Here is a 144,179-nt window from a genome sequence, read left to right on the forward strand (position 1 = left end):
TTCTTCATGTAAAGACATTAATTAGTCTTGAAAAAACATTGGATATTTTCAACCATGTTGATGCATATATCTAAAATAGATCTTCATTATCAACAAATTTAAGTATTAGTTTTTTAAATTGTCATTTAGATGGATGAATTTGAGGTTATGTGCTAATTACCTCATGTATATTCATAAGTACATGTTGATTTTCCATCCTTCTTTTTTTGAAGTTTGAAATGAAGACCTAAGTTGTGTGTTAACCTTATGAAACTTTTATAAGTTAGCCTCTAAACCATAAAACATGGATAATACAACAGTTATGTAATGTGTTCATTTGTTGAGAATAGGAAGAAAAGTATTGAGGACGAGTATGAATGTGTTTTAGAAAAGAAAAGTCATTCCCTTCAAATGAAAATATGTTTAAGTTGTGGCAAGTTGGGTTGAAGCACAATACACCAATGTTATAAAAGGTCACTTGATCCACAAAGTTAATACACTTGAATTACTACATGACACTTAGCTAAGTGTGCTCCAAAGGGAAATATGAAACGAAAATAACAATATAGTAAAAGATGATGGTAGAAGTGTGCAATTGAACTTTTAAGGGTCGGTGAGTATTAAGCCTGCTTAAATTAAAATTGTTGAATTGAAGAGAATCTAATGCACAAAAGTGTTTACATATCTTTGAACATGCAAGTGGCTTGATTTGAATGTCTTGATCATCATATGCTAGACATTATTCTTAGTATGATTTTATACAAATGCTTTTGTAAGGTCATTGTGATTATTTGATCTATAATATCTTTTAGGGTATGGTTCTTTGATATGAAAGGTATATATTTCTTGCTTTGTTGCAATTTTAAAGTAATAAGTTTCGGTTACACCAAATTCTATTCTTGTCCTTATGTTAGTCCTTACCTTTGTCAAGGGGGGAAGAAATCCTATATATTCTTGGGAAGAGAAATATTGCAGAAGGGGAAAATAATCCACATAATCCCAATGGGGAAGTTTATGCAAATGAGGAGCATGTAGATTCCAAGTTTGCTTTTTGAAATTCTCAAGTCATGGTTACTAGAGATAGGTATAATGCTTAACATTTGTATCTAAGCAAGCTTATCATTTAGTGTTACTGTAATTTTATTTTATTTTTGGATTTGTCAAGAAATTGCCTAAGGGGCAGATTGTAAATGTATACTTTTATAATAGGCAATTTCATGACTAGCCTGAGAGTGTTTTAATCGTTAGTAGTTTAAACACTACTAGTACCTCTATGTTTCTAGTGTCCTCCAAAATCAAGAATTAAGCCAGGTGGTGCAGTGTAAAATCATGTACAAGGAGTGAAGATTATTTTATATACATTCTCCATCTAGCTGCAACATAACCAACCCATTATAATAGTCATCATGGGATGGTAACATTATTAGAGTAGACTTAAAATTCCTGAGAACGTATATCTCACAAGCATATATATACAGAAAATGCATCACTTAGCAGCAGCTCTTAATGAAAATTTACCTGCTGTTGGAGGTTATAAACCAGGTAACCGATGAACATAACCAAAACTGGAGTGCTTTGCTTCTTTGGAATGAAGAAGACAAGCCCTTAAAATCGTTTCACTTTCCCTTTTTTTTTTTTTTTTTTTTTTTCTCCTTTCTCAAACCAAATGGAATCAGAAAAGCTCAATTTCCAGAAACTCAAGGTTCCAAGAAAGCAGTGCATTTGCAGGTTATTAAAATATACTTCATGAGCTCAAAAAGTTTTCTGCTCTTGCTCGCTTTGTGGGTGGGGTACTGGACATGCCATTATCTTGGTTAATAAACTCGCAACCGCTGGTTTCAGGTGCCTTTTGCTTCTGTTCCACATTCTGAGAACTTTCTTCAGCATCAAATCCTGATGCAACATGAGGCTGCTCTGAGACTTTTGATGTGTGATTGACAGGGGAAGGCTGCATCACATTTGATATTGGAGAAGAGGGTTCATCTGGGATGGATGAAGAGACCTTCAACTTCTTGTCTTCCATCTTTCCCTGTTTCTCAAACATCATTTGAAGGTGCTTTGCCTGCTCTTCAATTCGCAACTGCAAATTTCTCTGAATCTGCATGAAAAGAATAACTATAAATCAAGGTACTTGGATCACATGACTCAATTAGGCTGGGCCCTCCATTTATTTTTTGGACACTGCCTTCTGACATATCTCAAGTGATCTCAACTCAAGTCAAGCCACATGAAAACCAGGCTACTTAATACCACATTTTGGCTCAATCTTTTAGGCTTTTAGGTCTTTTCTCACAACCTAATCCTACCCCTCCTTTTGGGCCTCCACTTGAAGTCCCTTCCTCCTCTTATAAATGCCAGTGGTCTTTGTTGCACATTAGTATAGCATCTCACTTGATTTACACTCATCTAACTTATTGATAGTGTTAAATTTAAGAACTCCATGAATGCATTCATTTCCAATGGTATCCTTCGGTGGCATTCAACCTTTTTTGCCCCTTAAAATCATATTTCAGCTATTCTCATCCAATAAACTGCAATTTTAGTGATTGAGTTTCTAAGAAAAACTACAAATTATGCTTCCCAAAATACAGGAATTTCTAAAGACCATTCCTAAATCTTAACTGTAATATTATTGGCAGAAAACAATAAGAAATTTTTTACACAACTAGAACATGCCCTTGAAGATGCTTCAAAAGCATATTTATTGGACTAACCAGCAAAATATCTGCAAAATTAAGACATAAATGACCTGATAAATTAAATAAGGCATTCTATCTATCAAATGCACACCTCAAGTTGTTCGTGGAGCTGCTTTTGAACTTCCATTTGCAGCCGCAATGCTTCGGTGATTCCCATGCTCCTGTCATCAAAATTTCAGGTTCATAATTCAAATAATTCAGCCTCCATTTAGCTTAGTAGTTTGAGTTTAAATGAACTTAAAAGGTAATAAACTTCATGGTGTAGCTACATTTGTACAAGGAACAAAATGCTATGAAAGAGAACGGCATTCGAGATAGGGAAAAAAGGAAATAAAGTATTAACCCTTCTTTTATTTAAGATAAGACATGTGGGCCATTTTTCTCTAGGAAGAGAAAGCAATGGTAACTCCATTTCAACAACTGATTCAAGAGAGGCCTCAGATATTTACTGAATGAGAACACTGACAAATTAAGGACTCCGGAATTATTTGAACATCAAAAACAATTAGAAATTCAGGAATCATTAAAGAACTACTGTTGAAAAGTTGAGAAGCAAGAGAGTAGAAGACAGCATTCAACAAGAACTCAATAATAAACTAGAAATGGATTAATCAATCTCTACTGGGGAAGTCAAATTATGATTGAGCAAAAAAGGAAGCACATGTTGCTGTAGAAGGTTCTAGCAGAGTTTTATGAATAGAAACATTCATGATATTATTGCTAGAATGATATAAAACAAGGTTTCATACACTAAATAATACATTTATGCACTAGTAGGCCATGTAATAAATTCAGAGAATACAAGCTATTCAACCATCTATTTCATGAATTATTTTCATAATAATGAGACTCCCCTTTAGAGGTTTTTCCCCCAGTGTAAGCAACGTATAAAATTGTATTCATTGTATTTCTTCAGTTGGAAGAAAGCAGAAACATTTCTGACATTTTTAAAAAGACAAAGAAACAGTTAAGAATATATTAATATGACCTACTTATCAAAAAAATATACATATTAATATGACCAGCTTAGGTGCAAGGATAAACCTGATTAACGTTTATGTGCTAAAAGTCACAAACTCACTTGCATGCCCATATTAGAAGACCAAGACTGTTTTTTAGAATATTTTTAAAATTTTTTGGTAGTCATTTTAAAATGTGGGATACTGCAAATTGAAGGTTAGAAATTGGCCCACCATCTCACGATAATACAGTGGGTAGAGCATCCTTTTTTTTTTTTTATCAGAAATGAAGAAAAGTATATTAATAGAGGAAAAGATATAGGAGAAAGAAGAGATACAAGAGAAAGAGAAGAAACCAAAAGAAGGATGAGAGGTCATTCCCACAAAACAAAAACTGAACAAAAGAGAAAACACCCAACTAAAGAAAACTAAAAACACAGAAAAAACCCAACACTCTCAAACTTTTGAGGTCCAAATCGCAGTCCAATTGAGTTGTAAAACACTTAGAGGAACTTCTCTAAAAGCTGCAGTACACGAGGCCCAAAGAGAGGAAAAGAACAGAATCACGTCCCATAACATCTCTTCCGTTCTCCCCTTATCCTCAAAGATCCTATTGTTTCTCTCTTGCCATACCATCCAAACCAAAGTAACGCAAGCGATTTGCCGAAGTGTCTTGCCTCTTAAAGAGTTCTTAAAGACTTTAAAAGCAATAACCAACATGTCCTCAATACTCCTTGGAGGAACCCAAGCCAACCCTACTAGATTAAACAACTTATGCCAAAGTCCAATGGTAACAGGGCAATGAAGAAAAAGGTGGTCTATCGATTCTCCATTTCCTTTGCAAAGAATGCATTATTGAGGACAGAGGGATTTGTAGGGTCTTCTCAATTGCAACTTGTCATTGGTGTTTACCTTCCCATGTGCTACTAACCAAACAAGAGCCTTAACCTTTGAGGGGGCTTTTGAACTCCACAAGAACTTGGCTGGAAGAAACAAGATAGGATTTGAGACTTTTGACAAGGCCAAGAAAAAAAAATTCACTGAAAACAAGCCTGATGATGACAAAGACCACTCTCTTGAATCTACCAAAGAAGGAGAGAAAAGCACTGAACTAAGGGAAGACATTAAACTCTGAAGGAAATCAATTTCTGAATTAGTGAGATTGCAGCGAAAATTAAAATTCCAAGACAGTGGAAAGGAATTCCCAAGGACATTTGAGACAGTGAGGTTTTTCACATAAATAACTCTATAAAGACCAGCAAATTGAGAGCACAAAGATTGGTTACCCCACCAATGATCTTCCCAAAAACGAATTCTCTCCCCATTCCCAAACAAGAGATAAAGTTACTAATTTTCAGCGGGATGGGGAGAAAGCTCCAAACAGACAAATTTTCTAACAACTCTTTTCAAGGTTGTTGACCTGTTTTGAGATTTTTTTTTTTTTGATAGGTACAAATTTATAATAATAATAATAATAATCTCAAAACAGGTCAGAAACCTTGAAAAGAGTTGTTATTTGCCTTTACATTTTCAAGAATTTTTCAATAATGAGGCCATCAAGACCACTAATTCTGCTTTAATTGTCCTTGCCCTTGTCCTTAAGAAGTGTCTGTTATTACTACTAAGAATTTCAAGCCCATTAGCTTGGAAACAATTCTTTACAGGGTCATCACTAAAGTCCTCTCCAAATGGATTCAGAAAGTGTTTTATGAGATCATCTTCTCCAAGTTTGAGGGGGCTAGGGATCATTTCAGGGGCACTGACCCTCAGTTTTTTTTATGCTAATCTTCCTTTCTAGGGCTGAGGTTGATGAGATCTCTAAATTTAAACTCGTTCTCATAGTTTCTGCTCTCATGGTGGGCCATAGGATATAATTAGACAAAACCACTGTTTCCAGCATTATGCTAGACACACCAATCCAGCATCGGATCCTTTAGAGGTTGCAAGAAGAGTGATTGACCTTATCCCGACTAGACCTCCCTTCATGAAGAATCTCAAGACCCCTCATTTTTGCAGCCTGGTGCAGTATCGGATTTCTAATAGGTCAGGTAGTTGATAAAGCATTTCTATTCTTGGGGGGTGAATTTCGCTCATATTCGCACATTCTACCTCTTCCCTTGAAATCCTAATTGGCATTGCTTATAGGAATTGAAAGCATCCGAAGAGATTTTTTGTGGAAGGATGAAAGCACTTATAATCTTTTTGAGCATCAAACATATCTTCCTTAAACTTCACTTCAGTTTCTTCAGAAGAAAAGTTTCAGGAATTCTTACTAATAGCTATACAGATGAATGAACCAATTCAGTTTCTTCAAAATGGGAGTGAGAGCCACAAAACAGTTTGTGTGGTGATGATACTAGAGGGCAGCAGGTGTACTCAAGAATGAATAAAGGTAGCTGAAGGCCTTCTCACTGTCAATCTTTTGAACCGGGTGCAGACATCTGTGAAGGAATTGGTAATCTTGAGTCTATTAATTCTACTTTGTCCATTAATTTGTTTTCCTCTGATCTTGATGTTTCCATTACTCTAGGAAAAAATGTTAGGTCACATACTTTGCATACTATACCCAAGTTTGTTTCTTACCAGTCTATCGCCCTCATTCAAAGCCTTTGCTACTAAACTAGGTTCTAAGTTTGGAAGAAGCAGTTCTTAAAGAGATGAGGCAATTATAGAAGAATGATACTTGGGATCTAGTAAATCTACCATCAGGGAAGAAACCTATAGGATGTAAATGTGTGTTCACGGATAAATACAAGGTGGAGGGATTATTGAAGGATATAAAGGTAGGCACATGGCGGAAGGCTTCGTTTAAATCTATGGGGTTAATTATCAAGAGACATTTTCACCTGTGGTAAAATTGAACTCCATTCGAGTGCTCTTATTCCTCTCTAACAATTTGGATTGGTAGTTGTAACAACTTGATGTAAAGAATGTCTTTCTTCATTGAGAATTAGAGGAAGAAGTCCATATGGACATGCCTCAAGCAATCTCTCAAGGCATGGTTTGAGAGATTCACCAAATCAATCATCAAGCAGGGATACAATCTAAGTCAAGGTGATAATACAATGTTCTTCAAACAAGCAAAGAATGGTAAGATCACAGTGCTTATAGCCTTGTTGCAGATTTTTTTTAATATAGGTAAAATGAGAGAATATGGTCTTGTTGATGATATTATTCTAACCAGTGATGATATGATTGAAATGGAAAATTCAAAGAGGCTATTGCCTAAGGAGTTTGAGATCTACAAGCTAAGTGCTCTAAGATACACTTATTTTCCACAAATACTTTCTTGGAATTGAGGTAGCTAGGTTGTGCAAGAGAATCTTTGTATCATAGAGGAAATATATTCTAGATCTTCTACAAAAGACGTAAAGTTGGGTTTCAAGCCTAGGGATACACTTATACAAAAGATCACAAACTAGGAACAATTTCAGAAGGGGTTCCAATCAACAAAAGCAGTTTCAAAGACTGGTTGGGAAGTTTATATATTTGTCTTATCCTCAACCAAGCATTGCTTTTGCAATCGGTGTTGTGAGCTAATTGATGCACCCTCCATGTGAAAACCATATGGAAGTTATGTTCAAGATTTTTAAATACTTAAAAGGAACTCTAGGAAAGGAATGACCACTTACATATAGAAGCCTACACTAATGTGGATTGGGTTGGTTCTTTCACTAACAAAAAATTCACCTCCCATTACAACACTTCTATTGAAGGTAATCTTATCACTTGGAGAAGCAAAAAGCAATCAGTTGTAGCTAAATCTAGCTCAGAAGTCGAGTTTTGAGCAACGACACAATGAATCTGAGTTAATATGGCTTAAATCATTACTGCTAGAATTGAGTGTAGCTCAAGGAGGTACAATGAAGCTGTGTTATGATAATAAACCAACTATTAGCATTACCTATAATCTAGTTTAAAATGACAACTAAGCATGTTGAAGTCAACAAATACTTCATCAAGGAGAAACTAGAAAGTGGCTAGCAAATATCTTCACTATAAAGGTCTATAAAAAAAACATTTAAATTTATCATTAATAAGTTTGGTATGTTGGATATTTTTTAACTAGCTTATCCTAAGTAATTTCTAAGAGTTTTTTTATTTCTAAGTTTATTTTTTACAGAGTTTCCTTATTGTATTTGTTGATTTTTTAGTTTTCTAATTTTGGGGGATTGTTTTCCTTTTAAACTTTTAGATAATTTACTCTCCCTTCTTGGGCAATAAGCTACATATTCTTATAAATACTGCATATATTCTTCAGAATAAAAATAGAGAAATAATATTTCTTCTAATTTCTTCACCATTGCCATTTCTTTCTTCTAAACTATCATTGCTTTGTGCCCTTTAGACCATAACTATCTTAGGGTATGGGATTCCCATCTTGCATAATTACCCTTTAAATAGCAAATCTGATGCATCAATATGTACCTTAAATGGCTTGTCATTGCCTAGTAAGGCTAGCAATAGTTTCTCTATCATGCCTTATTTTAGATCTTCAAAATTTAATTGACACTTCATTCTCCATTCCCACACATAATTCTTCTTCAAGATGTTTGTCAAGGGAATAGCTCATGGAAAGTATCCTATAATGAATTTCCTGCAATAGTTTGTCAAGCCTGGTGAAGACTTACACTATGTCACCTTTGTAAGCAGACTCTAAGGTCTCATCCATTACTAGTTTTTGCCATCTTTTCCCTTATCTTTGAGGAAAGTCACTTCTTCTTTAGAAGATAAGCATGTATCCCCCTTCACATAGAGTTGATTCCTCCTCAGCACTGCAAACACTTCTCTAAGTCTTGCACAAGCACCTCTAGCATATTGTTGTAGATAACAATGTCATCCAAGTACACAAACACAAATTAATCAATGGATGGAAAATCTTGTTAATCAAGGTGCAAACATGGTAGGGACATTGGTAAGGAAAAAAGTCATTACCAAGAGCCCATAAGAGCCATAGTGAGTCATGCAAGTAGTTTTTGGCTCATCCCCCCTTCTATCCTTGTTTGGTACTAATCAGATCTCAAGTCAAGCTTTGTGAAAGCTATAGCTCTATTAAGATGATTAAATAAGTCAAAAAACAAAAGGATAGCCACTTGTTCTTGATGGTTACCTTATTCAATACCTAGTGTCTATGCACATTCTTAAAAACACATTATAGCACATTCTTAAAAATCAATTGAATGTGTGTTTTGTAAAATAGAATTGGTACACCATAGGGAGCTTTAGATGATTGGATGAATATCATATCTAGGAACTCTTTTAGCTATTTCCTCAACTTTTCTAGCTTGGGTAGTGCAATCCTATATGGTCCCATGCTAGAAGGCCTTACTCACAACTGAACCTCAATCTTGTGGTCTTTCTCCTTCTTCAATGAAAGCCATTTAGGCAACTAATGGCATTACATCCTTGAACTCCTCAAGGATGCTAACAATTTCTTAAGTCATAGGCCCTTTTGAAGCAACATCTTCTTCTTCCTAGAATGAACTAGATAGGTCTCATCCCTGTTCTTCAATCCTTTCTTTAGTTGCATTGAAAAAAGTAGAGCAGTATTTAACTTACCTCTAGCTATCATTGGGACTATGCAAGGTGCTTCTTCCTCAAAGATGGTCATCAAGCATAGGAAAGATAATGGCACTACCTTGACTCTACTTCCTACGTGCAAATTAGAGGTGAAAGTAAAATAAAAAAACTGATCCAAACTAACCAAAACCAATCATCTCAGTTTGGTTTTCAATAACCATAAAGGTTGGTTCAATTCGAAAATTTTGAAAACTGATCAATTCGGTTTTTAGTTTCCTTGTCTCCTAACTAATAAAAATGGACCTAAACCCACACTCTAAGACTTACATATAATTATTCGATCTTTAATGAGTTTTTTTTATATTAGACTTTATTGATTAATTCAATGTTCTTGGACTACAGTCAATTTAATTTTGAAATGCATTCATTATATTTTGGGAGAAAAATTTAAATATATTTTGAACTTCAAATCCAAGTTGGTTTCAATTAGTTTTAAAAACAAATTAGTATTAGAGCCTAAATTAACTTGCATCCAACCAATTATCTAAACCAAAGAAAACCAATCTTAATCAAGCTTGGTTTAGTATAGTTTTCCATCACTAACAGTTCACTTTAATTCAAGCATAAACCAACCATGTCAGTTCAGCTATTTTTTTCTCTAAAAACTAACAGAACCACACCTTTCTATACCCCTAGTGCAAATACATAGTTCTACACTATGGAACATACTATGCACATGTTTGGCTTCAAAATTTACCACCTTAAGCCATCCTCATTCCTTCGATACATGGAGCTCGAATCATTTAGCCACCTCTACAAAGACAAAAATTTTGGCGGGCTCCCGTGTCTACAATGACTAATGTTGGCTTCCTATTAATGGGAGTGTTGTGTACATGAATCCCTTTCTTTGAGTTATGCACTAGCTTAGACTTGATGGAGCTTAGTAGCTATAAGGACCTGGCTTATGTTCCCTCCTTCTCATTGATGATAGACTTAGGGAGCTTAATAGCTTTTAGGATTGTCTCTATCCACATACAGATTGTGCATGGAAAGCAACTATCCATGGGCTGGAACACCTTTTTGTCCATCCTCTTTCCTTCATTGCTTGTAGTAGGTTTGCTAAGGCATTCTCTATTGCAAGACCCCTTTTCCCCCCACATTTAGCATGGTTGCTCCTTGAAGGTCTGACTTTGGAGAAGTCTCCCTATATTCCATCAAAGATTTTGCTACTACCATGATCATGGCAAGATCAGACCACCATGGCATCATAGTTCCCCCTTATCCAAGCCTTAAATGTTATCCATGAAGTAGAAGAGAATTTCTTTCTTAGACATTTGAAAATCCAATGCAAGCGTGGGGAACTCCTCCACATAATCCCAACTAGACCTTGTTTGCTTTAGCTTTTTCTTGCTTTTTTGAGGTATGTAGGCCATATCCTCTACTACTTCTTGATTTCTCTTTTGAAATCATCCTAAGTATCTATGATGCAAATGTTTCTCCACATCAGTATGCTTTCTACAACACCATAAAGTAGTGTTATTAGAAAATAAAAGTAGGAGTCTATACCTTGGCATGTTGATGTGTAAGTGCCATTACCTTGAAATAGGCGCTCCTGAAGGTAAGGTTTGTTTTCCATATATGTCCCTTGCCCCATATCCCACTAATAGTTGTCAAGCTCCTTGGCATCCCTTTTGCTATTGAAGACATGAAGCTTGGTCACATTTACCCTAGGTGCACCTTGCTAAGTAACTATAACTACCCCAACTATGGATTTTTATGTAAGCCTTAAAACTATATACATTTATTTTCTCCAGGCAAGCTGTTGTGCCATAAAACTATGGATTTTTATGTAAGCCTTAAAACTAATAAAATGTATATCTATGGATTTTTATGTAAGCCTTAAAACTATATACCTGAGGTCATGGGTTCAACAGCCAAGGAAGTGATGCAGAATGTATATCTTGGTTAGAAAATATCCATTTTGGAATCCAGACCTTTAGAATATCAACACCACAACAGCCAAGGAGTCTTTTTGATCCAAAAGGAAGTGTCTTATAGATTAAGTTTGTCTACCCCCAACAATGGGTGTTTAGCTATGGGACATTAGTCAATCCTATTCTTATTAGGGATTGATCAGCTATTATTAGATTTTGGGAAGCCAACTTTGCTGCAAGCTCCATTTTCTAAGAAGTTTTTAAATTGTTCCTTTATGTTGGAGTTTCTATTTCCCTAAAGTTTCCATCTGAGTCTAATAAGGAGAATGTTTTCCCAATAAACCAGTCTTGTAGCAATTTTAGATACTTCACTTTCTAGGGAACTTGTGTCCTAGTTGGTTTCTTCATTGGTTAGTTGAGTTCTAGAAGCTTCTTGCATGCCAGAAATCATTTTGGAGACTACATTTGATTATAGGAATTTTTTTAGTATTTTGGTTTAATTATTGAAGCCGCTATTGTGTAGTTTCTTCTTCTTTCTCTTACTATTACTTATTTCTAGTTCTTTGTGCTACTACTATATTCTCTGTTTAACTAGTAAATCCTGTCATCATTTCTTTATTTGTCTAGACTGATACCCACTCTCATGACAGCAAACCTAAAGATATCTTCAGTTTATTAGTTTTGTAAAGAAAATTAGAGGGTTTTGTAACCTCTCCAATATCTCTCAATTAGGTAGAATTTTATTGGCCCAAGCGCTTATTTGTTGAGGAGAAATTGGTCCAATTCAGAGTTGTTGATGTTTATACCAATCCATCATAAAAGAAAACTTCTGATTCTGTCCAATGAATCTTCCTCCCTATTAATCTGGAAGTTCTTCTCAGATACAAGGATTGTTAAATTACAAAATTGTAAACGAACAAGACTTTTGTCAGGGATTCCATCAACTAATTACTCTCCAAACTGGTCCTATATTTCAAAATGCCGTAGTCCATAATCTTTGCTTAAACCTCATAGTCACCAATGGAGTCATTGAAGACAGCAGTATGTAGATTTTTCCAGGGCTAACTTGCATAGGATGTTCTGCAAGAACCTATAACACCAATATATAAAATAAAATAAAACAAAAAATGCGCATAAACAGAGAGACCTAAATGGAGCTAAATGACATTTAGTGGTCCTTAACATATATTGGATGATATTTTGAAAAAGAAAGGTAATCTCGTATGTAACCCCTCCTCTTACTACGAAAATGAATACTACAAAAAGAGAACATGTGTAGCTAACTAATTGGCCTTTCACTGCCATACTTCATTTTGGCAATCAATCAGTTGGGAAAATTCACATATTTGACAGTTCTATTAAGAAATTACTTTATGGCCAATGGAAAACCACATAATGTAGCACTAGAAATTCCTCCATTCAATAATCAAAACAAGTCAGCAACATAACAAAATTCTACCAAGAAAGGGGACCAATGTAAATAAATGATAGGACCAACCTACTTTGGAAGCTCTTCCAAGTAAAGAATAAGAAACTTACATTTTTAAGTCTAGTGACGTAATTTCTCCAATTGAAGTTAAATTTTTGTCTGAAGTTCCTGTTAAGCAGAGAAGAACACAATTTCAACTAAACATTCAATGTCATTTTCTAACTTATTACATGACTCGTGAAACAAAAGAATAAGAGTAACATAAAGCACAACTTATTAACTGTTTTGGTAATTATATAAGGACTAAAATAAGGTTCATTGGATTCCTCCATATAAAACAATTTCCAAACTTACATACAAACAACAGAATTACTAGAATCAGGAAAAGAATCAGAGAACATGAAAAAGGAAAGATGGATATATGGAAGGCTGTGAATACTACTAGCCCAAATAATTAAATAAATTTTGGGTATCTAATAATGCAGTTTAATGGTTTAAAATTCTAGAGGGATAGGAAGATTGGGTTGATGATGCCTTCCACATGCAACAATAAAAATGGAAGATGAGAGGAGGTAACCAATGGTACCTTCTGACAGCTTTGGTTTGTATCTGGCTGTTCTGTATTTCTGAGATATAATAAAAAGGATCTCCAGTTAAACAGAAAATAAAGACAACTTAGAAAAGGAACTAAAATCAATATAAAACATCAAGTCAAACCTGCAGATGGCTTTTTACATGATAGATGGTCAGACCTTCAACATTCATAAGCTTCAAGATTCCCTTTGGAGTCGCCCCTGTAAGTTAAAACCAAAAGTGAACACAAAACGACGGCCCATGCTTCCTTAGAGCCTAATCACATCAAGAAGAGAATATCTCTGATAGTGCTACATACGTTCACTGCCACCAAGCTGTTTGACAGCCTCCACAAAGGCCTCATGCATTTCTGGTGTCCAGCGCATGCGAGGCTTGGATGAGGGTGCAGGGGACAAAGAGTTGGGAACGGCAGAAATTTCTCCAGATTGTGCTGGATGGTGCTGACAGATTTCAGACTGGTGTGTCAAGACAGAGGAAGATGGTTTCAGTACCTGGTACACCATTTGTAATTCTAAATAAAAACAAACAGGAGAACAAAGAATGAAGTGAATGAAAGAAATAATCTCTCTTTCATGAATATCATTGGGGGAAAAAGAAAAACTAAATTATTTCGTTTGGTATTTTTTGTAGGCTAACTGCTGTATGCCTCACACACCCTTATTTCATCATTCTTGATAGGGAATTGAATAAGGATGAGAAAATGTGCCTAACTTATAATAGTAACATCTGCCCGTGTATGTTTGTGTTCAACCACTGTACACACCACAGATGGGTGGGGTTGGGGTTTCCTGTGCTAAACAAAGCCATCATGCAGTAAACAAAAACAAAAATGCAATAAATGAACAAATAATATTTTATATTTCCAGTTTAACAAATGGTTGCAGGGAAACATGGAAATTATGTTCATGCTAGTTACTTCCAACCCTTTCAGCATCCATTAACAGAACTATCCAGGTGAACGAAACAGAGCATCAAGAATAGATTTTGGAACCTAAATGCACTAAACATAAACAAATATTCAAGTTTGAAAGTAAAAATTAAAAGAAAAAAAATGCAACACAATGAGTTTTAACTCTCTAATCTTTTCTTGAAACTGCAATTTTACAAGGTACATCATAAGCTTCAGATATATATCCAGCCATGGGATGTGGACATATGCATCTGTCACTTAAAAGATTGAACCCCATAATCCTTTTTAACACATTTTAGAGTATATATTTCTAATTACATTGAGTTGGGAAACAAACCTTTGACTCAGGATCTGGTACATCAACATCAATGAGAAGCCCATTCCAATTAGGCTCCAAAGAATCATCATCATTAAGAAACTGATCTGCCCAATCCGGCCAATCAGTTGTCTTAGCACAGTCCTCATATGACATGCCACCACCACTGCCTTCTACCTGATTATTATTCTGGATAGGAACATTTTCAGGAAAATCAAGAAAATCCTTAAGTGAATCTGTACACCAGGAATTTTCTTTCCTCTCTCGGGAGAAAGTAACTGATGGTGTAGATTGTATTTCTATGCCAGAAGAACTGATTGGTGGTAAAGATACTCCATTTGTTGATGACTGAGGAATGAACAAAGAATTTTGGGAACCGCTACTATTAGAAGAAAATGATGATAAATTGGTATCTTTAGGGAAAACAAAATCTGACGAAAGCATGTAGCCAACAGTTCCATTGTTGGACGCCAATTGATGTGCTTGTGGAGAAATCGGATTTGTCATCATTTTCACTTCTGCAGAAACCTGAAAAGAATTTGGCAATTTGGGATACTTCTCTTCTAGAGGTGTAGGAAGAACTGGTAGAGATGAAGACATGGATCCAAAACCTCACAAGTAACTCAGTCGTCGTTCCCCTTATCTCTGAAAAAATCAAGCCAGATAGTCATCTACCTGCAATGAGCGCAGCATTTCTTGACGCTTGATTAAATAACATACATTTCTATCATTTTCTAGACCCAATCACCAATGATTTTCAAGCCCAAATATCAATAAAAGATCATAAGTTGTAAAATATCTGAAATGAAAATAACAAACTAGAGAACATTAAAAATGCATATAGTATGGCAGAAAATATTTTCAGGAAAGAAGTTGATGAATCAAATTTGTGGTAACAAATTCTGTAAGGAGAAGCCTGAGCTTAATCTCAAGGCTAGCTTTCAATTAATCTTTTCCTTTTTTCTTTTTCCCTTTTTTTTGAAGACTTCCATTGGAAATTTCAGAAATTGGACATTTCATGCCTATTTCAAGCAACTGCCCAAATCCTTATACTTCAAATTTGCGGCCAAGTTCAACCTTCTATAATAGATTCCCAAGTTTTAAAGGAATATCCAAATTCCAATGTACCAGGACTAAAATTGGCGATGAAATTTTGCCCTCAAATGGATGACTCGAAAGTACAAGAGATAAAAAAAACTCTCACTTTGACACAGAAAATAATTAAAAGACATGAGAATAAATTAAGCAACTCCAAAATTGAGAATAACTTATTTTAGCACAAATACTTTGCAAATACACATTTTCAGGGAACATCAAAACAACAGATATAGGAATATAGAATAAACAGCCAAAAAGAGTTCAGGAACTAAGCTTGAGAAAAGAATGTCCATTAATGTTTGTTGAATATAATGTATGTATAGTATACTATCTTTCCTTATTAATATAGGTCATATGTATGGTAGTTAGGACTCCTAGCCTTGTATATATATATATCTCTCAATTGTAAGTAAAAATATATGAATGAAAATAAGGTTTTTCTCCTTTCTCTCTCTCTTTCAACATGGTATCAGAGCCAAGGAAGAAAACCTAATTCTTTCCTGTTTTTCCGTGTCATCAACTCCGGGAAACCTTCCGGTGACCGTGTTTCTTTCCGGTCACCGTGTTTCTTTCCGGTCACCTTTCCCATCTCCCAATACTTTCCGGTCAGTCGGATCGTCGCTAGAAACCACTCACCGCCGGCGAAATTTTCCGGCGAACTTTCCGGCGAACTTTCCGGCGAACTTTCCGCGCGACCTATTTTTACGACACCGACCATACCAGAAGGAGCGCCTGGAGGAGATCTCCACCTTTTGTGAAGACACCAGCACCAAAAGAGGAGCCACGCGCCGTCCACGCGCGATTTTCGGTCGGCGGCTGCATCTCACGCGCCGGCGCGTGGGGGCGCGTGAGGCATATTCCGGCCACTTCCGACACCTCTCCAGGCTCGTCCGGCGCCGTCTTGGCCTTCTAGCCCCCCGGCAGTCCTCCCCGAGCCCTGCATCTCCATTTTTTTCCCTGTTTTTGGCTTTCTTGCCATTCCGGCCACCTCCGACAGGGCTCCCCCTCCATCTCCGAGGCTTGGGTGCTGCTTCTCTTCCTCTCCAGGCACGTCACGAACCTTTTCTCCATTGATTGCACCTCTCACAGCCGTGGTTTCACTTTTTTTCTCTCTCCGCCGAAATCTGAACCCATCTTAGGGCTCTCTTCGATCCAAATACGTGAATATGACCACCAAAAATCAGATCTTTACCTCTGTTATCTCTGGATCTCCTATGATTACCTCAGAGAAATTGGTTGGCAGTGAGAATTATCTCTCCTGGTCTGCTTCTGTTGAACTTTGGTTTATGGGTCAAGGATATGAGGATCACTTGGTTACCCAGGAGGCAGATATCCCTGAGGTTGACCGCGTACAGTGGCGGAAGATAGATGCACAGTTATGTAGTGTATTATGGCAATCGGTTGATCCCCGGATTCTTCTTCATCTTCAGGCCTATAAAACTTGTTTTAAGTTTTGGACTCAGGCCAAAGGATTATACACGAATGATATCCAGCGTCTTTATAAGGTGGCTTCTGCTATTGTCCATCTCAGCCAACAGGACTTGGACCTATCTACTTATATTGGTCAGATTGCCTCTCTTAAGGAGCAGTTCCTGACTGTGATGCCTCTTACTCCTGATGTTGGGGCTCAACAAACACAACTTGACAAGTTCTTCATGGTTCTTACTCTTATTGGCCTCCGTCCGGATCTTGAGCCTATTCGTGATCAGATTCTTGGCAGTTCATCAGTTCCGTCCTTGGATGATGTGTTTGCTCGCCTCCTGCGTATCTCGTCCACTCAGACTTTGACATCTGATAGCGCTTCAGATTCTTCTGTGTTAGTTTCTCAAACTACCTCTCGAGGAGGACGCAGTGGTACCCGAGGTAGAGGCCAACGTCCTCAATGCACCTATTGCAATAAACTTGGCCACACTCGCGATCGTTGCTATCAGTTACATGGAAGACCTCCTCGCACTGCCCATATGGCCCAGTCCTCTGATTCTCTGTTGCCTCAGCCTCCGAGCTCCTCCGCATCTCAGACATCTCAGGCTTCTATTGCCTCTGTTGCCCAGCCTGGTAATGCCTCTGCCTGCCTTACCCACACATCTTCTCTTGGACCCTGGATTCTAGATTCTGGAGCATCTGATCACCTATCTGGTAATAAGGATCTTTTCTCCTCTATTACTACTACCTCTGATTTACCTACTGTTACCTTAGCTAATGGTTCTCAAACTGTGGCTAAAGGTATTGGTTTGGCCCTTCCTCTGCCTTCTCTACCTCTCACTTCTGTCCTTTATACTCCTGAATGTCCTTTTAATCTTATTTCCATCAGCAAAATCACTCGTACTCTTAATTGCTCTATTACATTTTCTGATAAATTTGTGACCTTGCAGGACCGGAGTACGGGGAAGACGATTGGCATAGGACGTGAGTCTCAAGGCCTCTATCACCTCACCTCAGATTCATCTCCTGCAGTTTGCATTTCCACTGATGCTCCTCTCCTCATTCACAATCGTCTGGGCCACCCTAGTCTCTCCAAGTTCCAGAAGATGGTTCCTCGTTTTTCCACTTTGTCGTCGCTTCCGTGTGAGTCATGTCAGCTTGGGAAACATACTCGTGTCTCGTTCCCAAAGCGTTTGAATAATCGGGCAAAGTCTCCTTTTGAGCTTGTTCACACTGATGTTTGGGGTCCTTGTCGGACTGCGTCTACTTTAGGATTTCAGTATTTTGTCACTTTCATTGATGACTATTCTCGATGTACTTGGTTATTTTTAATGAAAAATCGAGCTGAGTTATTCTCAATTTTCCAGAAATTTTATACTGAAATCCAAACCCAGTTCAATATTTCTATTCGTGTGTTACGCAGTGACAATGCCAGGGAATATTTTTCAGCCCAATTTACTTCGTTTATGTCTCATCATGGGATTCTTCATCAGTCTTCTTGTGCTCATACTCCTCAACAAAATGGGGTAGCTGAACGCAAGAATCGACATCTTGTTGAGACAGCTCGTACTCTCCTCCTCCATAGTCACGTTCCTTTTCGCTTTTGGGGGGACGCTGTTCTTACCGCTTGTTATTTGATTAATCGTATGCCCTCCTCTGTCTTACATGATCAGATTCCTCACTCCCTTCTTTTCCCTGACCAACCACTTTATTTCCTTCCTCCTCGTGTCTTTGGTTGTACTTGCTTTGTTCATATTCTCACTCCTGGACAGGACAAGCTTTCCGCCAAAGCCATGAAGTGCCTCTTCTTGGGATATTCCAGACTTCAGAAGGGTTATCGTTGTTATTCCCTTGAGACTCATCGGTACTTTATCTCCGCTGATGTCACCTTTTTTGAGGACTCACCCTTCTTTTCCACCACTTCTGAGTCTCTTCCTGTTTCTGAAGTCTTGCCCATTCCCATTGTCTCCCCACCTGAAGCTATGCCCCCTCGACCACTTCAGGTTTATCATCGTCGTCCTCGTGTCGTTGCTCCTCTCCCTTTTCCTGAGGCACCTGCTGACTCACTTCCTATCCCTTCGGCTTCACCTGCCCCGGCTCTGCCTTCTCCTAATGACTTACCCATTGCTGTTCGGAAAGGTACTCGCTCTACTCATAATCCTCATCCTATTTACAATTTTTTGAGTTATCATCGATTATCTTCACCCTATTCTGCTTTTGTTTCTGCTATATCCTCTGTTTCTCTTCCCAAGAGCACCCATGAAGCTCTTTCCCATCCAGGCTGGCGACAGGCAATGGTGGATGAAATGGCTGCTCTGCACTCTAATGGCACTTGGGATCTTGTTGTTTTACCCCCTGGTAAATCTACAGTTGGTTGTCGTTGGGTCTATGCAGTTAAGGTTGGTCCTGATGGTCAGGTTGATCGCCTTAAGGCCCGCTTAGTTGCTAAAGGCTATACTCAAGTTTATGGTTCTGATTATGGTGACACATTCTCCCCTGTTGCCAAGATTGCTTCTGTCCGCTTGCTTCTCTCCATGGCTGCTATGTGTTCTTGGCCTCTTTATCAGTTGGATATTAAAAATGCCTTCCTTCATGGTGATCTTGCCGAGGAAGTTTATATGGAGCAACCTCCTGGTTTTGTTGCTCAGGGGGAGTCTGGTTTAGTGTGCAGGTTACGCCGTTCTCTATATGGCTTGAAACAATCTCCTCGAGCATGGTTTAGCCGTTTTAGTTCTGTTGTTCAAGAGTTTGGCATGCTTCGCAGTACAGCAGACCATTCAGTTTTTTATCATCATAACTCCTTGGGGCAGTGTATTTATCTGGTTGTTTATGTGGACGACATCGTCATTACAGGCAGTGATCAGGATGGTATACAGAAACTAAAGCAACATCTTTTTACCCACTTTCAGACCAAAGACTTGGGGAAACTCAAGTATTTCTTGGGAATTGAGATAGCTCAATCTAGTTCTGGTGTGGTCCTTTCCCAAAGGAAGTATGCTTTAGACATCCTGGAAGAAACCGGTATGTTAGACTGTAAACCGGTAGACACACCTATGGATCCGAATGTCAAACTTGTACCAGGACAGGGGGAGCCTTTAGGAGACCCCGGGAGATATCGACGACTCGTAGGTAAATTGAACTATCTCACCATTACTCGTCCAGACATTTCTTTTCCTGTGAGTGTTGTTAGTCAATTCCTACAGTCACCATGTGATAGCCATTGGGATGCCGTAATCCGTATTCTTCGATATATCAAAAGTACACCAGGCCAAGGTGTATTGTACGAGAACAGAGGTCATACTCAAGTTGTTGGTTACACAGATGCAGATTGGGCTGGCTCACCCACAGATAGACGTTCCACTTCAGGGTACTGTGTTTTTATTGGAGGTAATCTAATATCTTGGAAGAGTAAGAAACAAGATGTAGTGGCCAGATCTAGCGCTGAAGCCGAGTATCGAGCTATGGCTTTGGCAACATGTGAACTCATATGGTTGAGACATCTTCTTCAGGAGTTGCGATTTGGAAAGGATGAACAGATGAAACTCATCTGTGATAACCAGGCCGCATTACATATTGCATCCAATCCAGTCTTTCATGAAAGGACCAAGCATATTGAAGTTGACTGTCATTTCATTAGAGAGAAGATCGCATCAGGATGTGTTGCTACAAGTTTTGTCAATTCAAATGATCAACTAGCAGACATCTTCACTAAATCTCTCAGAGGTCCTAGGATTAAATATATTTGTAACAAGCTTGGTGCATATGACGTATATGCTCCAGCTTGAGGGGGAGTGTTGAATATAATGTATGTATAGTATACTATCTTTCCTTATTAATATAGGTCATATGTATGGTAGTTAGGACTCCTAGCCTTGTATATATATATATCTCTCAATTGTAAGTAAAAATATATGAATGAAAATAAGGTTTTTCTCCTTTCTCTCTCTCTTTCAACAATGTTCATGATTTATGTGATTTTACCATTCGAGAGCAAGTAGAACCAAGTACATTTAACAAGATATTCAGGATGAAAATAATAATCAGGAACCACAATAGTTTTAAATGAAAATTATCATTCTTCAGGTGTCCAACCCAGCGGGGGGGAAAAAGTTGAAAGTTAGTCCTAAGGATAAGTGAAAAAGATAATGAAATGCTAACAGCACAAAAGGAATACAAATCCTAGATCTGAAAAACATAATGCTTCAGTCCCTTATGATCTAATCCATTTTAATTCACATAAAAATCATAGAAACACCAATTTTAATTTTTCTGTAACAGATTTGTTGCACTATGGCCCCAATAACTGCAGGTGAAAACAAAGAAACTGCTAGGCACCCTGTTAACTAGGACATTCCTTTCTAGCATGGACATTTTAACAGATTCCATGTCTGACAAAGGCACTGACACTTCCTAGCTCTTAAATGCATATGGCACTCATAATAATCCCAATTCTTCAACTTGACGCTAGTAACTTAGTAAAATTCTTTTGATGCATTTAGTGAGATTTTTGTAGGATTAAGGCATTTTTATATCTCCAGCAATTCACAGGGTACGAAGCACCTAAGTAAGGGAATCATTTACCAATAGCACACTTCAATGTAAGTGTGGCCCCAATAGCGCACTGTAAAAAGCTCAATGTAAATTGTGCCCTTTGGAGGCACCAATCTAAATTGCACTTAGAGAAGCATACTTATGAATCACGCACTTTTGAGTGGCAGTTTAGATTGCGCACCTAGGAGCATAATTTACATTACACAATTCATTGACTGCGCTAAAGGAGCACCACTCAAATTGCACTCTTACTAAGCGTGCTAACAGGAATAGCGCCTCCTCCTCAAGCACTTCAACATTGCGCGCCTCCTAAGTGCGCTAAGTGAGGGAGTGCACCTCACAGGCCAATCCTGCACAGCCCCCACAAAGTGCACCTTCTCAAGATCATAAGTGCACAGTCCCCCCACCAATAAAGAAGTGCACCTTCTTAAGATCATTAGTGCATAATCTCCCCACCAATCAAGAAGCACACCTCCTCAAAATTATAAGAGCGCAATCTCCCCTCCAACAATGAAGCACACCCTAGACAACACCCACACTAGTGCAGTGCCTTTATCTCTCCACATTGCACTCTTACCAATCCTTCTGATCATTACGCACCTATCAAGGCAGTGCAATTATTGGCACCTCTAGGACTTCAACTGATCCATCAATATCACCATGTTGTTCAAACTGAAAAAGAGAGATGCAGCTACCAACTCCAAGCTAACACATCAAGAATGATGGTTGCACTGACATGGTCAAATCCTTAGCATGGATACGAGGCAGTGCCAGACGAGGCAGCTTCAAAGTAGTTGGAGAGGGGGGAATTTTGTTTTATAAATGAGGAATATGAATATACAAGTAGAAGGGGATGATAGGGAGAAAATAAGTTAGTCATTCTTAGGAGTAGAAGTAGGAGTAACTTTGTTTTAGCTATAATCTTGCATTTGCTTTTCTTTTGTAATTTTTCCTAGTTTTTAAGTTTCATGAATTTTCAGTTTATTTCCAGTTTTCTTTTCAATTTCAGCTTGCAAATTTACATTTCCAGTTCTTTTTACTTTCAACATGTCTAGGTAGTTTTTACCACTCTAAGGGATGAGAGGAGCTAAGGGTTTTCCATCTCCTAGCTCTACTCACCAGTGGTTTACCTGCACTTGACTCGATAGAATCTTCTTTCAATCAATGGTTGCAATGACCAAAAAAAGTAACCATGGGTAGAAAGATATGTTGCACTGGTTGTGAGGGGCACAAGTCAAGCAACCAGGCCAGCATGTTTGCACTTAGCATTAAATGATTCTATGAGTTAAGCGTACACCTGCTTAAATGAAAAGGAAACCATGAAAGCCATTTGATTGCTAGGATCTAAAAGAGAGCAATCAAACTTAGTTAAGCCCTTGTTGAGGTGGCTTCAGCTCATGTTGAATTACCCCTAGTCTAATCCTAAAGCAGCAAGCAGGTTCAATGCCTTGCATATGAGCTGAGTTAGGAAATAAAAATCTAGCAAATCTCCACTCTTAGAGTCTGCTTTCCTTTAATTGTCAATCCTTAAATTCTATTTGTCTCCCATTTACAAAATCATTCCTTGAGCTCCCAACCAGTACTCATACTCCAAAATCCTTTACCTCTAGAACCACCAATCTAAAGTTCCTTGTGAAGAGGACCTAACAGTTATATAGTTGTTAGTTCTTTTTATTTTTGGTTCAACAATTGAAAGTTTCAACAATAACTTTGGTTTAATTCTTGTTGGTAAACTTTCATTGCAAATAATTATTTTTATTTCTTTAACCAAACCAGGGAACATCAAAACAACAGCTACAGGAATAGAATAAACTGCCAAAAAAGGCTCAAGAACTAAGCAAGAGAAAAGAATATCCATTAATGTTCATGATTTTAAGTGATTTTATCATGCAAGAGCAAGTAGAACCACATAAATTAAACAAGATATTCAGGATGAAAATAATAATCAGGAACCACAACAGCTTTAAATGAAAATTATCAGTCTTCAGATGTCCAACTCAGTAGGGGATAAAAACTTGAAAGTTACTCCTAAGGATAAGTGAAGAAGATAATGAAAACCTAATAGCACAAAAGGAATACAAATCCTAATTCTGGAAAGCATAACAATTCAGTCCCATCTGACCTAATCCATGTTAATTCACATAAAACCCATAGAAAAACCAATTTGAATTTTTTTTTTTTTTTTTCATAATAGATGTGTTACACTATGGCCCTAACAACTGCAGGTAAAAACCAAGAAACTGCGAGGCACCCTGTTAACAAGTACATTCCTTTGTAGCATGGACATTGTAACAGATTCCATGTCTGACAAAGCCACTGACACTTCCCAGCTCTTAAATGCATCAGGCCTAATCTGAACGTGTCCATAATTTTAAGAGAAGTCTGTCACTTACATTATTGAAACATCGCAGATTCTCCAAGATATATAGGTCATCAATCTGCAGACACATTTTTCCCACATATGACCACATAAAGTATTGAGATTTTTATACAGAGGAATTAAGAATGTAATATTCTCAAAATGCTTTTTTAGTACATGGTCATCCTTTCCTTTAAAAGAGGACAAATTGATATTGCATCAGAACCCAACATACCTTTCACAAACTGATAAACATAGGGATAAAATTGCCACTAATAACTTGAAAAGGGACTATGGATAGTTTCAGAAGCTGCTGAAGAACTTACAGTACCAAAAAAATTGAAACCAATTTGACTCAGTTTGTACTCATTCTGATCAATATACAGGTGGTACTGTACCAGGTATGCCCCAGAGAGAGAGAAAAAATGCAACAAATACTGCAGTTCTAAAAATGAAATAATGGTGGACAGGATTCTCAAGATTTTCAGGCTTAATGGAAGGGAAAGGTCACATTAGGGTTTATGGATGAAACTACATTTAGATCGGCAGCAGGTTAAGCTGCCTTGTGGGATGTCATCAAAAGGGAAGCTGCCTAGAATTGTAACTAGCATCACAAGAAGAAGAATAAAGAGGATGCAAGAAGATAACCATGTTAATGAGACTTTCACAAAGTCTCATTTGGAAGAGAAATTAACCGAGTCTCCCCATCAAAGGGTGCAAAATGTGCAAAGAATTATGATTAGTTGCCACAACTCTCGCACAAATAAAAGCACGACAGTGGGTTACTTCTGCACTTTCACCAAGATAAGGGACTTATATAAATTTAGTGAGTTATAGAGTAAAAACTCAAATTTCCAGTCTCTAGTGTTCACATACTTTTCTTTTTTTCTACCTCCTTTTTCTCTATTTATTCTTTCACAACATAGTAAATCAACTTGGAACCAAATCATTCATTATAGAATATCAGAACAAGAAAAAGGGACAAACTGTATAAGAGCTGACATAGGTATCTGACACAGCCACGAGAAGGTAGGTACATCTGTCGTTGATCCTTCTGTTGACATATCATTGCAAATTGAAGCCTTCTTCAAATATTCTTTTTGCCCTATTTGCCAATGGTATTAAAAACTCGAACTGCTTGACTAGATCTGTTTTCTCAACACTTTTTGGGCTGTTGTTCACCTATATCAATAATTCAAACTTTTTTTTTTCTTCTTTCTGTCTCTAGTTGGACAGATTGCTCCAGAGTTGTGCTTTTTAAGCCTTGCAGAGGGTAGAAAATCATGATGGTTGACTGAGTTTGATCCAACCAGCCTTGGTCTTTTACTTCTCTGCTTCTTCTCATATTTGTTTGGGTCAGCTAAGTGATTTTAGGTGAAAAGGATCTGCAGTCTGAGTTTAGTGCCTTGTGTGTTGTTGATCAGTACTTGATTCTGACTTCTTGCTTCATTTCTAATTGTGTCTGACCAATCTAAGAATCATATTTGAGGTTAATGAAGTTGTTGACAGTTTCATAATTCATGTTCTGAGTCAGGTTAGTACCTAAGGCCATAGCTCCACACTCCAGATACAGTAGTTAAATTAAACAGTAGCCCCTAGTTAAAGAAACCCGACAGTACACATCCTAAATAAGCCAAATGAAAATTCCCCATGTCCTGTTTTCTTCATTCTGTCCAGCTAGACATTTAACCGCAAAGCAGAATTGAGATGCTGCAGCCTTGAAGGTAGGAAATGTCGCACAGATATCTGAGTTAAGTGGAAGATCCACAAAATGATGCAGACAGATAGGAGTCTGGGTACTTCACTGCCTTACAAAATTGTGAAGAGCTATACACCATCACAATTTTCACAAAAATTTTCCATGGGATGCTCATAAATTTAAGAAGATGAGCAATTTTATTTTCTTGCAGGTCTGAAGAGGAAAAACTGTAACATGTTTCAACTTTAAAAAGAGATCCTTTTGCCTTCACTTAGTCAAGTCTATACCTTCGAAGGAAGAAAGTAAATGAGAAGAAATGCAATATCATTCTATTGGGGATAAGTGTGCCACAGCAAGATGGAAAAAGCAGTCCTAAATTCTAAGATGAAGTATTTGACAAAGTTGGGATTAATAAACAAAAATAGTAGGAAAGACTAAGGTGGTGTTTGTTTTTTGGCTGAATAGAAGAAGTCAAATATTTTGACTTCTTCTATTCAGCTAAAAGTAACCTATTAATAGCAATCAACATAACAAAACTAGTTATGTTGTTGATATCAATAGGTTACTTTTAGTTGAATAAAAAAAACCAAATATTTTGGTTTTTTCTATTCAATCAAAAAAACAAACGTGGTAAGTTTTAATAAGTGAATTTGAAGCCAGCCACAGCAGCTGGGGATGCTCCAAAAAGAAAGCCAGTGAAATCAGAAGTGTTAATCCAACCTGAACTGCTGAGATGAAAGAGAAAATATATCCATAAAAATTGCCTTCTCAGCTATTAAAAGAACTAGTACAAAGGAGAACTAAATTTACTCACTGTGAGCACAGACATAGGTCATAACATCATGAAACTGGAATGTTGCATCACGATTCAACACAAATCCATGTAATTAGTTATGATCCCAATGATCAGACAAATAAAATCCAATCCGCAAAGACTTGATTAGGCCAATAAAACTCAAAATAATCAACAATTTACAACAACGGTGAAGCTGAAATCATATTAAACTAGAAGTGGAACTGATGATAAAGCCTATCTAAAATTAGTCCCCAATTATGGTCTTTATAATCACCCTCTCAAGAAACAAAATAATCCAAAAAATTATAATTTCGAACCACCACAAAAGCACTCCAAATAAAGAACATAAAAAGAACAGCATTTTTCCCCAATTAAACAAAAGCAAACCCATCCAACACATACAGAACCCAACTTAACAAGCTCTATCTATCAAAAATAGAGAGAACCCAGTTGAGAATAGACCAAAAAAGATGGAAAAAAATAAAAATAAAAAACCCCACTAAAATAACAAAAGAAGAAATTGGGTATCAAAGATAACAATGGTCGATGATAAACACATGCAAACCTCGAAAACTAACTAGGGGGGAATGTGAAAATCTTACGTAGAACTGAAGACAAACCAGAGTTGAAACCTGAGATGGTCGAAATGGGATAAGAAGCCGGTAATTCCTGGGACTAACGAGACGGCCGAAACGCTGGCGGGAAAGAAATAGGAAAAGCACAAGAATGAAATGCTGGGAAGAGAAGAGGCGACACGACACCAAATTGTGTTGGTGTTCCTTTGCCACTTTGGAACTCCTGACGTTAAATTAAATGAGAACCATACATACGATTAGACACCTCTTTCCTGTATTTTGTGGAAAACATATTGGGAAAAATGTGTTTTGGGCAGGCCATTCGGTAATAATAGCATATTCGGAACTCAAGGTTTGGAATTTTAAGATTCCCCTAGTGAAAAATATTGGGTTTTTTTTGCCCTCTTGCTGATTGGGCTTTTTATGCCCAATTTGCCCTTAGCTATTCTCCATGTCAGCATCCTACTAACATTGAGGTTTGAAATTTCCCAAACAGTGCTCTCTCTCTCTCTCTCTCTCTTAACTTCCTCACCACCCGAACTCAAGACTTCCTCTCATTTTACAACTAATAACCCTAATCCCAAAATCCATATCTTCTTCTTTCATCATTAAAGTATAATTTTTTAAAAATTTTCAAAAAGAGGGTCTCCTTCTATTTCAAATTAATGAATCATAAGTGAGTTTTTCATTTAAGGCTTTGTTTGGCTATTGAGAAAATGTTGAAATTGAATTGTGAATAATCTTTTGGCCTCGAAGATCTCTATTTGATGAAAACCCATTTTAGGGATTGTGTGAGTTGGGCTATCTTATATTTTGCTTCATTTTCGCATCAATAAAGTGGAAGATAATTTTTTTTTGGTTAAATAAATATTTATATTTGTAAATGAAGTAGAAAATTTGGTTTCCTTACCACGATTTGACTTCTCCAAATTTTTGGGAGCTATGATTGATATATATTACTATTACATGATGTATTGTTTAATTAATTATGTCTTCATATTCTAATTCTTTTATCGTTCATTTTATTTTTTTTAACAAATGTCCAATGTTGCTTCAATTTCTGGGAGGTGGAAATGTAAAAATAAAAAAGTTGAATGACCTCATTTTGTATATATTTCTCATAAACCAGATACATGCATGTTTTTTCCTTTTGTTATCTTCTCATCAATAAAGTGTTGTATTTATATTCCAATCTTGGAAATGGATTTGATCCCTGATCATTATCAGGGTTTTGAATTCAAATGTGGAGGAAAAAAAATTAAATGATTTAATCCATGATTATGAAATTGGTCATTATATTTATGTGTTGATAATGTGATGAACCAGAGACTGATATTCTATTTAAATTTTATTTATCAAAAAAATCTTACAATTTTCTATATAGAAGCTCATAGGAGAGAGAGAACAAAAAAAAAATCATCATAAGTTTGGGCCTGATGTCCTTTTATAAAAAAGTATGTTTTGGGCTCCCCATCCCAAAATAATAGGGATTTCGAAACCCAAGTACGCCAAATTAGGGGAAAGTATGGTCACTCTCATACATTAGGTGCGTTAATCTCCATTTAAGTCTAAGGTTTTCGAAAGCTTAACAATGTTTGATTGGGGTTTTCGACAACTGAAATACCCTAACTTTGTCGTCTTCGTCTCAGGAACCAAATTTGAAAAACCCTGAAAATAATGAATAAGCATGATAGGGTTAAAACATAGAATAGAGTATAAGAGTGCTCAACGACCTTTGAATCCTAAGTACTACCTTGTGTAACACATAGGTACTATGTCTATGAAGCTTAGGTACAATCTTAATGAACCTTAGGTACTACCTCTATAGTTGAAGCATGATATATGTATGCCTTTGCTTTTGTTGTTGTTAAATAATATTTTTTAGAATGCTTTAATTTATTATTTGAATTTTGGAAATGCTAATCATTGAAAGTTATTCTTGTTTATAGAAATTTGGATTTTGAGTTGAGATTTTAAAGGTAAGTTTTTGTTTTTTCATCTTTGTTTTCATTTGATGCATATTTTGAAATTGAACGTTTCTTTAAAGTGAATCGTCATTCATTGTTTTATTGTTGTTGTGAATATGCAGTGTTGACTGTACCTTGTTGAATTCAATTAAGTTTTTTTTGGAATTTTGTGATTGAGATTCCTTTTCTCCATGTGGTTGTTTAGTTGTTTGTGAAAGTTATCGTTACAGTTAAAGCTTGTGTTGCCGAAGATTCTTAGGTGTATATGTGGGATTGATGGTTGCTAATTTACTACTTTCTATTTACAATTACTTCAATTTAGTGTTAAACTATCTTAGCCTCTGATTAAGAACGTTTAAGGTTAAGTGCTAATATAATAATTATTGCTTATTTAATTCATTATTACTAGGTATTACAACCTTAGTGAACATTAGGTACTACCTTAACACACTTTGGCTTACTACCTTTGTGAACATTAGGTACTTCATTCGACATTATGTTTTATGATGTTAGTCAGTTTGTTCACCTTAGGTGCTTACTAAACCTTAGTACTACCTTATTGAACCTCCTTAGGTACTACCTTAGTAAACCTTAAGTACTACCTTAATCAACATTAAATACTACCTTAATCAACCTTAACTACTATCTTAATTAAACTTGGGTACTACCTATGTGAACCTTTGAAATTTCATTTTTGAACCTTAATTACTTCATTTGTGAATATTAGGTACTTCCTTTGTCAACCTTAGGCAATTTGTTTGTCAATTATAAGACCAACAAGTGGCATTCAATCCAAACTAAACTTGCAACATATTCAATTGCACATAGACCTGAGCATAGCATTGTGTTTTATTAGGGTGGTCAATTGGTTCACTTTTGGTATAGTGATCATTAAACCTTAGGTACTACCTTAATCAACCTTAGGTACTACCTTAGCACACCTTGGCTTACTACCTTTGTGAACCTTAGGTACTTCCTTTGACATTATGTTTTACAATGTTAGTCAATTTGTTCACCTTAGGTTCTTATCAAACCTTTAGTACTACCTTACTGAACCTTAGGTATTACCTTAGTAAACCTTAGGTACTACCTTAATCAACTGTAGGTACTACCTTAATCAACCTTAGGTACTACCTTAGTTAAACTTGGGTACTACCTGTGTGAACCTTTAAAACTTCATTTGTGAACCTTAGTTACTTCATTTGTGAATATCAGGTAGTTCATTTATCAACCTTAAGCAGTCAGTTTGTCAACCATAATATTGACAAGTGGGATTCAATCCAAACTGAACTTATAACATATTCAATTGCACATAAACTTGAGCATGACATTACATTTTATTAGGGTGGTCAATTGGTTCACCTTTGGTATAGTGATCACTAAACCTTAAGTACTACCTTAATCAACCTTAGGTACTACCTTAATCAATCGTAGGTACTATCTTAGTGAACCTTCGGTACTACCATAACACACCTTGTCTTGCTACCTTTATGAACCTTAGGTACTTCCTTCAGCATTATATTTTACAATGTTAGTCGGTTTGTTCACCTTAAGTACTTATCAAACCCTAGGTACTACTTCATCGAACCTTAAGTACTACCTTAATTAACTTGAGGTACTACCTTAATCAACCTTAGGCATTACCTTAATCAACCTTAGGTGCTACCTTTGTGAATCTATGTACTACCTTTTCCTTATGTGGTTGAACCTTTTTATTATTTTGTCCACTTTGATTCCAAGCTTGGCATGTTATATTTTGAATTTTTTCATCATCACTATCATTATCCTACAATGTGGTATACATGTGTGAATTATATGCATTTTTGTACAATCTTTTGCAATAATCATTATTTGACCAATTATCAGAAAATTAACCAATAATAATTATGTCATCAGATATCGAACATGCAAACATACTATGTAGTGTTTGTTGGACGCAAACATGGAGCGTATGATTCTTGGGTTTAATTCCAAAAAAAAATGTGTTCCTCTATAAGGAGAGTGTTTACAAATCATATACTTGTAGAGAAGAAGTTGTCTGAGCATGGGTGTTCTATGAACCAAGGTGGAGGAGAAGTGATGAATTTTCAACATCTAGAAAAGCAAAGTCTAAACATGTAGTTATAGATGACCATTCCATGCAAAATATTTCATATCCATCTATTATAGTTTCATAGTTGGCTTCTTTGTAGCATGTGTTTCCCTTATTGTAATAATTAAATTAACATAGGTTGTTTACATGTGTTATGAATATGAATGTCTTGTAATGTGGTATTGATAGTATTCATAGGTACCATGTGATTATTATTAACTTTGTAGTTCACAAATACAATTTTAGGTTAGGAACATGTATTGAATGTTTCTTAATGCTCATAGTTAAGGAATTATGTAACCTATATGACTTATTTTCTTCTCCATTCGTCATATAAGTGTCTTAAACTTCATTTCAATATACTATAAGTATGGACTAACAACTTTTGTATAGGTATTAACTCTATAACCAACTCCTAATTACAATATTTATTTTTATTTTTATTAGTTCTTTAAGTATGCTATAATATTGTTGAAGTCATTATAGCTTAGTAGTGTCTAGAATCTTTGATGTTTAACCTTATCACTAGTACTGTCATTAATGTACTATTTCCTATTGCAAACATTAATGTTTGATTCTTAATTTTTAACTAGTTAGTTTATTTGTCTCCACTTCCATTCAATTAGTTGCATTGCACTCATTGTACACAATGACTATTGAAAAGACTACTCACTATTCTGTATCAGTAGTCTTTGTGGAAAGCTATTCTGTTTTATTACAAATCTCTCGTGTTGGCCTACATAAAGTGGGGACCATTATAGCTTAACACAATATCCATGCATAGTTCATTTTTAGACATTGATTATTAAAAAGACTACTCACTATTTGTGTGAGGTTTCATTGTAGGAAGTTATTCTCTTTATTGCAATTTTGCAGTATTGCTCTAGATAAAGTGGTGACCCTCAACCATTGTAGCATTATATAATCATGTGCAATTCATTTTTCCATACTGATTATTGAAAAAACTACTCACTTTTTTGTTTCAATCTTCATTACAGGAAGCTATTCTTTTTATTGTAATTGTAGTGTTGGTCTACATAGTGGTGACCCTCAACCATTGTAGCAGTTCAATCACTCAATGTGGTGTGACTAAGGTTGTCAAAGGAAATCCCAACTATTCTAATGATGTCCTATTCGATAGAGTGTCATTGGAATTATGCTCATTCAATATAAGATTTACCTCACAAAGCATTCTTTCAATGTAAATTTACTGATCTAATAACCCGATTGTAATTGTTTTAATCATCAATAAGTACCTCATTATTAAACATACTCATGTTAATGTTATTTGAATGCATGAAATTAAAATAAAAGCAACACATTACTACACAGTTAGTCTTATTGTGGTGTGTCATACAAATATGCAATGTGCCTCATTTGAATTGTGATTACAACATGGTATGAACATTACTAAAAAAATGTAAGGATGATGTTTTCGCATGACACAACATTTCAATATTTTGACACATTCACTTACCTTAATCACCTTCGGTATGCTCATCAGACATTTCAGTATCTGATTTATACTCTAGTGTTGTTAGTACTTAAGCTACTTCAATTGGGTTCACACTTTTCCACGTCAATGTAGTATAGAGTAGCTCTTTCAACATGAAATATCTATTTCTTTGAATAGCCATTTTGTTGTTTTTTTCCCAAATGTAGTTCAATGCCTTACGTAATTGAATTATTTCATTTCTATCCATCGTTGTTGCACAACGACATGGTATAGGTGCACCAAGAACTTGAAGATCATCGACAAGAGTTCCCAATTTGTTAACACAATAATCCCACTCTACAGTCATAGTTTGTAAAGTGCGGTTGTTGTAACAATCACATGGCTTCATTAGGTAGTAAAATTCGTTTCCAACTCCCAATAATGCCTTGTAGATTCAAACACATCTCTTAAACTATAATATTTACCAAGTAAGTGTAATGTTTATGGATACATGCTTCTCGTTTATCGCTTGTTTACCTTTAGAAGATGAAAGCTATATATAACCATACGTACACAATCACAGGAAAATCAGGGTTGTCAACACATTGCAATTTCAATTGAAGTGACAAAACATGGCATGAAGTGAAAATACATTTAGGCTTATTAAGAGGTGTTGCTTAGCTACTATACTCCTTCACTTCACGGGACCATTGGTAATAGGAATACAAGTTTGTCTTTGAAGTTGGATTTCACCAAAGGTTATTGCACTACCAACTTCACTGGATTTGACGATTCAAACAATAGGTGATTTGATAACTCACAAAGTACATGGGTCAACCCCTTCCATTTTCTGAATTGATATGCCAATACATTGCAACTTGTATGTATTGTATGTAATGAATGGAGCTTTTTGTGTGAGGTCATTTGTAATGTACTTTTATAGTATAATGCAATTTATATTGAGCTGACTTTATATGAAACACCTTAATATTTTAATTGTCATTGCATTTCAAAATTCATTTATGCTTTTATAAACTATGATGCTATGCACATTCATTCCATAAAAATACATGGTTGGAAACCATGAGAGACCTAATTTAACAAAGAATTCGAGCTCATCGACGTCGTAACCAACATTGGGGATTACCTAATCCATATAGTTACAATGACTTATGGACCCTATATAGAAGGGAATACTATGTAGTTGTGTAGAATGAATAAGTTGAACGAGTCAATGAGGCTAACATACTCATCGAAGAATTGCATGCACTGCATGCTCCACTTCCACGATGTCATTCCTTGAGAATGCCATAGAATAGCCATCACGAGTACATTGAAGCATTTTTGTAAATACGTGAGGAGAACAATAGAATGGTAATTCATAAAGCACACAACTTCTTACTGTGTATTGCAAGAGAAAATGCATATGATTATAATGGCAAAGAGTTATCCTCCATTGAGCACAATGCTTTATTTCATAATCCCAATTTTGTCTCTGATTATCCTATGACCGATGAGGATTAAGATTAGAGCATTTCCATATTCATATTGCATCCATTTGAATTAAACTATGTCAGACTTGCAAAATATGTGTATTTTGCTGGTATATAATGATGGATGTTTTTACAATGCTTGTTAGACCTATTATGTGTCCATTATGTATACTTGTTTAAATTTATGCCCAATTCCTGTTTTAGTCTTGTTATCATCATGAATTAGTTCATGATTTATTATTGTATGTTGGATGGATGCCTCATTGTATGAGTAATAATTTATTCTCATCAATTAGTGTGCAAACATAACAATGAATTATTATCCCCACACTTGCAATTCTCTGGTTGATAAATGGCATCCAACCCATCTCCATTTTTTTGCATTTATACACAAACCCACAAATTTTTCAAATAGAAGAGCAATATCTTTCATATTGTAGGATATGAAAAATGTATATTTGTAAAATTCTCATAAAATAACCTCTCTTGGTGGAGTGAATTTCCCATACCTATTACACACTATACATTTGGAAGTCCAATTACAGCTTCCAGTTCTATGAAATCATATGTTCCAATTAATAACAAAACTTGCCATGAAAATCACATGATATTTTATCATCCCAAAGTTTCTTTCTATCAAAACCCTTAAATTTTATGCTCTAAGCTTAGTGAATTAAGCACTTGTTGAATCATTGTTGAAAGGATGACATATTGAGCTATTACAAATGGAACACTAACTTATGTCTAATAATTAGGATTCCATGTTGGATATGAATAATTTCCTCTCATCATTTTCTAACCAAATAGAAAAATAGTGTTTTCCTAATATCCTTGAAAACTTCATCAACGATTTAGAGAGTGGCGATCCACATAAAAGCTAAAGAAGGACAACAAAGGACTGATGATAAGCTTAGTCATGATCCATGGTTTAGACTAAAACATTGCCAAATCTCAGCTAAATGACTTGTTCTTAACAAGGCCTCTTAAACATGTGTAAACCAACTCATAATATGAGTAAAGCATAAAGTTGTCTTCCTTAATTTCCCAATCCATGACTCTGAACATTTTGACTCTTTACTCAAAATCTACATGCAAACACTACTACTCTTGGTAACCAATATGTGGATGGAAATCAATGGGGCCTTCAGGGAACCCTGCCTTATTGCCGCCCATGTATTCCAATGGGGACTACTCTTCACGTTTGGTGGTACAAAAAACAAGTAATGACATAATCTTATGTAATTAAAAAGAAAAAGAAAAAAAAAAGTTCATGCTAAAAAGCAATGATATACGTATTGAACCCAAATCTTGGTAAATTATAGGAAAATTGATAATTTAACATGATATCAAAGCTTGGTTTAGTAAGAGGTTATGGGTTCCAACCACTTCTCCAATTTGCAATTCTTTTTCTATATTTGCTCTTCACGATTTGCAGTTTTTTGTTGTTGTTTGCTCTCCACGTATGGGTATGAGGCCTCACGTGAGTGAGGGTGTTAAAACACATTCTGTTAGCTTAAATTATTTAAAAAATTGGTAGTTCAATAATAATATCAAATGAGCCTCATTTCATTAAATTCATGTTTTTTCATGGATATTTTGGAATATAATTTCATTTTTTAGATGGACGATAATCATGGAAGATAAATTTCATATGGGTTTTTTTTATTAGGGAGGATATATATATACATTATGAATGGAAAATGGTGCTTTTGGTAAACTCTTTGATTTGTCATTAGTATAGGCTATATACCATTAGTCTGAAGTCATTCAATTCCAAAGTTCATGCATGGGTTCTTTTCTTATGTGAGGAAAAAAAATCTTCTTTCTTTCTGAAGAAAAGAAAGTGGGAAAAGAACCAAAGCTCAAAGTGATGATAAATGGGGTTTAGTGGCTGGCAAGTGGCTTGCAAAGTTCCATGATTTAGGGTTTAAGTATTTGCGTGTGGGAATGACAAAACCCTCAACTTTGATGCCACTTAACTGGGTTGCAAGCTTTTGGTAGATAAGGTTAATCACATGTATGTTTTGTAGTTAATAAATCAATGGGTTAAAGTTGTCCTCAACCATGAAAGGTCAAAGAACAACCCCGACCCATATTAGGAATTAATGAACAACTTTTGCATTGTGAAGAGTTTCCTCAAAATGTCATTCAATTAGTGGGATTCCATAGAGTCAACATCTAGTGATGGAGTTGCCTAACTACCACATACAACTGACCATAGCTATTTTGCCACATAATAGCTCAAATCATTTGAATGATGTAATGTCTCAAGAGGAATTAATACAAAAACAAGATGTGATCAAAAGAAAAAAAAGATTGATGAGATTTCTCATTGTTATCAAAGCCACCCCAAGTTAAATGAATTTTCATACAAAAAGATTTTTTTTTGAAAAAAAATGAAGAATGCTTATTGAAGATTCATGTAACTGTCACACTGAAGTCACTTTCAATTGTCGTACATATCATCACCTTTTGCCAAAAATTTAAACCATATAAAACTATTGAGTTAACACTTTATCTTACATGCTAATTCTTCTTTATGCATGAAATAGTTATGTAAATAGGCTTGAGCTAAAAATCTTTCAAACCCAAAATTTAACTGTTGTCTTCACTTATCAAAAAATGGGCATGTTGGATTTTTTGACAATAATTATGCATCTCCTAAAAACCGACAAACAATCCTAACCTTGGAAGTGAACTTAGGCATGTTGGATTCATATTATACATAAAAGGGAAACTATAGACACAGGGAATTAGTGATAACAGAACAACTTTAGGTCTCTATTCAATAATCATAATTCTCCATTTAGAAAGAAGAAAGAGAAAATATTAGGAAATGTAGGCACTCTTCTCCTACTGAAATAGTAGAAACCTTAGGAGATTTAGTTAACTAGCTTTGATTTTGATGAAAAAGATTTTTTATGTCATGGTAGAATTTTAAGTGCCTTATATGATAATGTTTACAATATTTTTTATAATACAAGAAAATTCGTACAATTGTGAGAAGCCTTATAGCTCAAATATGGATATGAGGACGCAAAATTAAAAATATATCATGTGAAGAATTTTTTGAATTTTAAAATGGTATATGAAAAGTCAGTAATGGAACAAACTGATATGTTTCAAAATCTTGTTTATGATCTTAGAAGTAAAGGTGTTAACATAGATGATACTCTTGTAGTTGCTTCTTTGATTAAAAATCTACCACCTTTTTGGTCTAATTTTAGAAGAATGTTAAATTATGGGACTCATTATTCTGAATTCTCTGAAGTTTTAGAAGGATTTAGTGATTCTAATTGAATCTTAGACTTTGATGAGACTAAAGTGACTAGTGGACGTGTTTTCACTTTAGGAGGTGGTGTAGTTGCTTGGAAGCCTGCTAAACAAACTATTATATCTCGATCTACTATGAAATTTGAATTTATAGCTTTAGACTTGACATGTGTAGAAGTTGAATGGCTTTGAAGTCTTTTAATAGATATGCCTTTATTGGATAAATTGATTCCTACTGTATCCATACACTATGATAATTAAGCTACCATAGCAAAGGCTAAAAGTACAAATCTGAATGAGAAAAGAAGACATATAAGAATATGACATAATTCTATTAAAAACATGTTTTCTTGGGGAGTAACATCTCTTGATTTTGTAAAATCTCAAAAGAATATTGCAGATCCTTTAACCAAAGTAATAATCGAATCATCGAGTAAAATGGAATAAAACCTATAAACTGGTCATTGAAGTTAATTAGAGATCCCATGAAGAAGGTTCAATGGGTAATAATGAAGTTACAAGATGATTAAGAGAAACACTAATTTGAGGGGTATTCCTGAGTCTCATTCCTATGGTGATAGTGCTTAATTTTGTGATGGTGTTTTAAGAATAGCATAGCTTTGAATGAGACCAAGGTAGGATTTCTAAAGGATGTTAATCACAAATCATCCTTGGAGGACTCACCTATGTAGATATAGTAGTGTGGTTGCTACTATATACGGGAAGTTAGGCTAATCCTTAAAAACACCTATGAAACAAGATACATGTGTATGACCAAAAAGGTGCAAAACAGAATAGAACTAAGTTAACCACTCTTACTATATTTATAGTAAAAGGTAATTTGAATTGAAGAACTCAGTTCAAGATTTAGTTCACTATGGTTTTTTCAAATAGAAAGTTATATACACTAAGTATAGGTTTAAGTCAGGAAGACACCTATACCTATTACACAAAAAAAAAATTTATATTAAATTTTAACTTATGTGGGAGGTTGTCATATTTAATTAAAATTTATAATTATTATATTTATGTTATTTTAATTTTATATGTTATTATCTTAATTTTTATTATTAATTTTTAATTATTATGAATGTTGTGAGTGGATAAGTTATTTTAGGAGAAGATGGAGTTCTTATGTAACAAAACCACGTTCTCCACTTTTCTTCTATTTTTATTATGTTAAACAAATTGAAGTGTTATAAAAGGAAAGAACTTTGAGTTATACAAAGAGTAGAATTCTATTGTAATGATACACTTCACTTTTTTATTTTGGTGAGCAACGGGTGATACTTGGCTCATGGAATTAAATTTTTACAACAATTTAATTTTGGAAGATTGTTGTATCTTGAGAGAAGAACGTTGATCAACTCTATGCAAAGAGGGTCTATTTTCTCTTAGGAGAGTGCATCTACATGCCTCGATTAGGCTTTTCCAAATCCTTATCCTTTTTTGATTTTATTATTATTATTATTATTATTATATGATAGTTTTGTAGGAATAGAAATTTGAGTATATCTGAATGACTTTTCTTTTGTTGAATCCTAATTTGATATTATCTCTAATGGGAATGACAAGATGACATTATCTTAAGGATTAGGAGTTGTATCTCTTTTCTCTATCTTTTAGGATTTTTCTATCATACAATAAAACAATTCTTTTTTATACATGTAAATAGCTAAATTGATTGAATCCCATTAAAACCTCACCTACCTATATGTAAATTAACTTTGTGAATTTAACATCGAAGATCTAAGCTTTTGCTATTGCAACACTAACTTATAAGATTAAAGGTTTTGCAATAAGAAAAGAAAAAGGAAGAAAGAAAGTAAAACATTGTATATAACATATGGAGTAGTTGCATATTAGGGACTAGTTCTCCAAATAAGTCTCAACCTAAGTTGCAAAAAAGTTAGATTTTGCATGTTTGATGATAGTTTAGTTGTTTTTGCATTTCATGCTCTTTAGATTTTGTTTAGTGTTTTTAAGGCTTTTAGAACCTATGATCATTTCATGAATATAACATACTCTAAAGCCATATTTAGTTGGTGGGATACAACATAAGATATGATAAGAGAAGGGATAACATGTCGTTTTCTATGTTTAATTAGTAATGGAATTTGATAAATTATCTAAACACTTATTTTATTATAAGTTCAATCAAATATGAAATATGATTGGTGGTGGGGTATATATATTGTCCACATTCTTTTTTATATCCCTTCTATATGAGATATGTAAAGCCTAAACTAAAATATAGGATATACACTATGTATCATTAATTAATTAATAATTTTTTTATTTTTTTATATTACTTATTTTGTAAAATAATTTTTAAATTATTAAAAAAATTAGTTTTGTGGTTAAAAAAGAAGAACTAAAAATTATTTATAAAATATAATTTAAAATAATACTAATATATATGTATTATTTAATGAGCGTGTATATATATTGAATAACCTAATATAAAAAAATTTATCTATAAAGTTTAAATATTTTAAATATTGTTAAATATAAAAGAAATTTCATATATTTTTTTTTAAATAGCAAATATTGAAATGTAATATAAATTTTATTTTAAACATTGAAAAATAATATATATCCTATTTTATTTTTTTATTCATTTTACAAACTAAATATAAGTATAACATATCTCATTGGATAAATTATATTAAAATATTATATTCCATTGGAAATTATACCCTAAAATATACATTTTCTATTCAATGGGATACGAGATCTTAATATATACATATTATATTCTATCATATCCTGCCAACCAAACGCCTAAATATTTTTAGTGGTGTTATAATCAATGAGGAAAATGTCGGGATATATCGGCGATATATCGTGTATTGGGAAAGGTCGACACGATATTTCATGAAGAAAAATCGAAGAGGAGATATTTCCGTAAATATCGCCAAAATATCGACGATATATCGTATCAGGGAGATATATCGGAGATTTTTTGAAAAAAGCGCCTTTGGTGACAAAATATCGGTGATATATTGGCGATATATCGGAGATATATTAGAGATATATCGCTGATTTTTTGGCGATATTTCCCCTCCTTCATGCAACGTGATCTGATGGCTCAGATCACGCCCATGTTGATCCGACGGCCTAGATGTGATTCCAATGATAATATGGCGATCCAACGGCCAGATTGCTCCCAGTTTTTTATCCAACGGCCAAAATTGATTTTCAATGGTAAATTAATGTTCCAACGGCTATTTTGGCCCAAATTTCTTCTATAAATAGCCCAAATTTCATATTTTTCATCCATTTTTGCTTTCATTCTTCATTTGCTCTCTCATTACTCCAATTTTTATTAAGGTTGCTCAATTATTTAATCATTTTAAGGTATATTTGTTTTAAATTATAATTAATTTTGTTTGCAATTGTAATTAATTTATGTATTTTCAATTAATTAGTATGTTTGCAATATGGATGATTTAATGCCATTTTTATATTCAATTGTAATTAATTTTTATATTTTTATTGAATTAACTTAGGTTAATTTGATTATTTAATTATAAATTGATATGTTTATTTTAGATGATTATTTGTGATTTATTTTCACATTTAGAATTAAATTAAACTAGTTAACTTAGCTAAATTATTTAATTAATTTAATTAACATGTTAAATTATTTAATTAATTTAATTAACATGAACTAGTATATTTTGAATATGAAATATGTTTATTTAATGAATTTAATGTGTACAAATTATTGATATTTAATGAAATGAAGTATTTTATGTGATTTTATAATGAGAACAATTACAAAATTAACATTTCTTATAGATCGACATGATATAATTACATCTAATATCGCAAATTATATCATATATATATGTCAATTTTTTCAATAAAACAACTTTAAAATGTCAATTATACTTCTAATTATATTATTATGAGGTTTTCTTTGCATTTTTATGAGTTTTTAACAATTTTAAGTCTACCGATATTTTTTTCCAGAATATCCGCCGATATATCTGTAAAATCAAAATACCGATATATCTGTGATTATCGATATTTTCATCATTGGTTATAATATATACATCAATGATTCTAACTAAATTTAAAAAGTAAAACCTATATTATGGTGAATGCCAAGACATGCACAAAAATTACATTTTCCTTTTCTCTCTAACTTCTTTTGAAATAAGGAATGGTGTTTCTTTACCAAGAATAAATTAAGAGAAATAGTTAACTATTTTTGCATGTTATAATCAATGTATTTGAAAACTTCATAAATTACATGACACATGAATAAAACTAGCATCTTTAGCTAATTTCCTAGATAGTCGCAACCAAAAAAGCAAAAACAAATAGAATAAAACAAAAAGAAGAATACTATCAAAGACAATACCCATATAGAGACCTCCAAAAGGCATGTCCAACAAATTTTCTTTCTTTCTTTGCCTTTAGCAATTAAATGAAACAACTTTCAATGTCTAACAGTTGCAACCATCCCATTCAGCATCATTTTCTACAGTTGGAAATTGTAAAATGAAGTTTTTGGATCAGAGAATTCTCACCTATCTGTTTGGTAGGTGATGAATGCATGTTAAAGAATTATTCATTTTTGTATTAATTTACTATTTTTTTCATAATTTTTTCCCCTTCAATCATTACCACATAAAAGTAATTGACAAAAAAATAATAATAACAAATTAAAAAAATTATTTGATTAAAAGGAACGAAATAATCCTTAAATTGTGAATTTAACCCTTCCCATATTTTTTCTTGAAAAGTAACTCATTTTTTTACATAAACGTCATTTGTCATTTTAAGTTTTTATGTGTAGATTTTAAAAGAAATGGTTATTTTTATAATAATAATAATAATAATAATAATAATAATAATAATAATAATAATAATAATGAAAGCATTTTTTTGTCCAAATGAGGTCAAAAAATGATGGAAGATTAAATTTCAAATTTTGGATTTTTAAATACCCTTTTAATCAAATAAGCCAAAAAAAAGTGATTCAAATTCAATTTTTTTTTTTCTTTTAATATCTATATATATATAATGAAATTCAATGATAAGGAATAATGGTAGAAAAAAGAAATCAGCCTGTCAATTTCTTTAAACAAAATACAAAACGTCACGTTTCCTATCTTAGCAGGTCTTAATATTAGAATGTAATATAATGCATCTTTAAAAAAAAAAAAAAAGCATATTCTGAAACAAAGTCAGAAATTTGAGAATAGTTGGAGAAGGGAGACCAGCGAGAAGATTCGAAGCTGTTGACATGCTTGTTCCCAAAGAAATTGGTTGTATATATACGTATATTGAAAAGGTCAACATTCCCCATATACCGATCATTCAGAGCATCAACCGTAATTCACGCTTCTTCTATCAACCAAGCCATCATCTGTCTCCCCCTCCTTCATATACCTTTCATTTAGAGCATTCAATCCTTTGGTTTCTTCACAGCTTCCTCTTCTTTAATGAATTTTTTCTGATCAAGGTATGCTTGGTTACATCTTGTTTTCAGTCAATCTTTTGATACCATATATCTTATGTTAATTTCATTGTTTGGCTATGTTGGAAATATTTTCTTTATTGTTTCTTAGTTCATATCAATTGAAGATTAATTTATATGAAACCCCTCAATGAAAAGATGGGTGTAGTGGATTCCCTTTGGTATCATTTTGGTGGATTAAATGGCTAAGATCATTCAAAAAGTTGTTCTTTTGGTATCATTTTTGAGTACTTGAAAAGAGAGGAATCCATGGTTTGATGAGTTCCATTAATTATTGTTGTCATCTGCTGGGTGCAGACTGGTAAAAGCTTCAATAATTTATGGCTACAAAGGGAAAGGATGTTGGCTCGGCAGGGAAGGAGAAGAGGGGCACATCCCCTTCAAAGCCTCTTCAAAGTGGCAGCACCCTCACTAAAAGATGTCCCAAGCCATCCAACCCTGACTCTACTGATAAAGATCTTTCATCTGCATCCCAAAAACAAATTCCAAGCTATCTCAGGCCTACCATAAGCTCACAGAATATTAAGAAAGAAGACTGCACCCTTGGCCCCTCTGTCCACAGAAGAAGATCCTTTGACAAGCCTCCATCCCCTTCTCAAATACAGAAAGCACTTCTCTCTCCCAGTGGTAGAGATAGAGCAGTTAGATCTTCTTCTGTGACACCAGCTAAGCCCACTACTGCACCAAAGCCAATCTCAGATAGGACCTCAAAGACACCTAGGGTGGTAAAGTCTCAGACATCGGTAATAAAATCAGCAAGCACAAAGAAGACCTCCAGTAACCCACCCACCAAGAAAGAAGCCAGTGCCTCATCAGCCTCAGCGAAAAAAGCTCCAACCGTTGCTGATACAGCTGAAAAACTCAACAATGAATCCGAACAAGAAGATCAGGAATCGTTGGTTCATGTTGTTCAAGAAGTGGAAGTGAAGGATATTGATAATGGGGTAGAAATCCCCTCAGATTCATCACATTTTGATGTTGAAAATAGTACTGAACCTGACAGTGATCAAGATGAGAAGCTCAAGCCTTGTGAAACTTCTACAGTTCCAGAAAATCAAGATTCATCTACAGCAGCCGGCCCTGAAGAAAGCACTGAAGATAAAATTGATGACCAAGAAAGTAAAGATGAAATCAATAGCAGTCAGCCAGAAGAAAACTCTGCAGGTGAGCCTAAGGTAGAAGCCCAAGACAAGCAAGGGGAGGAGGATGCAACTGAAAATCCCATTACAAAGGAAGGGGATGCACCATCTACTGAAGATTCTGGAGATGATCAGAACAAGAACAAGGTTGAGGAGCAAGAGGGTGATGAAGGAAGCCAGAAACATGCTGATGAGGGAAAGCAGGAGCATGTAAATGAGGAAAGACAGAAACATGTTGTTGAGGAACAGAAGCCAGAAGCAGAAAATGTGGCATCGAAGCGACAATCAGCTAACGGGAAGAAGGATTCTCAGGTTTACAATGAAGTTATTGAGGAGACTGCAAGTAAGCTTCTGGAGAAGAGGAAAAACAAAGTGAGAGCACTGGTTGGGGCCTTTGAGACAGTCATATCCTTGCAAGAGCCTGAGGCTGAACATTGAAGTGAAACGACTTCACTTGGAATCAACTTATCCTCCTCAGCTAATTAACATGGATATATGGTTTTTAATGTGAGATTTGATGAGGAACTTTGGTTTGAAAGACATTTCTATCAAATTTGTGCGATATCAGACTTCCAGGATGAAAATCTTTCCAATAATGATGTCATGTGGATGTGGAGGATGCCATATTATACATGTTCGTTAACTTTCCCTGCAATCAGTTTTTTTGTGTTGTATTAACCACATTCTAATACACGATTGGAACATATAGTAATCTTCAAAACCTTCTATTTCTTTTCTTACGCTTTCCCTTCTGTCATGTCCTTCCTTTTAATAATGGATGTGGTTTCCTGATAACAGCAGGGATATAGTTTGATGGTTGATCAAATGACATCTACAGCTCTTGTAATTTCTTGTGAAAATAAAGGTATTTATGCCATATGTATATGTTCGAAGAAGAAAATGGGTGAAATGGTTTGAAGGACAAAACATTAAATAAAATTTGGCTAGCTTGTGTTGGACCCAAGGCTTTGGCTATATCATTTTGGAACTAATTATGTGAGGGTTTGAAACGTCCATCTATGATGACAGATTTCATATTTTGCTACCATAGTTTTTTTTATGAATGAAGTTGTCAATATTCATGGTAAAAAAAAGGGTTATTTGGTTGAAGGGGTCAAAATAACCCCCATATTTGTAAGAATAACCCATCCCTTAAAAGGTACAAAAAAAAGACCCAATTGAGACAAAAATACCCCTCATTTTTCCCTCCAAGACCACTTTACTTTTCCCTCTATTTTTTAGCATATTAAGTTTTTATTTTTATTTTTTATTTGGTCATCTGATTGCTCTTTCTCTTTGTCTACTTGTAGAGAAAAAGTCTGAGTTCTTGTCATTGTTTCATCTATTCTTTATTCTTTGTCACGAAAAGATGTTAAAAATGTAAGCAACCAACAATTTTTTTTTATATATATCATTATATTATTTCTTTCTATTTCTTGAAAATTTAAAACCTCTACCATTATAGGTAGAAAACAAAGGCTCCACTATCACTTATATCTTTACACTCAAAGTCTATATATCCTATTGGAAATAACAATGATTGAGTAATTCTGAAAGACATCCGCTGTAGAGTTGTGCTACCACCAAAAAGTCGACGACTAACAGAAATACCAAAAAATGAGAGAATTCGTTCAGGTGGAAAGGTTAAGCGCACATGGTGTTGTGGTGATTATGGGCACAATAGAAAAACATGCAAATGACCAATCCCATTACATCCTAGAGGTGAACATAGTTGTGTCAATATTGTTGATTAATATCAACATCCAAGAATTCTCTTTACAACTAGTTTATCAGTCACTTTAATAATGTCACCATAGAATTTCTCTCTTAAGGATGATTTAGTCATGTATCTACTCGTTTATATATATAGGGGCATGATGGATTGAAATTTTTTTGTATATGCTTAAAGCATTTTCTTTTAATGATGGATTGAAATTTTAAGTTAATGTTTTAGCTTTATCATATAAATTAATTGGTTAAATTTAGTTATGGTTAAGTTGATAGTCATTATTAACATGAACTTAATTATGATTGAGTTGCATTAACAAAGAACTTAACTATAGTTAGGTTCACAGTCATAATAAGTTCACAATTAGAATTTTCACCTGAACTTAACAGTGGTTGAGTTGCATTAACAAAGAACTTAACTATGGTTAAGTTTACAGTCAAAATTTTCATCTGAACTTAATAGTGGTTCAGTTGTATTAATAAAGAACTTAACTATGGTTAAGTTCCTAGTCAAAAATTTCACTTGAACTTGGTTAAGTTCATAGTTAGCATTTTTACTTGAACTTAACAATTGTTGAATTGCATTAACAAATAACTTAACTATGGTTAAGTTGACAGTTTTAGTTACATTACAAAAATTGTAACTTTGAGCATCAAGTCAAATTCATCCGAAATAACAATCATCTCTCAACAATATATAAACCTATTAGATAGTCAAATTCAAACCCACTACATGGGTAAAATTTTGAAGTAGAATAATTCAATTGTCATTTTCTCTTGAAACTAATCAATACGAGTACCGGTCAATGAGTTGAATGGATGATCATGCATGCCTTATAATTGATCCTTCAACTCGTCAAGTTGTCTTATAAGCATGGCTTGATCATGTCCAAAGTTCTCAACTCTATTACCTCCATCTAAGGAACCACTACCATCCCTCAATGGCTCTCCATAACCATAATTTGATGGTCTCCCATCTGAGTAGATAGATTGCAAATATCTCATACCTCCTCCAATATTCGTTCTTGGGTTTCTCCGAAACCCCTCCACCTCACCTCTCTCCCCAAACTGCCAATCAGAACTTTGCTCTGATCTTCAGGATGTGCTTGCATTTTGGACATGAGACTTCAATTCCCCAATTTCCTTTTCCATCTTTATACCACCCAATTCATCTCTATTTATGTTCATATCAAGAGCAGTCTCAACAACTCATTTATCAGCTCTATCCTTAGAATGATCTCGACTTTTCTCAACATCTGAACCATTTTTACCAAAATTCAAAGAACAAGCATTTGACTTGACATCTGCATATATCACCCGAGTTATTGAAATTCTCTATTTCATTTTCCAATAAATTCTTAGATTTCAAGGAAACTCTTTCAACCCTTTCTTCATTGGATGTCTCTAATGAAGTGTCTGTGCCAAATTTTCTATTCTTTTTCCCTGTAAATTAAAATAAAAAACAATCAAACCCTTAAATTGTTGAAAAAACCTCTCAACACTTCGTTTGTTTCTCCAAAAAATGGTTGAAAGGAAAAAAAAAAAAAAAAAAAACACTAAACTCTAGGCCTCACATTTTACATTATTTTGATTTCAAAAGAATGAAAAACAAAAGAGAAAAAAAAAAACATCCCTACCAAATAGTTGAATTAGCAAATGACACAAAAAGAATTCAAGATCGATTTTGATTCATTTTCTTCTCTAGTAAATTTTCTCAGCAACCAAATAATGGTAAAGGAGAAACAGAGAGTGAAATAAATTGAACAAAACACCTCTAAAACTCTATTTATTTGAAGAGAAAACATATGATACTAAAGAAATTGAATCATCTTGTCTCAACCGAGCCAAATAGTTGCATCAGTAAATGGCAAGCAAATGATTCAATAATTTGACTACTGCTCTTTCCCATTATTTTCTCCTCAACCAAACAGAGGTTAGAAAGAAAAATCAGCAATAGAATTGAAGAAACTGTAAAATTTGACCCACCCCAATAATTGCTTGGGCAAACGACACCCAAATAATTCAAGATCTCTAATTTTTTTTTCAAAGTATTTAAAGCATGTGCATGGCCCCCATTAATTATAATCATTAATACTCAATTTTTAAACCAAAATTTTACATTTTAATTTTCTGTCTAAAACCAAAATACTTGTAAAAAATATTTTCAAAACAACATCCACTATGTTTTTGGACACATTTATATTTTTACTTTTATTAAAAACAAACAAGTTTTATAATACTGTAATAAGAGTAATATATTTTTTTCATAATTTTTTTTTCTAATTTTAAATTGATAAATCATGTTTTTGTATTGAGATTGAGGAAGATAAAATGTTTAATTTTTTATTTGGATTGTCTAAAAGAATTAGAAAATGATGAAGAATGTTTAATCATTTTTGTTTTTTTATAATAAAATAATGGATTTATTACACTTTACCTCCCAACCTATACCGTGTTTTGCATATTGCCCCATTGAGTTCAAAATCGAGCAATGTACTTTTCATCCTTTATTATTGCATGCAATGTGCATTTTTTGAGAGACGATATTATTTTTTTTGGACGGAAATACGTGTTTTCAACATGATTGAGGGCAAAACAGTCATTTCATTTCAAAACACCCAAATCCCCAACCCAACCCTCTTCTTCCTCTTTCAATCGTTGGCTGTAATTTTCCTAGAATTCTGGCATAAGAAACTAGAATTCCGACAAACAGGATTACAAATCTTATAGTGATTGGAACCAAACTCAAAAAATTTTACCAAAAAAATAACAATATTATTAAAAAAAATTGCTTCAACTAATTCAAATAGTCTTAGATTCAAAATCTATAAAGGAAAAAAAAATTGATTGATTTTCTTGCCAACCAAATAAAGTGCAAAAACCCACAAAAACAACAATAATCAAACAAACTTACCACAACGACCAAATCACATGACATATGTATACAACAAACTTAGGGTTGGGTTTCATTTTTATGTTATGCTTTCGTTTTAGGGTTAAGGTTTTGTTTTGATGTTTTAGAAAATTGGGGAAAAAAATCAAGCTGAACATCGACCCATGCTTTTATAACATGGAATTTTCAGTAGAAAGGGAGATGAGAGAGAAAGAGTGAAGAGATAAGAAGAAGAAGAGGAAAAAGAAGAGGAAGAGGAAAGTTTAGAAACATGTCACATCAGCACCATTTTCTTACAATTTGCACTCCTTAATATGCTTTGGTTGCAATTTGGGGAGGAGGAAAGAAGGAAGAGGAGGAGAACGAAGGCAAAGGAAGGCTCGGTTAGGGTTTTAAAATGAAATGACACTTTTACCCTTACTTAAATAGGTCACGTGGAAAGCACATGTGCTTTCCGCCCAATTAAGATAACATCGTCACTCAAAAAATGTACATTGCATGCAATTATAAAGCATGAATAACAAATTACTTGACTTTAAACTTGAGAGGGCAATGTGCAAAACATGCTATAGGTCTGAGGATAAAGTGTAATAAACCCTAAAATAATTTTTAAAATTATATAATTTTTATATTTCTTTTTTCCTTAACATAAGGCTTTTTATTAAGTTTTATTTACACATTTTTTTCCTTTTTTTCGATGCATTGAGTGGACAATGTTAATGTGTATAATGTGTTGGATGTCAATGAGGTATACAAAAAGTTTCTCTAATACCATTAATATGGTTACAAAATATAGTTATACAAAAAATAATATTATAATTATAATATAAATATACTTACATTATAATACATCATAATAAAACGTAACTAGGAAAATTTTCAATTTTTTTTTTATGAAATTGATAATTTTATATGATCATACTATATTCTCTAACATACTTATATTATAAACCATCTTAGAAACCAAATGAAGTACTAATTTGAATTTACAAGACTTACAATTTTTTTTGTTTAAAAATGATTAAACAATTTCAATGCATTGAGGGAATGATGTTAATGTACTAGCATGATATGTTAATACCAATGCCAACAAGGTACAAATAGGCATTTTCAAAATTATTAATTTTTTCATAAAATATAGGTGTGATTATAATTACTTTAATATGATCAATGACATGTTTTCCTTAATGCCTTTCTTTTTTGATAGTTCAATGACATCTCTTAATAATTTTTTTCTGAAAATAAAGATATTTATATCATATAGAAAATGGGTGAAATGGTTTGGAGGACATAATATTCAATAAAATTTGGATAAATTGTATTGGACCCAAGGCTTTGGTTATTTCATTCTGAAACTAATTGTCTATGTGAGGGTTTGAAATGAGCTTCATCTACAACAAGAAGTTTCATATTTTGCTACCATAGTTCTTTTAAGGTTGAAGTTTATATTCGTTGTAAAGAAAACTATACACTACAATAAATATGAGATTTTGTCACTAAGTAAGTCATGATTAAAATATGATAATTCATTATAAAAGAATTTTTGGGACAAAAAAGTTTTCATGGGACTTCATTGCTATAAAGCCTATGATTAATTATTTTTTATTAGGAAAACAAAGATTCGTCACTAAAGATATTATATTACCACAAAGAACGAGTTTGTTTTTTTTTTTTACCCTAAATAGTTTATTTTTGTCATCACAAATATTATTCATTTTTTTTTATTTGTTGATAAAATTAATTAGTGATGGATTTATTGCAACAATCCCACGATGAAATTTTTTTGTATCAAAAACATACTTGATACAAAAACCCAACTTGTTACCATAAAAACATATATTACGAAACATCCTATTTGTTGCAATCATTTAAGAATATTTGTTTTTAAACTTATTACTATAAAGTTTGTTTATTTTAATAATAATAATAATAAAAATAAATTATTATTATTATTATAAGAAAAAATTCATTACTATCACTATTAAAAGGAAAATCCTAAAAATTATTTATCAATTGAACTTATTTATTAAGTATAAAAAAATTATAAATTCCACTCATCACGTTTTGTTGTCAATTGAAAAGTGAGAGTTATTCAATTAATAGATTAATTCGCTTTTGATAAAAAAAAAAAAAAAAAAAAAGTCTTCAAGATACACTTCATGCTTTTTATTTTTAAAATAAAAAAACCTCTATACAAAAGCTAAATATTTTGTATAAAAAGTATATATTTGCCTTATATTTTTAAGAATTATTTTCAAAATTCTCAAACTTTGAGATAGTAGAAAAAATTTTATTCTTTAATTTTTTTAAAATAATTTTTAAAATCATTATTTTTTTAAATAATTTTTAAAATCATTATTTTTTTAAATAATTTTTAAAATCATTACTTTTTTAATATAAATCTCTAAAAGTTCCAATGTCTTATATAAAAACTATTAATTTTTTTTTTTAATTTTAAAAACAGAGAACATGATATGTATCAAAATGGACACTGGGTCAGTTCTTACATCAAACATAGTAGTAATCTTTGGTTTGTCTGTGGAGTTCTATAAATAAGAATGAAGATTTCTTTGTTCGGTGTACAATTAGTATCAAATTGACGGTGACTTTATCATTATTAGCAGCAGCAGCAGCAGTAGTAGTAGTAGTAGTAGTAGTAGTAGTAGAGATTCGTGATCTGAGTAAAGGTTCTACTAAGGAATTTTGTTTCCTTTCTAAAACTTGGGTCTTTAAAATTGTTGGCCAACTTCAGAATGTCAACAGTACCAGTGTAGCATATAGTGAAAACAGTCATCCTGCAACTTCAGAATCCCCTTATTTTTGTTCTGTACTTTTTTTTTCTAGAAAGATCGGCCCTGATGTTCATGGGAAACTGCAAATATTTTGTGCTCCGAATGTCGAATATTGTGTTTGTATTCAATTCCAAGCCCTGTGACATGTGTTTGTGGTTAGTTTTGCTACCCCAGCAGAGTTTCATCGAGATTTCACAACACCCTTGATGGAGTTGTTTATGGCAGAAGCTTTAGCTGTGTTCTATGAGTCAGAAGCTTTAATTCCTGCATCAGCAAAATAATATTAGCTAGCATCAATGAAGGGTTTTTAAAACAGGTAGTAACTACTGGTTGTGGAACTGTGTTTCTCTTGGTTCCATACCAGTTGAAGTTGCAATCCAACATCTAGGTCCAGACCATTACAGATATTAGAGCCATCACAACACAATTGATGATTTATTATTTAATATTACTTCTGGGGTTTTACTATCGATTACTAAAATATCTAGTATTTTAAAAGAATGCATTAAAAGTTGTAAAAAAAAAAAAAAGCATACCAAAGTACACATGACGTACGCAATGACCACCAAAAGATGGCAAAAAAGGAAAGGGATAAACAAAAAAACTACTTGCTACCTTAATGAGAACTCAACCAATCAAAATGAAAGTCACACAAGGACATTGGGCCTTCAGTTATGTACAACTTTGTTCAAGATAACAAGTCATTAAGAAACAAGCTTTTAAGTCATTGGTTAGAGAGCTCCTCATTTTCAAATGATCTATTTCTCTCCTTCCAAATTGTCTAAAAGAGGCGCAAAGGGGTTGCTCCACACACCTTTTTATATTTCCTTTCAATGAAGGATCCACACCATCCTAATGAGGTCTCTCTTACTGAGGAAGATAACATCCAAGATACACCAAAAAAAGGGAACAAAAGCTAACACAAAACCCTCGCCTTACCACAATGTAGCAGAATGTGGTCAATCGACTTTTAGATATGACAAAGGAAGCATCAATTAGTCAACAAACCCCCTCTCTGAAGCTGATCTAAGGTCAAAGTTTTACCCCACAACACCTCCCAAACAAAAAAACTCACCTTAGGTGGAACCCAAGAGTTTCAAACAACATCTACTAGGAAAGGGGCTGAACTCCCAAGCTCTAAGAAAGCATAAAGGGACTTCACAGAGAAAGAACCACTCTTTGTCTTCAACCAGATCACCTTAACTTTTCCTTCCCCATTCACCACCTTTTCTTGAAGCCTCGATAGGAATCACTTCACAATCTCAATCTCTCAATCATTTAGATGCCTAGAGAAGCTAGGAGTCCAACAACATCCAACATTAGGTTGATTCCATATATCTGAGAGAAACACACAACAGTTCATTACCACACTACTTATCCTTCCAAAACTTTACCTTCCCCCCCATTGCTCACAGAAAAGGAGACTCTACCATTAATAATCACCCATAATTTCCTTACGGCTTTCCACAACCCAAGCTCATACCTATCACTCACTTCATTAGAACAAACAAACCCCCCCACCCCCCACTTCAACTTCCCCATATTTTCCACTTATAATTTGCTTCCAAAATGCCTCCCTTTCCATTGCAAACCGTCACATGCACTTGCTAAGAAGAGCCTTGTTGAGCAAAGAAAGACATCTAACTCCCAAGCCCCTTTTTCTCTAATCTGAGCCAAACAAGAGCCCACTTCACTAAATGGGGCTTTCTTTCTAAGTTCCCTCCACCCATTGGAAATTCCTTTGAATCCATTCCAACCTCAAACTCAATTTCCTCAGCATCCAGAATAAAGACATAAAGTAGGTAGGCAAATTGAATAAAGTGCTCTGAATCAGTGTGACTCTCCCCCCTTTGGAAATATACTATGTGTCCCCTCCCATTTGTTTATAATTAAAAGTGAGGCTATCCTCAAAGGAAAGGAATAAGGGTGGAGACTGCAAACAATCAGACTCCAGGGTGACTATTGGAGCAATGATCTGCCTCTCAACAACTTGTAAGAAAACTGCACCAAGGGGTAGTATCTAGAAAGGAATCATGGTAAGCGGTATAGAACACTGTTTTTACGGAATCTTGAAAAATAGGAGGTTAATTCCTCATGAACTTGTTGGAATGGCTATACTAATTCATCTTGGTTCATGAGAAGAAGGTTAGCAGGAGGTCGCCATGAGCCCTTGGTAGGATATCATTCTCTAAAAAATTATATTACCTATCCATGATTAATAATAAAAGTGCACTGCTGTGTTAGGGTGTCTGTCTTTGCATCTATGTGGACTTCCTGGAGAGGCAGATAATCAGACACTTGATTTGTACTTTCTAGTCTTATAAGAGTCATGTGAATTTTGCTGCTTTTGCTTGACGCTTAGTGTGAATTCCAAACCATGTGCCTACAAGCATAGTATGCATTGTGATTTTTTCTGCTGGCTAGTAGATCAACATGAGGACCACCTAGGGATAGGAAGCTGAAGAACAACCCACCACCCAGTTTAAGTGGCCTGCAGAGGGCTAATGGCAGTTTAGCTTGTGAGGTTGAGCAGCACAATATTTCTATGACTCTGCATTTGAGCTCTGTGCCTTCTCAAGGCAGCTTGTTTGAGTTTTCATCCACCACCTATTAGTGGATCCTCATGAGGCTGTATTGCAATGCTTATGGGTTAACAACTGAGGATGGTTGAGGAAGAGTACAACAAGTACATCTAGAATGAGATGCCCAGCAGAGGTCTCATCAGCCTGGCATTGGTTTGCAGGGAAAAGTAACAAATCAAAAGCAAGGTTGACTCGGTGTCAGATAAGCTGTTCCATGTCAACAGGTGGTGCAACCACAAGGTGCCATATGAAATGCTAGAGGTTGCTACAAGTGCAGCAAACTTAGACACTCACCCATGGAAAGAGGGAGGACTACTACTGCCATAAAGGCTAAAATGACTCCACAGACCTACGTATTAGCAATTTCAATGTCAACAGTGGTCTTAATTGCACGAGACAACACTGATGGTTGTAGAGGAGCAACACATGGAGGAGCCTGTGCTTTGACTCAGTAGAACACAGAGGCAATCTCATCTGTTGTGGCAGGTAGTTTACCAGTGTAAGCTTGAGTAGCTAGAGCAATGACTCTGGCACTATGCATTGATTTGTATCTTGTGTTTTCTCTATGCATGCCTATGTGTTTGAGTTATAAGTAATGTATTTGCATTCAGATAAGGGATTCTGTGATTTTAGCTTGTCATCACTCTTGTAATGTTCCAATTGGTGAGCAGGAGTTGCTCACAGAATCTGTGCTGGCAAACATACATGGACTGGTTGGCTTCATATCATGTTCCAGAAGCAGCTGATGTTTCAGATACCTGGTCATATATAATTTGGTGTTGAAGTTTTTTTTGGGATTTTGTCCTTGTATGAAAAAATTGACAGTTCTGCTACTAAAAGGTTGACATATGATATAATTGACTATTCTGCTACAAAATGGTTGACATCCTATCCAATCCCAACAACTTCAGTTGATTATTTTTGCTTCACAGCATTGATTGTGAGATGAGTTTGGGGGTTTTCATTGCATACATGGTTCCAAAATTTATTTTTCTAAATGCTTCAAAAAATGATTTATGAGTAATGGCTTGAAAGAAAAGCTGTCAACAGAGTGACTATAAATTAATTTCAAGCAAAATTAGGCTTGACAAATCAATTCAAGCTTAATTTGACTCAATTACAGTTTCCAGCTTAACAGGGTCTATAAATACCCCATTAAACCCTTCATGTTTCAAGGGAAAGGTACAAGGAATAGATTTTTCATCTTTGTTACTTCTAGTTTCAAAATTTTGAGTAGAGTGTTTGTGATGTAGGACAACCCTAGGATGGTTGCCTACACTCAAGGGTAGGTGGGCTAGGGTTTTATTTTTAGGGTGTAAGGAGAGGAATAAGGAATAAACTTTATGGTAGAGAAAATTATAAGATAAGAAATAGAGAGAAAGAAGAAACAATGAAGAAAAGATGGAAAACCTTAGAGTCTCACTAAGGCCTTCTAGGAATCTCACCTAGAAGAAAAAAATCAATGGAGTCTCACCATTGAGGGTTGCAACCTTGCAATAAAAGAAAGTATAATATTATTCATCAAATTCATCCCTTTGATTTACATTGATTAACCTATTTATAGGCTTCTCTAAGAAATCCAAAGTCTACTAGGACTCTAATAACCTATTATGATTCTAATTCTAATTATAACATCCAAAGTCTACTAGGACTCTAATAACCTATCATGACTCAAATTCTAATTATATTATAACTCAACTAGCTAATCCTAATTAGACTCCAACAAATACCAATCTCTATTCAATTCTAATTAATATTAATCCTACTTAAAGTTTACTTAGGTCTTCCCTTTCTTCCTTGAATAAACTTTAAAAGGCTTTCCCCCATCAATTCTCCCCGGCTTGAAAGAACTCGGCTCCGACGAGTTAGATGCTTGATACAATTCATAGAGATTGGGGTTAATCTTCTGAAAATCCGTTGTCGTAATCCATGTATTCTCAGAATGTGGTTTGCCTCGCCATTTCACCAAAAAATTTTGGTATCCACCTTGTCGAGTAGACACAAGTTGATCATCAAGAACATACTCGATCTCAGGACGTGGGCTAAGAGTAGGTGGTAATTGAAGATCCAACTTTTCACTTACATCGTTGTGATGGCCATGGTAGATATACAAATCTTCCACATTAAATATTGGACTAAAATGCAAGTTTGAAGGGAGCTCTAACAAATAAGCATTCTCACCCAACCACTTTAGTACCCGAAATGGACCCGCTTTCTTAGCTTGAAGCTTTTGATATGTGCTCGGATGAAATCTTTCTGGTCGTAAACGAGCCATCACTAGATCACCTTCTTGAAACTGAATATATCTTCGATGTGCATCTGCTGCCTCTTTATAGTTCTCATTGCTAATTTTGATTTTTTCTCGTACCTTTTCATGTATATCTCGTATATGACGTGCAAATGCATCACCATCTTGGCTGGTGCGGACAGAAGTAGATAATGGTATAAGATCAATAGGTTGCTTAGGTTTCAGCCCATATGCCACTTCAAAAGGTGAGTGCCCAATAGTACGATTAGTGGAGCTATTGAAAGCAAATTCGGCTTGTGGTAAGACATTATCCCAATTTCTCAATTGATCTCTCACAATGCATCTCAAAAGATTACCAAGACTGCGATTGACAACTTCTGTTTGTCCATCAGTTTGAGGATGAAAAGAACTTGAAAATTTTAATTGAGCACCTAGCTTGGCCCACAAGGTTTTCCAAAAATAGCTCATAAAGTTGACATCACGATAAAAAACAATGGATTGTGGTAATCCATGCAATCGAACTACTTCTTTAAAGAATAAGGCAGCAACATAAGAAGCATCTGAAGCCTTCTTACATGGGATAAAATGTGTCATTTTGGAAAATCTATCAACCACAACAAATATAGAATCAAAGCCCCGTTGTGCCCTTGGTAATCCAAGTACAAAATCCATGCTCAAGTCTTCCCAAGGTTTGGATGGAATTGGTAATGGCGTATATAACCCCGTATTTTGCTTTGAACATTTTCCTACTTGACATGCTCGACATTATTTGATAACCTTCCAAACATCCTTCTTTGGTGTAAGTAGGGCAGGAACTCCACAAGGACTTAGGCTTTTTTGGTAATGATGCATCAGGAATCAAATCAATGGCATGTTGTACGTCACGCATAGGAGGGGGTTGATTAGGTAACTCTGCAGGCCACAAGTCAGAAAAGTCATCAAGGATTTTACGTACGTTTGCTACATATTCCTTATCTTGTTCTTTAAATTCTTCCACTTTCTGAGCCATTAAAGCAAAAATAACTTTAGTTTCCTTTCTCTCATTTTCAAATTAACACATAGTAAGTACCTTTTTTGGTTGTGCATTCTCATCTGACTTCTTAATTGGAGGGACTTCTTTCATTGGACGAAGGATCTTCTTACGTCCGTTGTGTATGAGAGCATATGTATTTTCATAGCCGTCATGTTGAACTCTTCTATCAAAGAACCAAGGTCTTCCAAGTAAAATATGACTTACTTTAATGGGTAAGACCTCACACCATACAGACTCTTCAAAGTCCTTACCAAAAAGGAATGTTACTAAACAACGAAAACTTACCGGGATAGAGGTGTCATTAACCCATGCTACTCTGAATGGATTTGGATGTCTCTCTGTTTTAAGGTTTAGCTTCTCAACAAGTTCTTGTGAAGCTATGTTCAAACTGCTATCTCCATCAATGATCATGGTGCATAATCTCCCTTAGCAAGAAATATGTGTTTGGAAAATGCTAGTACGTCGCCAATCTTCTTCTCCTTTTACTTTTGGAACGGTTAATAAAGGTCGCACTACAAGACTATGTCCTTCCGTCATACCATCATAGTAGCCACATTCTTCACTAACTTCATCTTCATTGTAGGTCTCTTCTTCCTTTGGATAACTTTCCAATTCAGATTCTGGTTCTTCAACACAAAAGTGTAAACTTTTGGTTGGGCATACAACAGCATAATGACCATGCCCACCACACTTAAAGCATAAAGGAGTCACGTCTACTTTTCTATCTCCATTACTCATTGAATTTTTACCCTTATTACCATTCTTATAAGCCACATTCGAAGTTTGTTGAGTGTTGCCGCCACCATTCACATGATTAAGAGTTCTGAAGTTTGATGTGCTTAAAGGTTTGCTTGCTGTCCTATTGGAGAAAGTGCTCCCAATTTGTGAACTTGGACGCTTGGAAACTCGGAATTTGATGCCTTCTTTTATTTTGAGGGCTAGTTGATAAACGTCATCTACGGTATAAGTGTGTGTAGCTATCATCTCAAGTTGAATCTCCATTCGAAGTCCAGCTTTGTAGCGGGCTGCAAGTTGAGCATCACTTTCCCGCACTTGATTTCGAATGCTCAATTCATGGAATTCTTCTGTATATTCTTCAACGGACTTGGTACCTTGTTTAAGGGAAAACAATTTTGTATACATAAGTTGTTCATAATCAGTTGGGAGAAAGTGCTCCTTCATCTTCAACTTCATCTCGTCCCATGTGTCAATAGGCGGTTGGCCAGTTCTATGAGCTTGATTCTCAATATTATGCCACCATAGACGTGCTGCTCCTTTCAACTTTGCCTTCACAAAACGAACTTTTCTATTTTCGGGCATTGCATACTAATCAAAGTAATCTTCCATTGACATAATCCAATCAAGAAAAGTTGTTGGATTTAGTTTTCCATAAAATTCAGCAACTTCAAGACGTACCTTTTTTGTCACATCATCATCTAGCTCAAAAAGTTTGGCCCTTCTTTGATTCCCCATCATAAAATTGTCTTGTTTTTCGCGTGATCGACTTGGCGATTGTCTAAATTGATGACTTGCGATCTCCTCTTCAATTGGTCATTTTTCTTGGCTCTTTTTTAATAACTTCATGATCTTATTAAGTTTGCTATTTAGTTGTATTATAGCATCTTGATGGGATTGTTGTGTGGCTGAAATTTCCTCCAAGCGTATTGTAGCGGCATCTTGATTGCTAGAAGTTTTTTTGGAACTCATGCTTGCATAAGTTGCTCCGCTCCTTAATTGCATATGCCTTCAAGCCAAGAATTTTGGCTCTGATACCAAAATTAATGTAGGACAACCCTAGGATAGTTGCCTACACTCAAGGGTAGGTGGGCTAGGGTTTTATTTTTAGGGTGTAAGGAGAGGAACAAGGAATAAACTTTATGGTAGAGAAAATTATAAGATAAGAAATAGAGAGAAAGAAGAAACAAAGAAGAAAAGATGGAAAACCTTAGAGTCTCACTAAGGCCTTCTAGGAGTCTCACCTAGAAGAAAAAAATCAATGGAGTCTCACCATTGAGGGTTGCAACCTTGCAATAAAAGAAAGTATAATATTATTCATCAAATTCATCCCTTTGATTTACATTGATTAGCCTATTTATAGGCTTCTCTAAGAAATCTAAAGTTTACTAGGAACTGCTCAATAAAGTGCTAAAAACAAAGTGACAGATCCCTTGATGAGAACCCAGAAACTGAGATAAATATGATTTAAACACATGGTATCACAATGTACCTACAGCCTATATTTTTTTCACACCTGCTATCAGGGTGTATATGGTTCAAGGAATTGGTTGAATTGGGGGAACATAATGCATTTGGGCCTTGATTTCATTTCGTAAATTTGCATGAAAGCATCTAATTGGAACCCAAAATCCATCCCAAATCCAAGCTTTCATTTTTAGTTACAAAAATGAAAAGAGTTATGCAAAAAGGAACAAGAAAAATCAAGAGTATAAAACCCCATTAAGGCTATGCTACAAAAGCATCTGGACCACCATTCCGCAGAAAAGAGCTTCAAAGCCTCAAATCTTCTATTTCAGAGTGGTTTTGTGGCTAATCAAAAACACTGAAGCACTTTCCCACTCATAAGTGCTTTCAGGCAGTTGAAAAGCTCCAGCAAGGGACCTAAATGACTTCTACTTCTCTAAAAGAAAAAAGTCTTTCTGCCTTGGATAAACAAGGGAAGCTTGGTGAAAAATGCCAAAGGGAACTGCAAAAATTCAAAATCACCTAAAGAATATGGACAATTGCTTCAAACTACAAGATAAGATAGAAGTACCTTTCCCATTCATGTCTCGGCAGAATTCACTTCCACAGCAACATTGAAATGCTTTAATGGGATGATTTTCATCAGCAAAGTCAATTGCATAATCCTGCATATGACTTAAAGCATGTTATAATAGTAACCAAACAATGAGAAATCCATGTACTTTCATCAAAATTCAATCTAAGTCAGTACCAATTTCAAATTAGCCATAGGTGATACAAACAATTTAGCATGCAATTAAAGAGTGTGCAACACAGGTCTAAGTAGTGTGGTTGTTCATAAAATTCTCAGAGCACCAGGCAGGTTTTCAAAGCAGAACCTATATTATGCAGTGTTGGTTGACTGTGCAAATTCACAGCTTGATTGTGATTGATTGATAGCTTGACTCATTGCGATTGATTTTAGGCTGTCAATCAATGACAAAATTAGGGCTACAAATATAGGGGTTCCGTTCTTGATTGTATAGTTGACTAATGGTGTCTATATTCAACATATTCTAGGATAAAATTTCTTTATTTTTTTCCCGTAAACTCCATATATATCCATTGAAAATTCCTCCATCAATACAAGAAATAAAATTTCATGAATGTTCACATGGTATCAGAGCAAGATTTCTGTTGAAATTTCTTCTTTGTTGTTCAACCTTAATTACCATAACCAAGTGCAGTCTTCTTTTCTGCAACTTTGAACAATTTTTGGTCTTCATTGCTGAAATCGACGTAGAGAAATACAACCTTCATAGCTGGTCCTCCCATGTTCTCTTCACATAGAGAAATACAGCCTTCATTGCTGGTTCTTCCACAGTCTCTCTGCTTTTATTCACTTTCTCAATATGTCTGAAATATCTAGTAATGTCCATATCTATCCACCCAAAATTCCAATCAAACCGCAACCCACTCTTCCACCGGTGAATACCAAAATCTCTAGGTGCCATTTAATGGCTAGAATTATTTGGTTTAGAGTCAACTTGTAAGACATTCCTTAAAGGAAAGGGGAAGCTAACACATTTATTTGGACTAGTGCGAAGCCTAGAAGAACTGAAGTTTGTTACATAGGATGAAGAGGATTTAATGATAACATCTTGGCTTTGGAACTCAATATAATGGGAGATTAGTGGGACTTGTACGTTTCTCAAAATGTGAAGAGATTTTGGAGGTTGCTAAGAAATCATACTCTAAGGTAAAAGATGCTGCTTCGATTTACAAAATTAAAACAAAGATCTCATCCATCAAAAAGGTACTTTATACGTAATTAAGTACTTAAAAAGTTAGTAGCTTTACTTGGATTATTATCAAAATTTCAAGATGAAATGTAATGAAGATGCAACTGTGCTATAGAAGTTTGTTGAAAGGGAGAGAATTTTTTAACTTCTTCTTGGATTAAAGGTTGAATATGATCAAATTAGAGTGCAGAATCTTAGAAAAGAAACACATCCATTCCTCAACGAAGTGTTTTCAATTGTAAGGTTAGAAGCTAGTAGGAGAATAGTCATGTTAGAAGCCCCAACAAATGAAGGATTAGCTCTAGCTATAGTCAAGTCGATCCCGAGGTAGCTACTAGAGAGACAAATGGGAAGAATGAGACCCTTAGACCACAAAATAATAAAGATAGAAAACGTTGTGCTTATTGCAAGAAGCCAAGAGATGCAAAGGAGAAACTATTAGAGACTTCATGGGAAGCCACAATCCTTTATGAAGGGTAATAATAGCTGAAACACATAAGATGGACAATGGGGAGGATAGACTCTTATGGCCTAATAAGAAGATAGTCCCAACAAAGAGGCCTCAAATTCCAAAGGGTCTAATGGAGGACTAAACAAAGAAGAAAGAAAAAGACTTCAAAGCTTCTTAACCCCTAGCAAAACGTAGTGCCTCATGTTCATTAGCCCACTTAGGTAAGTACTCAAACTCTTATGCCCTTAGCGCTTCAAAAGACTATTAGAGGAAAAGAAAGAAAAAGTGATTCTCGTAGTAGCTACAAGCAAACTGAAACATCTTAATAGTTAGAGGAAAAGAAAGCAAAAGTGATTCTTATAGTAGCTACAAGAAGGACTTGGGTGCTCTAAAATACTTCTTGGGCATTGAGGTGTCTTAATTCAAACAAGTACTCTTTCCTCTCACAACGGAAGTATACATTAGATCTCTTGGTTGAAATTAGTAACTCTGCTTATGAACCTATAGATACTCCCATTAAGCTAAATCATTGCTTGTACATCTATCCTGATAAGATTCCAACCAACAAAGAAAGATATTAGAGATTGTGGGGAAATTAATCTATCTAACCCACACTAGACTTATCATATGTAGTTAGTGTTGTAAGTCAATTCATGCATAATCCAAGTGATCGACACATAAATGTAGTAAATCGTATCTTGGCCAACCCAAAGTCCTCTCCAAGCAAAGGTTTTATGTTCTCCAGACACAGACATCTATATATTGAGGGTTACATAGACCGACTTTGCCGGATCTAGATTGGAGAAAAAGTCTACTTCAGGGAATGTGTCATTCGTAGGAGGAAATTTGGTGACTCAAAGGAGTGAGAAACAAAATGTGGTCTTGTTGTCTAGTGCAGAAGTTGAATACTATGCACTCCATCATGCAACTCCGAAACTTACTTAACTAAGAATTCTCTTAAGTGAGCTTGGGTTTGGTTCTAAGATATCTATGGTGCTCTTTTGTGAAAACACAACAGCTATTGAGATTGCAAATAATCCGATACAACACGATCCAACTAAGCATATTGAACTTCATGGTAATTACATCAAGGATAACCTAGATTTTGGCTTATGATAAAGGTTCCCTACATTAAGAGTGCAAATCAATTGGCAGATATGATGACTCATGTTGTTACTAGTGATCCATTTTATGCATCATTATCCAAGTTGGGCATATGTGATATCTATGCACCAACTTGAGGTGGATAGTTAGCATATACAACTGTGATTAGCTATGATTTATAGCTCTATACAACTATGAATTACAGCTTTGTACAACTGTGTATACAACCATAATTAATTGTATAGTTGTGATTTATACAATTGCATATTATTCTGTATGGTTGTCTATTACTTTGTGTTGAATATAATGAATTTATAGTGTACAATCTTTCCTTTTTTAATATAGGTCACATGTATGGTAGTTAGGACTCCTAGCCTTGTATATATATATTTTCTCAATTGTAAGTAGATACACAATGAATGAGAATCAAGGTTTTTTTTTTCTCTCTCTTAACATGGTATCAGAGCCAAGGGAGAAAACCTAATTCTTTCCAGTTTCCTCGTGATATCAATTCCGGGAAACATTCCTATGACCGTGTTTCATTCTGGTCACCTTCCCCAGACCCCAAAGCTTTCCGGTCGGTCGAATCGTCGTCAGAAAACATTCACCGCCGGCGATTTTTCCTGCGAACTTTCCCGGCGATGTCTTTTTCCGACACTGCAAGGAGCGCCTGGAGGAGATCTCCAATTTTTCCCAAAGCACCGGAGCCAGAAAACCACCCACACGCCGGCCACGCGCGTTTTTCCGGCCGGCTACTGCATCTCACGCGCCGGCGCGTGAGGATGCGTGAGCCACTTTCCGGCGACGCGCTTCCTCCTCCAGCCTCGCCTGACACTGACTAGCCACCCTTCATACCTGTTTCTGCCATCCGAGCCCTGCACGTGCCTCTTTTGGGGTTCTTTTGCCTCCGCCGGCCCTCTGAACAGTTTTTCCGACGTCCTCCGGCTATTTTTTCTCAACCCCAATCCCTGCACGTGCCTTGGGAAGTGTTCTTCTACCTTTCCGGTGGTGCCACGGTTGTTTTTCTTTTCTATTTGGTCTCTCACACAGGCGATTCTTCGGTTTTTCCTTCTTCAGCCGCATCTGAAGCCGTATTAGGGCTCTTTTCGATCCAAATATACTTCATTCTCCAGATAAGTGGATATGGCTACTAAAACTTCCATTTTTTCCTCTGTCATATCTGGATCTCCTATGATTACTTCGGAGAAATTGGTTGGCAGTGAAAATTATCTTTCTTGGTCTGCCTCTGTTGAACTTTGGTTTATGGGACAAGGATATGGGGATCACTTGGTTACACAGGAGGCAGATATCCCTGAGGTTGAGCGCGTACAGTGGAGAAAGATAGATGCCCAGTTATGTAGTGTATTATGGCAATCAGTTGATCCCAAGATCCTTCTTCATCTTCGGGCCTACAAAACTTGTTTTAAATTTTGGACTCAGGCCAAAGGATTATACACGAATGATATCCAGCATCTTTATAAGGTGGCTTTTGCTATTGTCCATATCAGCCAACAGGACTTGGATCTATCTACTTATATTGGCCAGATTGCCTCTCTTAAGGAGGAGTTCTTGACTGTGATGCCTCTTACTCCTGATGTTGGGGCTTAACAAACACAGCTTGATAAGTTCTTCATGGTCCTTACTCTTATTGGCCTCCGTCCGGATCTTGAGCCTATCCGCAATCAAATTCTTGGTAGTTCATCAGTTCCGTCCTTGGATGATGTGTTTTCTCGCCTCCTTCGTATCTCGTCCACTCAGACTTTGCCATCTGATAGCATTTCAGATTCTTCTGTGTTAGTTTCTCACACTACCTCTCGAGGAGGACGCAGTGGTAACCGAGGTAGAGGCCAATGTCCTCATTGCACCTATTGCAATAAACTTGGCCACACTCGCGATCGTTGCTATCAGTTACATGGACGGCCTCCTCGCACTGCCCATGTGGCCCAGTCCTCTGATTCTCAGCTGCCTCAGCCTCCGAGCTCCTCCGCATCTCAGGCATCTCAGGCTTCTATTGCCTCTGTTGCCCAGCCTGGTAATGCTTCTGCCTGCCTTACCCACACATCTTCTCTTGGACCCTGGATTCTAGATTCTGGAGCTTTTGATCACCTATCTGGTAATAAGGATCTTTTCTCCTCTATTACTACTACCTCTGCTTTACCTACCGTTACCTTAGCTAATGGTTCTCAAACTGTAACTAAAGGTATTGGTTTGGCCCTTCCTCTGCCTTCTCTACCTCTCACTTCTGTCCTTTATACTCCTGAATGTCATTTTAATCTTATTTCCATCAGCAAAATCACTCATACTCTTAATTGCTCTATTACCTTTTCTGATAAATTTGTGACCTTGCAGGACCGGAGTATGGGGAAGACGATTGGCATAGGACGTGAGTCTCAAGGCCTCTATCACCTCACCTCGGATTCATCTCCTATAGTTTGCATTTCCACTGATGCTCCTCTCCTCATTCACAGTCGTTTGGGCCACCCTAGTCTCTCCAAGTTCCAAAAGATGGTCCCTCGTTTTTCCACTTTATCGTCGCTTTCGTGTGAGTCATGTCAGCTTGGGAAACATACTCGTGTCTCGTTTCCAAAGCGTTTGAATAATCGGGCAAAGTCTCATTTTGAGCTTGTCCACACTGATGTGTGGGGTCCTTGTCGGACTACGTCTACTTTAGGATTTCAGTATTTTGTCACTTTCATTGATGACTATTCTCGATGTACTTGGTTATTTTTAATGAAAAATCGAGCTGAGTTATTCTCTATTTTCCAAAAATTTTATGCTGAAATCCAGACCCCGTTCAATATTTCTATTTGTGTGTTACGCAGTGATAATGCCAGAGAATATTTTTCAGCCCCATTTACTTCATTTATGTCTCATAATGGGATTCTTCATCAGTCTTCTTGTGCTCATACTCCTCAACAAAATGGGGTAGCTGAACGCAAGAATCGACATCTTGTTGAGACAGCTCGTACTATCCTCCTCCATAGTAATGTTCCTTTTCGTTTTTGGGGGGACGCTGTTCTTACCGCTTGTTATTTGATTAATCGTATGCCCTCCTCTGTTTTACATGATCAGATTCCTCATTTCCTTCTCTTCCCTGACCAACCACTTTATTTCCTTCCTCCTCGTGTCTTTGGTTGTACTTGCTTTGTTCATATTCTCACTCCTGGACAGGACAAGCTTTCCGCCAAAGCCATGAAGTGCCTCTTCTTGGGATATTCCAGACTTCAGAAGGGTTATCGTTGTTATTCCCTTGAGACTCATCGATACTTTATCTCCGCTGATGTCACTTTCTTTGAGGACTCATCATTCTTTTCCACCACTTCTGAGCCTCTTCCTGTTTCTGAAGTCTTGCCCCTTCCCATTGTCTCCCCCTCTGATGTTGAGCCTCCTCGACCACTTCAGGTTTATCATCGTCGCCCTCGTGTCGCTACTCCTCTCCCTTTTGCTGAGGCACCTGCTGACTCACTTCCTATCCCTTCGGCTTCTCTTGCCCCCGCTCTGCCTTCTCCTGATGATTTACCCATTGCTATTCAGAAAGGTACTCGCTCTACTCGTAATCCTCATCCTATTTACAATTTTTTTAGTTATCATCGATTATCTTCACCCTATTCTGCTTTTGTTTCTGCTATATCCTTTGTTTCTTTTCCAAAGAGCACCCATGAAGCTCTTTCCCATCCAGGCTGACGACAGGCAATGGTGGATGAAATGGATGCTCTGCACTCTAATGGCACTTGGGATCTTGTTGTTTTACCCTCTGGTAAATCTACAGTTGGCTGTCGTTGGGTCTATGCAGTTAAGGTTGGTCCTGATGGTCAAGTTGATCGCCTTAAGGCCCGCTTAGTTGCTAAAGGCTATACTCAGGTTTATGGTTCTGATTATGGTGACACATTCTCCCCTGTTACCAAGATTGCTTCTGTCCGCTTGCTTCTCTCCATGGCTGCTATGTGTTCTTGGCCTCTTTATCAGTTGGATATTAAAAATGCCTTCCTTCATGGTGATCTTGCCGAGGAAGTTTATATGGAGCAACCTCCTGGTTTTGTTGCTCAGGGGGAGTCTGGTTTAGTGTGCAGGTTACGCCGTTCTCTATATGGCTTGAAACAATCTCCTCGAGCATGGTTTGGCCGTTTTAGTTCTGTTGTTCAAGAGTTTGGCATGCTCCGCAGTATAGCAAACCATTCAGTTTTCTATCATCATAACTCCTTGGGGCGGTGTATTTATCTGGTTGTTTATGTGGACGACATCGTCATTACAGGCAGTGATCAGGATGGTATTCAGAAACTAAAGCAACATCTTTTTACCCACTTTCAGACCAAAGACTTGGGGAAACTCAAGTATTTCTTGGGAATTGAGATAGCTCAATCCAGTTCCGGTGTGGTCCTTTCCCAAAGGAAGTATGCTTTAGACATCCTGGAAGAAACTGGTATGTTAGACTGAAAACCGATAGACACACCTATGGATCCGAATGTCAAACTTGTACCAAGACAGGGGAAGCCTTTAGGAGACCCTGGGAGATATTGACGGCTCGTAGGTAAATTGAACTATCTCACCATTACTCGTCCAGACATTTCTTTTCCTGTGAGTGTTGTTAGTCAATTCCTACAGTCACCATGTGATAGCCATTGGGATGTCGTAATCCGCATTCTTCGATATATCAAAAGTACACCAGGCCAAGGTGTGTTGTACGAGAACAGAGGTCATACTCGGGTTGTTGGTTACACAGATGCAGATTGGGCTGGTTCACCCACAGATAGACGTTCCACTTCAGGGTATTGTGTTTTTATTGGAGGTAATCTAATATCTTGGAAGAGTAAGAAACAAGATGTAGTAGCCAGATCTAGTGCTGAAGCTGAGTATCGAGCTATGGCTTTGGCAACATGTGAACTCATATGGTTGAGACATCTTTTTCAAGAGTTGAGATTTGGAAAGGATGAACAGATGAAACTCATCTGTGATAACCAGGCCGCATTACATATTGCATCCAATCCAGTCTTTTATGAAAGGACCAAACATATTGAAGTTGACTGTCACTTCATTAGAGAGAAGATCACATCAGGATGTGTTGCTACAAGTTTTGTTAATTCAAATGATCAACTAGCAGACATCTTCACTAAATCTCTCAGAGGTCCTAGGATTAAATACATTTGTAACAAGCTTGGTGCATATGACGTATATGCTCCAGCTTGAGGGGGAGTGTTGAATATAATGAATTTATAGTGTACAATCTTTCCTTTTTTAATATAGGTCACATGTATGGTAGTTAGGACTCCTAGCCTTGTATATATATATTTTCTCAATTGTAAGTAGATACACAATGAATGAGAATCAAGGTTTTCTTTTCCCTCTCTCTTAACACTTTGTATAGTTGATTATCCTAAAGTAGTCTTGTATAGCTTGTATAAATACCATTAAGATATATGAAAATATTCATTCAGCAATTTATCAAGTCTTTCTGATAATTTCCACTTTGGATCAAATTCTATTAAGTCAATCTTCTCTCTCCATGATACACATTTTTTGTATCACATCTCAATAAGAGAATAATCAACTTCATCTTCAACCAAAATTCCTTTCGTTATCCTCTTGTGTGTTCTGTTCTCTTTAACTCTCTCAGAAATCTTCAACCTATGCTTTGATACTTATTTGTTTTGTCAATGGAAGTTTTAATGGTTAGTTCAAAAACACAAAGATAAATAATCCACACAAAAGTACGTAAGGTTTTAACACGGTTTAACTAAACATTTCTATATCCACACATGAGAGAATCATTCTATTATACCATAGATAATATTACAGAGAATGGAATCAGATATAACTATTGGGTTCCCAAAACATCCTATGTTCTCCTCCCCTCCCACCCCCATTCCTTTTATTTACATCTTGAGCCATGAGTCCACTTATTCCACTGAGTGTCTACCATTCTACCTCACATCTCATGTATAGTCTTTACAAGCCCATCTTTACTTTTTCCTCTTATGACCTATAATATTTATAGAGATATTGCTAATAACTTTCCTTATTCTATAAGGAAGTCTAATATCAACATAGGAAATATTCTATACAATATTCTTTACAAAAAGGAATCTATACTAATTAGGAATTTAAGACACTTTCCAACAAGATTGTCCTTGCTCTACAAACTAGAAACTAGTTGACAAAATGTTTCGACTAACAAAACCACCTATAATTTATTTTACAACAAAGACTTACCAGCTTGTTCAAAAGTTTCAACTTAGAATACACATATAACTAACATTTTTGAAATGATTTATGGATAACTATCTTGCAAAAAGTAAAAATGTTTACATTAAATGCACAAATGTAGTTGGAGTTTGAAACACATTAAATGTTTCAAGGTAAACTTGGGTTCTTTTGTGAAATTGCAAACTATAAATTATGTAATTGCAGTTTCTAATTCAAAGGTAATAATTACATGAAGATAATTATTTTTTTAATACCAATCAAGATAAAAAACATGGTCAATCATTTTGGAAACAATGTTTTCAAATATAGTTTTTGATACAAGTTAAGCCCACTTACCCAAGTCAGCTCTTCCAAAGCATCTACTTTCCTTTTAGTGAAAAAAGCAAGCTGCATAGTAGGAATGAAGGCATTATCCTTAGATAATCTTCTTCAAAAATGGTTGCAAATAGCCCCAAAAAGAAAGATTTGTATAAAAACACATGCAAAATCAAGCAAGCTTGTTCCATACATGATAGTAGTGGTGATCAGGGCTCTCGATTTCAACTGGAATCTCTAGCAAGTTGGCATCAAAGCATCTAGAATGACAAAAAAACCAAAGACCACATTGATAAATAACACCATAAAATGGAAAACAGAAAAAGGTAAAGTATGGTTAATGTTCCAACCAAACACCAATATGCTATCAAATGTAGCTTACCATTATTAAAGTAAAAACATGGGCTTTTGGTAAATTACTGAAACATTAAATTTTTCTAAACAATTGAATTATAGATAAACCAATAAAATTAGAGAAATAATGAATTTTAAACATACATGAAGGCAAATACCACTTCAATGCAAAATATTCATGAAAAATTACAGAAAAATCTATTTATTTCCTTTTAAAAAAAAGTTTTAAATCTTTTCCCCGAAAAAGCATAACATACAAATCAAAAGAAACCAAATAGGCATCCAACCACTTTCGACTTTCTGAAAGAAGTAATATTCAGTTAATGGAGCAAGGTTCAGCAATACTAATAAGCCAAAACAAGAATAAAAAATTGGGATCTACAACCCAAAATAATCAGAGAAGACTTTTGGGTCAAGGAGAAAAAAATTAGTGTTTATGGTCATCTTTTTTAGGTCCATTGGTAACTGCTTTTTCAGGCCTTTATTTTTCAAACTATAACTATTTCTTAAAGTAAAAGATTCAAGTTCTTGTAGAAGGTATTGTAGTAAGAATTGGTATTGTTCATGCTACATTGGCATAGAGGTCTTTAGTGGGAGCCTCATAGATCATTTGAGTACTTCTTCCATCAGTTAGAAGACTTAAATTGCAGCAGACAAAGTACAAAATTGACCACCAAAAATTTCTTTCCTTTACATTGCAACAGTAGCATGAACACTTGCTGAAGATCTTGGAATGTTTCTTTCTTAATAGGAAAGTTGGCAAATTCCAAGATCAGATACTAATTCCCTCTTGATATGATGTTTGACAAATATCCCATGAATTTGGTTGTATATTATTTAGTTTCCTAGGCAGCCCATGATTTACCACATGATTTACTAACCTGAGTAACTAATTTTCTAATTGTATGTCGTAAGAATAATCTTTTTATATTCAGCTCTATATATTTCTGTACATAGTTATTCCAAGGAACAAAAAGAAATTATTTTTCTACATGATATTAGAGCGGGTTAGATTAATGTAATCTCATTTTGGGCTTCCACTGTCCTACCCTTCATGTGCATGTCTTCATCACAAACTTCTAGGGTTTTGGTCTTCATTGTCAATATTTATTTTGGCCTGTATAGCCATTCTTTCAATTATTATCTACATATTTTTACCCAGTTTTAATGAAGATGTATGAACCATCTGTTACTTCATCCACCAGCAGTGGAAGATCCTAAATATGAGAGCAGGGAAGACTTAAATTCAATAGTGATGTCATGGCTTCTTCACTTAAAAGCAACCAAACATCAGAAAAACCTATCTCCTTCTCACTACAGCCAAGGAAATCTGGGAGGCAGTCACACAGAGTTACACCAAGGTTGGCATTCTTGTCCAACTTTATGAATTAAAGCGTCTATTTATCAATACTTAAGAAGAGATTGAATCTGTAATTGAGTAATACAATGATCTCAAAGGTTTATGGTTTGAATTAGATCTATATGATGATATTGAATGGAGTCTGCAGCCGATACTCAAAAACTCAAAGATTTGGTTGGAAAGAGAACAAATCTTTCAGATTCTAGTGGGATTATTAAATCAAGAGTATGATCAGGGTTGTAGTCATGTTGTTGGGAAAGAGCCACTTCCTTCATTAAGTGATGTATATGTCTTTGTCTATTGAGAAGAGAGTACGAAGAGTGATGCTTGGAAATGCAAGCAATCTCACTCCTGAAAATGCAGCACTTGTGGCTTCAAAAATCCTCTGGCAATGCTGGAAACTATAAAGCAGATTGGAAGAAGAAAGTAGACAAAGACAAGAGTGGTATTATTACTGTCAAAGGCTGAGACACGGCAGGTATACTAGCTGAAAACTTCATAGGAAACCTTCTTTTGACAACAATGGGACTGCAGGACCTAGAGGAAAGGGCAGGAATCAGTCAACAAAACCTGAACAAGCTCATCAAACCACCATGGAGGATAACCAAGAGTCCTCTCAGCTTACCAAAGTTGATATCGAAAGGCTAAAGAAGTTGACAAACCAACTTGAGGCCAAGAATGCAAACTCATCTCAAATTTCAGTTTCTTATTCCATGGTTCACTTAGGTACAAAGGCCTTAATGTCCTTCGAGAAGCCTTAACGAATTTCAAAAATTATTCTAACACTTGGATAATAGATTCAAGTGCTTCAGACCATAGGAGAAGTATTTCAACTGTGCTTTCAAGCTATTTACCATGTTAAAAAAAAAAAGAAAAAAGAAAAAAGAAAAATGTGATGATAAAAAGTTACTCTTACCTTGTCCTTAAGTTCTCTCCTATGTGTTCCAATTTTATTTTTTATTTTTTATTTTTTATTTCTTTTTACAGATAAAAAGTGAGAATATATTAAAAGCCCAAAGGGCAAAACAACATACACACCTAGTATACAAAATGCACCACCACAAAAAACAAAAAGAACAACAAGGACTCCATTCACACCTAGTACCTAACACCCCAGAAGAAACAATTCTACAAAGCCGTTCTTAAGCCCCCTACAAGCCTCCCTAATTACTAACTCAACTTGAACTTCTCACTTAATAATAGTTTGGTCCCCAATGCTCTTCACTCAATCCCTAGCTAACAAGGGAGACCTATTGACCGAGCACTCCAACTTTCGGATCCCCCTATTGAAATAGGACGATGCTTTTAGCTTCCTTTCTCCTTCCCCTAACGCCTTGTCTCCATGTCCCCTCCTTGCATCCATCTTCTTCATCAAAGAAATTATCTCATTTTCAAAACCCATCACTGGCATTCTCAAAAAGCTACTGAACCTAGTGAGCTTATCAAAGAGACTCTTTAAAGGAAGCACCTCCCCCACAAAAGAACTACTTGATATCACCTTGGAAAAGTCCCACTACACAAAACTAGCAACAATGTCTTTAACAAAAGGACCTTCCTTGAGGTTCTATGGAAACTCCAATAGAGAACCATCCTTCAACAACATTTTAAGCGGTTGACTTCCGCCTTCCAAAGCCCCACAAGGAAGCCCCTTTTTCAACTAAGCATTCTTTTCCTAGCCATGACCTTTAACCATGGGTTGGATCAGAACCCTACCTCCATTGATTGGCAGCCCAACCGATGCAACCAAAGGAAAAGAGAAAAGGGACAACTCTCCCCCTAGAAAAGAGTCTTTACCACCTCTTAACCCTACTGCTTCAACCAAAAGAACATCATTGACCCCCAAAATTCCTCTAAACCCCGATACCACTCACGTGTAAGGGGATCTATGCAAACCTCCTTGTTACTTACTTTCTCTCTTGAAGTCTTAGAGTGTTGCAACCCTTTCTCCAAAATGGCACCGACAAGAGCCCTAGATCCCTCCTTAACCTACCCATCACAGGGCTTTTCAAGACTGAGCTTCAACTTAAAACCTTTGGGTCATCCTAACAAGAAACCTTTTGTAGGCCTTTTGAAACACCAACCTCCTTTAACTTGGATTGCCTGGGTTGTTGAAAGGCCTATCACACATAGGCCCCCTTTAAATTAGAGAGCCTGGGTTGTAACAAGGCTCGACACACACAGAGTCCCTTCCTAAACTTCAAAGGCTAAAAAACCCCTCATCCCAACTGCCACATCAAGGCACAAAAAGAGCATTGTTCCCACCGCTTCCAAGATCATCAACCATGGTGCATGATCCAAAGTTGGCAGCATGGAGATAAAAAAATTCCCTGATTACAACTTAACTCATCAACTCGATGGAGAAAAAATAAGGAAGCCCTATCTTTTCATAAAAACAACCAAGGAAGTGTGGCAAGTAGTCCAAGAAACATACTCAGATCTAGAAAATTCTACTTTGATACTTAATTTAAAATCAAAGTTGTGACAATCCAAACAAGGGATCGTGGTATGACTGAGTATTATAATGAGATATTGATTTTATGGCATAAGTTAGATTTGTATTATGAAGAGGAATAAGAAAACCCTAGGGATAGTGCAAGGTACATGAAATGAGTAGAGAATGATAATCTTTTTTTCTTAGTGAGACTCAACAAAGACCTTGATGAAGTGAGAGGTAGAATTCTAGGGAGAAAACCATTGCCATCTCTCCTAGAGTTTCTGAAGTTAGAAGATAAGAGGCTAGAAGATCCATTATGATGAACCTTGAGTCACCAAGGGCTAGAACAGAATTTAATAGTTCTGAAGGGATTTGATCAAGAAGGAGAAAAAAGGAATTCTAAAAAGGGTAACAAACCATGATGTGACCACTGCAAGAAACCATGGCATACTCGTGACACCTATTAGAAGATTCACGACAAGCCATCAAATTGGAAGAAGAAACCTGGTAGGGAAAGTCATGCCTCCCAAGGCGAAAGCGATGAACAGGAGCATCAACCTTAGAAACATCTCCTTTTACTAAGGATCAAATAGAGCAACCATACAAACTTCTTTAGTCTCAAATCTCTTCAAATCAATCCTCTTCTTGTTACTTAGCCCAAAAAGGTAATCATCTTCCCATAGCCCTTGTTAGCCTTCATTAATTGCCCATGGATCATAGATTCTGGTGCAACCGACCATATCATTAGTTCTTCAATTTTTTTTCAGTCCTTGTGTAGGAAACAAAAAAATAAAAAAAGCAGATGGATCACTATCGACTATTGCTAGAAAAGGATTTATCAAAATTTTCTCACTTTTTACACTCCATAATGTTCTTCATGTTCCTAATTTGTCTTGCAATTCATTGTCAGTTAGCAAATTCACCTCTGATTTGAAGTGTCAAGCTAAACTTTTCTCATCTCAATGTGAATTCCAAGATTTGAACTAGAGGAAGATGAATAGCAATGCTAGACAAAGTGTAGGACTTTATTTCTTTGAAGATGGAATCAATCTAGGTAGACAAGCTCATAATACTTATTTTGAATTTGTTTTAGTAACTAATGAGAATGAAATAATGTTATGGCATTTTAGTTTAGGATATCCCAATTTTCAATATTTGAAACATCTAGTTCCAAAGTTGTTTATTAATAAATATCAATCTTCATTCCATTGTGAAATTTGTAAACTTGCAAAGCATCATTGCACATTTTTTCCTTCACAACCCTATAAATCCTCTAAACCCTTTTCTGTAATACATAGTAATGTTTGGGGGCCTTCTAGGGTTGACGTTTTTTCAAGAAAAAAGTGATTTATCACCTTTATAGATGATCATACAAGGGTGGTTTCTTGGGTGTATTTGCTAAAAGAAAAATTAGAAGTAGCATAAGGTTTAAATTTTTTCACAAAATGGTCAAACACAATTTTAAACAAATATTCAAATTTTTAGAACTAATAATGGAATAGAAGAATACTTTAATCAATTATGAGGAAACTACTTTTTGGAAAATGGAAAAAAGAATAAACATTTTTTAAGAAGTTGCTAGATCACTTATCTTTTCAACAAAAGTTCCTAAATGTCTTTGAGGTGAAGCTATTTCAACTGCCACCTATGACTACTAAGGTTTTAAAATATTAAACTCCACTTGATTTTTTCAATATGTGTTTCTCTACTCCATAGATTTCAATGACGTTACCTTTGAAATTTTTTGTTGCACTGCATTCATTTATGTTCATAATCAAAATCATGGAAAATTTGATTCTAAAGCATCCAAATGCATATTTGTTTGATATTATTATTCTTAAACACAAAAAAAGGTATAAATGCTTTGATCCACATACTAGAAGAATGCTTGTAACAATGGATGTCACCTTTTTTGAAACTAAACCCTATTTTAGTCATGATCATCCTCAATGGGAGAATAAAAGTGTAGATTTCATTCCAAGTGAGGTGTTTGAGTTAGACCAATTGTTCCAACCCCCATTAGTTCAATAGCGATCAGAAACTCCGAGAAAATTCCCAGAAAAACCTTCAAAAAGAATAGAAAAACAACAGTGTGCTTGATGAGTTTTCCGTTAGTAGATAAACTTTGGAAACAAATGATTTATCTATTGAAAATGTTGGACAACCTGCCTTAATGCCAACACAGATCAAGATCATGAAAATACTAAATTCCGTGAAAATAGAAATAAAAACAATGAAGACCTTCGTGCCTACTCAATGAGAAATATATTCAAAGAATAGAGGAACCCACTTTATAGCAAGGCCATGAATATGTCCCAAAAACAAATCTAATCTCATCACTTGAAAAAGTTAAGCCTCCATCTAAACCATAGTTCTTCCAATATTAAACATGAAGAGTCTCTTAGTGATCTTCATGTCCCTATTGCAATTCGAAGAGATGTTAAGCCATGTACTCAACATTCTATGTCCAATTTTGTGTCTTATAAGAATTTGTCATCTTCCATTATCGCATTTACCTCTCAACTTTCTAGTATAGAAATTCCGAAGAATGTACTGGACGCTTTAAAGATTCCAGAGTGTAAGGAGGTTGTTCTTGAGGAAATGAGGGCCCTTGAAAAAAATAAGACTTGGGAAGTGGTAACTCTACCTAAAGGGAAGACTATTGTTGGCTGTAAGTGGGTGTTCACTATCAAATATAATTCTAATGGCTCTCTACAAAGGTATAAGGCACGCCTTGTTGCTAAGGGATTTACACAAGCATATGGAATTGAATATTGAAAAAGCTTTTCTCCCATTGCAAAATTAAATACAGTCAGAGTTCTTTTATCAATTGTTGCAAATCTAGACTAGCCACCACAACAATTGGATGCTAAAGATGTTTTCCTTAAGGGAGACCTAAAGGAGGAAGTGTACATGGATCTACCTCCCAGCTTTGATAAAAGGGTTCGCTCAAAGGTTTGTAAACTAAAAAAGTCATTATATCACCTTAAGCAATTTCCTCGTGCTTGGTTTGAGAGACTTGCCTGTTTTATGAAGAAAATAAGTTTTTGTCAAGGACAAACAAATCACACCCTATTTTTGAAATATTCTCCCCGAGGTAAAGTTACAATTTTAATAGTCTCTGTGGATGACATTATTCTAATGGGAGATAATATGGTTGAGATGAATCATTTGAAGAAGTGCCTAACTACTAAATTTGAAATTAAAAAATATCGAAGCTTTGAGATATTTTCTTGGAATGGAGAACAAAGGGAATTGTTGTTTCACAATGAAAATATATTCTTGATCTCTTAAAGAAAATAGGAATGAGTGGTTATAGACCTTCACATACCCTTATGGATCCTAATGTAGCTTGGAAAGGTAGAAGTTGGGATTCCAATGGATACTATAAGGTACCAAAAATTGGTTGATAAGTTGATTTACCTATCTCACACTCGATCGGATATGCCTTTGTAGTTAGTGTGGTAAATCAATATATGCAATCACCTTTTGAAGTACATCTTGAAGCAATTTATAGAATTTTAAGGTACTTGAAGAATACACCAAGAAAATGACTATTTTAAGAAGAATGAGCAGCGGGGAGTTGAGGTATACATTGATGCAAGCTGGGTTAGTTCAATAACTAATAGGAGATTGACCTCAAAGTATTGCATGTTTATATGGGGAAATTTACTAGGAGAACTAAAAAACAAAGTGTAGTGGCTAGGAGTAGTGCGGAGGAAGAATTTATAGCGACGACACATGGGGTTTGTGAAGTACTGTGGCCTAAGCTAGTCCTGAAATAGCCGAGACAACCAACAATCTACACTTTCAAGCTTTATTGCGATAATATAGCTACAATTAGCATTGCAAATAATCCAATTCAATGTGACATAACTAAACAAATTGATATTGATAGACATTTCATAAAAGAAAATTTTGAAACCGATATTATTTGCATGTCATTTGTTCCAACTACCTAGCAACTGGCTAACATCCTAACCAAAAGCCTTCATTGACCAAGTTTTGAACATCTAACAAGCAAGTTGGGCATGATAAATATCTATGCACCAACTTGAGGGTGAGTATCGAAAATCTAGTAATATTATTTTTTTTTTGATAGGTATCGAAAATCTAGTAATATTTTTTTTTTTTATAGGTATCGAAAATCTAGTAATATTATTTTTTTTTATAGGTATCGAAAATCTAGTAATATTATTTTTTTTTGATAGGTATCAAAAATCTAGTAATATTATGATTTAAATGTTCATCCTTAATTTAAATTTTAGTATTTATCTATTTATTATTAGTTTGAATTAGAGTAGAAGTCTACTATTAGTTTGAATCAGAATGGGAGATAGAATTTAAATTATAGTAGAACTCAAATATGTTTATATATAAATATTCATCATCAATAATGAGAATGAGAAGTTATATTTTTCTCTATCTTCTTCTTTCTCAATATTATCAAACTAAAAAAAAAAAAAAAAAGAGAGTCCCCCAGCAAGGAGAGATGAAAATTACATTTCCCCCTCCAAGACTGCCTAGCCTAAGCTTTTAAGGAACCCAAATCCCATATCTAGTCTAAACAGTCCTCCCTCATCTCCCTACCAAACACTTTTTGAAAAGCTCTTAATTTTTTGACACCTCATTCGACTCACCCTAAACCCAAACTGCCTCACCTAACTCTTTCTTTCGTCTGCTCACTACTTTTGCAGGCTTACCCTTAGGGGGAGCCCCTCCTTCTCCACTGTCCACCACAAGACAAACATCCTCCTTTGAAGACTCCACCTGCCTAAGCTCCTGAACAACACCAATGCCCCTTAACTTTGAGGCAAGGGTCTTCCAAGCCCTTGGGCCATCCCTTCCTTACTGAGGAGAATCCTTTCACCTCTGAAGACGACACAAAGCACAACAGGAATCTCCCTGGCTTGTTGCTATGAAATCCAACTTATAGCCCCTTCCACCTTCATTCCACCCCAAATTGAAGGACTTATAGCCCCTTCCACTTTCACAACAAGCTTCTACACCTCCAGCAACCTTGCTAACCCCCTATCACCAAATCTAATCCAAGTGGAAAACCCATGACCCCTCTCCATTATCTTGCCAATCGACTTCCCTTTAACTTCCTCTATCGAAAACTCAAAAGATTTCAATTCAATCCCAAACCAGCAAATTCTCCTTTGCAGAACTGTCTCTGCATCTAGCCCTCACATCTTAAAAGTGAGAATCATGTTCCAAATTTATCATACGACCTAATGTTTATCGGAAAAATCACAAAGGTCCCAATTTTACTGTTGTGTTCACTTCTTATGGTTGTTATTTTCAGGGCCATACGATGGGGAAGATGATTGAGAATTGTTGTTTAGAGATGGACTTTACTACTTGTTGGTTAATTGGAAGAGTGGTAATCCAAGGTTTAAGGCTTGGTTTCAACCCTCAAACACAACCTGGTCAGATTTTTATTTGGAACAACCAATTGGGACACCCACAATTTCCTTTGTTGAAAAATGTATTTCCTTCCTTGTTTGCAACCAATATAATATTAGTATATTTTATTGTGAGCCATGTCCTATTGCTAAACAACATCATGTGAGTTTTTTAATAAAAGAGTATAAGTTGTGTCTCCATTTAGTTTGATTCATCCAGATGTTTAGGTCCCTTATTGTATCATTAAAATTTCGAGGACTAACCGGTTTAACCTTCATAGATGATTTTACTAGAACAACTTAAGTTTACTTAATGAAATCCAAACTTGAAGTCTCATCTAGTTTCCCTATGTTTCACAAACTTGTTAACACTCGGTTTGAAGCCAAAATTCATACACTTGGCTCCGATAATGATAAAGAGTACTCTAATCAAGAAGGGACATGTTACTTGGAACGTGAGGGTATTTTACACCACACATCATGTGTTGACACCCCATAACAAAAGAGGGTGGCTGAAAGGAAAAATTGCCATCTATTTGAGGTAACTCTTGCTCTCTTGTTTCAAAAGAAAGTGCCTAAAAGCTGTTGGGAAGAAGTTATTCTGACAATAGCCTATTTGATAAATAGAATGCAAACAAGAGTTCTTGAATTTCAAACACCAGTTAAAAGGCTTGCTGCCTTTTTTCCAAATTTCAAAGGGGTTGGCTCTTTAACACCAACAGTTCACATGTTTCTCATTTGTGCACATCCAACAACATTTGTGAGGCAAGTTGGATCCTACAGTTGTAATGTGTGTTTTCTTGGGGTACCCTTCAACACAAAAAGGATACAAATGCTATCATCCTTCAACAAGGAGGAAATATGTCATTGTGGATGCTATTGTTATGGAAGAACAGCCTTATTTGAAAACACCTATCTTTAGGGGGAGAATAACTCAAAAATGGTAGATAAGGGTGCGATTTTGGAGCTATGGATGTTGGATTCAGATGGTCAAATTGTCATGGTTGAAAATAATCAAGTTACTCAAGACATTCAAGTTGCAGTTGGTGAACATCACATCCAAACTGAGACGACCCTAATTTGAATGCTAGTCTTGGTACCCATCCTTCCAATGAACAAGTTGCAATCTCTTTCGATGCTCCTAAAAATCCAATCAAAATTCCAATTAGTCCAATAATGAAAAAACTATGGATAAGAGACCTAAGATTCCATCTTTCAATGTGTACTCCAAGAAAAAAATATCCATCATTACCTCACCTACTCTAATCATCAACATTAAAAACAAATAATCAAAATTCTATTTTAATCTCAAAAAATCATTCTAATAATGATCTTGATTTGCCCACTGCTCTTAAAAAAGGGACTCAATTTATACCAAGCACCAGATATCTAATTTTGTATCCATAAAAACCATAAAAAAAAGTATCACTTCTATATCTAAACTTTCACTCTCAAGTATTTTCCTAACAAATTCCCACATCAATCCAAGAAGTTTTGACCTCAAAACCATGGAAGGAGGCTATGAATAAGGAGATGAGGACACTACACACAAAAAAAAAAAAAAAAAAAAATCCATACCTAGAAAATTGTTGATTTACCAAAACAAAAAATAATGGGTGAGTTTACAAATGGATTTTTACAATCAAGTTCAAGGTTGATGGCACCTTTGATAGTTACAAGGTAAGACTTATGGCCAAAGGGTACACCCAAACATATGGTATAGCCTACTAAGAGACATTTGAACTGATGACAACAATGAATACAATAAAAATTCTTCTCTTTGGTAGCAAATAAAGATTGGCACTTACACCAATTCGATGTGAAGAATGCCTTCCTTCACAGGGACTTAGAAGCGGAAATCTATAAAGATATTCCACCAAGATAAGAATGGAAATCATGAAAGAACAAGGTATGCAGACTTAAAAAGTCTCTCTATGGCCTTAAGCAGTCATCATGATCTTTGGTTAGGGAGATTCACCAAGTCATTGATAAAGACGGGTACTTTCATATTCAAGTTGATCTAAACTTATTAAAAATTCTTCCATTAGAAAAGTAGTTGCTTTGATTGTATATGTAAATGCTATTATTGTTAATGGTTATGATATTGAAAATGACCAAAAGCCTACTGGGCAAAAGAATTCAAGATCAATGACTTCAGCAAAATAAGATATTTTCTTAGAACAGATGTTGCTTGATCTAAACATGGGATCTTCATTCTCAACAAAAACACATCCAAGATCTTCTCCAAGAGACAGATATACTGGATAGAAAACACATTGATACTTCATTTAGGCCAAACCACAAGTTAGGATAAAATAAGGAAGAGAAAATGGTTGATCATGGAATGTATCATAGGACAGTAAGAAAACTGATTTATTTATCACATACAAGGCCATACATAGTCTGTGCAGTAAGTGTTGTAAATCAGTTTATGCATGCTACAGTTAAATCACATCTTGATGTTGTTTGTAGAATTATTATATACATGAAAGGAACATTGGACAGGGATCCTTTATTCCAAAAAACTAATGGGCTCAAACTAAAGGCTTATACGATGCTGATTAGGTTGGAACCATGATAAATATGTTATTAACTACTGGTTATTATGCCTTCTTAGGAGGGAATTTAGTTATATGGAGAAGTAAGAAACACCTGACGGTTGCTCCCTCTAGCGCAAAGACAGAATTTAGGGCTATAGCTCAAGGAATATGTGAATTGCTTGGCTAACAAGTAAAGAACTCATATTAAAGCAATTCAATGGCATAAAACTTCCAAGCACACTTTTTCCATACCAAAAGAGCCTTCTGATTATTATGGTTTCCACAATATTATCATGAATAATACAGCTATTTGAACAATATAAACACAGTAAATCACTAGCTGCAACAACTTGAATTTCTTTTCTATTTTAGACTCTAAATAAAAAACATTACTAATTATTAAATTCCAAGAAATAAGAAACTCAAAGTAGAGCAATTAAATGGCATAAAACTCATAAATCCTCCAAAGTCACTTTTTTCTTACAAAAGAAAGACTCCTAATTGTCGTGGGGCTGAAGTAGCATCATCAAAAGTAATGGTTCAACAATGTGGAAAATAAAAATGTAGCATCATAGACTAACTATTGGATATTAAATATAAAAATTCACTAATTATTAAGTTAACAAATAAGGAAGTTATAGCAAGGCAACTAAAGGACCTAACAAACATCTATGAGCACCTCTTCTCCGTACCAAAAAAAACTTCTAGACTCCAAATATTATATTCTAACAAATACAGACCTTGTAGTAAAGCAACCAAAAGACCTAACTAAACTTCCAAGAACACTTTTTCTGGAAAAAAAAAAAGTCTCTTAATTGTTATGAGGTCCAAATGCAGGACAAAAAGCCATGAACTTGCACTTTGCAAATGAGAATTTCTGAATGCAAGGACATGATTTAGAAAAAAGTTAAATGGAGATCTCATGAAAGAAGAAGAAATGTAGAGTCCATTTCATGGTTAGTTGCTTATGTGGTTTGACCTATTTTTGTTGGTTGCTTATATAGTTTGAAGTCATTTCAAGGTTGAGAATTAGTTTGGATAAAAGTGAGTTAATTCCAATGGGAAGAGTGGATAATGTAGAGGAACTGTTTTCAGAGCTTGGTTGTAAGGTGGGAAGTCTCCCTTCCGCTTACTTGGGGCTTCCATTAGGTGCTCTATTTAAGTCTATGGCAACTTGGGATAGAGTGGAAGAGAGGTTTCGCAAGAGGTTGATCATGTGGAAGAGACAATACATTTCCAAAGGAGGGAGAATCAACCTGATTCGAAGCACTTTGTCTAGCTTGAACATTTATTTCATATCTTTGTTTTGCACGCCAAGGATGGTCAGATTAAGGTTAGAAACCTCATCTAGTAAAGTAGGCAACTGTTTGCTTAGACAAAAGGAAAGGGGGATTGGGGGTTAAGTGTTTTTCTACTCTCAATATGGCTCTCCTTTGCAAATGGAGCTGACGTTTTGCAAATAAGAGAGGGACCTTTGAGAATCAAGTGATCAATGGGAAGTATGGGGAAGAAAGAGACCAGTAGTGTTCTTAGAAAGTGAGGGAGGGGTATGGTGTCGGGTTGTGAAAAGTTAAGGAAGGATTGGGTTCTTGTCAGTAGTAGACTTTTCTTCTTGATGGGTAACGCGCAGAGGATGAATTTTTGGAAAGATAAGTGGTGTGGGGCTACACTTTTGTGCGTTTCCTTCACTTCTTTGCTTGCTTTAGCCATTTCCAAGGTCGTGTGGGTGAATAATATTTGGAATTCAAATTGTAGGGGGGAATTAGAGCCTAGCTTCTCTAAACCTTTTAACCATTGGGAGGTGGATTATGTGGAGAGTTTTCTATTGCGTTTGCATGGGCAAAGAGTGCATAGAGATGAGGAGGACAAGATGCTTTGGATAGAGACAAAGAGCGGCAAGTTCATATTTAGGTCTCTCCACAATGCCTTAGAGTCAGGCAATTCGGTATCTTTTCCAATGAAAATCATTTGGAAATCAGGGGTGCAACCTACAGTGAGTTCTTTACTTGGGAGGCAATGTGGGGAAAAACTTTAACCTTGGACCAAATTCAAAAAAGAAGGTGGTCTTAGCAAATAAATGTTATCTTTTCCAAATATATGAAGAATCCAAAGATCACATTCTTCTCCACTGTGTAAAGACAAGCATTTTATAGGAGATGTTCTTTGCTCTTTTTCGGGTGTCTTAGGTCCTTCCCTCGTTGGTTAGAGAGACACTATTGGCTTGTCATGGTTTGTTTGTGGGCAAAAAGCGCAAGAAATTTTGGAGAGCAAACTCTTTATACATCTTTTGGATAGTTTGGAAGGTAAGGAATAGGATTGCTTTTGAAGATGACATGCTTGCCATCCAAAGGCTTTAGGTTCTTTTGTTTGCTTTTGTTGGTTAGAAACTAGGATGTTTGTAAATGATGGTCCTTTGACGCTAGTTAGTTTCACTGATTGGTTGGGCTGTCGTTGAGAATGGAGTTGTTGTAGCTTCTTTTTGCAGCTTCCTTTTTGTTTGAGTTGTTTAGGGTGGGTTTATTTATCTTGTATTACTTGGGTCGCTCTTTTAGAACCTCTTTTTAATATATATTCTTCTTTATTTATCAAAAGAAAAATACAAGAAGAAGAAAAAAAAAAAACCTAAATTTCCACAACAACAAATTCAAAGCCTAAACTCTAATCTACTCTAGGTTATTTGATATATAAGTAAATTAAAAAAAAAATTTGTCAAATTTTCTTTATCATCTTTGTTTTGTAATAATTTTAGACAATATTTATGATTTTCTAGATACAAATTTACAATAACATTTTTGCGGGATTTTTTTAATCTATGTTTTATAGGGAATCTAACTAACTCCCCAACCCAAAATCTAGGACCTGTAAACATTCAAAACCTAGTTAGGGTTCCCAACATCATCAAATGAACTTTGGTTTCCCCATACCTTAGTGCTTTCCACCAATGAAATAATTCCTAAGTGAGTAACAAATCCTAGATTGATCTTGAGAGCACCTAAAGGATCCCAAATAATGAAAACAACAAATATGACACTTTTCAAAAACAAATAAAATTATGATAGGATCCCACCAAAAAAAAAAAAAATTCTAGTAGCCAAGTGCCAATTTCTCCTTAGAAGTTATTCAATGTGGTATCCTTGTTGCTACTATTTATAAGGATTGAATCATCTAGTACATGAAAATATATATTAAGTCTATGAAGGTTATTGAGCCAAAACTAAACAATATCTACACAAATCATGATAGATGATATTAGAGTCAATTCCCAACTAAAATACATGTAGACTTTGATCACTAATTAGCCTTATGAGTCATGATGAGAACATCATGTTTCGATGGAAGGGAGAATGTGAAATCGCATATTGCTTAGAGAGGTGAAGTTCCTGATGTCAAAGGACAGCTTTGCTGTCCACACTTCTTTCCTTATTTTAGCCTACAATTGTTTCTTTATTTCTCCATTTATTATTTTGTACAGTTAGCATATATTATTTGACAGATTATAGTTTACATGTATAGGACTAGAATCATGAGGGAATTTATTTGCTTTTATTTGCTTTCCATGTATATCATCCTTGTAAAGTCTATATATAATATACAAAACTCAAGGCCAAGGTATTCGGTCATTCATACAATATTTTGGCATGGTATCAGAGCTTGTGTTCTGAACCTAGAGTTTACACGCTTTCCAGTTTTTTTCTTTGGGTTTTCTCAGATTTAGCCCTAAGGGCTCACGGATTTAGCCCTAGGGGCTCTCGGATTTAGCCCTAGGGGCTCTCGGATTTAGCCCTAGGGGCTCTTGGACTCTAGCCTAGCTTTCAGTTCTTTTTCTTTTTTTTTCTGGTGGTTGTGACAACACATCTGTGATGTGATCTTGGAGTTTTCTTTGGGATTCTAGGCTCTTGGAGATCTTCGATTATTTGGAGGTTTGTTATCAGATTTAGGCTCTTTGACGATGTTTTTTTTTGTTTCCTAGGCTATTTCTGTTTTTGTAATGTCTGGAGAATATTCTATTGTTCGTTTCAATGGCAAAAACTATCTTAGTAGGGAGTTTTAGTTTAAGATGTTTGTGAAAAGTAAGAAGCAAGACAGAGTCTCTAAGTCATCTACGGAATCTGAGTACTGGGCGATGTCTCTTGCTTGTTCTGAAATCATTTGGCTTCGAGGTTTGCTTGCGGAGTTAGATTTTTCTGAGACCGATCCTACACCTCTACATGCCGATAATACAAGTGCTATTCAGATCACGGCCAATCCTGTCTATCATGAGCGCACAAAGCATATTGAAGTGGACTGTCACTCTATCCGTGAAGCCTTTGAAGCTCATATTATCACTCTTTCACATATTTCCACTGACTTACAAATTGCTGATATCTTCACCAAGGCTCTTCCTCGTCATCGACATTGCTTGCTAAGTAGCAAATTGATGCTCGTTGATCAACTTGCATCAATTTGAGGGGGGCTGTCAAAGGACAGCTTTGCTGTCAAAATATTGTGTGAATGGCCGAATACCTTGGCCTTGAGTTTTGTATATTATATATAGACTTTACAAGGATGCTATACATGGAAAGCAAATAAAAGCAAATAAATTCCCTCATGATTCTAGTCCTATACATGTAAACTATAATCTGTCAAATAATATATGCTAACTGTACAGACTAATAAATGGAGAAATAAGGAAACAATTGTAGGCTAAAATAAGGAAAGAAGTGTGGGTTAAAATAAGGAAAGAAGTGTGGACAGCAAAGCTGTCCTTTGACAGCCCCCCTCAAATTGATGCAGGTTGATCAACAAGCATCAATTTGCTACTTAGCAAGCAATGTCGATGACGAGGGAGAGCCTTGGTGAAGATATCAGCAATTTGTAAGTCAGTGGAAGAGTGATAACACGAGCTTCAAAGACTTCACGGATAGAGTGACAATCCACTTCAATATGCTTTGTGCGCTCATGATAGATAGGATTGGCCGTGATCTAAATAGCACTTGTATTATCGGCATGTAGAGGTGTAGGATCGGTCTCAGAAAAATCTAACTCCGCAAGCAAACCTCGAAGCCAAATGATTTCAGAACAAGCAAGAGACATCGCCCAGTACTCAGATTCCGTAGATGACTTAAAGACTCTGTCTTGCTTCTTACTTTTCACAAACATCTTAAACTAAAGCTGGGCTAGAGTCCGAGAGCCCCTAGGGCTATTTCCGAGAGCCCCTAGGGCTAAATCAGAGAGCCCCTAGGGCTAAATCCGAGAGCCCTTAGGGCTAAATCCGAGAGCCCCTAGGGCTAAATCCGAGAGCCCTTAAGGCTAAATCCGAGCGCCCCTAGGGCTAAATCCGAGAGCCCTTAGGGCTAAATCCGAGAGCCCCTAGGGCTAAATCCGAGAGCCCCTAGGGCTAAATCCGAGAGCCCTTAGGGCTAAATCCATGGGCCCATAGGGCTAAATCAGAGAGCCCCTAGGGCTAAATCCGAGAGCCCCTAGGGCTAAATCCGAGAAAACCCAAAGAAAAACCTAGAAAGCGTGTAAACTCTAGGTTCAAAATACAAGCTCTGATACCATGTCAAAATATTGTGTGAATGGCCGAATACCTTGGCCTTGAGTTTTGTATATTATATATAGACTTTACAAAGATGCTATACATGGAAAGCAAATAAAAGCAAATAAATTCCCTCATGATTCTAGTCCTATACATGTAAACTATAATCTGTCAAATAATATATGCTAATTGTACAGAATAATAAATGGAGAAATAAGGAAACAATTGTAGGCTAAAATAAGGAAAGAAATGTGAGTTAAAATAAGGAAAGAAGTGTGGACAGCAAAGCTGTCCTTTGACACCTGACACATGTAAGAGGTGACTCAACTAGTACGTGCCTAGTGAGTTTTAAAGACATGAGAACCAATAGTTCCAAAGCGAACAATATTAACATGGGTCATTATAGTCAACCGTGAAAATCCTGCCTGACATTGCCTTCAAACCAAAGAAACTAACCTTTAAAGGGGTTCTTGAGCCCCATAATTTCTTTATAAAGCAGTAGCCTGAACCGCCATATGGTAAAGGCTTATAAAAAGATTAATATAGAAGTTATAATTAACTAAGAAATCCTCAAAACTATTTCTCACCCTCGCTGCCTGATTCAATGAATGAACCACTCCACCATCTCAATACCTAATCATAACTCCATGGAAACCAACAATTCCAACAGTCCCCTCTACCATCCTTATCCCAAACCCATCAGCTAACATCTAAATTATTAGCAGTACAGAACAAAGAAGGAAGCCAAACCACCAACAAAGACTCACCAAATGTGGACAATCCAAAATCTAGATCTATAATGACCACCTAACAAAATACATGTTCAAATAGAAAATCATTCCATCTTTTTCACCTGTGCCTAATGGATGTCCTACAATCACCCTATATCCCTTCCCTCTCAAAAGATCTAAAACCTTAATTTTCTCCAAACCTCATCAAAATTACTCTCCTCTAAAGAATGTTTCCCTAAAACTACAAACTCTCCTCTTAAAAAACTGATGCGTCACTACCAATCCAATTAATACCTCCATATCTCAGAGCCCTCAATCATCCATGAATGGTTCATGTTTTGATCATACATGTTTCCCATTAGATGTAATCAAGTTAAGGGGCTGTACACATCTTTGGCATGGCATTGCAAAATGAAAAGGAAAAAAAATCTTAATGAGACTTTGTACATATCACATAAAAAATATATAGCCTACAAATATTTATGTCACATAAAAAAAATCAAAAATCAAAATAGTTTTATTGAAAGCAAATCCAACAAGGATCTAATGCCCACGTCCTTGCCATGTTGTGTTGGTATTGTGTGTTGGTTTAGTTAAAGAGGTTGGATATCATGGGCTTAAACTAGTTGGCTGATCCAAGAAGATTATTTCTTTATTAAGGTAGAGAGAGAATAAAAATCTTCCAATATGATAATCACCGACAACTCTTTACTATCCCCCATCTTAACCTTGAATTTGGCTACTAAACAATAGAAACTTTTAGAGTTTAGTATTAATTTCTACCACCTTTCCTCATTTCCAACACTAAGAGAACTTTCAAGGTTAAAGGTTCAAGTTTCAGATGTGAAAAGGGAGCACCCTAATCTTAACGACTTCTTCCTAAGTGAGCTATTTGAAAAATTCATCATCGAAGTGTAATGCTGCAGTTGAATCATCAATGTCTCTGCAAGGTCAAAACTACTTAATGAATTCATCTCCATCACACAGCAGCCTGCCACCAAAGATTTGATATTTCTTTTCCATTACCATCAGGGATAACAATCTTTGAGTAAACTACATGTGTCCTCACATTGCCACTGCCCTGTCTTCCCAAAATCAGCTCTTTTCATCAACCAAAGTGGGTTATAGAAGTACGAATCAATCAGGAATGTTAGGTGTACCCAGCCACATCAAACTGTTTCCTCCAGAATCACCATTAATAGGGTTCATCTCTTTCATGAACTAAGTAATCCTACTAAACCTTTCATTTTCTATCCATACCCACCTAAAGAAAATGGATTCTCACATCTATGCTTTGTCTGAACAACCTCCTAAAAACATTAAAGTAAAGCTTTTGTAAATGATGCAACTATCCCACTCCATCTTTGTCAAACCCCAGTGAAACATAGGGCCCCATGACATCTCTCCTTAATAGACAGAGGAACACCTTGGCCATTCTCTTCCAAGAGCATGAAAACCATATACTAACCTCTTTTACATTAAATTAGCTCCAATGATAAGATCTGGTATGTACCCCTTAAGAACTTGTTCAGCAGATATTACAAACAATGAAATTGGTAAGAGTAACAACGTAAATGCTCAATAAAACCAGTCCTTATATTGGCAAAAAAAATTAGCGAAAATTTGCATGTATGAAAAAGAATTATCATAGAAAGGAATTTTAGCCTTTAAACCTAGATCTACATAGGATATGTTCCATATTGAAACAAAGGTATGATTCAAAACCAACAAATAAAACTATATAAATGCATTGTATTAAAAAAAAGACAATCAAAGAAAATTAAGATTACCTATGATTAATAAACCTTGCAACATTGCCATAAAAAGTTGCATCCAAACAGAGTGCTTCTTCATCCTTCAAAACTCCTTCTGAACCCCAATCTGCATCAAGGAGCACTGGATATGTATGTCTGTCATTACCATTGCTTTGCTTATTCCGCTCATATAGCTCCATGTTGGTTAAAATTTCCCCAACATACTCACAGACGAAAGCACCTTTAGGCAAGGCTTCAAGTGTTCGAAGACCCCACCCTTTTCCCTCATGTGTCATAAACACCTGAATATAAAAGAATTCTGAGTAGCTTCAAAAATTTATATTACACTAAATTGGTAAACTAATAATTTAAAAGATTTCATCAACCAGTAACAAATGAGAATAATGGCTCATTGAGATTTTGTTTTCACCCTCTCTGTGTGATTCTTCTTTAAGGAAAAGGAGAAAAATCAAACATAAAAAGTGAGAGTGATCCACCACTTCAAATTACTAGTGTTCATTCATCCTTCAAAATAGCACAACATATTAAGTGCCAAAAGGCAGACATCTCCTGAATTTTTAAGGATCACATGCAAAAAAATAAAAAATAAAGAAATTAAAATAAAGTCGTTGCAGTTAGATACGGCAACTTTTTATACATAATTTATGTAAAAACAAAGTAGTTAAGAATATTTTTATGTGAAATTGCTTTGTACCCAGAAAATATTTTTAAAGTCAATAATAAATACAGAACTATGGGACTCAAGGAGAATATCACCTGCAATTTAAAGGTAATACCACGTTGTACTATTCGGTTCCCACAGTACATGCTACAGCCACATTTTCTCCAGCATTCTTTAATAAACTTCCTCACTAAATGACCCTTGCAGGGATCAGGAAGGTACTGATTCTTGGACCTCTCTAATGGGCAATCCTCACAATAAAAGTAATGGTGCTTCTGAGGTTCTTTACTCATTGAAATATAAGTATCAAGAAAATTCCTTTTTAGAAGCCCTCTTGGGGTATAGGCAAACTCTCCTGCAGTTTCACGAGCGCATGCACAAGGTACCAATGATGAAAGACAATTATCAGAACAACTTGAACAACAATCCTCATCTGAAATCCGAGCCAGTGAGAAATGTAGATATGCATTTTGATAAATTGTATTTTCTGGAAGATAAAAGAAGTTTGGCAGACCCTCACTACCAATTTCATCTACCAATGAAATTTTCACATTTTCAGCACCTTTTGTTATGTCATTGATATCATGAATGGATCTTCTCTTACAAAAAGTGAGGGCTTGACTGCTATCAACATCCAAACCAAATGAATCTGAAGAGCTTCTTAATTCCATTTTGTTCAAACCCTTCTTTGAAGTACCAATAATGAGAGCTCCATTGCTACCTCCTGTAAAGTGAAAGCCATGATCATACACATTTTTAATCACTTCAGGAGAAGAGCTCATTAGCAAATTCAGTAATCGGAGCCAAAAAACTTAATTTCATCACAGAAAATTGATGCCCAATAATATTGCATCATCTGAGATATTTATTCTCAATAAGTTACAGAACAGCATATGTCATTGTTATGTGGAAATATATTGCATATAACTTATGAAGTTTGCTATCACTTCCTTGGATTAGAAAGCAAAGCACAATCGTTAACCATAGTCTTCCATCTTGCCTCAGTTAGGCTAAATTATTTGAACCTCTACAATACTTGTGATTACCAAACTGTCAACAATGAACACGGTACTACAGAGACACACTACTGTTGCCTAAAGATGATTTTAGTATTTTAAGATTTTTCCAAAATGGCATTGTGATTAGAGACAGGCTGGCACTTGAAGCAATTTTAGAGAAAGTGATGAATAGGTCTCAACCTCAATCTTCTATCTTTGATATAGTTAAAATTCTAAGAAAGTTCTACTTCAATATAATCACTTCAGAATGTTTCACATGCAGAGTTGTGCGCATTCCATTGCCTAGATTTTTGGAAGTTTGCCATGTCCAGCACTTTGTTTCTGCCATTCCCATACAGATCATAAGCTCATGATAATGGTCACTGCTACATTCCCAGTATTTGTCAGGACTTCTATCGACAAAAAATGATGACTGCCTTATTACAAGTTCATAACAGAAAAATGCAACAGAAACCTATTTTGAGAAAGAGTAAGTTTTTCATGTCTATAAAGTGAGACTCCAGATTACCACATATCATTGGGGAAGTCTTGCATAAGCCAATTTTCTTGCTACTGCAACATAATGATTAAGGCTAATATGATATTGCAGGATCAAAACCCCCTATAGCTTCAAAAACATACGGATGCAACATTCAAAAATTTGGTAAGATCATTAGGGGGAATTGGAATAAGATTCAGATTTCAAGACAAAAAGAAAACAAATTTGTGCAAAAATGTAAATCAGCCCAAGCATTATTGACAGTATAGAATAAAGAAACTTCTAGCATCGAATAGAAGGAGAGTCAACTTTAGAGAAATTATGAGTGAGAGGTAAGATGGAGGCTGAATGCTTGGTTGAAATGGGAAAAAGATGGAGATTGCAATTTAAAGTTATTTCATGGTGGCAAATAACAAGGGGATAAGTTCAACAAAAGGCAAGAAAGAAATTCTCAAGGACCAGTAATTAATCTTTAGGGAGATCACTAGATTTTTTTCTGCGCTTCATAATTTCAGAGGGTTAAAGAAATTGAGCCTTTAATGTTAGGAGGTGCCCCCATATCTGAGGCTAATGGATGGCTACAGAGACCTTTCAAGAAGACATTAGAAAAGGGATTTTCTAGATGCATAGAGAGAAAACATCATATCATCAGAAAGAGATGATGTTGGAGATGTGTTTAGCGCTCATGCAGGGAATTTGCATGTCTTTCCCATCTTTCCTACTTTATTTCCTCGTTTTGGAGGTATGGCAGACTTCTTTTAGCAGCAAGTATTACCAGGTTATGGTATACAAGAGCTTATGGTATGATGAATTTATCTTTCTGGGGTTTCAGTAGGAGTGCTAAAGGCAGGGCTGTGTTGGGGGAGTGAAGGGTAATCCTAGCAAACGTTCTCTTTATCTGATAGAAAAGAATGCCAAGATCTTTGAGGACAACAAGAACATTGTGACTAATGGAGAATACTAATTTTTCAAATCCTTCTGAACATCAATTACCAAGAAGCATTTAAGAGTTCCCTTAAGAATCATTTGCAGCATTTTATCTGGCTAGAAAGGATGTCAGGATCTTGGAGGACAATAAGAGACTAGTTTTTGAATTAGGAGTGAGTATTTGCTTTCTCACATCCATTTAAATGACTGTTTTTAAGGAGTTATAGGGAGTTCCATTGAGCAGAGTTTGGCAACCTCTCAATTAGAAGAGTGGAGAATGGGTCCTGTGCTAGTCGGTATTCTGAAATTTAATTTTAATGAATATTACTTGGGCAATCCAAGTTGAATGGAAATTAAAAGGACTCATTCAGAATCATAGGGCCAAGATTTAATTTTTTTTTTTTTTCTTTTATGAGAGAGGCCTTGGGATAGCTACTGAAGGGAAAATACTTGCTTTACTTGATGTCCCAAGTCCTAACAGAGTCAAATTTAACCAATATACCAGTAGAGGGAGACTCAGCACGGTTCTATCCTGGGTGGCTAAGTTATACAGGGTCTTGGAGATACAACTATTGGAAGTGGAAGATTGTGGATTCAGAAAGGTATTGGATTGCTCCTTTTCATCAAAGCCTAGATTTTGGCTAATCAAGAAGCTACGAACCTCTTTGCTAATGGATTTTTTGTCATGGATCTCAGGCCTATAGTTGTTTGCTCTATCTCCGTATGGGTTGGAACCAAAGACTTTCTCCTGTGAGGATTTTCTGCCATAAGATTTCTCAACCTTTTTTCTTTTGTAGAAATTCTTAGTTTTCAATTACTGTCTATTATAAAAAATTAAAAGATAAAAAATAGTAATTGGTTAGAAAAACAGAAGCATCAGAATGGACCAGGGAAGTAAGTAGTGGAAGATCATTAAAGGATTGCTCAGATTTTGGCTTAATCAAATGCTTGTTATGATGGTAATTAGATAACTTATCTCTGTCTATAAGAACAGAACAAGGCTCACCCATTGGCTGCTTAAAGTGTACAGTAGATGATGCTCTCTCAGAAGTTGATTTTACATCTTTGGCAGCAATTTCAGATGAAGTGGTACACTTTTTTTTGTCATCAAACTGTTCACGACACGAATCAGAACTGGTTACTCTTCTTCGGTCTTTCAAAGATGATCGGGAGGAGTCCATCCTTTCCTGCCTGAAGTTTTTTGGAGCTATTTCACCTTTTTCAGGAAGCCACATTGTACTCGATCTCTCCATTCTAGATGAAACCTGATTTTCCTGCTGTCCCCGGTGTGATCTTTTAAGTGGAGGTTCAGATTCATCACAGCTTACGGCCCCTTCATTATCCTCCAGTCCCTAAAAGATCAAAAGGCCATATCCAGTCATAGGAGAAAAGGTGGAAATTTTTTAACAAATCTAAAACAACTACAGAATATTAATAATTATTTATTCACTTAAGTTGTTATAATAATGCATCTTCTCTATTGTTTCACTCCATTACAGCTATAACCATAGTTGTTAAAAACTTTCGATACAATGATACAATACATTTTTTATGGAAATCAAGATGTATCACAAGTTGTATCTTATTTTAAAGCATATCTTACATTACATATACAATGCATGATATGGTACATGATATTACGATACAACAATACATACATCTTTAACTATTTTCTATAATTTTTTTTTAAAAAAAAAATCAAATTCTATTTTTTTTTTAAAAAATTTATTATATTAATTGTTTAAAATATACTAAAAGATTAAAAAATTGATCATAAAAATGAAAAATAGGTATAATAATCTTATATGAAAAGCTACATTCTTATTGTTAAATGTTATATTATAAGTCAATTAAGTTTATTTTTAAGATAAATATTGAAGAATTTTCATTTGAATGGTTTGAATGTTGACAACGAAATTAATGGTGATTAGTGAATAAATTTTTTTACTTAATATACTAGGTTTTTCTTTTTATTTCTTTTTGGTGGTGGAAAATGAATCATGGCGAGCCTGAAAAGTTAGAACTTTGAAGATGACACATAAAGACATATATACAACACAATAAGGGCATATGCCTAGTTAGAATTTGGAATTAAAAATCACAACTAAAAATTAAAGAAGTTTATTTTTGTGGATTATATAATGAATATATATTAAAGTCATATTTTTTTTAATTTGAACTAGTCAAGACTTTAAGATTCAATGTTTTCATTTGATATGATAGTGTTTAACTCTTTAAATCCTACTATCTTCTATAAAATTTGGTTATATATTGCTCTATACTTCATACTTTCAATAGATATACATACATATACATATTTTATTTTTTTTACTATATAAAAAAATTTATGATACACGATATAGAAAAATAGAAAAAAATACACGATACATTTTACAAGTTCACAACTATTGCTATAACATATAAAAAATAAAATCAAAATACATAAAAATTGGGCAAAAGAAGCCTAAAGCACTTTTTGAGCCAAATAGAAGTTCCTATATATGTTTGGCTAATTTTATTAAAAGAGATTTTGACATTAAAAAAATAATAATAAGAAAGCAACATCAATATTGATTCTTGTGGAAGCCCTTTCTAGCTTATATGAAAAGTTGTTTCATGTTTAATTAAACTTTCATAATATCTAGGGGTGTAACTTAGGCAGGTTGGTTAGGCCAACCCAATGTTTAGGAGGGTTTTGGACAAGTATTTAATGCTTAGGATGAGTTTTTCTACCCAAACTCAAGTTAGGTAGGGCTTCGGCCATGTTTAGGCAACCAAAACCTAACTTAACTCAATTTAATATTTTGCAATATTTAAATTTTTTATCATTATACATAAAAATATTCAATTTATATGCTTTAAGATAATTTTCAAAGAAAAAATGTAAAATTTAATTATATTATATATTATTTTATTTTTCTAGGAAGATAAATAAGGATTTTTTTTTTTTTTTTGGAATAAACATATAAAACATAAAGTTAAAAAAGTCAGTACAAGTAAGTTCAACCAATTCAACCCAAACTTGACTAATATAACCTAAACCACCTGCCTAACCCACATCAAACCTAAGCTTAACCTCAACTTGGAAAAATAAGGATGGGTTAGGCATGGGTGAAGCACCTTAGATTAGAGGTTGGGTTTGGGTTCAGGGTTTAGTAATTCAGGTGGAGCTCAGGTTAGACGCCAACCCAACCCAACCCACCCCACCCGAGTTGTAGCCCTAATAATATCAAGATTTCCATTTGAAATCATAACTTCAGCTTTCATTTAAAGCGACCAAAAAGATATCACAAGTGAGGCCTAAGGTGTCCACACAGTATACAAAGCGAGTTGCTTGCTAGACATATATTGTGTGCCTAGAACATATCGTCTTAAACTCTTAGGAAAGTTGGTACCTAAGATGGTATCAATGCTAGAGCTAGAGATCCCAATTTTGAGACTCTCCTACTGCTGCTGTGGCTGATTTGTCTCTCCATGGAAGGGAGGGTGTCAGCATATAAATTGTGGGCCCAAATCCTAATAGCTTAAACTTTTAGGGAAGTTTTTAGCTTAACAAGATCAATTGAGTTAGCAACTGAATCAATTAATGAATAAAATGGTTAACTACCTTAGCTTCCTCATACTCAAATATAGCATCAGCAAGAGCACGATAATTTTCAGCTTCAATAAGTTCCCAGTTTCCATCATATAAGTCCAGAAGTTTCTTCAGTGCTGGTTTCACTGCTCTTTCAGGAATGCCTAAAACCTGCATTGCATTAAAGGCCTCGCAAATTTTTGGATTTGAAGCCATCCGTACTCCAATAAGTTACTGGAAACCTGAACCCTTGGTTTGATACTAATTCAGCAGCGAAGCAATAATTTGAGACTAGTTCGGCTGCTACTTATCTTTCTTCTGTATCCTCTGGCACATCAAATAGTACCTAAATTGCTCAATTTGTAAGAAAAGCGCACTACTCAAAATAGTTTTAAGAAAGTAGGAATTTACATGTCCAGGAAATAAAATCATTTTTTTGTTCTATCGATCATAAAGCACAGCCACCCAGCAAATGGACTTGATGCCAAAACAAGTACAAGAATTTGGACTCATGATAAAGGTTGAAAAGAAAACTGTTGATGATATTATTCTTGAAATCCTAAAAATAGTTTTGTGTATGATACAAAAATAGATACAGTTGAAAACCAACTGACACACAAATCTGCTCCCTCTGGGAGCTTAACTGCTTTTGTCACATTCAACTTCAGCTTACAACCAAAAAGCAACTGGAAGCTTTTTCACCATGTCCTTCTCTTTTTAATCTTTAAAGTGTCAGTTACAATGTAAAGCAACAGGCTGGGACATTAGTACAGTGAAGGGAAGATAGACACTGCTTAAAAATATGTCATAAAATTGGAAGGCCATGGAAAGACTTGTGGTGGGGCAAGCAGCCACTTTGCATGCTCAATTCCCATATCTCTCCAAAGTGGCAAGAGTTAGAGACTCCCGTTTCCTCTTCTTCTTCTATGACTTGGAACCTAAATTACCTTATCAATCTGGAAATGGAAGAGCTTGAACTTGTCATTTTATCTCTTATCATAGTGCACTTAGCGAATTCATTCCTGGTTATGAGGTTTAATCATTGACCTCCTTAGGTTTTTTTCTGCGATTTCTTGATTTCAACCCATTGTTTCGAGACACTTTCATCAGGAAATTTAAAGATCCCACCTAAGGTCAAGGCTTTTTCATGATTAGTGATTAATGAGAAAATCAATATCAATAACTTTCCACAAGTGAGGAATTAATTCAAAGCCCTTAGTCTATATGTGCCTAAGAAGCTAAGAATCGATGGATCAACCTTTTTTAGATTACCCAATGACTTTTAGGCCTTATAACAACACCCACCATGCCCAAATTGTCCTAATTAAGCTTATAAAAGTGTAGAAAGCTTCCAGAATGATCTAGAGGCATCTACACATCTCCACAAATAGATAAAAGTCCATGGAGTTGTATCAAGTATTTTAAAGAGTTCTTGTAACTTGTACATAGCTTGTCTATGGAAGCTTCTAGAATTTTAGGGACCAATAAGGATTCTAAGAGTTTCCCTAATGCCAATAAATAGAGGCCCCATTTGGCCAAGGCACCAAAAACTTAAAAGCTTTCAAGTTTTGTAAAGCATTCTTGTACACTGCAAGATTCTATTCTTTCAAACTTCCAAGTATTGGTTTTTTTGTTCATTTCTAGTTTTTGTGTCATATAGTGTTTCTTAGCATAGCAAGCTAAGTTCAAGGAAGGGTAACTTAGCAACTCAAGTATTTTGAGTTGTCTACTAAGTTAAGTACCGCCACCCTCTACCTCATTGATACCGTTGCTCTACAATGGTGTTGAAGATTTGCCAATGTAAAGAAAGCCACCTGCATTATAGACACCTAGGAGGATTTTAAGCGACAGATCAAGAGGCAATTCTATCGAAATGACTTACTTGGTAAGTAAAAATATGAAGCTTCGTAAGCACATAGTTTCAATCTATGAGTACATCAAGGAATTCTCTACACATACGCTTGATTTTCCCAACATGATAAAGAAGGATTTGTTATTTAACTTCATGGACAACCTACAAATCTAGGCTAAGTAGGAGTTAAGGCACCGCGGTGTCCAACGCCTTCCCACAACCATGACAATAGCAAAGTTTTGGTCAAATACAAGAGAAACTTTTTTTTTTATAGATTAATCACAGAAAATTTATTAGAAAAAGGGAGCAAGAAGGCATCCCGAAGCATACAGGGAGTATACACGAGAAACCACAAGACAAAAAACGCAAAAAAGAAAACACACACCAGCCCTCAACTAGAACCCAACCAATCAACAAAGTTAATTAAGGAACAGGGTTCTCCATCTAAACAAGACTTAGACCAAGAGAAAATATTACAAACAAAGGAGTTTTTCAATCTTTGGATTGATAAAGCCTCATTGTCAAAAACTATCCTATTTCTTTCTTTCCAAACCGTCCAAAATAAAGAGAGAGGAGCTGCCCGCCAAGTCTTTCCACGCTTCTTGTCCACAAAGGAAGCGGACCAACCAAGGAGAGTGTCTCTAACCGTAAGCGGAAGGACCCAATTAACACCAAACAACGAAAACACAAGATTCCACAATACCCTCGCCTTGGGACAATGAATAAGGATGTGATTTATTGTCTCCTCTTCATCACAACACAAGAAGCACCTGTTTGCTAAAATCCAGCCCCTCCTTTTGAGTTGATCTTGGGTTAGAACCTTCCCCCAAGAAGCTTCCCAAGCAAAAAAACCCACCTTTGTAGGCACACAAGGGCTCCAAATGATTCTCCAAGGAAACGGGACTGAACCACTAGAATCAAGAGTATTGTAAAGGGATTTTACAAAGAAAATCTCATTCTTAGAAGCATTCCACAACACTCTATCCTCCAACCCAACAAAAAGCCTCTTTCCTTGAAGGATCGAAAGGAGACTCACCACCGCCTCCATCTCCCAATCATGAAAGGGTCTAGAGAAACAAGGAGACCATCCCCCATAGAGTCCCAACAATCCACTACCCACGCATCTTGAGAGACCACAAAGGCAAACAAAGAAGGAAAAGCCTCACAAAGGGGAATGTTTCCGCACCAAATGTCTTTCCAAAATTTCACCCTTCTACCATCCCCTATAGCAAAAGAAACATTTTTAAACATCAGAAAGCCTTCCTTTCTAATTTCCTTCCAAAACCCCACCCCATAGCCCTCCCTAACCTCACAAGAAATCCACCCTCCACCTTCTTCCCCATACTTCCTACTGATAATAAGCTTCCAAAAGGACTCACTTTCAACCGCAAAGCACCAACTCCATTTACACAACAGGGCCCTATTGAGAATAGAAAAATTTCTAATCCGCAAACTGCCCTTCTTTTTATGAGAACAAACCACATCCCACTTTACAAGATGGGGCCTCTTCTCCAACGCACCCCCACCCCAAAGGAAATCCCTTTGGATTTTCTCAAGCCTCAATCTAACAACTCTAGGCATATGCAGTAAGGACATAAGATAGATCGGCATGCTAACCAAAATGCTCCGAATGAGAGTGATTCTCCCCCCCTTGGAAATGAACTGACTCTTCCACAAAGCAAGTCTCTTCCACACCATCCCACACAGCCACCGACTTATGAGGAGCACCTAGAGGGAGCCCCAAATAAATGGAGGGGAGAGAACCCACTTTGCATCCCAGTTCAGAAGCCAAAACCTGCACGTTCTCTACTCTTCCCACCGGCAGAATTTCACTCTTGTTCAAATTGATGCTCAAACTAGAAATGGCTTCAAACCACATTAAAAGTCAGCTTAGAATAGTCATTTGCTCTTAAGAATTCTCACAAAAAACCAACGTGTCATCAGCAAACAACAGGTGAGACACTTGAATCTGCCACCCCTACTCCTTAACCTGCAACCGGTCAAGAAACCCCCCCTAACTGCTTTGTTAATGAGGCAGCTTAAGGCCTCCATCCCTAAAACAAACAAGTAAGGGGAAATGGGGTCCCCTTGCCTTAACCCTCGAGTGCTCTGGAAAAAACCCGTAGGCGATCCGTTAATCAAAACTGAAAAAGAAGTAGTGGAGATGCACCACCTGATCCAACCAGCCCATTTCTCCCCAAAACCCATTTTTTGCATCACTGTCAACAGGAAATCTCAGTTAATATGATCGTAAGCCTTCTCTAGGTCCAATTTGCATAACACACCAGCTTCATCCCCTTTCAGCAGCGAGTCTATGGCCTCGTTAGCAACTAACGTAGCATCAAGGATTTGTCTTCCTTCAACAAAGGCATTTTGGGTAGGAGACACCACCTTACTCACTACCTTCTTCAACCTATTAGCTAGGACCTTGGCGAGAAGCTTATACAGGCCTCCCACCAAGCTGATGGGTCTATAATCACGTAAATCATCAGCCCCGCCTTTCTTAGGGACTAAAACCAGGAACGTGGAGTTCGGACTTCTAACAAATTTCCCCCTCTCAAAAAAATCCTTGAAGAAGCCCATTAGATCGTCTTTGACAAAATCCCAACAAAACTGCCAGAAAGCAATGGGGAAACCATCCGGACCAGGAGCCTTGTCCCCATTCAACTCTGAGAGGGCCAGAAACACCTCTTCCATAGAGAACATCTCCTCCAGCCTGGCAGCCTCCTCACTCCTAATTCTATCAAACTCCATGATATTCATACTAGGGTGCCAGCCACCAGGATCCAATAACAGATCCTGATAGGCCCTCACCACACCCCTTTGAATTTCTTGATCTTCTGAAAGCCAGTTACCATTAACTTTAATCTTTTTCAAACAATTCCTCCTTCTATTAGAATTTGTCATCTTATGAAAGAATCTCGTGTTCTTATCGCCTTCCTTCAACCATGTTTCTCTTGATTTTTGCCTCCACGAGATTTCCTCCATAAGTGCCCACTTCTTAAAGTCCTCCCTGGCCTCCTTTCTAGCCTCTAACTCCTACTCGTTTAAACCTCTCTGTCGCTCCTGATCATCCCAAAAGGACACTTTGTCCAAGGCCATCCTCAAGTTCACCCCCACTTTACCAAAAACTTCCTTATTCCAATTCTTTAACTTAATTTTTAAAGCCTATAAGACCCACTGTAATTGAAACCTTGCCACCAGCCCTTAAGAAGCTCCTTAAAGCCCTCCTCCTTCAACCACATATTCTCAAAACGAAATGGAATTGGACCTCTCCTCACCCCACCCCCATCTAACAGAATTGGGAAGTGATCAAACACGGGCCTTGGGAGAGTGCATTGAGACACCGCACTAAAATGATTTTCCCAATCCTCCGAAATCAGAAAACGATCCAGTCTTGACCTGGATTGACCATTCAGCCCTCCACTCCACATATAAGGCTCCCCCTGAAGAGGCAAATCTCTTAAAGCCAACTCATCTAACACCTCCGAAAACCTTCTCATGGAACTAAACAATCTTCCTTCTCTACTACGTTCACTGGGAAATCTAATCATGTTGAAGTCCTCCAAGTCAAAGCCCTCAAAGGAAAACCATATAAAAGGTGGGGCAGAAAAAGAGTTGAAAAGCTACAATGTTGCTAAAGAAGGATCAAGTAAAACGCTAAGTGGCAAAAAAGGCAAGAGTAAGGATAAAAGTAATGAGCTCACGCCCAAGACAAACTACTTCCTACGTGATGAACAACACTAATAGCAAAACTATACTAAGAAGAAGGCCCTCAATGCCATGATCGATGAGAAGGAAAAAGGAGCACGAAAAACAAGCATGGTTGATGCAACTCCTAAATGCCCTTAAGTCTAATCAACGCCTATGATGCATAAATAAAAAAAAAAAAAAAAAGATTTATGTATATAGAAGCCCATGTGGATGGGAAGCCCACCAAGCCCATAATAGAAACAAGTGTCACACACAACTTCATCTCTTTGGAGGACAAAAAGAGACTAGAGCTTGAAGATCGAAGGGAGGGGGAGGAAGATGGCTTAAGGTAATGAACTCTACTGACAAGGTGTAGAATATAGGGTAACTCCATGCACAAGAACATGGGAAGGAAAGGTTGAATTTACGATAGCACCAATGAACAACTTTAAGATGATGCTTGCAATGGATTTCCCAAGGGAGGTCAAGGCAGTGTCATTACCTTTTTTGTGATCGATGGATAACTTAAACAATGAGAAGTCATGCGCAATCACTACAATCACCCAAGGTATGCCTCAAGACCACTTTACTATTAGCTATACATGTAAACAAAGGGTTAAAGAAGAAGCAAGCAACCTGCTTAGTTACACTAAGGGAGGAAAAAGAGGATACCATGAGGGATCCATGTTTAAGGCAATCAAAGGAGTTCTTGGAAAGTTTAAGGGTGTGATGCCACCAGAGCTTCCTAAGAAACTCCCACTAAGGAAAGAGAAGATCACAAGATTGGGTTAGAGTCGGGAGCTTAGCCCCTTGCCATAGGGACCTATAAGATGGCACCACCTAAGTTGAAAGAACTAAGGAAACAACTTGAGGAGTTGTTTGATGGGGGATTAATCCAACGATCTTAAGCTCCCTACGATGCACAAGTCTTATAAAAAAAAAGCAGCACAATAGATCCCACCAAATTTGCATAGATTACCAAGTACTTAACAAGGTAACATTAAAGAACAAATATCCCATTCTGCTCCTTGCCAACCTATTTGATAAACTTGGTAGAGTAAGGTACTTCACAAAGCTAGATTGAGGCCAAACTACTACCAAATCAGATCACAAAGGGGGACGTGCCAAAGACTACATGTGTGACCAAGTACAATTATTACAAGGTTCTAATGATGCCCTTTGGAACCACCAATGCACTAGCTATCTTCTGCACATTGATGAACAAGATATTCCACCCATACTTGGATAAATTTGTGGTAGTGTACTTAGACTACATGGTTATCTACAGTGACAACCTAAAGGAAAATGTGGAGCACCTAAGGAGGGTCTTTGAAGTACTTAGATAGAACAATCACTAACCAAAAAGGCTACTAAGGAAAAGGTCAACTTCTTGAGGCATCATACAAAGGATGGCAAGCTAATGATGGATGAAGACAAAGTAAAGGCCATCCAAGAGTGGAATCGTCCTATGAAGGTACCTAAGCTAAGATCTTTACTTGGCATAGTATATTATCACTAACAGTTCACCAAAGGCTACTAAGCAAGGGCAACTCCACTCATTGATCTACTAAATAAAAATAAGGCATGGGATTGGGACGATAAGTGCTAACAAGCCTTTGAAGATTTGGAGCAGTTTGTGATGGAAGAACTAGTATTTGCACTATCCGATGACAACAAGGTATTTAAGGTACACATGAATGCCTACGACTTTGCAATTGGAGAAATACTAATGCAAGATAGGCAATCAATAGCATTTGAGAGTCATAAGCCTAATGACTTAGAAAGTCATTCTATGATGTAAGAAAAGGATATGAGGGTTATAGTTCATTGCTTGCGCAACTAGAGCCATTACCTGTTGAGGTCCCATTTTCTAGCGAAGATTGACAATGTTGTCACCAGCTACTTCCAGACTCAAAAGAAGCAAGTTCTAAATAAGCAAAGTGGCAAGACTTCTTGTAGAGACAAAGTTTCACTAAACATTGGAGTACGTGCTAGGAAGTGCTAATCATGTGGTCGCCCTAAGCAACAAGAGGGATCTAGCATCCATGACAATCAACCCCACATAGAATAGGTGAATCTTCTAAAAGATGGGCTACAATATGATCCTTTAGCTAAGAATCTTATTTTTAGCTCATAAGGGCAAGACTAAGTGGTTTCAGTAGGAGGATGACCGACTTTATACTAAAGGAAAACGGGTTTACATGCCTAAGTGGAGCAACCTAAAGAGGAATATCATCAAAGATGACACTAAAAATAGGTTGAGCACCTTGGGCAACAACACACAAAGGCATTACTAGTATCAGCGTTGGATGCGAGACGAGGTTAAGGCTTATGTCAAGACTTGTCTTGTGTGCCAATAAGACAAGGTGGAGCAACACTTCCCTTGAGGCCTACTAAAGTCGCTACCCACAACTGACAGGCCATGGGAAGAACATCATCATGGACTTCCTCATTGGATTAGTTAAGTCAAAAAGCTACGATTTCATCATTGTATTCTCTAAGCATGTTAATTTCATAGCAACCCTTATAAACTGCACCATGAAGGAGACAAAGAGGCTATTTCTAAAACATATGGTTAAGTTTTAGGGGTTGCCTAAACACATTATCAATGATCATGATCCCATTTCACTAGAAAGTTCTAAAAAGAGCTCTTCAAAATGAGGAGGGTCAAAGCTTCATTTCTTTATGAGTTTTCATCCTTAGCCATAAGGGTAGATTGAAAAGATGAATGCCTTATTGGGTTATACTTATGGCACTTTGTGAGTGCTAACCAAAGAGATTGAGCTAAGTTGTTGGATATGGCCTAATTCTCTTACAATATACAAAGGAGTGAGGCAACCAACAAGAGTTTCTTCGAGTTGACTCCTCACACTTTGATGATTGGCTACACAGGAAAGAGTCTAATGGTTTTCAAATTTGCTATGGAATGGTAAGAGCAAGCTGTCATAACCATCTCATATTTAGTAAAAGCTACTAAGATAATGAAGAAGTGGGTTAATAAGAAAAGACAACACATTGAGTACTAGGTTAGAGACCTAGTGGATATCAAGTTACTTCCTCAACAATTCAAGCCCTTAAGGTCTGTGCATAAAGGACTCATGAGGAGAAATGAAGGCTCTTGCCCTATACATAGGAGGGTCAACAAAGTGAGCAATTAGGATAAGCTACCTCTAACGTTAAAAATCTAATCTCTTTTCCATGAAAGCTAAGCCTTGTTATGAAGACAAGGACGATCCAAGCTACAAGGTATCAAAGAGTCATGCCACAAGGTATCATAAAGGGTACCTACAATTGTAGTATACTCATATGACAAAGAAGCAAAGTATATCATGACTTACCAAGTCATTAGGTGATGAGGGATACCACTTGCAATAGTATACTTAGTCAAATTGAAGGGATTAATAAAGAATGAGGCTAGCCAGGAGCATGCTAAAGTGTAGTGGCAATTCCAAGAGCAAATTGAAAAATGCAGGTAGAAAGAACGATGAGGACATCTGCAACATTGGTGAGGGAGAGTGTTACACCTTGCACAAAATGGTCTTAAGTAAGCCTATGTTAGTGCAATAAGCTTCCAAAATGATCCAGAGGCATCTACACATCCCCATTATAGATAAAAGTCTATGGTGTTGTGTGGAGTATTCTAGAGAGTTCTTATAAGCTCCTATAAGTAGCTTGTACATAGCTTATAGTCACTTCTAGAATTTTAGGGAACCATAACGGTTTTGAAGGGTTCTTATTAGGTCTATAAATAAAAGGTCTTATTTGGGTAAGGCACCAAGAACTTGAGTGCTTCCAAGTATTGTAAAGCATTTTTTGTGAAATATAAGCTTCCATTCTTCCAAACTCTCTACGTATTGCTTCCTTGTTCATCCCTAACTTCCATGTCACATAGCACTACTTAAAATAGCAAGTTAAGCTTGAGAATGGCTAATTTAGCAACTTCAAGTGTCTTGAGTTGTCCAAGAGTTACACATGTGCTGAAGAAACACCTAAGTTCATGACACTAGGCTATTTAATCTAGATGAAATAGATCATGTTTACCTAAAAGTGTGACTAAGATATGGATTATTGATCTCATTTAAGGGGTTTGAGGATTTTCTTATGCATATTTTGGAAAGAGAGGAATGTCATGATTTTTTAGGATAAATGAAGGACTAAGAGCTTATTTGGGATTTGATACATTTCTATTCCTCTCTCTGGGCATCTACCTTTACAGGTTTGAAGAATATTCCTTTAAGCTCTCAATAGCTTGTTTTGAACATGGTTTAAAAGTCAAAGAGGTTAGGCATTGAGCTACTTACAACATAGAGTCCACCTCTACTAAGTTTAATTAAGTTCAATTTTGATAAGCGCACTAATTTAACTCAACTGGAAATTGCATGTGTGAATAGGGATCATCATGGTACAATATTGAAAGCCTTATCAAAACTGTTCGTAGAGGATTTAGTCATTAGGAAAAGATTTTAGCTCTTTTGTAGAACTTGTTGCAACTCAAGACTTTAATCTTACATAATTCATGGGTGAATGAGTATTTTTCCATCATGACTGCTTGGGTGTCTAAGACCAAAACTGGTTCATAGATGTGCAACAAGTAGCTTTCCAAAATGTTGGATGTAGCTAGTATATTAGGTTGTCTTTCTCTTGATTCCCAGGTTTAGCTAATGATATTGTAAATTAATTAGGGAAACAAAGAGCAAAGCAAAAGGCGTCTTTTGCAAGGAATAATTTACAACACCCACATTGCCCTGAACCCAAACCCCAAACCAAACACCACCCCTCACCCCGTTCCCTCCATTCTCAACAATTCTCAATTTCCTTTTCTATTTTTTTTTTTTTTTTTGTTTTTTCCTCCAACCAATCACCACAAATGTTTTAAAAGACTAAAGATTGTCTTGAGGCATTTTACATAACTTGATTAAGTAAATACATAAATAAGAAATAAGAAATAATTATCAAAAAATATGAAATATAATAATAAATCACACAAAGATTAAACAATAAGAAAACCATATAATTCATAACAACAAAATCAATAGTTTTTCATTGTCAATAATTTCTAATTTAGTTCCTTTTTATCTCTTTTAAAATTTAACAATCTCATAGCTTCATCAAATCATCTTTAGCACTATTATCACTATCACTTAAAAGATCCTTCAAGGAATTGTAATCATATTTAATTATTGTATAATCCTCTCTATTAGTTTTAATGTTTGTCATTCCTCTTCTTATTCTATGAATTGTAGTGATATTTTTCCTTACTACCAATAAAACAATAATAATATATATGAGTTCAGCCACTAGAGTAGCCAACAGTTCTATTTATTCCTCTGAATCACTGTTTTTCACATTCATCTAAAGCATTAATTAAAAGTCAACAAAGCCTCTATTTTGTACAAAAGTTAAGATTGGAACTAAATTAACTTATAAAATCTATACCAAATACCCTCAAAAGCATAGAACCCATCAAAAGTCACTCAATATGGAGGTTTAAGACAAAATTCCATAATGGCCCCAAACCCATTAAAACCCTTTAAACATTTAAGGCTTAAGCCTCAACGGAAGCAAAGCAATAACCTCAAGGTTGTAAACCTCGACAAGGTGAGGCTTATTCTTCAATTACCCTAACTAGGGTTTATAACCTCAAGGCTAATTCGCAAAGCCTTGCCTTAAACCATCTTATAGAAAGGCTTAGAATAGAAAGACAAAAAACTATGGCCTGCAGCAAATCCTATTTAAACATAGAATGTTGCCTATTGTTTTCTCCTATAAAGAACTAATAAAAATATCAAGGTCCTTGCCACAAATAATCCTCAATTGCAATGTTCAAGCCATCTCCAAATCAAATAAATTTGATAAGCATTTTCTTTCTTCACCCTATCACCCCCTTATAGGAAGGCTTAGAGCAACAATACTCTCTCAGGTGTAATTGAATATAAAGGAAATAAGGGGTACAAGAAGGATGGGTTATTCTCCAAAATAAACCAAGAACAATTACAATCAAATATTTCCAGCACAACACGTATAACTGCGAGCATAAATCAACCTTAAAACAAGCAAATAAACAAAGGTCACTACAAATTCCCAACAAAAGTTTCAAGCAATAAGGCTTCTCTTCTAGTTAGTTGACCCACTGTCTCACATTGAAACACAACCTAATTCAGGAGAAGGATATACAAACCTATGAATTCATGAATGCCATTTTCACACTCCTCTTTTCCATAACAAGCCCACATGATTACAACAATTTCAACTTTTCTGAAAAAATCCTCATTCCATAGACTTCACCACAATCAACTCTTCCATCTCTTCTAGGCTCTTAGTAATGCAGTACCTCTAAATTTTCAGCAGTATAGAAGTTTTTTCTTTATTTTATAATGTTAAAGATGTGAGAAATCAAAGAACAAAGAAAAAGAAAGAAAAGAAATGATAGATTCTTGGCAATCACACCTAGGGTTTCCTAAGCATTTACACTTAAAAAGAAAGAAATCACACCATCAAAAGAATTATAATAGATGCTGAAAATTTTTTAATTAAATAATGATTCTGCACTTTGAAAGACTGTATAGGTATATATAGACCTCATACTAGTTTCCTTAATGCAAGAACTTTCCTAATTTCCCATCTTTCATTGCAAGAATAGGAAAATATTCTAGGAAAGAAATATTTTTTATGAACCAAAAGAATAGGAAAGACTACATGGACACTTATACTCTTTTCCTTAATGTAAGAAATTTGAAAGACTACATAGGCATATATATAAACTCTTATACTATTTTCCTTAATGCAAAAACTTTACTAATTTCCTATCTTTCCTGGCAAGAATTGGGAAAGATTCTAGGAAAGGAATATTATTTATGAGCCAAAAGGAAATGAACTTTTTAAATATAATAAAAAGACTAAGAAAAAAAATTGACGAAAGGTCAACCGCTACTTAGAATAAAAAATTTAAACAAGTAAACTACCAAAAACCAATTGTACTATAATAAAAAGTCTCTACATGGGACAATGGAACCAAACCATCATTGTTGTCCTCTTGTTAATAGATACCATAGGTTCATTCCTCACTGCTTGGCCTCTCTTCCCAACCTTTGACTAGCTAATCTTAAAAGACTTTATAAGTTTGATGAGTTGAGGGACTAGATAGACAGCGAATCATTTGAAAAGAGGATTTGGTTCTCAACATGGAGAGTCAAAACTAGAGCCAAAATACCAAATGAAATTGGATCAATTTTTTTGTCCTTAAGAAAGCACCTGCATTACCCAAGCATTCTTCCATAATGGTATGGAATGATACTACCATTGAAGTAAATATTCAAATCACTTTAGATGCATGTATGGGCCTGATTGGGGAATAAAAATAGATACTTACATAATAAAAAATAAATAGATAAAAAAAAATGTATGCATACATGTATGAACTAAAAGCAAAACAATGAGAAATATATTCAATTGTTTATTTTTCTCTCTCTAAACAAGCAAATATAGGGGTATAGAAGGAGACGTTACTTGGATATGATACTAATAGAGATTTGATCCAGGGCAACTTTTTATTAAATAAAACTCATATTAACAGCACTACCATACCATCAACATTTCAACTCCAACTCTTCACCACCCTTGCCGCCACCATCTTTATGTTACTACTACCACTACTAAATCATAGCTCTTGCTTCTTAACACCAAATGTGTGGTTTCTTTATGCTAGAACAGTGTACAGTAAAATAAGAAATTATGGTTCTGTTTAGGAAGTGTTTTTGAAAACAACTCTAAAAAATGATTTTGGAGAATAATTTTTAAAAAGTATGCTCTAATATTTTATAAAACAAAAGCTTGTTTGGGAACCTAATATGTTTTTAACCTATTTTTTATGTTTTAAAAATAATTTTTATTTGTAATGTTTTATTTTTAATTATTCTTCATATTAATATGATTATTTTTTAAAACAACTCTTAGAAAACAAGTGAAAACAACTAAAAGCAATTAAAAGATATTCTCTAAAAACACCATGTTTTCTGTTTTTAAGAAGAAACAATTGTTTTTTGTTTTCTAGTTACTCAATGTGTTTTCCTATTTTTCTGGAACAAAAAATTGTTTTAAAAAATAGTTGTCAAAAAAGGCCTATATTTTTCATTTCAATCCAAGATTTTCATCATTTAGAACTAGTAAAAGAAATGTTCCCCAATCAACTAAGTCTGGTACAAATCATTTAACTTAGTCCATATGGCTTCCATTTGTTGGAAACAACATGAAATTAAAATTTTCCTTTGGCTTCTTCCAATAAGAAAAAAAAAAAAAAAAAATTCCATTAACCCTGATTTTATCAGGAAATGAATGGAGGGCGGAGGAATATTAAAAATAATTTTTTGTACCTTAAAACAGTTAACCTGAATTAGTGTCCAACACTCAGTTATAGAATCCAATAAGTAACCAATTTTAGTATACATATAACAAAACTGAGGAACAAATACAATTATTTCTATAAATGTTCGTCTCCCACAACAGAGAACCCAAGAACATCATGGTCTGGTTGGACTCTAGAAAATGCAGGATAAGAAATGAACATAAAAGATTGATCTTCATTAGCTGGGGCACCCTCCACAGAATCTCAAAAAAATATTTGCTAAATTGACGAGAGACTCTAGGCCTGTTTGGGAACGTTTTCAAAAATAGTTCTCGAGAAACAGTTTTTGATATCAATGCTTAAATATAGTTTTCAATTGTTTAGATAAAAATTCCATTTGGGAACTCAAATGCCAATAACAGTTCTCTAGGCTTTTCAATTGTTTATACTTATATGCAAGCAAACGTTTGCAAAGCATTCTCCATCTTTGTAATTATTGCTCAGAAAACTCTAAGAAACAATTGAAACACTTCAGAATTGTTCTAAAAAATAACCTTTTTTTCATAACAATATCCATAAAAAATTTCTCTATCAAAATTTTGTCAAAGGTGTTTTTGAAGTTAGAAAGCAATAACCTTACCAAACAGGCCCTATATTTTCTAAAAAACTTGGATCACAGGAAGGCCGAGGAAAAAAGAAAAACAAGGATGGAAATAAAAGAATGTTGAACCTCAAAAATCTCTACCCAAACGCATATAAAATTCCATTCCCTTTTTTCATAGTACTTTCCTTTACGGAAAATTAAATAAGAGAATTCAGATTCTTCCTAATTTTTATCCTTACCCTAATAGTTTCTTCCATTAAAACAGAGGAGCTTGAAAGTCACAACCCATGATTATACAAAATTATTTCAATCCAAGCAGTTCCCAAACGCTCCATCCCTGTTATCGTATCTTTGACAGATTAAAATAACGTATCACTCAGTTTGAACGCCGAGAAAACATTAAAAATGTAAAAATGAAAAGTTGGTACAGAAACACTTGGGGTTTTAGCGTCTGAACTCCTTTACTCCTAACGCTCATTTCTATTCCCCGCAATTTCTCAGCAACCAAACAGACCATATAAAAAATCATAAACAACCGAGATAAATCATTAACATCAAAAGGAAAGGCATTGACGTACAAATTCTAGGAGAATGCAGACGAACTCTGTATGTTCAAAGGGAATGCGGAGAGAGCGCGAGACCGAAAGCGAGGTGGGGAGGTGAAGAGGGGTATGAGACTCGTAAAGGAAGAAACAGAGCGTTATAGAAGCTTCTTCGAAATGGAAAACAGAGTTAAGATGATTCTGGGTAGGATTCAAGCGTCTCGTTTGGAGAGTTTTCTCGTGCATCAAGAAAATGGCAAGAGAATGAGAAAAATAGTACACAAATTGCCACAAGAGGTTTGTAGTGAAAACCAGTAAATTTGTCAAAAGGGAAGCATGAGGAGGGACTGAGGGAGCGAGGGAGAGGAAGAGACAGGGAGATGGAATCATGGAATCAAAACCGTCGTTTATATCATGTTATTATCAGACGTGTTGGCGGTGTTGCACAATCCTTAATATATGTACACGTGTCATACTCCTATTGCTTTTTGAAGAGTCTTTCTCTCACCTGTTCGATTTCTGAGGGGGCGGGGCCAGTGCTTTTCTCCTGAGGCACTGATGAAGTTGCTGGTATCGACTGCAGCTGATTACTGCTTGATTGCTGAGTAGGAGTCCAGGTTGTACTGAAGAGGCCGAGAAATGCAACTGTTTCCGTGACGCGTGGACAAATGGTTAGCCTGTTTCGGGGCTTGTGGTCCTACTTTTTAAGGCATTGTTTGGCTGAATGTAGTTTATAGTCAACTGTCCACCATTACTTAATTTGCCTTTAGTTGTAGGCCCTTCTTTGCTTACCGTCTTCACTTTTGGGCAACCCACCAACTCTTGAAGGTGTTCTGAAATTCAAAAAAAAAAACCTTAAGGTGGTGTTGGTTTTTTGGTTGAGTTAAAATATTTGATTTTTCCTATTTAAATAAAAGTAATATATTAATATCAACTGATATAATTAAAATAAATTTATCATCAATTAGTTTGATTTCGTTATATTGATTGATATTCATAGATTATTTTTAATTAAATAAAAAAAATTGAATATTTTAACTTTTTTTATTTAGCCAAAAAAACAAACATTGTCTTACTATAATGGTAAATAATAAACATTATATATGAATGATAGCAAATGCAAATTTCATATTTTAAATATCTAATTAATAATAGTGTTTATATTTTAAAATTTTTAGAATTTGTTTATGAGTTTACTACGAGTTAAATTGAGATAACCTATTATATATATTATCAATTTGTTTTTAATAGGCGTCAATATTTTTGTACCATTTTTTCATACTTAGGAATAGTAAAATATTGTTCATGACATTTTTTAAGATTAAACTATATTTTATTATAAAAAATATTACAGGCTATTACTTAATGACTTAAGTTGATTTTAAGTTAAATTATACTTAAGTTCTTAATTTAAAATTTATTATTTAATTTTTACTTTAAATATTAAGGTTATTTAATAAAATTAACTTAAAATATATTTTAAATCATTAAATTCACATATTTACTTTCATAAATTATAATTAGAGTAAAGAAAATTGAGTAACAATAAAGGTCATAGAATAATAAAAGAGATTGTAGAAGTAATTATGACAAATAGGAGGTAAAAAGATAAAATAAAAATATGAACAGTAAGTTAATTGTTTTTACTTATTACTTAAAGTTATATTTTACTTATTACTTAAAGTTATTTTTTTTACTTTAAGTCATATTATTAAATTATTTTACTAAATATACTTAATTTAATTAATAACTTAAATTAAGTTCTTAAGTAACTTTAAGTTATTATGTTGATTTAAGAAAAGAGCACAAAGAATATGAAAAACTAGATGAAAAATATGAAACAAGTGTGAACTTGCACAAATTATAATCCAATAATTTAGGCATTGATTTTACATTATTCAAAGAAAAAGTATGAAAGGAAAAAAAACCAACAAATAAATTGATAAAAAGAATAAGAATCTGTTTGATAATGATTTTAAGAAACACTTTTAATGTTCTTAATACTTGAAAATATTTATTATTCAACTGTTAAAAATATTAAAAACACTTTCTAGAATTACTTCCAAAAAAAATTTGTTTAATAATGATTTTATAAAACATTTTTTTGGTGTTTATAGCAATTAATTTTTTATGTTTCAATTATTAAAAAAATAAAAAACACTTTCTAGAATTACTACGACATATATTAACCCTTCTTGTATTTTCTAAGCTTAATTTTACTTGACAAACAATTTTAAAAAGAAAAAAAAAAAGAAATTGGGTTGTCTAAAGATGGGAAAAACTATAGTACCAATACCTACCAAATACAGGATCCCAACTATTGGATTCCATGGTGCGATCCTATTAATTTGTAAAAAGTTAAGATGATTTGAAGAGGAAAATTCCTCTCACCGATTATACATATTTTACTTTCCCCTTTTTTAAATTTCTTTTTCTTTTTTCATTTTTATCCTTTTCCATTATAATAATTTACTTAAAAAATCTTATAAAAATTTATTCGTAAAAAAAATTATATAAAAATGATCTTAAGGAAAACAATTTTTTTTATAAAAAAAAATGTATTATGTAGGATTTATTAACATTATCGACAATATAGAAATTGAATAAAACTTATCGATAATATAAATTTTAAATCCATTCATCTTCTCACTTTTTTAATAAAATTAAATAAAAAATTTTGTTTGTTGACATCAACAATAAAAATAATAAATTTTTAAAATTAAAAATATAATTAAAATTAAAATACTTAAAAATTAAATACAATTAAAACCAAAAAACTTAAAAATTAAAAAAAAAATATATATGGACTCTAGTAGTATTTCTAACTCTTTTTGATATTTATATTTTCTACTAATGTGCTTTACCAAAGTGAAAGTTAATATTTTATTTTATATTTTAGTTTTAAAGGTTTTTAGTTTTAATTGTATTTTTAATTTTTAAATTTTCTTATTTTATTGATCTTAAATCAATTCCTATTCTAAAAAAATTGTTAATTAATATTACTATCCTGACAAGTAAGTAAAAAGGTCATTTTAAGAGATAATTATTTGACTTATAAAAAATGCACGTATTTTAAAATAAATAAATTTGTAAAATTTGGGTTTTTTTTCCTCACTTTTTTTAATTAGTGAGTCAAACCCCACTTTTCCCAAAAATATATTATTTATTTAATTTTTTTTAAAAAAAATAAATTTTAAAAAGTGTATATTTCATAACATTAGTACATGAAAAAAATGAGTTCATATAAAAGCGGCTAAAAAATTATCTTAAAAAAACAAAATTTTAAAATATATATTTCATAATATTATCACTAAGGTAATTCATAATATTCTCAACTAATATAGGTAAAAATGGATTTATATAAGATTTATTTGTATAAAATTTATGCACCATGAAAAAAATAGTTCAACATAATAGTTAAATATGTAAATAAGGATAAAACAAAATAGGGAAATAAAATATTATGTTAAAAATTTTTTATAGAAAATGTGTATTTGGAAAAAAAAAATATTTATTTCTTTTGATAGATCATATACTACAAATGCAAAATAAAATATATTAATATTATAGGAAAAATTGAATTTTTGTTCATGATAGTGAAGAAATGAACTACTTAGGGAATTATAGAAGGAATACCACAAATTCTACTCTTAAAAGTAGTAAAATCCTCCACAAAATCAATAAAAACCACCCCAAATTTCAAACAACATCCCTCAAATTTGTCATTCCACTCTATAAATTTATAATTTTGCTCCAAAATGTGAAATTAGAACATCATCACTTAATCTTATTACTTTATATCTTTACTCTCGTTCCTTTGTACCTTAATCCTATTGCTTTTTATTATTGGTCTCATGATTTTGTATCTTAATCTCATTGTTTTGTAATCTAGTTTGGTTAATTCAAGATATGACGATTGAAAGTATTATATCCAAAACAAACCATTCTTTTACATGTTAATTCAAGAAAAAAAATTACCTAGAATATCATAATACAATTTAAATGTCTTAATTTGAATAAAAAAAATACTTTTGGTTATTAACAATGTTATACAAATTTATTTTAAAGTGAAATATTTATAAAGATAAGGACCATTTACAAATATAATATATTAACTAAAATGAATTTGTTTCTCCAAAAAAACAAACAATTTATTCTCAAAGAGGACTCATCAAAATTATTTTATACAATTTTAGGAACCCAAGGATTCCATTGATGCAAAGACAAGATGAGTCTATCTGGGAAGTGTTTTTTAAAATTGTTTTTAAGAATAATTTTTAAGAACGGTTTTTTGTGTTTTTAGAAACAAAATTGTGTTTGAAAACTGAATTTTAAAAACCAATTTTTGTTCTAAAAAAAAAACATGTTTGATTAAGTTAATAAAAACAATTTTTAAGAATAAATAAAATAAAAAACTTGTTTAGAAGTTGTTTTTTTTTTTTTTTAAGTTAAGTATTTTCTTCAATTATCTTGATATTGTAAATATATAAATAATTTTCACATTCATACTTCATTAAAAAAATGTTCAATTCTAAAAAAAATACATTGGTTTTAATTTTTTAAAACAAAGGATTACTATGTAAACATGTCTAAATATGTTTGATTTCAATAATTGGTAAACTATCAGAATCAAAATCGGTAAATATCAATTATTAGATTTTATGAAGATAAAATTTATGATATGAGCAATGATCATACTTGGAAACTCATGATCTATTTTTTATACTTTAAATGTAATTAATAATATAAAAAATATAACTAATGATGATATATTTATGATAATTTTTTGTTTAAAAATATTTATAATTTTATTTAAAATTAAAATTAAATTTTTATTTAATTATTATATAAAAAATAAAAAAATTCTTCAAGTAAATTAAATTAATTTATTTGTAGAAATTTATTAACTTTTCCTTGTATATTTTTCAATCCTCTATCTCCTTATTCTCTTCTCAATCTCCTATCTCCTCTTGTTCTCTATTTCTCTTCCAAGACCCAAATTTTTATTTATTAAGGTTAAACTATTTCTCTCTTCTAAATCAAAACATTACTCACTGAAGCTAAAATCCAGATATGCGATTGTTGCAACTTGGTTAGGGTTTCAGTTTATTTTTTAGTTTTCATTTTTTGCATTATTGGTCTTTTGTGTTATAGTTTATGTTTTGTTTGGTTTGTAGGAAATCCTAAAATTTATGAAGGTTTTAGGTTTAAAATGCATCCAAAAATATCCCAAAAAATCCAAAAATATTGAAATGGAAATCATAAAAAAAATTTAAAAAAAATTATCGGATAATGCTAAATTTTTGTGAGTTTGATTCTCCCATTTTCCCTCATAGTGCAAACAAGAGGTAAGAACACATAGAACACAAAAAACATTGATTGAAAACATGGAAAACATTCTTTTATTTATTTATTTATTTTTTTTATTTCTCAAAATAGTGGTAAAAATGCATAGAACACCATTTTTTTTGTTCTTTGGAAATAGACTTTAAATCACATGGAGACGACTTGAGAACAAAAAACATTATCTTACTAATGTGTTTTTTATATTTTTTGTTCTCAAAAACAAAAAATAGATTTTGAAAATGCCAACCAAACATGCCCTATATTACATCCCAAATTAATATGGAATAAAAAAAAACACAAGGGAAAGTGGAATATATATTTTTACATGATTAATTTCTTTAAAGGATAAATTTTTGAGTTCATTCACATTAATCTTTAGCAATGACATCAATCATGCAATCTCCTAATTAAAAAAAAAAAAGAAGCTTTCTTAATGTAAATATACAACAAATAAACAAATCTATCAATAAAATAAAATAACAATATTCTGATTTGAAAAATTATATTATAAGAAATCACGGTTTAAATTATATAGGCCATTAAACCATACAATTCATCGCACTTTTCAAATTTATTACAATACAAAAATAAAGTTAAATAAATAAAAAATAAATACCTTTCTTGGAATCCTTTCAAGTTTTCTATCCCAAAAATCCTTTATATATATATATATGTATATATATATATATATATATATATATATATATATATATATATATATATATTCCTCATAAAAGAAAATACAATAAAATAAAATCTTCAACAAAATTCCTCCTTCCCTTTTTTGTTTTCCTTCCTTTTTTTTTTTAAATTCTCATCTTGGAGCTCCTTCCACGTGTGCTCATCCAAATTCCTAAAAGCAATGGGCTTGGCAATTTTGGGGTCTAAACAATCATGGGATGCTTTCACTATTTAAGGGGCTATATAATTAAAAATATTTGACTATTTAGTTTGTCATTCACAATTTAGAAAAATGAGAATGTATATGATCATATATATTATTCCATTTCACACATATCAGTGGAAAATCAACACAATTTTATTCCCAAATGGTATTATTCCGCTTCCAAATATAGAAATTCAGCTAAAAAAAAAATTCCTAATTTCCAACTGATAGCAAAATTTGACCATAGCATGGGCAAAAGTTTAAAAAAATTCTACTCCTTAAATATTGTTATTCCACTCCCGAAAATAAATAATGTTTTCAAATTGAATAATTTTGCTCCTAAATGTAGAAATGTTGTATTGAAGAGTGCAATTGAAATTCAAATATTGCTTGAGCAAAATTATAACATTGCTTATTGTGAAACTAAGGTTTGGTTAATCTTGATTTTGATGATAACAAAACAAGGTTTAGAACTAATGATCATATTTCAAGTGTGATTAGGCAAGACAACTTCCAAAGTGGCAATCTAAAGACAAATCAAGTCAAGGAGAAATCATGAAGAAGAAGACCACCTCAAAGAGAAGAGTTTTTCAAGACCATAACTTCTTAAGATCTCTTTGTAAGGTTGTTGGTGCACTAGGACTTTCATGCATTTCATTCTTTATTTATGCATCAAAATCATCCAAGAGTAATATTGTTTTAAATATCTTAAGAATTGGATGATTTCATGTTTTCAACTAAAACCTTGTGTTAAATGATTTTCAAACTTGTGTTAAAAGGTTTTAAGTTGAAAAAGGTTGAGTGTTGAGCCAAAAGAATGGCTCAATCGGTTCAACCAATCGACCGGTTGTGCTCGTTTGGTCGAGGACCGGTTGAGGGAGGCCAAAAATTTTCTCTCTCTTCCAGTGGCCTTCTCTTCCCGGTCAAGGTTGAACCTAAACCAGTTGAGGTCAGGTTGAGGTCCGGTTGAGGCCTAACGGTCACTTTTCCTAACGGCTAGTCAACCGATCGACCCCTAACTCGATCGATCGAACCCCCAACGGCTAGTCAACCGGTCGACCCCTAGCTCGACCGGTCGAACCCCCAACGGCTAGTATGACTTTTTTCTTCTATAAAAAGGCTCCAAACTTCATTGTTTCACAAGTTAAACCTTCCCAAATTATTCTTGATTATATTTGAGCCTTAAAAGAGTGTTTTTGAGTGCACCATTGTTTCATAACTTGCATATCTTTAGTGCACCATTCAATCCTAGTTTTTCTTGTATCTTTGAACCTAAAGTTCTATTACTAGGATTTTGAGAGATCATTATTTGTATATCTTTGTGAGGAATTTTCTCAAGTGAGGGGTATCACTTGAGAGGTTGTTAAAGAGAGGGATATCTCTTGAAGAAGTGTAAAGGGTGCTTGGAGCCAAAAGTCCAAGAGGGTGAATTGAAACCATAATCCAATTGTAAAGAGATTGGAAGCTTAGTTGAAGCTTCAAGATAGTGGAACCCTCACTCGGTTAGGAGGTTGAGGAGAGTGGACGTAGGCAAGGAAGTGCCGAACCACTATAAACACTCGTGTTTGCACTCTCTCTTCCCTGACTCTTTTAAATTATATGCAATTGTGTTTATTTTGTTTATTATATATTTGCATATAATTGTCTCTTATTTTTGCATAGTTTAAATTTGTGAAAAAGAGACCATCACCCTATTTACCCTCCCCCCTCTAGGGTGATTACCATAGTTTGGATTAGCCTCAAATTTCTAACACTTATATACCATTTATTTTTCTCAATGCTATGATTTAAGTTGAGTAGGGTTGAATAATATTTTGAGAATGACAATGTTTAACCAGTTTGAGCATTATCAATAATATATATTTTTAACTCATTAATGTAATACAATAAGATCGTAGTATACAAAATAATGGTAAAATAACATATAATTAATATTTTTTGGGTTGTAACTAATGTATAATTTTACAAAAATTATACATTTATTACATAATTAACTAAAAAGCAAAAATAAAAATAAAAAATTAACTATAACCAAGGATTAAATATTGAAAATACCAAAAAAATATTGGATGAGAATTTAGAGAAAAAATATTGATAATTGATCAAAACTTATAAAAATACTAGGAAAATTCCCATGAAGTAGTGCAATACATGACATAGGTATATTAGGAGTTGTATAGATGAAACAAGTCGTGGGTTCCTTGTAAGTGGATAAGTTATCCACAATCAGTTCATACATTTAGGCAATCCAATAGAGATTGTAATGCACTACCTTGCAATTAGAAGGATAACTTGTCTTGATCATCAAGATGACTTGTTTTGGTCATCAGGATGGGTTTCCTATGGTGAATGTACTAGTGTAGATGCACACTAGACAAGAACTATGGTAAATTATGACGTAAGACTATCAGTTGTCATGTTTTTCCAAACAACTATACTATATGAGTTCTCAACCTTGAGAAGATATTGAGTTTGTACTAAAATCAATAGGAAGTTTTAACCTATGGATGAGACCCTAAAGTGGTCATCTATCCCTATGGATTAAGTTACTATTATGGATGCTAGTGGCAATATGTATTCTCAATAGATGTACCATGATATCTAATGGGTTTGAGACAATGTGTCCCATTGGGTGATCCAAAAGACATGTGATTATGAAATTTGTGATGTAGTAATTCCTTAAGTAAAATTTGACATATGCTCCTTAGAGTTAGAGTATGTTAATTGATCATATAATAAATAGGATTTGTAACTCAAATATTGGAGAGGTATTCTTGATAGGTGATAACACTACCTTGTTAGATTACTGTCACAAGTTCATGAGGAGTTTGCATGTAGTGGATAGTAGGTCATAAACTTAAGTTTCATCTTATTGTTATTTACATAGAGTACTAGAGTGTAGTTGATTCTTTGTAGTGAGATGTTGAATCAACTTCCAAATTGGATTATGAGGGATCCGATACTCCTATGAGTCCCAATGGTCCTTACTTTAAGCTCATACATCATGTTGACACAATTCATTGGGATTGGATTAGCTCTAGGTTCACTCTTGTGCAAAAAAGACATTTTCGTAATTAAACAAGGTTGCATAAGGGATAGTGAACAAGGTCTCTAGATTGAGCTAATTGATTAATTAGATGACTCTAGGTGTATAGACACACGTTTTTCACGTGCGTTCCCACTTGAATGACGAGACTCACTTTTCATTTATTTGGTGAAAATTTTGATTTTTAGAAAAGACTTGGAATCCCCACTTATTTTTGTTTTATTTTTAAGGGAAAACAAAATAAGAAAGAAAACCTTAAGTGTGACTCCTTATTTGTAAGAGACAATATGTGGAAAATCAAAGTAGGGTTCGAGGGTCATGTTACTTATTAGGAACGTACAATAAAAGACCATAACACCCCTCTAAGTCCCAAAAAATGGGTTTTTACTAAATAAGGTGAAGCAAGTGTGACAATTGATAAGAAAATCAATGGATACAAAATAATAAAATGAATCATGCATGAGAATAAGTAAAAAGGAAGTGGGATCGTACCTTAGCAGCAAGTAAAGATGTGCTATCAATGAAACGAGATTAGTGCATAATAATAAGTGTAAAACATTTCGCACAAAACCAAACAAAATCAAACAATATCAATCATGCAATTCACTTGAATTATTTTCGATAGAAACATTATGAATGTTGGGCCCCACCAAAGCCCAATTTATTTTGCATGAATTGATCCCATAAATTCCATTATTTTGGAATTATGAAAATTGCCTTTATGCTTATTAAAAAATCAAGGAAAGTGGAAAATTATTTTAAAATCAAAGAAAATTTATGAAAGTGCTTACTTGAAAAGAAAGGTAGCAAGTTTATTTAAAAATCGAGATTTTTAGTGACTTAAAACCTTAATGAAGGATGAAAAGTGGTAAAATTAAAAAAAAATAAAAATAAAATTGAAATCTGGAGTGTAATCAAAATTATTTGAAAGAAAACTAAAGTTTTGAAAATTATTTGAAAATTGAAATCTTAAAAATTAAATTTAAAAAATAAAACTTTTTTTAAAAAAAAAAATTGAAAATGGGAGTTTTGAAAATTATATCTGAAAATTGGAATTTTGAAAAATTATTTGAAAATGAGAATTTTGAAAATTGGAATTTTGAAAAAGTGTTTGAAAATGGAAGTTTTGAAAATTAAATTTGAAAATGGGAATTTTGGAAAATTATTAGAAAATGGAAGTTTTGAAAATTGAAATTTTGAAAAATGAGAATTTTGGAAAATTATTTGAAAATGGAAGTTTTGAAAATTGAAATTTTGAAAAATTGTTTGAGAATGGAATTTTTTAAAAAATTATTTGAGAATTAAATTTCTTAAAAATTAAATTTAAAAATATGAATTTTGGAAAATTGTTCAAAAATGGAAGTTTTGAAAATTGGAATTTTGAAAAATTGTTTGAGAATGGATTTTTTTTTTTTAAATTTTTTTTTGAGAATTGAATTTCTTAAAAATTAAATTTGTAAATAGGAAATTTGGAAAATTATTTGAAAATTGGAGTTTTGAAAATTGGAATTTTGAAAAATTGTTTGAGAATGAAATTTTTAAAAATTATGTGAGAATTATTTGAGAATGAGATTGCTTAAAAATGAAATTTTTAAAAGATGAAAGTTTTTTAATATCAAAAGATGAATTAAGAGGGTGACATATGACTTGGGGTGTTGTACTGGAAGGTGGCCATGCATTGGTGAAGATTTGATTGCCCCTATTCCCATGCAAAGCCAACTTAGCAGTTCCAATGAATCTAGGAGCTCATTGACTTTGACGTGGCCATTTGAATATGTATTAACTATTTTCAAACTTATTGATGAGGCTCCAAATTAGACATCTATCATTTTGTTTGAACTACTACCAAAAAAACTTTTGCATAATTTTCATTTGAAAGGGTTGTGCATCTTGTACAATCTCCTTCCACAATGACAGTTCCATCAGCACAAATGCACCCAACTGCATCGCCATATTCTGGAGGGACTCAAGCTTATTTCACTACGCTATCCTCATGCATCCTAGATCTGGAGGTGCAAGTGAAGGATGAAGATGCTAGGTCGATTGAATTGAAGATGGTTAGTGTCACATCATTTGAGCCCATTGCAAATCTTTCATCATTGTAGTTCCAGGAAGTGCATGTGGTGACTATGTGGGCATTGTTGTGGTCATGAGGGTTGTGTGGGTTGCATGGTGATTGTGTGGGTTGTATGGTGGCTGTGTGGGTTGTGTGGGCTGTGTGGTGGCCATGTGGTGGGTTTGTGGTGGTTGTGTGGGTAGTAACAGGATGATGGGGGTTGATGGTGATGCAAATGAGGAGTGGTTGGTTAACATGGGTAGCTTTGGGACTAAAGTCGGGTGGTGTTTGAGTGGTGGAAGGAGTGAAGGAAATAGTCAAAGGGGTGTGTTTGATGGCGAGTGGAGTTGTAGGTGGTGGATATGGTGTGAATTTGGTGAATGTGAAGACTGAGAATTAGTGGGTATGAGAGGTGAACATGCATGCATAGTTCATGTATGCTTGGGATGATTGAGAAGAAGTTTATTGGAGAGTGAATGGTGGAGTCGTTAGGAAGAGCGGGCCTAAATGCACCTGTAGCCAATTGTTGAAGTTGCGCCTGCCTTCACAACTAAAAGGCAAGTTTGGACCAGGATTAACAACTAGAGTATGAAGCATTCTGCCGGTCCATTAAGCATTTCTCCATTGCATCATAAGGTGATTGACATAATAAGGTAGATTATGCCCAAGAATGCACCAAAATGCGCTCCAAAAAAACCTAGTTCCCCATATGCTCTCTAACATGTTGCGCCGCTTTGGCTTGGATACTCTTAGTACCTTCCTAGCTTCAGGAATGGATTTGATGGCTCTCTGATGACTGAATCCCATAGAAACAAGCGATTTCTCAGTCGAAATCAAGTTTTGTATGGAATCTTTCCTCTTCGGTGTCCATGATGACCTTGAAATGGTGAACTCATCACTATCAAATTTTATAAGTCGTTTATCACTTGCAGTTGCCACGGTTTAGGTTCTGACTTAGGTGGAGTTGAATCCACAACAACTAGAGCAGGTTCACAAGGCATTATGGCAGCATGCTATTCCTTGAAGTATCCTCATTCAAGTTGACTCAGATGACTATATTCACCAATGACCTTGACCATGAAAAGAACTGCAAGGCTCTTCTCCTGTTTGGCGAGTGGAACTTGATGGAGAGAGGAATCGAAGACACGTACCAATGGAGCTAAATGATGTTGAATCTCGAAGGCCATGGCACATTACTGATGCCTTCCACAACTGAATCTATTGAACCAACCCGATATCCATGACCATCATCTTCTTCACCTTCTAAATCCATCTCCATTGCAATGGTTCACACTATTTTACAAGCATCCTAAAATCTCCAATTGTATGCAAAGTGGCTCGCATAGGACTCTTTCAAAAACACCCTAAACAAATGGTCATCCCAAATGAGGTACTCAACACCCCCAAGCATGCCAAAACATAAACAGAGAAAAGAGGAAAAAATAGAAACAAAACATGTACAAATAAAATAAAATAAAATAAATACGGTCAAACCAGGCTCCATTTCATAAGTGTCAATGGACTAGATACAGGTGGAATCTAAAGGAAACAAAAACATGATTTTTATGTATCAAACTCAGGGAAAGATCAGGGCATCAGGTATTTACCAGAGAAAAACAAAAATACAAAATATAAAGCCAAAACAAATCATGCATGTAAAGATTAGATCTAACAAAGCAAATGAGTGGCCCTTAATGTCCATTCCAATCAACAAAGCAAAGCTATTATAATCAACAAACCAACAATGTAATCATTGATTCACATGATAGAATAAGAGTAAATTAATATAAATACAAAGAGAAGTATACTTATTTAAAAGGAAGAAATATAAATTAAAAAAACATAAAAGGAATAATAGTAGTATATGCCTTGAGTCGAAGCGGTTATAAATATTGAGGGTCACTCTCATAGACTAGACTTTACTTAACTCAACCTCAATTTGGACCTATAAGCTTCTCATATTGAAAAAAAAAAAAGAATATATATATAGATTAAATAGAGTGAACAAAAATTCAATATTGAGGGTCACTCTCGAGGACCAAACTTAACCTCACTCGATATAAGCTTCTCATATATATATATATATATATATATATATATGTATATTAAATGGAGTGAACAAAAATTCAATGAATAATCATGATACATAATTTTTAATATGGTCATTACATATTAAAGATATTTATCAAACATATTGATGATAAATTTAATAAATAAAAACTAATATAGAATAATTATAATAGTATTTATAAGATATAAAAAATGTAATCATAAGTGTAAACAAATATATTGTCAATCCATTGGTTATAGAAAAATCTGCAATTAATGAACCCCCACATTTATACGATTTTCAGGGTTATAGAAAAATCTGCTATTTTTTTTATTTATATGCATGGATCAAATATATGTTTTGCATGAAATATATGTTTGAATATTTTATTTGTTTATGAAAAATGAAAAATTATGAAAATATGATATTTTGTTTTGTAAGTTTGAATTAATGAAATGAAGTGTTTGACTTTGGTTTCTATGACCTTAGTCAACGGGTTATAATTGTTGATATATCTAGCCCCAATCAATGAGTTATAATAGTTAATATTATATGGCTCTAGTCAACGGGTTATAATTGTTGACTTTTGGTTTTGTTCACCTTAAATGGAACAAATTTGAAACTAACCACTCATTTTTGAAGTCCCACCTAATTGAACACCATTTGCTATTTGATAATCAGAGTAAAGATATTTTGGATGTATTTGATTTGGTTTTGATGAGAAATTGTTTTGAAATGGATATAAGAAAGTTTTGAATATATATGTTTAACTCAAATTTTTTTATGAAAATGAATATATGTTATATCTCCTATTTGTAATTATAATTAAAAATGTTTAATCTATGAAATTATATTGATGTTCCTTATTGAGCTTTAAGCTCATGCCCCTTCATTGATAATTTTTTTTTAGGTACTCTCAATTCGGGCGAGAAGTGATGGCTAGGTTGGGGAATTTTTCTTTGTTAGGATTTTGGTTCAAACTTTATTTTGGACATTGTTTAGATGTTAAATTTTAATTCCCATTTGAATTATTTGAGTTTGGAGTTATTTGGACAGTAACAATTTTGTTGATGTGTTAGTTTTCAAAGTTGAGAACTGGGGATTTATTTATTTTGCTACTCTGAACAAGAAATTGGTAATTGGTAATTTCTAGTTACAAGATGAATATTGTGTTGTTTTCACTTTGAGCCTTTTGGTTTGAGGTGTGAAATGACCGTCATGACCTTAGAGTGGTTTTGGGGCGTGACATGATCTCTTCAACCTTTATTCGAAAAAAAATTGGTGTTAATCTCTACTTGGAAAATTCTAGTGATGATGTTTCTCTTCCAAAACCACGTTCTCAATCTTTAAGAGGAAATCTGGTTCTGCACAAATCTAATGTGTGAGGTTGGCAATTTCGGATAAAATTCTTAAGTGTCTCCTAACTCAGTTTACCAATCCCTTTTCAAACTACTTGACTTTGAAGATTAAGACTTTGCTAAAAGGCCGAGGTATGTAGCTGAGTGTGTAGTGATTGAATGTGAATCAACCCCATGTTTCATCTTTAAATGAGTTAAGAAAGCTGAGAGAAATAGTTTTTGGTACAAAAATTTTATTCCCTTATTTCTGGATCAATCTAGGTGCAGGGGCAGATCGATCCAACTAATATGATTCTAATATCAATTTCGAGCCTTTGGATTAAAGGCTTCATTCTCATTTAAAATCAAAGTTTCTTCCTTTTCTAAAAGTAGAGAGAGCTACAATCGCGTGAGAGCTTTTCCTTCCTCTCCATTTTGAGTGTGTTTGCCTCCTAAGAAAATCCCACAAGTTTTCCAAGAAATTTTTCTTAAAACGGATTTACTGAAAATGAACATGGGTTAATTTTTGAAACATTCATCTCTCATTCTCTTGGTTTTGTGCAAAAACTCATTTTCTTCTTGTGAGGATTCAAGAAGAGGTTGAGATTGAGCTTGGTGTGCACTCCAAGTGTGCTCTGGAAAATGAAGGTGAGAAGTTGAAAGTGAAAGTACTAGTCAAGTGGTTCGGGAAAGATTGGTTGGCTCAAGCTAGGTAAAAAAACCTTATACTTAGTTTTTATTTTTCATATTGAAGTTTTTCAATCGGTGGTAGGCCCGTGGTTTTTTTATATCTTTAGAGATTTTTCACGTGAATTTATGGTATCACATTGTCTCTCTTTCTCTTCTTAGCATCGACTTGTTTAGTTTCAACAATTTATTAGAATTTTGATTGTTTACTACTTGATTGATTGATGAAGAGAAATGACTATGAATCATCTTTGAAGTTGTTTCTGATTGTTGATCATTGACATTTTGAGGTATATTGATCTTGTATTTATTTGAATTTAGTTTAAGTTGGCTTAAGTTTGGGAGTGTTGAATCATGTGCATGTGAATTGCATTTTAATATTGTTGGGAAGTGTTGTTGCATTCATATAAGCATGTGATTTATAATTTGTGTTTTTAAGAAAGTGTGAAGAAAAGAAAAATATTTAAAAAGTTTCAAGGTTTGCTAATTTGAATTGAGAATTTTTTTTTAATTGGTCAAAACACCTATTCACCCCCCCCCCCCCCTTTAGGTGTATTCCATTATTGAGATTCAATTTTTCATGATGTGTGTCATTCTTTAAGGACCAATCTGGTGGTTTTCTCTCACAACTTGATGGTGACTCTTGTTAAGAAATTTGATGCTCTCATTTTTTCAGTCAATGCTGTTGTTACTTAATAAAATAAAATACAACTTAGAGAACTCTTTTACCATGCGTGTTGTAGTGTGTGTGTCCATCTCAAATGGTGTTGTTAGGATTGGAGCTTGTGTGGAAATCATGCATTGTTACCTCCATGGAATACTTGATTATGAACCCTCATGAATGAACAAAAAAAATGAACCTTGTATGCAGCTAGTTGGATCCGTCTTTTAAAAAAAAAAAAAAAAAACCTACATATACTTTCCTCATGGAAGTCTCCATGGAGAACTACTGTACCTATCATCCTCTTTCCCAAGCCCTCCTTTTCTTTTCATCCCTCATCTGCTTCGAAACCCCCCCTTAAAACTCTCTTCAATCGTCTTCTTCATTTCACTTCCTTCAAGTCAGAATCCTCACTTTCCCATGCAACAACCCGATTTCCCATGGTGCAACCCGAGTTCCCATGATGCGAGCCCTCCTTTCATCTTCTTTTGCTTTTAGTTTAAGTTTTCTCACATTTTAAAAATTCCACTCAATCCCTAAGGTATGTGGGTAGCAACATTAATATTCTCTAGTATTCCCATATCTTCCCACGATGCAGCCCATGCTCTAGCTTTCAAAGTCACCAAATCCCCATACAAAAAAAGATAGAATCAAATAAAATGAGGAGGAAACATGCAAGAAGAATAAATAAATAAATAAATAAAAATCTAAAAGCATGCAAATTTTAAAAAAAAAATCAGGAAAGATTAGTCACATGCAAGTATAGCAAAATATTAATTCATACAATCTTAATAATAATAAGAATAAGAATGATGATGATGATGATAATAAAACAATAATAATAAAAACAATTCTAATGATGATAATAATAAAATTAATAATAACAAAAATAAACAATGACTATAAAAAGGTAAATAAGAAGATGCATAAATAAATAAATAAATATAAGTACACAACACATATTCATAAAGAAAATCATGCAAGCTACATAAGTCATGCAAGCTACATGAGCCATGCGAATGATTTAAGGGTGTTGGGGCAAGCCTAAGCGGACTCGGTGCACCTAGATGGGGTAAGTGTTCTTAATGGGCCTAAATATGTCTAAGTAAGTTGTCATAAAAGTGTACCTAGTATTTAAAGTGGCTCAAAGAGGTAAGCTGTCAAAAACTACCATGGAGTATTGAAATAACCCTTAATCAAGGCATATGCTAAGAGGCTAAAATGGAGGATCTACACCATTGATGCTTCTTCTATTATCTGAACAAGATGCTTAATAAACATTAGTATATCCATGAATATCCAACAAGGTGGACTATTGCATTTGAATGCCATAAGATATAGAAAAATTCATTTTACAGCAAGCCAGTGAGTAGTGGTGGGTGTATCCATGAACCGACATGCTTTATTAACGACAAATGAAATGTCTAGTATGGTAAGGTATTGAAGTGCATCAACTGTGCTTCGATATAAGGTAGCATCCGAGAGAGGTTCACCATTAAGATGAAACAATGTTTGTCTTAGTAGTTCCGAGGTAGTAGTAGGCTTGGAGTCTAGAATGGCAGTGCAAGTTAAGAGGTCTTATGCATATATTGTGCTTACTGATATGAAACATAGTACCATGACGAACTATTTCAATGCCTAGAAAATAATTGACATAGTCTAGGTCATGAAGAGAAAAGGAAGAGTTGGGCCGAGTAATAAAGGAGGAAACCTGAGCTAAGTTGTTGCCAATTACTAGTATGTCATCTACATATATGAGCAAAATAAGAACATTATGTGCTACATGACAAATAAACATTGTGCTATTAGCTTGAGAAACTTGAAATCTCTATGCAAGAAGTGAAGTGTTGAGTTTGGTATACCATGCTCGAGGGGCCTACTTAAGGCTATATAAAGCCTGACTTGGCTTGCATACATGAGAAGGAAATTGAGAATTGATAAAGCCAGTGGGTTAATACATGAGCACTTGTTCTTCAAGATCTGCATGGAGAAAAGCATTTTGAACATCAAGATGGTGAACTGACCAGTTAAATGAGAGTGTAACTGCAAGTATAATGTAGATAGTAGAGGCCTTGCTAATTGGACTAAAAGTCTCAAAATAATCAAGACCTAGAGTTTGAGTAAATCCTTGTGCAACTAATCAAGCCTTATGGAGATCAACTATTCCATTAGGTTTATATTTGAGTTTGTAAACCTATTTACAACCAATTATATTGCTATTGGAAGCGAAACAAGATTCCATGTGTTGTTCCTTTGGAGAGCAGAAAACTCTTTCTCCATGACAAGAATCCAATTTGCATCTTTAACAACTTGTGTAAATGTAGTAGGTTCAGAAATGTGAGATGATAAGTAGGTATTTTTCTTGCTGATGCCATTCTTTGCACCGGTGACCATGGGAAGTTGATTAATAAGGAGAGATTGGGAGGTGGAGATGTCAGCAAAAAGAACCTATATCAAGTTTGGTAAAGAAGCAATGGAGGAAAACACATGGGTTAATGTCGAGTTTGAGGTGGAAGGAGTTGTATGGGAAGGTAGTGAGGACAATGAAGAAGATGAGAAAGGCTAGAGTAGGAACTAGAAGCACAAATGAGGATTGATTAGGAGTAGACTAAAATGGGAACATTGTTTCAAGAAACATAACATGTCTAGTAACATAGAGACAAATTGAGAGAAGGTCAAGACACATATATCCTTTATGATTTGAACTATAGCCAAGGAAGACGCATTGACGGGAGTGATAGCAGAGTTTATTTTTGTTGTATGGTCGAATATAAGGTAACATAAGCAACCAAAAATTTTAAGGATATGCTAATTTGGTGATTTTCCAAAAATATTTTGAAAGTGAGATTGATAATTGAGAACCTTAGTAGGTAGTTGATTAATAAGGAAAATAGCTATATGAAATGCATATAGCCAAACATGCAATGGCTAATACAGCAAGACCAATTTCAATTATATATTGTAATTTATGCTTTGTTGGGCCATATATATATATATATATATATATATATCAGAGAATTTGTCTTAGTGTGTGTTTAGTAAATCAACTTAATAGTCGGGGGGGGGGGGGGGGGGGGGGGGCGGGGCGGGGGGCGCGCAGATTGGTTTGCTCTGCAAAGCTGAGCTTTTCAGTTCGCTCCCCTTATGTGGTCGGCCTTCTTACCAGTCTGCCTCCTTTCTCTTGATGGAATATAACAATGCCCGAGCTCTAGCTTTACTTGCGTTCTTCATTAATTTAAGTCATTAAGTAAATTAAGTATATTTGGTAAAATAACTTATTAATATGATTTAAAGTAAAAAACAACTTTAAGCAATAAATAAAAACAATTAACTTATTCTTAATTTCATATCTTCATTTTATTTTTTTATCCATGTTTACTCTAGTTACTTTTACAATTTCTTTTACTACTTCACAACCTCCATTATTACTTAACCTCATTGGCCTTAATTATAATTTATGAGAATAAATATGTTAATTTAATAATTTTTAATAAATTTTAAGTTAATTTTATCAAACAACTTTAACACTTAACATAAGAATTAAGTAAAAAGTATTAAGTCAACAATTTAAGTATAATTTAATTTAAAGTCAATTTAAATTATTAAATAATAAATATTAAATTTTACCATACACCCGTATATATAACTTATTTATAACCTAGTTAAATAAATCATTCTTTCACAAATGCACAACTCCTTGGACATAGGACTTGTGAGGGTTAGTTAAAACCTTAAAAGGAAAAGTAAAAAATTGTGAGGCAACTTAGTTGATTGTTGAGTAAATTGGTTTTGCAGCTTGTCAACTTTACTTTGCATTGATTGTTGCTATCATTTTCCTCTTTGGAGGGATTCCATGTGAGCAGTGGTTTAGGAAGATATCACCCCAGCTATAAAATTCTAAGTCTGGACTTAACGGAGGACACTTAACGTGGGCTGGTTGGGCTGGGATAGGATTCAGGCCCAACATCTCACACACTAGAATTTTGAAATGGAACACAACCGATTTATCCGTTGGATGGGCGAAAATATCGCCGATATTTATCAGCGAAAAACCATAGATTATTTTGACAGCTCGGCCATCCAGGATATCTCCAACCATCTGATATGCCCAAAAAATCACCCACATATCCCGATGATCGGAGTAGGTTTTTCTTTTACAAGAAGATGGATAAGGTTGCGTTTGGCCTCCAACACTCAAAATTATACTTTAAAGAAAAAGGAAAAATGCATTTATCATTTTTCTTGACAAGTTCTTACGATTTCCCATTATGTTGAATGGGGTATCGATTTGATTCATTGAAGGCCCAAACCGGAATCTCTGGACTCATCTTGAAGTGGACCGGCCCATTTACATGTGGGCCACTTTTTGGGTTTGGATATGAAATTTGTTGCAAATGATTGAATTGTCGGCAAATGGCGTGGCGGAGTTTGGCTCCTCCTAATCCATTATCCAGTGGACCCCACATTTGGGTGCGTGATATTTATATGTTTAGATGTTAGGTTTTGAGAGGGACATTGGTGGTGACTTTTCCCAAAAAAGAGGGATGTTCACGGATTCCAAATTTAATTAATAAATTAAGGGTACGAGTCTGACCAACCCCACCACATTTCCACATTCTTCATTGGGAAAGTTTGGCTAGTATCCTCTCATATGAAAATATTATTAAAATCAAAACCTAATTATTCTTATTTCAAATTAACAACTTTATTCCGAAAAATATTTGGGTCTTCATGCACTCTTGGCTGATGTGTTTTTTAATGTCAAAAATGTCCTCCCTTTGCCACGCAAGACTCCAGCTAACCTGCCGACATGAGAAAAAAAAAAAAAAAGGCAAAACAAAACTCCAACGTTCTTTTTTCTTCATTTTCTCCATTGAGCACCGGACCAAACAAAAAAAATTCCCCATCTCCTATTCTCCCTATCAGAAACCCAACTTCGTGCAACCCAACGTTATTTGGATGCATTGTTTTTTAAAATTATTATTATTTATTTTGATTTTGTAAAAATATTGTAAATTAAATTTATATAATATTAATTAAATTTTAAACATAATTCAATATATAATATTAATTAAATTTAATAAAATTCTTATTGAAAATAAAATTAGTTTTGTATTTAAACAATAAATAGTTTTTAGTAAAATAGGAATGGTAATATTATATTACAATCACAAATTTATATAGGGATAATTGTGTTTTGGACCTAATTGGACCAAAAAATTAAGCTTTAGTCGATATAAGTTCACTATTTAAGCTCAAGATCTAGAGAAAATGTGAAAATTGAGAAGAAGGATATGAATTTTTTATTTTTTTAAAAATGACCTTTATTAACTATGAAAACAAAAAAAAGTAGAAAAACATTAATTTAAATTTTATTTCTTTTGCAAACCTCAATAAAATTTAATATAATTTAGTGATTTGAAAAAAAATACACCAATTTCCAAAAAAAAAATAAAAATAAATTATTATTATTTAAAAATCAAACATCTTAGAAAATATATATAAAATTATGTATATAAAAAATAACTGAAAATATGTCAAATTTATTTATTTTTAAATGATATATTTTTTTAATATATTTTTAAAAAAATTAGTTTTCTAAAAATAATAAATTTTCAGAATAATTATTAAAAAAATTAAGATAAAAAAGTTTTCAAACATTATGATAGAAAATAGTTTTGAATGGTATATTGATCTCTTCATATTTTATATTCTCCTCATTAATTATGCAACTTTTATGAGCCAAATCCTAATTTTTGAGTCTATCCGGGTCCAAAAGACAATTGTCTCATTTATATATATATATTTTTTACAAAAGTTATACCATTTTACCCTTTATTATGGAAATATGGATATAATTGATTTTTTTATTAAAAATTAATAATAATATTTTAAAAATAAAAATGATTAATAGTATTATTTAAAATAAATAAATTCAACAAAAAAATATTGTTTGATTTCAAGTCTATTTTTCTAATTAAAGAAATTATAATGATATAACTATGTTCATAAAAAAATAATAAAATAAATCAATTTTTATCCAAAAATTTATGGTATTAATTGGTTAACTATTTGATTTTAAAATTATTTTTTAATTATTTAGACTTGTTAATAAATCAACCGCATTAAGTTTTATTTAATTTGAAGCTTATATTTTTAGTAAAAAAATTAAAAAAAAAAAAGCTTATAAATTTGTGATTGTAATATAATATTACCATTCCTATTTTACTAAAAGCTATTTATTGTTTAAATACAAAACTAATTTTATTTTCAATAAGAATTTTATTAAATTTAATTAATATTATATAAATTTAATTTACAATGTTTTTACAAAATCAAAATAAATAATAATAATTTCAAAAAACAATGCATCCAAATAACGTTGGGTTTCTGATAGGGAGAGTAGGAGATGGGGAATTTTTTTTGTTTGGTTCAGTGCTCAATGAAGAAAATGAAGAAAAAAGAACTTTGCCTTTTTCTTTTCTCATGTGGGCAGGTTAGTTGGAGTTTTACTTGGCAAAGGGAGGGCATTTTTTACATTAAAAAACACATCGGCCAAGAGTGCATGAAGACCCAAATATTTTTGGGAATAAAGTTGTTAATTTGAAATAAGAATAGTTAGGTTTTGATTTTAATAATATTTTCATATGAGAGGATAATAGCCAAACTTTCCCTTCTTCATTTCTCCATAGGACTCAACAAACAATTACAAATTATTCTCAACATCTATTTTCAGGAACTATTTTAAATAAACTCATCGAGTAAGTCCAAAATCCATCACTACGGGAAAAACTATCACCTACTAAAGAATCATTTTGTTTTCGGTTATATTTAATCATTGGAAAGCATAGGTGAAAGAAAAAAATAATAAGAAAAATGATTTTATCATATTTAGTTTTATTATAGAAAATATAAAAAAAAATTAAATATAATTAAAAGTATTTAATATTTATATATAAGAGTTTAATAAATGAAAAAGTTTGAAATAATATATAAAAATAGTATATTGACTTTAAAGCTTGGTTCTTGGAAAATACCATGAAAAGAAAAAAAAATATAAAAAAAAAGGTTTCCTTGTATTTGATTTCATTATGAAAACTATAAAAAAAAAATCAATCATAATTAAAATTAGTTAAAATTTTATACATTTTAAAATAATTTAATCTTTATATAATTGATAAAAATAAGAAAAACGAGTTTAAAGAAACATATAAAAATAATTTATTGGTTTTGAATTTATTTTTTTATTTTTTCTAATTATTTTCTTTGTCTTACATTTTCCCTTAAATTTTCCTAAAACCAAATATAGTCTATTTTTTTTTATTTCCCTTTTATTTTCGTTCAAACTTTCTAGGATTGAAACAGTCTTATCATATATCTAGAATCAATAATAATTCTTTAGAAAATGATTTCGTTAAATTTATAATTTATTTTTAATTTCAATTCATCATATTTTATCAAATACATCACAACATACAAAATTTATGTCAATGTATGATTTGAGTTGAATTTTAGAGAAAAACTTTCACATTGATTAATTAGTTTGTATTGAATTGGTAGTGCTTCACTTGGATTATGAAAAGTACAATTCTTTTAGGATGAGGTGGTAGGCATACATGTCATCCTTCCCATCCCTACTCAAATCTTAAGTAGTGGAGGCTTATAAATAAAGGAAAAAAGTGTTGTCCCATTATCATTCCATCAAATTGGTACCCACATGCCTAGATGTATGTGAAGCTGTGGTACTTTTAATTTTGTTTTATCACCCCTTTCTTCATTCTACTTTTATATCTTTAAATATTATTTTTTAAAATTTTAAATTTTGAAATAATAAAAATGTTTTAATGCCTTAATATTTTAAAATAATTTTATATTTTATATAGAAATTACCATTATTTAAAAAAAATCTTAAAATTATTTTTAAGATTGCTTGGTTTTAAGAAAGGAGAACCAAATGTGATTTTGAAGCCATAAATTAATGGTGGTCCCTTCCAAGCAATGCCAAGAAACTTAGAGAAACTTGACTTTTGGAGGGTCCAACTTCCAAGTCAGCCTAAGATTGGTGGGGTTGGGTTTGGACGACTCATCATTTTTAAAGGTGAGGAATATGCTTTTTGTTTTTTTAATATGCCATTCGGATGAGTACCAAGTTGTGGGATTGACTAGGGATGATGACTCATCCTCCATTAATAATTTAGAAATAAAAAATATATATATTTAAAAAAATGATAAAAATTAAATGGGGAGAATATGCTTTTTGATCTCAGCTCCTACACATTATTGGAGAAATCGAGAGACGGCAAATCTGCACAAGGAGGAAAGGACAAAAATTGCTACCTACAAAGATTAAGTTTTAGGAGCGCTTTTAAATATTATACTTCCACCCATCCTACCTCCATTCTAAATTGATTTTAATCTTCATAATTTAGTTTCATATATGAATTTATCGATACTCCTATCAGTGAGATTAATTATTTTTTAATGTTCGCATTGTAATACCAACTTAAAAAATGTTAATTAAATTAAACGAATCAATCCTTAACTCTCTTATGAGGAAGCTTCACTGTAAGTAATTAAGATGAAAAGACAAAAAGTTTAAATATAATGACAAGTATCACGTTTTGGCCTCTTGTGAGATAACTCCTAATTCGCTTTGCACTAATAAGGTAATTACCGATAATATTGTAATTGTAATTTATATGGATAAATTCTAGAATATTGAATCACTTTGGTTATGTTTGGTTTCCAGAAAATATTAAAAAAAATGTTAAAGAAAATGATTTTTTTATATTTGATTTCACTATATAGAAAATATCTATAAAAAAAAATCAAATATAATTAAAATTAGTTAAAAACTTATAAATTTTAAAAATATTTAATCTTTGGAAAAAAAAAAAGTAAAATAAATTTGAAAAAACATATAAAAAAATATATGGACTTTGAATTTATTTTTTATTTTTCTTTATTTTTTTTCTTTCACTTTTCTCTTTCATTTTTTTTTCTTCATATTTTTCAAGAACTAAATATAACTTTTGTTTAAAAGCCATGATCTTCACTTTAAGTCACAAGTGTTTGTATAGTAGATCAACTTATTGATGTACTCACAAAGGCACTCTCACGACGAAAGCATCACCATTTGTGTCAAGATTGGTATCTTTTAGAAAATCTCTATCTTTAGGGTTCATATAAGAAAAGAATTAGTTATTACATATCAACAATTGAAACTTGAGCTGTAACGACCATACTCCATAGTTCATGCATCGCTTACAATTCACTCATTTATAGGCAATATTCATGCTCACAATTCAATTCATTGGTTTATAAATAACATTCATACTCCATATTTCTGTTTAATTAATTTTCAAAGCTTACTATTCACTAATTTATAAATAATATTTCTACTGGGAATATATATTGGAATCTAGACATAATTTAAAAAAACAATTACCTCATGAAATGAAGTGAGACCTCATTTAGGTTTTGTGGATGGTGATTTGTTGCTTAGATTTGCACTTTAATGATTGAAGATTCCTTCCTTCAACAAGGTTTAGTATATATAGGTAAATTAGCAAAGAAGTTACTTTTCAATTTGGTCCAAGTTAGGATTTGTTTTTAGGGTGTTGGCTATAATTTACCCTTAGCCATGTGCCTAAATTATTGAAATTAGGAATAGGAATTTAAAAGTTGATTTCATTTCTTATTCATTACTCCATCTAGATTACTTAAAAATAGGAATAAGAAAATTGTTTCTATTAAGGAGGTAGTGGAAATTTCACAATGATATCGATATCAACATAAAATTGTATTATGCACTAACAAAAAGTATACAACAAGGTACGGTAAATTATAAAAAAAAAAAGAAGAAGAAGAAATATGTGGATTAAACAAATTTATTGTATGAATAAGATTCAAGATTGGTCTATAAGTATTTTTATTTCAATTTCCACAAGTTGCTTAACAAAATAAGTCCTTAAGTTAAATTACACAATGGATCCAAATGAAATAAAACATTTATATGATAGAACCCAAAAATGACATAAAAGGATGAAAATAATTTGACATCAAAATTTCAATTTAGGCCATTATAGTATCAAAATTAATCTTGATGGTATAATTAAGACTAAAGATTTGGAAGTTCAATACAAAACATATTAGTACAATATCAAAATTTTGATAATGACTCGATACACTATCCAAACTACGATAAATAAGTAAAGTAAACCTATTGATTTCAATATCATAGCTTCAATGTTGCAATTGATACAATATCTACATTTTGTAAAAGAGAAAAAGGTTTTATTGTTTTATGTATCCAAAATTCGATGCTAAGATAAAAATCATGTTTTGAGTGCAAGATCAAAAGGAAGATTAGTGTTGTTAGAGATACTTAAAATTTTGCTCATTCAAAAGATTGTTTATTTCATTTTAGATTACGAAAAGTGGCTTCATAAATGGATATAGACCTTTCATTGGATTGGATGGTTGTCATTTGAAGAGGTCGTACGGAGGCGTCCTAGTAGTAGCTTTGGATTGAAATAATGGTTTATTCCCTATTGCAATGATACTTGTAGAGAGCAAGAACATAAAGAATTGGACTGTGACATACATTGGATAGGGGGGAAAGTTCATGACACTATATAATTATGGACTTCTCTTAACCTTGTAGACGCGTTTTAAAGCCATGAGGGTCCCTTTGGGTCTAAAACATATAATATCTACATGGTTGGGAGTAGATTGTTACAAATGGTATTAGAGCCGATCCCGACCTCGATGTGGGATTTGTTTGGCCCCCATAAAGGTGTTTGTCTGTTTGACCCCACAATCCCATGGGACACAATGAGGACGTTGTGTTTACATGGGGGGTGTTTGTGACATCCCACATCTAATAGGAGGGAAGTTCCTAGTGCTATATAAGTATAGACTCCTCATAACCCTATAGACGCATTTTAAAGTCGTGAAGGCCCCTTTGGGTCCAAAACGGACAATATATACTAGGTTGGGAGTGGGTCATTACATGGACAGTTTTTATTCAGAATGTAGAGACAATTTTTAATGCAAATTCACCAAGTGTGTAATAGACATTCATGAATGACTGATAAAAGGTATGATATGTTTTTTAGCTTTAAATATGTTTTTCACTTGCATTGTTAGATCATAGTGTATTGATAAAGAGGTGATGCTAAAGGGTTTGGGAAATTATTTTCTTATGAACCATATTTATTTTTAATATAATTTAAAAAAACATATAAATTTTTTAATATATATATAAGATGAGATAAGATGGGTTTGGGAAATTCCCCTATTCAACCTTTTTTTTTAATGGGGATAGAAAATTATTTACATAATGAGGAGTAAATGACGTTATCACTTATCATAATCCTTAGTTAAATCCCGTTAGGAGGGAGGACTATTTTTTGTTAACAAAATAGGAATAATTTTTACAAAGAAATTCTCATTTTTTAGGGTCTAATAGAATATGTTAAAAATTCTTTAACAACAAACTAGGCTCAATATCATCTAGTCATGGAAAATTTCTCGTCAAACAATAAATATTGAACATTTGAAAGATTGCATTGTGGGATGAGGCTTCCAATTACAACATCTTTACACTTATTGCTTTGGGAGTCTCAATAACTATATAAGTAACTATCTTTAATATTAAAAGAAAGTCTTAAAGCTTGCCACAATTTGAAATTGTGGAGAAACTTCCGACTTTGAATTTGTTGGGGAAAAAGAAGGTTAAAATCATAGAAGAATCTATTGAGTTTGGAGTTCATGAAACTTTCTTACCTATAATAATTATTTGATAGTGGCAATGGGGCCAAGAAATTTTATGATATTATTTCCTTTGATTAATTCATTTAAATGTAAATCTAAGTGTTGTTTGGATACATGTTTTGGTTGTTGATTTTTGGAAAAAGAGTATAAACTTTATATAAAATATGAAATTACTTTGAAACTTGCTTTTAAAAATAATAATCTTTAAAAAATATTTAAAAGAAATTGAGTTATTTAAAAACTTTTATTACCTAAAATTATAAAAATTTTAAAACTAATATTTTAATACATAAGATACATATTTTTTATATAAAAATAATTATAATTTTTATTTTTTTTAAAATAGTATATATATCCAAACAAACACTAAATAATTCACTAAGTAATTTTATTGAAATTTAATATGTATAATTTTAAGTTTATTGGTGCAAGTTTTATCATCTACTCTTTAGGATATTCTTATTCAATTCAATTTGATTTTAGTTTTGAACATAACTTTTTCCTTAAATTGGATTTGGATAAAATATTCTCCATTTCTTGACATTCCTGTTGGTTTGGGACAACCAATCATCTTAGGATTTAAAAAGAATAATAATAATTACCATTTATGAAAAAGCTAAAAAGAAAGAAAGAAAAATATAGAATATTCTAAATAGTGGAAAAAGTACTTTTTTTTTCCTTGTGTTTACGATGATTGCATTTATAGACAAATGGAAGATTTAGATTCACTATCAATCATATTTTATTCTTTAGGGTGAATCTTTCCTTCCAAGTTACTCTTTCCTTTGTAAGTCTCTACTAATGAACCCCAACATCCTCATCAATGAATATTTCATATTACTATCTTTCTTATTATGCTTTTATTTACATCACTACCATTGAATTAAAATTTTAAATATTAAATTTATGTTGTAAAATTATAAAGTGGAAGGAGAATAAAATAAGAAAAAGAAATTAGAACGTAGGAAGATAATATAATGCACGGGAAAACTCTATATTCAATTTCATTAGGGGTCTCTCCCTTTTATAGGGAGTTACAAGAGATATTTATGGATGATTGTCCACAAGTTACCATAGTGGTACAAAATCTCATATTTTTTTAACACTCTCCCTTGGATGATCATAAGAATATGCCTCATTAAAACCTTACTAGGAAAAACCCTAATGAAGGAAAAAGAGTACAATATTCTTTTGGATTACTATAATTGCCTCGTTAAAAACCTTGCCAGTAAAACCTATTGGGACAAAACCTAGATGAAGGAAAAAATAGTGCAGTATATCCACATTATCATTCTCCCCCTCATGTAAACATGATTATGATTTCTTCAACATTTCAAATGGTAGATCTCTCAATCTTCGTATTCCAAAGTCATACCTTAACTTTTTCAATGTGGTCGAAGGTAACGCCTTTGTGAATAGATTTGCTAGATTATTGCATGATCGAATCTGTTGAACATCGATCTCATATTTCTTTTGGAGCTCATGAGTATAGAAGAATTTAGGGGAGATACGCTTAGTTCTGTCACATTTTATGAATCCTCATTTAATTTGTGTAATGCAAACAACATTATCTTCATGTAACACGATTGCATTGCCTTTGATGGAAGGTAGTCCATATGTTTCTTGTATATGTTGGATCATTGACCTTAGCCATACACATTCACGACTTGCTTCATGAATTGCAATAATTTCTTTATATGGATCTGAAAGATATTTTGCATCTGCATATCTAAGCAATTGTTGCCTTGATTCCCTTGAGTAAAATAGACTCATACTAGTAATTTCGCAAAGATAACACAATATATGTTTGATACCATTTCAATATCTTCGAGTTAGATCAGAACTATATATTGCTAATAAATTGACAGAAAAAGCAATGTTTGGACGTATACAATTGGCTAGATATATAAGTGCACCAATAGCACTAAGATATGGTACTTCAGGACCAAGTAATTCTTCATCCTTTTTTGCAAGGACGAAATGGATCCTTCTTCACATCAAGTGATCGGACAACCATTGGAGAACTTAAATGATGCGCTTTATCCATATAAAAACGCTTCAAAACTTTCTAAATATATGTTGATTGATGTACTAAAACTCCATTTGGAAAATGCTCGGTCTGCAGACCGAGACAAAATTTTGTTTTTCCAAGATCTTTCATCTCAAATTCTCTTTTTCAAGTAATTTATTGTTCTTGTGAGCTCTTCAGAAGTTCCAACAAGATTTAAGTCATCAACATACACTACAATAATTGCAAATCCGGTTTCTGATTTCTTAATGAAGATGTATGGCATATAAGATTATTCATATACCCTTATATTATCAAGTATTCGCTAAGGCGATTGTACCACATGCATCCAGAGTGCTTTAATCCATACAAGGATCATTGTAACTTGATTGAGTACATGCTATGAGGCTTTATACTATTTGCTTCAGGCAATTTAAATCCTTCAGGGATTTTCATGTGTATATCATTATCCATGGATCCATATAAATATATTGTAATAATATTCATGAGATGCATATCTAGTCCTTTTGGGACTGCCAAACTAATTAAAAAAATTATATGTGATTGCGTCCATGACGGGAGAGAATGTTTCCTCGTAGTCAATACCAGGTTTTTGCGAGAAACCTTGTACTACTAATCACACTTTATATCTTATGATCTCATTATTCTTACTGCGTTTTTCGTACAAATACCCATTTGTACCCAACAAGCTTTTCATCTTTAGGTGTTTGGACTACAGGTCCAAAAACTTCTCATTTTGTTAATGAGTTTAACTTTGCCTATATAGCTTCTTTCCATTTTGGCCAATCATTTCTATGTCGGAATTCTTCCACATTTCATGGTTCAAGATCTTCATCATTTCTTATGATATCAAAGGTCACTTGGAAAGTGAAAATATTGTTAATAATAATATTATTTTGATCTCATTTTTCTCCTGTGTATACATAACTTATTGAGATCTCACAATTTTCAGGTACTTGTGCCTCTTCAAGGGCTTCTCATTCAATATGTGCATCTTCAAGGACTTCTTGTTCAATATATGTGCCTCTTTAGGGGCTTCTTGTATTATTTATGCCTCTTCTAGGGCTATAGATTTATCAATTTTAAACTGATTAGTCATTTTGATGGTCTCTTCTAGAGTGTCAAGTTTTTCTTGGGTTCTCTTCTTTTGGAGAGTTACATCCTTTGAGCCGACAGGTCTACCACGCTTCAAGTGTATTTTAGATTAATTTGTCAACTGTCCTACATGGACATCAATCCGTGCTGAAATATTTACAGTCGGGATATATGACTTTGTCACTTTCTTTGTATCAATGAATGCATCTTGTAATTGATATTCAAGATTTTGAAAATGAGTGATCCTTTTAACTTCTAGTTCACATTGATTTGTATGGGAATCAAGATGAGTCAAAGTCAATGCATTCCAAATAATTTCATGCTGTTCTTATGGAATTGGCTCTTCTCCCCCTAACGATGAGATAATTATCTAATTAAAATGATAATTTGCACAACAAGTCATTCTACCTTTTAGGTGTATAGGTAGACTAGTCACTAAATAAAAACTTCTAGTTTTATAATGTACATCCATATGATCTTTTACCTTGGGGGAGCAAGTTGGTCTTAAAAGATTCTTCTGAATCTATCATCATATAAAGTGTCATTCACATGAAATCAAATACTACTAGTGACATAGTATAAGCTCTTTTGGAGCCTTTAATCAGGTTTTTATCACCTGATATAGTATTAACATTGTTTGTCATCAATGTTGTGTAATGAAAGAAACAAGAGTTTCATCAAAGTAACAAGTCATAAAACATTGTTATAAAGACCTTGTCTTTATAGAGTTGAAGAAATATTATCATAGAGAAATAGTTAAAATCAATGGAAAAATATTAGTCATTGATGATGACATAATAAGTTGTGTAAAAGTAATGAGAGCATATATAACACAATAAAACAAATATGAAAAGATAATTTGAAGTTATATATTTCTTAAATAATCTCACACATTTGATTTTGTAAGTGTGGAACATTTATACATGAAATAATGAGGAAGTATTTCAATAATCAAACTAATTATAGTGATAGATCAATAATTTTACTCAAAATATTATTATGATCTAAATCAATGTGCAAAAATTAATTCATAAATCAAAATTTCAAGAGAACATATCATGATTTAAAGTATCTTATTGTCTCAAAACTTCAATTGAAATACTACAAATCCATTTGAACATATATGTAAAGATATAACATAATATATTGAGAACAATAGTTGAACCTATTGTAATTTCAAAATTATTTTGGATAATGAAATTATTGCATTAATGAAAATACCATATGTGGCAACATGCAATAATATATGTAAATTTGTTCTACTAATGACAGTATAACTTCTAATAATAGAAATTTATAAAAACTATCAAACACTTACCTATTTGTATAACTTGATATACAAAAATATTAATCCTTTGATAATATGTAAATGTTATCTATATGCTTGTTGTCATAGCTTCAGGCTATAATATATTTCATTATAACTTTTGGTTATATAAATTTCATAAAGTTGTACAAAATTGTTAGTTAACAATTTCGTTCTCTATAGCTTCTAGCTATAAGAAAGTACATATTAACAACATTGACATAACCTTTGATTAGCACAAAGAATATTAATTTTCTTATTTTCATAACTTCAGGTTATGAATAATAATATTTATATAACGTTTGGTTATATAAAAAAATTAAAAAAATTATGTATCTTCTAGGTACATAGTTGTTCATTTCAACTTCCTTTTCTTTTATTGATATTTGGTAAAGGTCGACCAAATGTTTGGGCGTACGACAGGTACACGACCAATGCCCCTTCATATCACATCTATAACACTTATTCTCATGGTTCTTAGGAGGTTTATCTTGTAAACACTTCCCATTTTCTTGTTTTACCTTAGTATTATTCCACTTCTGGTGGTGCAATGAGGCTTTCCTTTTATGAGAATTTGGTGCATTATTACTATAAGAACCATGGTATCGGGGATTTCTTCCACAACCACGACCATGTCCTCGTCATCGTCTATGAGTTTGGGACAATATTGCATTCACTTCAGGGAATGATTCAGATCTAGTTGGACGAGATTGGTGATTTCTCATCAAAAGCTCATTTTTGTTAAACCTTCATGGAGATGGTGACGAAGGAAAATCAGTGTTTTTGTGCGATCTTATAGGGATGCTAGATTTCCTTCTTTGATCATAGCTCCAAGATTCATTGACAATTCTGTTTTGAATAACTTCTGGTTATACAAGAGAATTAGAAATTGTATGCATAACTTCTAGCTATGAAACAATTGTTAATAAAACTTGTTTTCCATAATTCCTATTGTGAAAAATAAATGAGTACAAAATAAAAATTAAATCCAATATTTTTTATAACTTTGAGTTATGATTATTTTGTCA

General features: G+C 34.0%; 3 protein-coding genes across 12 annotated transcripts; 1 reads left to right on the top strand and 2 right to left on the bottom strand.

The window, feature by feature from the left end:
- Window positions 1-1,306: 1,306 nt before the first annotated feature.
- LOC100240786 (protein PHOSPHATE STARVATION RESPONSE 1) lies at window positions 1,307-27,169 on the bottom strand. 10 transcript variants are annotated; one of them, XM_059742549.1, is made up of 9 exons: window positions 26,898-27,169; window positions 23,805-23,849; window positions 14,362-14,985; window positions 13,413-13,605; window positions 13,238-13,314; window positions 13,107-13,146; window positions 12,631-12,688; window positions 2,770-2,839; window positions 1,307-2,077 (listed from the first exon to the last, which is right to left on the bottom strand). In XM_059742549.1, exons 3-9 carry the CDS (start codon window positions 14,938-14,940, stop codon window positions 1,724-1,726), a joined length of 1,371 nt encoding a protein of 456 aa, XP_059598532.1. In that variant the 5' UTR covers window positions 14,941-14,985; window positions 23,805-23,849; window positions 26,898-27,169; the 3' UTR covers window positions 1,307-1,723. The 10 variants fall into 10 exon arrangements, with proteins under 10 accessions (XP_059598532.1, XP_010660177.1, XP_010660178.1 ...); XM_010661875.3 differs by having other exon boundaries at window positions 26,868-27,169; XM_010661876.3 differs by having other exon boundaries at window positions 14,362-15,015; window positions 26,868-27,169.
- Window positions 27,170-42,353: 15,184 nt separating this feature from the next.
- LOC104881489 (uncharacterized) lies at window positions 42,354-44,471 on the top strand. The gene is made up of 2 exons (XM_010661873.3): window positions 42,354-42,579; window positions 42,892-44,471. The coding sequence occupies exon 2, from the start codon at window positions 42,915-42,917 to the stop codon at window positions 44,169-44,171; it is 1,257 nt and encodes a 418-aa protein (XP_010660175.1). The 5' UTR covers window positions 42,354-42,579; window positions 42,892-42,914; the 3' UTR covers window positions 44,172-44,471.
- Window positions 44,472-50,831: 6,360 nt separating this feature from the next.
- Window positions 50,832-111,019, bottom strand: LOC100261268 (histone-lysine N-methyltransferase SUVR4). The gene is made up of 9 exons (XM_010661871.3): window positions 110,911-111,019; window positions 95,876-96,188; window positions 93,275-93,620; window positions 89,940-90,568; window positions 89,199-89,464; window positions 69,257-69,323; window positions 69,085-69,135; window positions 59,783-59,876; window positions 50,832-51,410 (listed from the first exon to the last, which is right to left on the bottom strand). Exons 2-9 carry the CDS (start codon window positions 96,056-96,058, stop codon window positions 51,388-51,390), a joined length of 1,659 nt encoding a protein of 552 aa, XP_010660173.1. The 5' UTR covers window positions 96,059-96,188; window positions 110,911-111,019; the 3' UTR covers window positions 50,832-51,387.
- Between the last annotated feature and the right edge of the window lie 33,160 nt (window positions 111,020-144,179).

This window comes from Vitis vinifera, chromosome 14, assembly GCF_030704535.1.
Source record: "Vitis vinifera cultivar Pinot Noir 40024 chromosome 14, ASM3070453v1".
NCBI lineage: Eukaryota > Viridiplantae > Streptophyta > Magnoliopsida > Vitales > Vitaceae > Vitis > Vitis vinifera.

What these genes read in the sequence shown, in the direction of transcription:
- LOC100240786 (XM_010661879.3), bottom strand. Translation starts at nt 14,940, where the DNA reads ATGTCTTCATCTCTACCAGTTCTTCCTACACCTCTAGAAGAGAAGTAT. An exon ending in TACCAGATCCTGAGTCAAAG is followed by an intron (nt 13,606 to 14,361) that starts GTTTGTTTCCCA and finishes ATGGTGTACCAG; the next exon opens with GTACTGAAACCATCTTCCTC. An exon ending in ACAGCTTGGTGGCAGTGAAC is followed by an intron (nt 13,315 to 13,412) that starts GTATGTAGCACT and finishes TTTAACTTACAG; the next exon opens with GGGCGACTCCAAAGGGAATC.
- LOC104881489 (XM_010661873.3), top strand. Translation starts at nt 42,915, where the DNA reads ATGGCTACAAAGGGAAAGGATGTTGGCTCGGCAGGGAAGGAGAAGAGG.
- LOC100261268 (XM_010661871.3), bottom strand. Translation starts at nt 96,058, where the DNA reads ATGGCTTCAAATCCAAAAATTTGCGAGGCCTTTAATGCAATGCAGGTT. An exon ending in CTGATCACCACTACTATCAT is followed by an intron (nt 69,136 to 69,256) that starts GTATGGAACAAG and finishes CCTACTATGCAG; the next exon opens with CTTGCTTTTTTCACTAAAAG. An exon ending in CTTTGGAAGAGCTGACTTGG is followed by an intron (nt 59,877 to 69,084) that starts GTAAGTGGGCTT and finishes AGTCATATGCAG; the next exon opens with GATTATGCAATTGACTTTGC.